A 131,778-nucleotide genomic window follows, 5' to 3' on the forward strand; every position below is an offset into this window, starting at 1 on the left:
ATAATAAAACTAGGCACACCCCTAATACTCAGAGTGGATAAGGCAACCCAGTAGGAGAAAAATGGTCCCAAATTCAGGCAAAAAAAATCAAAGACAACCCTATTCCCACTGTTAAGAGTCCCACAAGACCAACATAACTATAGCACATATGCAGTTGACATAGGTCAGACCCATATAGGCACCCTGATTGTCAGTTGAGGCTCTGTGAGCCCCCAAGACCCCACTTTAGTTGATTCTGTGGGCAATTTTGTTGTGGTGTCTTGACTCCTCCTCCTACAACCTTTCTTTGATCTCTTCTTCAGGATTCTCAGGGATATGACTAATAATTGACTGTGGTGTGTCTATTTCTGTTCTTATCAGTTACTGGATGAAGCTTCTCTGCTAACAACTATGCTAGGCTCTCATCTATGCATATAATAGAGTATCATTAGGAATCATTTTATTGACTTTTCCCAACAGTGTTTAGTTCTATCCTTGGTCTTTGGTCTACTCAGACTTTGGTTCCTGCACTCCTGGCAGTGTCTGACATGATCTCCCTCTCTTGGCTTGGGTCTCAACTCAGACTAGTCATTGTTTACCTGCTCCCACAAATTCTGTACCACCTTAATCTCAGTACATATTGCAGGTAGAACTAATGATAGATCAAAGGATTTGTAGCTGTGTTGACATCCCAATACTACCACTAGAATCCATGCCCCTTTACAGAAGTTGGCCAGTTCAGGTTCCATATACCCATTACTCAGAGTCTTTGCTAGGGTCATCCTCATGCATTCCTAGGGGTTTCCTTTGATCTAGGTTTCTATCTCACCTCTGAAATGTCTCCCAATTTCAGTCACATCTCCCAGTCAAATCTCTTTATCTAGTCAATCCTGTTCCCATCCCCATATGATCCCAGTCTAACCATGGATTCTATTTGATATCACCTACACAGGGTGATTCATGCATCTCCCCTTGTTACTCTGGGTCTGTTCATTGTCTCATGATTGTAGCTAGAGTTTTCCTTCCTGGTCCACGGTCAGGGCAAATCTCTCTCACCCGCCAGTCCCACAGCCACTCAGACCCAACTAAGTAAACACAGGCTTATATTGCTTACAAACTGTATGGCCATGGCAGGCTTCTTGCTAACTGTTCTTACAGCTTAAATTAACCCATTTTCATTCATCTATACCTTGCCACATGGCTCGTGGCTTACCGGCATCTTCTTATGCTGTTTGTCATCATGGCGGCTGGCAGTGTCTCTCTCTCAGCCTTCCACTTCCCAGAATTCTTCTCTTTGTCCCGCCTATACTTTCTGCCTAGCCAATGGCCAATCAGTGATTTATTTACTGACCAATCAGCAACACACTTGACATACAGACCATCCCACAGCACTTCCCCTTTTCTTTTCTTAAAAAGGAAGGTTTTAACCTTTACACATCTCCAAAGTCAGCTTGGTATATTTGGGAATTTGGGCGTAGCTTCTCTTACTATTTCCTGCTGGAGGGGGGTGCTGTATCTTATGGGGACACAAAGAATATTTTAGGATTATGGAATAGTCCATGAAGGTGTATCGTCTGAGCCAGTTGCCTTGAAACGGTTCTGGATATTGGATCATCTGGGCCATGGTGTCATCAGAGACCTTTCAGGTGGTCTTGGCTGGTCAAACCTGATGTATCTTAATCTGGAACAAATCCATAGCCTCTGGATTTCTGTGGAAACAAAAGCAGAGCCTCCTTTCCAAAGCAACATATTCTTACATCCAAATTTTGAAGTCAAAGTACCTTTAAAATATACGTTTTGGCATAACTCAACAGCTTTTGTAATCAAATGTTTTTCTTCAGTTACAAATATCAAAGAGAACATAATCCAGATTCTCTGTGTGGTAGCCATCTTTACATGGCTTATTTTTTTATATTAGCTTGAGCCTATTGCTTTAAACTGCAGCCTTCTAAGCCTGAAACAGCGCTGGCGCTGTGGCTGCTGGCTCCGCCCACTTCAGCTTCCCAACATGGCGGCAGTACGTTTTCTGCCAGCTCTGGGAGCCATCAACTCTCAGAAATAGTGGGTCTATGCTTCTATCAAAGCAACGTGTAGCCCAGAAACCTCTTTTTTTGTTTTGTTTTGTTTTGTTTTGTACTAGCAAAGGCTAAATCCACCACACAGCTTAATGTGCCACTTGCAGAGGCCTCATTCCCGCCATACTGCAGGTCAAGCATGCACGCTAGGAACCTGCCATAGTAGCTCAAACACGCAGGCTGCCGCTAGCTTAAAAGAGACAACTAGGAGCTGTTTTTAGCTCCGTTTTAGAATCTTTTTTTTTTTTCAGTTTTTAGGTGGAAACTCTTGCCCCACGTTGGGCGCCATTTGTAGCTAGAGTTTTGAAAAGGGGAAGTGCTGTGGGATGGTCTGTATGTCAAATGTGTTGCTGATTGGTCAGTAAATAAATCACTGATTAGCCATTGGCTAGGCAGGAAGTATAGGCGGGACAAGGAGAAGAATTCTGGGAAGTGGAAGGCGGAGAGGGAGACACTGCCAGCTGCCACCATGACAAGCCGCATGTGAAGATCCCCATAAGCCACGAGCCATGTGGCAAGGTATAGATTTATGGAAATGGATTAATTTAAGATATAAGAATAGTTAGCAAGAAGCCTGCCACGGCCATACAGTTTGTAAGCAATATAAGTCTCTGTGTTTACTTGGTCGGGTCTGAGTGGCTGTGGGACTGGCGGGTGAGAGAGATTTGCCCTGACCGTGGGCCAGGCAGGAAAACTCTAGCTACACATGATTACCTTTATTTTATAGTTAAAAGTCATTTAAAGGTGAGTATATAGCATTTTTGTCTTTTTGTGTCTTGATTACCTCACTCAGGGTGATTTTTTTTTTCTGGTTTATCCATTAGCATGTAAATTTCATGACTCTGAGATTCCATGTTACATCTGTCAAAATGGCTAAGCTTAAAAGCAAAAGTGAAAAAAAAAGCTCATGCTGCTGGTGATGATGTGGAGCAAGGGGAACACTCCTCTGTTATTTTTGGGAGTGCAAACCTGTATAGCCACTATGGAGATCAGTATGGAGACACCTCAGAAAACTGGGAATCAATATATCTCAAGAACCAGTTAAATAACTCTTGCAAATGTACCCCAAAACACTTCATCTTCCCACAAAGACACTTGTTCTACTATGTTAATAGCAGCTTTATTGGAAATAACCAGAAACTGAGAACAACCTAGATGTGTCTCAATTGAGAATTGATAAATAAAATGTGGTGCACTTACACAAAGGAGTATTACTCAGCTGTTAAAAATATAGTATCATGAAATTTTCTAGCAAATTAGTGTTTCATTCCTATACAGCAAGAAGAAATGACCATTCTTTGAGAGGGACACCTGGCAGTATTAGCCCATGGTGATATTACAGAGGGTTTTCTAGAACAAAAAAAAACCCAAGAATGTACATATATGACAATAAATTGACTGATTAGGTTTGCTAATCAAAGAAATGTGGCTGTGTAGTCTTTGGCAATGGTCATGGTCAAGAGTCTGAGGGCTTACATCCAATTAGAACACAAAACTAGTGGTGTGAGAAATCTTTATCTGGGGCTGGAGAGATGGCTCAGCTGTTAGAGGCTAGGCTCACAACCAAAAATATAAGAGAAATCTTTATCTGGCACTAAACCTGGAGAGTCCTCGAAGTTCATGATATTCAGTCTTAGAGAGTGACTAAAGAACTTAAAATTCTTATGCCAGTTAATGATTGAACGAGCAACAGCAATAGGTATTGAGACACATACTAACCAAAAATCAAGTGCAGAAATGTTGGAAGCTAGCATTGACTTTTTCCTCAAACATCTTCATATTTGCTTCACCTGTAGGAACATACTACAAACTCAGAGGAGTCATTTCTGGAAACACCCTCAAGACACATTCAGATTTTTTCCTACTAGATTCTAGATCCTATCAACTTAACAGTGTAGATTAACTACCACAATAAATATCATATGATTAATGATTGAAGGATATTGATCAGGATGAGTGAAGATGGGGTGGTTTAAGTAGGTGTAGGTCCTCAGACTCTTGACCATGAATATTGACAAAGACTACACAGCCACTTTTGCCTAGACAAACATAATCAGTCAATATTTTTTGAAATATACAAATATTCTCTGTTTTCTGTTGTTTCAGAAAACCCTGCCTAATATCACCATGGGCTAAAGCAGTCAGGTTTTCCTTCTCAGAGAAAAGACATTTCTTCTTGCTGTATAAGAATAAAATACTACTTTACCTGCAAATTTTATCATGATATCTTCCCAACCAGCTTAATGCCCATTGTCTACATGTTTGAATAGCTCAATCTTCTAGAAATTTATTACCTCAATTTGCAAAAACTACCTTCTAGAGAAAGGAACTGAAATACAACTACGTAACTGCAGCATGCATTTTTTCTCAAGCATTCTGCTACTATGAAATGATTCTCAAAGACATTCTCCTATATTACTGTGTAGTGAAAGTGTGAGGGACAGCCAAGTTGTGTTGACACATTTTAAACAAAGAATAAAGTATAGTATGTTTATTGACAAATTTTAACAATTATGTAGGCATTATTTTTAAAAGTGAAAATGCAAAGGTATAGGTAGGATCATGGGGGAAAGATGCCTATTATAAAGATTTAGAAAGAGGTGAATCACTGAAAGTAAAGTCCAACTTCTTATTCTAAGAAGGTGATTAATTTTGAAGACCATTTCTACCAAAACAAAGAGTGATCTTTTGCCGGGGGGAGAGGAGGTAAGCACACAGGAAATCTGAGTATAGAAAATACTTAAGCTGCAGATATGGGTAGCTCGATAAAAGCTGTACATTTTTTTCATTTGGACACACTGTTTATACAATTTTCTTTGGATTGGCTGAGGGTTTGCTGCTATGATTGGCTGAGTTTGATGTTTTTTCAAACAGCAAATGGTGGAAGATAAAATAGACACAAAAGAATAATCTCTAAAAAATCAATATAGCAAATTAAGTCAGTGATTAACAGGTGAAGGCTCAGAAAGAGTTAGAGTTTGAAACGGTTGAAAAATTTGAAGATGATCCAATAACTGCTGTTAAATCATAGGGTTATAGTTAGTATATGAAAGGAGTACATGTGTACATTTAATGAAAATTAGAAAGCACGCAAATACATGCAAAATTTAATACACTAGTGTATACAAAATACAATGTAACAATAGTTATTTTCCAAAACACAATATGAGATAATGGATTGCAGATATTCAAAGTTTGGTCTGGATAAAATAATATCAGGAAACTAAATATCTAGACTGGATAAACAAAATGCCTGTTGTACATTCCATTCCAAGGTGACAAGAAGAAGGTTCATATTTAAAGGAAGAATCATATATTTCTAAAAATAAAGTGGGGGGTGTAGTAAGAGGTAAAGGGCTGATGGCTATGGTTTGTAGCGCTTCAAATGTTATAATAATCCCAGAGCCATATGTCCATAATAGCAAAACCAAGAGTACAGTGTGATGATTGAAGTGTATTGTAACTGTCCCAAGATCCTCAATTTAGGAAACAAACAAGTTTAATTTTCAGAAGACATTTTAGTTTCAAAATGTTTCTTATTCCTGCAATGATAACTATAACTTCTTTCTGGCCTTAACAAAATACTATAGCACTTTGGGAGAAAAATGCATCCTAGTAGCCCAGCACTAGAAGCCAAGATAGAAAATACCTCTGTGGCCACCACAGCCTTGCCCTTGGTGCTTTGGTAGACAGGAAGGAAGGTGACCCAGACACTACAAAAAATCAGCATGCTAAAGGTCAGGAACTTGGCTTCATTAAAAGTATCAGGCAGGTTTCTCACCAGAAAAGCCAGGGTGAAGCTCCCCACTGCCAGGCAGCCCAGGTATCCAAGGACACAGTAAAAGGCAGTGACTGAGCCCTTGTTGCACGCAATGATGATGTGATCATATTCTGAGTGTGTATCTATGTCAACAAAAGGAGGTGATGTCCCCAGCCATATGCCAAGGGGAATAAGTTGGATCAGAGTGCAGAAGGGAACTATGAAGTTAGGTACTCTTGATATCAACAACCATCTCATCCTTCTTCCTGGAGAAGTAATGCTGAATGCCAGAACCACAGTAACAGTTTTGGCTAAGACAGTGGAAAGAGCCACAGTGAACACAGCTGCAAATACTGTCGGCTGTAGAATGCAAGTGGCTGTGTTGGGATGACCAATGAATAGCAAAGAAGAGAGAAAACAGAAGGTGAGGGAGATGAGCAGAATATAGCTAAGTGTTCTATTATTAGCTTTGACAATTGGAGTGGTTCTGTGTTTTACAAAGATCCCAAGAATGGAAACTGTCAGTCCAGAGAAGAACAAGGATAAGGAGGTTAAAATTATCCCCAAAGCATCTTCATAGGATAGGAAGGTCACACCTTTTTGAATGCAGTGAATTCTCTGCATATTGGCATATTGATTATCTCCACACCTCAAACACTGCTCCATGTCTGTTGTGAAATAAAAAGTTTTGAGGGAAATTTATTAATAAGAGACTAGAAAATGGAGAGATTCCACATTTAGTCATCTCTTGTCACCAAATGAAACCTTCAGTGTTAACTCCATCAAACAATATAGGCACCTAGGCTATTTTTTCCTCTCCAAAAACTAAGAGGAAGGTCCTCTTACTGAAAATGATGCCTAGATAATACATTAAACACAGAGAAAATGACAAGTTTCCTAATTAGAACCTCCAGCCCTAATGACTAATGTTGATGGTACTGATGATAACTCTGAAATCTACCAAAAGAAAATGGTGAACACTATCTTAGCTATAATCCCAGTACCAAACATAGAGGTCTTGAGGTCTGTACAGACAGACAAAAAGTGACAGACCTGTGTAGGAAGAGGAAGTGATGTAGCTGGAATAAGAGAGCCAATGAGAGAACAGAACAGAAAAGGCATATAAATGTGAATATACAGAAAGAAGCTCTCCTTGGAAGCTGCAGAGTTGGTGAGGTGAGGTTAGCTTGTGGTTCTTCCTATACCTCTGATCTTTCTGTCAGCTTTAACTAAAATTTCTGGCTCTGTGTTTTTTATTTATTAAGACCATTTAGAAATTCGACTACAAGTGGCAGCCAATGAACTTGGCAAGAATTCATTAAAAAAATACTTATGGGCTTACAGGGCCCCTGGCTCAGGCCTGGTTGCAAAGGTCAGGCCAGAGCACACGGCTAGAGTCTCTTTGGCTTTCTTTCTCCTGGTGGGTGGTGGGGTCTCTCTCTCTCTGGATTCCCATCTTGGACTGCCACCACACTAGGTAGCTGCTTTGAAAATCTCTTGGACTTCTACTGTTCTATGCAATTGACAGAATTGGTAAGTCAATTAAGATATCTTAAAGAGTGAAATTAGTTAAAAAAAATTTTTCCCCACATTAAAAAATGGAAAACATCTTTACTATGGAAGGAATTTTGTTTTTGTTTGATAACACATAAGGTAGTCTGAAAATGGAACAATTAAATAAGAGGATAATTAATATTGATGAGACGCAGGTAATAACAATTATGAATATTATTTGCTTGATTATTTTCATTTTAGCATTAAAAAGGTTGGTCAATTTAAGTAACAAGATAAAAGCTTTAGAAAAACCTGTTAAAATGAATCATAGAGAAATTCAGACCCAGACAGGAGAATTTAAAGGTGAACCTAACTCAGTGTTGACTTTAGAAAAACTTATTAAAATGAATTATAGAAAAATTCAGACCCAGACAGAAGAATTTAAAGGTGAAATTATTTCAGGATTGAATTATACAGTTACAGAGAGACAGCCTGTTTTCAAACAAACAAAATTAATCTATCTGGTAACCTTACAGGAAATACCTGCTCAAGGGCATGTACAAGCTAATTGAATTCCAGTGGAAATGTTAGTTTTAAGGAGATTTAAACAAGCTATAGTATCACATGGCATTCATTCATTTGTAAAGCAGGTGTTAAACTTGTGTAGAATTATCCGTCATGACTGGAAAGAATTAATTACAGCTGTCCTAGAGGCTGGAACACAATTTCAATGGAGAACTTGGTTTAAAGAGGAAGCTAAAACAATAGAACAACAACATAGGACTAGAGGTGTGGATATTTCCAAGGATCAGCTTCTTGGAGAAGGCAATTACCCTGATATACAAAGACAATATTTATAAATTTATGCCACATGGCAGCCATGAATGCATGGGACAGAATTGAGGAGGCAGGGAAGAAAATTGAATCATTTACAAAAGTTATACAAGGCCCAAAAGAATCCTTCACGGATTTCTTACAAATGCTGTCTTCAGCAGTAAATAGAATGACAAGAGATTCAGAAGCTAGTCAGATAATAATTGAATCTTTGGCTTTTGAGAATGCAAATTCAGCATGCGAAACAATAACCAGGCTTTAAAATGCAAGATCAATTCCCTTGGAGGATCCAATCAGAGATACAATTAATATTGAGTCTCATGACCACGATGATATGTGGATAGGAGATGTGATATGAAAAACTTTGAGAAAAAATAATAATGTCAAATGTTTCAGTTGCATTAACCAAGGTCATAAGAAAAGGGAGTATAAACAGAGCTTTCCTAGAAACAATGTTTATTGAAAGAACAGTGCCAACAGAATGCCTCTCCCTTCTGGATCATACAGAATATGTGGTAAGGGAAAACATTGGACCAATGAATGTAGATCAACAAGGGACAGACAAGGTAATCCTTTGCCTTTGCCATCATGCAATTCTCAGAGGAACCTCATGCAGGACCCCATTGAAAAATCAGCTCAGACTTTTCCTGCCATAGAAGAAGAAACCCCTTCTCAGAGCAAGTAAATAACTAAACACATATTGGAATAAACCAGGCTGTTCATGATGATATAACAGCTGTAGCAGAGAGAACAGGAAATTCAGGAGAAACCATAAAGCGAATTTGGCAAACTCCTATAAGTGAACAAAGAACAAAATTAAAAATAAAAATAAATGATGTTCTTTTGGAAGGTTTGGTAGATATAGGTGCAGATTTTACAATAATTGCACCAGAATTTTGGCTTCCAAATTGGCCTCTTCAGGAGGTAAATGTTCAGCTGTTAGGGATTAGAACATTACCTCAGTGAAACAGAGTGCAAGATGGCTTGAATGTATAGGTCCAGAAGGACAGAGAGGAAAATTAAAGCCATGCATGGCAAACATAGCTATGGACTTAAGGGATCGTGATATATTACAACAATGCAATACCAAGATTAACAATCCTCCAACCTCAGAAACAAACCATAAACTAACATATGTTTCTGAGAGAAATATTAGGAGGTATTGATATTAAGAGAAGTCACTGACCATTCAGATTGTAGAAGAACAGGGCACAATAACTGCTGATCTTTCAAAGACACCAACAACTCAACTTTTAAAATGGTTTACAGATAAGCCTGTATAGGTTCAGCAATACCCTTAACAACAGAGAAACTGCAGGCCTTGGAAGAGCTGGTATATGGGCAGTTAAATGCTCAGCTGATTGAAGAACCAGCCAGCCCTTGCAATTGTCCTGTTTTTGTTATTAAAAGAAATCTGGTAAATGAAGAATGGTAACAGACCTAACAGCAATTAACAAAGTAATTCAGCCAATGAGCTCTCTACAATCTGGAATTTCTTTGCCTACTCTGTTACCTAAAGGATGGCCTCTTATAGTTATCAATTTAAAAGACTGTTTCTTTTCAATACCCTTACAAAAAAAGACAGAGAAAGATTTGCCTTCATAGTGCCTACTTATAATGATTCTCAGCCAGTCAAGAGATATCAATGGAGGGTTCTCCCACAGGCAATGTTGAATAGCACAACCCTGTGCCAATATTTTGTAAAACAGCCATTGGAAAAATATGTAAATAATTTCCTAAATCTATAATTTATCATTACATGGATGATATTTTACTAGCTGATTCAAATGCAGATATTTTAATAAGAATATTTGAAGAAGTAAAGAAAATTTTGACTTGTTGGAGATTACAAATTTCTCCTGAAAAGATACAAACAGGAGATTCTATTAATATGTGGGATACAAAACAGGTCCACAAAAATTAAACTCAAAAATGTGCAAATTAGGAGAGATCAATTACAGATTTTAATGACTTTCAAAGATTATTTGGAGACATTTCCCATGTATGAACTGTTGTTGGGGTAAAAAAGGATGAACTGAGTAATTTGTTTAAAACCTTAGGAGGTGACAAGGACTTAAATAGTCCAAGAGAATTATCAGCTGAAGCTGAGAGAGTTGACCTTGGTGGAAAAGAAAGTACAGGAAGGACACGTGGATTGTATGGATCCAAAGGTTGACTGAATTTTGGTTATTTTACCCTCTAAGCATTCTCCTACAGGAATTTTAATGCAGATGAAAAACATTATATTTTAATGGATATTTCTATGATATAAACAGAGTAAAAAATTACAAACTTATGTGGAAAAGATATCTGATTTGATTTTAAAAGGAAAATTGAGCTTCGTCAATTCAGCAGGAATAGACCCAGCAGAAATTGTAGTACCTTTAAATAAGGATGACATAAACAAATTATGGGCAGAAAGTGAACTTTGGCAAAGATCTTGCAGTAATTTTTTGGGAGAGATATCCCAAAAGTGATAGAGTTCAACTTATAAAGAGAGCTGAGTGGATTCTGCCTCAAATTGCTTGGGAAACACCCATATCTGGAGCTCATACATTTTATATAGATGTGAACAAACAAGGAAAGGCATGTTACAAGTCAGAAAATTTAAGTAAAGTGGTTCAAAGTCCTTATAATTTGGTTAAAAAATTGGAAGTGTATGTTATTCTGTTTGTATTAATGGATTTTTCTGAACCTGTCAACATACTTACTGACTCAGTATTCTGAAAAGGTGGTCTTACATATTGAGACTGAAGAATTTATCCCTGATGAATCACAATTAACTTTGTTTTTTATTCAGTTACAAGACATAATCAGGAATAGGAATCAGCCCTTATATATAAGTCACATTTGATCCCATATAGGTCTATCAGGCCCTCTAGCAAAAGGTAATGATGAGACTGATAAGCTGTTGATAGGAAATGTGCTGGTGGCCTCAGAATTTCATAAAAATCATCATGTCAATAGTAAAGGTTTAACAATGGATTTTTCCATAACCTGGCAACAAGCCAAGGAAATTGTAAGGAAATGTCCTACTTGTTCTTTTTTACAATCAGACTCCACTACCAGCAGGATGTGACACAAAGGGTACTTAGAGGAATGAAATCTGGCAGATGGATGTGTTTCACTTTGCAAAATTTGTAAAATGCAGAAAGGTGTATACCACACCATAGATACTTATTCAGGATTTCAATGAGCAACTGCTCTAAGTTCTGAAAAAGGTGATTCAGTAATCACACATTTTCTAGAAGTTATGGCCATCATGGTTATACCTGCACAAATAAAAACTGACAATGCTTCAGCATATGTCTTGTAAAATGAAGCAGTTTTTTGCTTATTACAGTATAAAGCATATTACACGTATACCACATAATCCTATAGGCCAAGCAGTCATAGAAGGATCAAAGTGAACTCTAAAGGATATGCTAAGTAAACAGAAAAGGGTAACAAAGACCCCCCCACCGAAATAGATTACATAAGGCTCTATTAACTTTGAATTTTCTCAATGCTAATGAGAAAGGAAAAACAGCTGTGGAAAGACAAGGCATAATAGAAACAACTACACAATTAAATCAGCCTAGATACTTTAAAGATGTGCTAACCTCAGAATGGAAACCAGGATATGTACAATACTGGGGATGAGGTTTTGCTTTTGTTTCTATAGGAGAAGAAAAGCTATGAACACCATCAAAATTGATTTGAACTACAGAGACCTCTTAATTGGAAGAGGTGATAGTTCATTGCCCAGCATGACCATCCAATTTAAACCAAATTATACCACTAACAAATGCTTTTCATTTAATCAGATATAACTTGCCAAAAGGAAACCTTCTCAAAGTTAGGCTAGGGGAAGGGTTTTTGTTTTCTTTTCCTTTCAGGAGAATGAAGGGTAAATAATCGAAGAATACAGGTCAAATGAGACATTTGAAGAAAAAGGACAAATCATCTAGAAAAAATGTCCCAAGAAAAAGGATAAATTGGCCTATTGGTATATCACATGTAGAATTTCATAATTCTGCCTAAATGTTTGTTTCTGTTCTTCTCTACAGAGACAACACGGTTCAATGAAAAACTAAAGCTGGCTTTGAAGTTGGAAAATGGCTCTCTCCTTCTCTACACCCAAGCATGTTTGTTAAAAGGAAAATGCAAAAATCTCTGTATCATGTCAGAAGAAAGAGCCATCTGATATGGGACAGAAGAAAACCAAAATTAAGGAACCATTCTATTGCCACTAACCTCAATTCTTTGGTTCTATTTTGATTCTTTAAACTTTTTATTTATTTATTTATTTTTTAATTTTATTTTATAGTTTAATTTAATTTTACATGTCAGCCAGGGATTCCCTTGTTAATCCCCCCACCCCCGACCCCGCCTTCCCCCCAGCCCCCCCCATTCCCACCTCCTCCATGGCAAAAAGGGGCTTATACACGGACACTTGACTCAGCCTGGGAGGAGGGGACTAGACCTGCCTGGACTGAATCTACCTAGTTAAACTTATCTTAAGGAATGAATTTCATATCAAAATTTATAAGGTTAATATATATATATATATATACATATATCATACTTTTGTTATGATATTAATGGTCATATAGAGTACTAATACTAGAAAAAGGCTTCATTTAGCTGCCTATACATGTTTTTGTATTGGAGTCTCTATCACTTTTCTGCAGGGAATCAAGACCAGGCCTAAGAGCAAATTTGAAGTCTCCAGAAAGATAATGGGGGCCCCCAAGGATGATTCCACATGGACAATAATATCACTAAGCTGACAAATATTACCCAAAGATCAGCTTTGGACTACAAACTGCTCAGGACAATTTCAAGATGGCCAGCTAAGATAATCCAGTCTCACAGAGTACTTGAACAAGATCTTGAGATAAACCCTACATTTTCACATTATGCAGAGATTGGACAACAAATGATATAATTTCCTCTCTCAGAACTTGATAATTAACCCAAAATTTTTCTTTTCAGGATCCCCTAAAGATGCCTTTGCCCACAAACAGCAGGAAGCAATTTTAAGAACATGACGCACACATTTATGAGATGTGGGGCAGGTGGTTTATGGTCTTCCAATGGGTTTTGGGTTTGGGATACTTGTCATTGTTTAGGATGGTTGGTTACACATTGTTATTGCTAACTGTCAGGAAAAATACTAAACAAAGGAGATTAGATTTAAGGTTCTTGTTTGAAAAAAAATATAGAAATGATAGAATAAAGGTTAAATTATTGAATCTACTCCTAAAAGAAAAAAAGAGAGGATATAGACATGACATAGATAAAAAGTAAATTATTGAATCTACTTTTAAAATGCAACTACTAGTTTTAAAATATTTTACATTGGATTGGATTTTTATATATTGTATACAAATTATATATATTGATACTAATTTGAGATTTATTTTATTAGAAAATGTTATACATGTATTTCTAATCTTGTTCAAATATTGTACCTATACAGTTCATTTAACAATGTAATAGAATTTGTTAATTCTTAAATGTTATTATTACCAACTATTAGGATATAAAGTAATGAAAGTTAGTAGTTAGACATTACAATTGAACTTATAGTCATACTAGATATGTTCTCAAGGTCAAGCAGAGATATATTTTACATAGACAAGTCATCAACAAACACTTCAGAGATCTACAGAATATGGCATTTAAGATGTTTAATAACATAGTTTTTTTTTTTTTTTTACTATGAGACATGTCTGCTCCTGGTATCACCAATGGCTTCTTGCGTGCAGTGGAACAGTAGGTGAAACAGTTTTTCTTGGAGGAGTAACTAGGATGTCAGAGTTTGGCCTCTCAATGGATTTTTACAAAGGAGATGAAGCCACCCACAAGCCAAGAAGAATGGGATGCAGAGATGAGTAAGATGCAGAGAAGAATGGCATGTGGAGAAGAACAGGATGTGGAGATGAAACCACCCACTAGCCGAGAAGAATGGGAAGCTGAATTCCAAAAACACCAGCAATTTCCAGATTTAAAATCCTGAATCATGACAGGACACTGGTGAAATTCAAGTTTATCTGGTACAAGGAATACTCACACCAAATGTGAGGTCGAGCTGTAGGCCTGGCTTACATCCTGCTTTACAAGAGATTCTGTCAGATATGTTAAGCCTGTGAGCCAAAGATGTTGGCTCAATGTGCAGAGAAACCTCGGGTGACTGTCCAGGAAGTTGGCTGTTTCTGTCATAACTCATTTTTTTGGAAGTCACTTGCTTGCATTTCCTGTTTTATTAGGTAATATTATTTCCTCCTCTGGTCTTTGAGGGAGTTGAAGATTAGATAGTTGTAGTTATAGTTTTCCTTGTTAAGAAATTCAGAGGAGTGCCCTAGCTTGCCCCGGACCCATCCCTGGGCACCAGCCACTCTGGGGAAGACCAACCCAACTTGGCCCCAGGTTCTGGCCACTGGGCAGGTTCCCTTCTAGCCCCACCAGGAAGGATCCCTTTCTCCAAGACCCCTGGCAGACCCTGCAGTCTCCATGACCTGCCCCCATGCCCATCCGCCCAACCCCCAAGCCTCTTCCTGAGACTTAGAGGCCAGCCCCCAGCTCCCACCCTGCCCTGGACTTCCCTTCTGGAGGAGAGAGAGAGAGAGAGAGAGAGAGAGAGAGAGAGAGAGAGAAGAGCTCCCATCCTTCCCCGGACTTTCCTTCTGGACAAGAGCTCCCATCCTGCCCCGGACTTCCAATTTGGACAAGAGAGCTCCCATCTGGACAAGAGAGAGAGACTTCCTGAATCTGTCAGCTCTGTCTGAACCAAGTGTGTGGATAAGGCCAAGAATGAACCACAAGGAGATGGGCAGACGTCAAGGCAGAAACACATACAACAAAATGAATAGCAATACAGCATCACCAGGCCCTAGCCCTCCTCCAACACCTAGACCTGAACATCAAAAATTGGAAGAAGCAGAAGAAAACAGCCTTATGAATGACATCATGAAGAAGGTAGAGGCTTGTGTAGAGGAAAAGACAAAAAAATGTGAAGAACACTGAAAATAACTAGAGGAAAGGGCGAACCAATTAGAAGAAATCAATAAAGTCCTGGAAGAAAACACTAAAGTACTGAAAGAAAAATCAATGAAACAAATGAAGGAAACAGTCCAAGACCTGAAAAGGGAAATAGAAAAAATGAAGAAGACACAAACAGAGGGAATGCTGGAAATAGAAAATCTGAGTAAATGATTGGGAACTTCAGATGCAAGTATAATCAACAGAATGCAAGAGATGGAAGAGAGGATCTCTAGCGTTGAAGATACAGTAGAAGAAATAGATTCATCAGTCAAAGAAAACACTAAAGCCAACAAAGTCATGACCCAAAATGTCCAAGAAATTTGGGATACCATGAAAAGACCAAACCTATGAATAATAGGGGTAGAAGAAGGAGAAGAATACCAACTCAAGGGCACAGAAAATATATTCAACAAGATCATAGAAGAAAACTTTCCCAACTTAAAGAAGGAAATGCCTATGAAGATACAAGAAGCCTATAGAACACCAAACAGACTAGACCCCCCCAAAAAGTCCCCTCACCACATAATAATTAAACAACTAAACATACAGAATAAAGAAAGAATATTAAGAGCAGCAAAGGAAAAAGGCCAAGTGACACATAAAGGCAAACCTATCAGAATAACACCTGATTTCTCAATGGAGACTCTGAAAGCCAGAAGAAGGACCTGGACAGATGTAATGCAGACACTAAGAGACCACGGATGTCAGCCTAGATTAATATACCCAGCAAAACTTTCAATCATCATAGATGGAGTGAACAAGACATTCCATGACAAAGCCAGATTTAAACAATACTTATCCACAAACCAAGCCCTACAGAAAGCACTAGAAGGAAAATTCCAACCTAAGGAAGTCAGATACACCCTCGAAAACACAGGCAATAGATTAAGCCACAGCAGTAAACCCCAATGAAGAGAAGTACACACACATTACCACCAAAAAAATAACAGGAATGAACAATCACTGGACATTAATATCCCTTAATATCAATGGACTTAATTCACCTATGAAAAGACATAGGCTTACAGAATGGATACGAAAGCAGGACCCATCTTTCTGCTACATACAAGAAACACATCTCAAATTCAAAGATAGACACTACCTAAAAATAAAAGGCTGGGAAAAGACTTTCAATCAAACGGTCTGAAGAAACAAGTGGGAGTAGCCATCCTGATATCCAGCAAAATAGACTTCAAATTAAAATCAATCAAAAGAGATCGAGAAGAGCGTTACATACTCATCACAGGAAAGATCCACCAAGATGAAGTCTCAATTCTGAACATTTATGCCCCAAACACAAGGGCACCCACATATGTAAAAGAAACATTACTAAAGCTTAAATCACATATAAAACCCCACACATTAATAGTGGGAGACCTCAACACCCCACTTTCAACACTGGACAGATCTCCCAAATTGAAACTTAACAGAGAAATAAAGGACTTAATTGATGTCATGACTCAAATGGACTTAATCGATATCTACAGAACATTCCATCCTAACAAAAAAGAATATACCTTCTTCTCAGCACTCCATGGAACCTTCTCTAAAATCAACCACATACTTGGCCACAAAACAAATCTAAACAGATACAAAACACTTCGAATAACCTCCTGTGTTCTATCAGAGCACCATGGTCTAAAGTTGGATTTCAACAACAACAAAAACTACAGAAAACCTATAATCTCATGGAAACTGAATAATACCCAATTGAATCACCAATGGGTTAAGGAAGAAATAAAGAAAGAAATTAAAGACTTCCTAGAGATCAACGAAAATGAAGACACCACATATCCAAACCTATGGGACACTATGAAAGCAGTACTAAGAGGGAAATTCATAGCACTAAATGCCCACATAAATAAGTTGGAGAAATCTCACACTAGTGACTTAACAGCACACCTGAAAGCTCGAGAACAAGAAGAAGCAAAGTCTCCCAGGAAAAATAGATGCCAGGAAATTATCAAAGTGAGAGCTGAAATCAATAAAATAGAAACAAGAAGAACAATACAAAAAATTAATGAAACAAAGAGTTGGTTCTTTGAGAAAATCAACAAGAGAGACAAGCCCTTATCCAAACTAACCAAAATACAGAGAGAGAGCATCCAAATCAACAAAATCAGAAATGAAAAGGGGGACATAACAACAGACATTGAGGAAATCCAGAGAATCATCAGGTCACATTTCAAAAACCTCTATTCCACAAAACTGAAAAACCTAAAAGAAATGGATAATTTTCTGGATAGGTACCACATATCTAAATTAAATCAAGACCAGATAAACTATTTAAATAGTCCAATAACCCCTAACGAAATAGAAACAGTCATTAAAATTCTCCCAACCAAAAAAAAGCCCAGGACCAGATGGTTTCAGTGCAGAATTCTACCAGATCTTCAAAGAAGAGTTAATACCAATACTCTCTAAATTGTTCCACACAATAGAAACAGAAGGAGCATTACCAAACTCCTTCTATGAGGCTATAATTACCCTGATTCCTAAACCAAACAAGGATACAACAAAGAAAGAGAACTACAGACCGATCTCCCTCATGAACATTGATGCAAAAATACTGGCAAACAGACTCCAAGAACACATCAAAATAATTATCCACCATGATCAAGTAGGATTCATTCCAGGGATGCAAGGGTGGTTCAACATATGAAAGTCTGTCAATGTAATACACCATATAAACAAACTCAAAGAAAAAAACCACATGGTCATCTCACTAGATGCTGAAAAGGCATTTGACAAAATCTAACACCCCTTCATGATAAAGGTCTTGGAGTGATCAGGAATACAGGGAACATACCTAAACATAATAAAGGCAATTTACAGCAAGCCAACAGCCAACATCAAATTAAATGGAGAGAAACTCAAAGCAATTCCACTAAAATCAGGAACGAGGCAAGGCTGTCTGCTCTCCCCATACTTATTCAATATAGTACTTGAAGTTCTAGCCAGAGCAATAAGACAACATAAGGAGATAAAGGGGATACAAATTGGAAAGGAAGAAGTCAAGATTTCCCTATTTGCAGATGACATGATAGTATACTTGAGCAACCCCAAAGATTCCACCAAGGAACTGATATAGCTTATAAACACCTTCAGCAACATAGCAGGATACAAGATCAACTCAAAAAAAAATAGTAGCCCTCCTATATACAATGGATAAAGAAGCGGAGAAGGAAATCAGAGATACATCACCCTTTACTATAGCCACAAATGACATAAAATACCTTGGGGTAACACTAATTAAGCAAGTGAAGGACCTATATGACAAGAACTTTAAGTCCCTGAAAAAAGAAATTGAAGAAGATGTCAGAAAATGGAAAGATCTCCCATGCTCATGAATAGGCAGGACTAACATAGTAAAAATGGCAATCTTACCAAAAGCAATCTACAGATTCAATGCAATCCCCATCAAAATACCAACACAATTCTTCACAGACCTGGAAAGAATAATACTCAACTTCATATGGAAAAACAAAAAACCCAGGATAGCCAAAAGAATCCTGTACAATAACACAACCTCTGGAGGCATCACGATCCCTGATTTCAAGCTGTACTAAAGAGCTACAGTAATAAAAACAGCTTGGTACTGGCATAAAAACCGACATGTGGACCAATGGAATCGAATTGAAGACCCTGACATTAATCCACACACCTATGAACAAATAATTTTTGACAAAGAAGCCAAAAGTGCACAATGGAAAAAAGAGAGCATCTTCAACAAATGGTGCTGGCAAAACTGGATATCAACATGTAGAAGGCTGCAAATAGATCCATATCTATCACCGTGCACAAAACTTAAGTCCAAGTGGATCAAGGACCTGAACGTAAATCCAGCTACTCTGAACCTGCTAGAAGAGAAAGTAGGAAGTAGTCTGGAACGCATTGGCATAGGAGACCACTTCCTAAATAGAACACCAGTAGCACAGACACTGAGAGAAACAATCAATCAATGGGACTTCTTGAAACTGAGAAGCTTTTGTAGAGCAAAGGATATGGTCAACAAGGCAAAGCCACAGCCTACAGAATGGGAAAAGATCTTCACCAACCCCACATCTGACAAAGGACTGATATCCAGAATATATAAGGAACTCAAGAAATTAGACATCAAAATGCCCAACAGTCCAATTAAGAAATGGGCTATAGAACTAAACAGAGAATTCTCAACAGAGGAAACTCAAATGGCTGAAAGATATTTAAGGAATTGCTCAACATCCCTAATCATCAGGGAAATGCAAATCAAAACAACTCTGAGATACCACCTTACGCCTGTCAGAATGGCTAAGATCAAAAACACTGAAGACACCTTATGCTGGAGAGGATGTGGAGCTAGGGGAACTCTCCTCCACTGCTGGTGGGAATGCAAGCTTGTACAACCACTTTGGAAATCAATATGGCTCTTTCTTAGAAAATTGGGAATCCATCTCCCCCAAGATCCAGCTATACCACTCTTGGGCATATACCCAAGGAATGCTCAAGCACACCACAAGAGCACTTGTTCAGCTATGTTCATATCATTATTGTTTGTAATAGCCAGAACATGGAAACAACCTAGATGCCCTTCAACTGAAGAATGGATAAACAAAATGTGGTACAATGGAATACTACTCAGCAGAGAAAAACAATGACATCATGAGGTTTGCAGACAAATGGATGGATCTCGAAAAAATCATCCTGAGTGAGGTAACCCAGACTCAAAAAGACAAACATGGTATGTACTCACTCATAGCAGGATACTAGACGTGGAACAAGGATGACTGGACTGCTACTCACATCACCAGGGAGGCTACCTGGAAAACAGGACCCCAAGAAAAAAACGGGGATCGCCCAATGACAGAGAAATGGAATGAGATCTACATGAACAGCTTGGACATGAGTGGGGGTAGTGAAGGGCGAGGGTCGAGGGAAAGAGAGCTTGGGGGAGCAGGAGATCCCAGCTGGATCAATAACAGAGAGGGAGAACAAAGAATAGGAGACCATGGTAAATGAAGACCACATGAGAATAGGAAGAAGCAAAGTGCTAGAGAGGCCCACAGAAATCCACAAAGATACCCCCACAACAGACTGCTGGCAATGGTTGAGAGACAGCCTTAACTGACCTACTCTGGTGATGGGATGGCCAAACACCCTAATTGTCATGCTAGAAACCTCATCCAACTACTGAGGGATCTGGATGCAGAGATCCATGACTAGGCCCCAGGTGGATCTCTGGGAGTCCAATTAGAGAGAATGAGTAGGGTTTATATGAGTGAGAATTGTTGAGACCAAGGTTGGATAAAGCACAGAGACAAATAGCCAAACGAACGGAAACACATGAACTATGAACCAATGGCTGAGGGGTACCTAACTGGATCAGGCCCTCTGAGTGGGTGAGACAGTTGATTGGCCTGATCTGTTTGGGAGGCATCCAGGCAGTGGGACCGGGTCCTGTGCTCTTTGCATGAGTCGGCTGTTTGAAACCTAGGGCCTATGCAGGATCACTTGGCTTGGCCTGGGAGGAGGGGACTGGACCTACCTGGACTGAGTCTACCAGGTTGATCTCAGTCTGCGGGGAAGGCTTTGCCCTGGAGGAGGTGGGAATGGGGGGTGGGCTCGGGGGAAGTTGAGGGGGGTTGGAGGGAGGAGAACAAGGGAATCCGTGGCTGATATGTAGAACTGAATTGTATTGCAAAATAAAAATTTTTTTAAAAAAAAGTAATAAAATGGCAATAGGGGAACAAAAAAAAAGAAATTCAGAAAAGAAACTCACTAAGAGGTGTTAAGTGTATAAGTTTGAAAGACATCATACGATAGTTTTCTGTGGGTAATATAAGTTAGGATAGAAAGTGAAGTAGGTACATTTTGAATTCCCCAAAATAGGATAGATAATGGAATATTTTCTCTAAATTTGTCAAATGCAAATGGACTAGACCTTGTTGATGTATTTATTGCTTGTATATATTGCATATAGTAATTGTTTTTATTGTATATAGTTTTTCTCATATTAGTTTTAAGATTTTTATTTTAATTAGACAGAAAAGGGGAAATGTGGTGATATTTTATTTGTGCTAAAATGTGGTGATATTTTATTTGTGCTTTCTTTAATTAATAAAGCTTGCCTGGAGATCAGAGGGAATAGCAAGCCATTTTAAGTAACCAAGAAGTCAGTAATGGTAGCAAATTTCCTTAATCCTATCAGTTAGTAGGCAGGATCTCTGTGTGTTCAAGGTGACACTAGGGAACAGAGCCATGTGTGGTGACACATGCTTTTAATCCCACTACCAATCATAGAGATCTCAAGATCTGTACACACAGACAGAAATTGGCAGAGCTGTGTAGGAAGAGGAATTGATGTAGCTGGGATAAGATAGCCATTGAGAGAACAGAACAGAAAAGGCATATAAGTGAGTATACAAAAAGAAGCTCTCCATGGAAGCTGCAGAGTTGATGAGGTGGGGTTAGCTCATGGTTTGTCCTATTCCTCTGATCTTTCTCTTGGACTTTAACCCAGATTTCTGGCTCTGTGTTTTTTATTTATTAAGACCATTTAGAAATTCATATACAATACTGTTTTGCTAGTGGAATGCATCAATAAAATGATAGCTAGCAACATTCTGCTATCCTCCTCAGCAGTCATCAGAAAAGCTTCATCCTGCAGTAGATTGAACAAAGACCCAGAACTAGACAATATGTAGAGAGTGAGAAAACTTAGAATGTTCAGTACTAAATGAAATGTCTATCAAATCCTCCCCTCAGGGCTCAAGGATATTTTCTGAAGAAGAAGCTAAAAGTAAAGTAAAGTAAAAGCCAATGGGGATGGAAGGCACCAAGAAACAATGCCTTATAGGCACAATAAGACTGACATGTATAAGAATTCAACCTGTGGCAGTATGCACAGGGCTGGCACAGGTCTAAGCAAGATGGAGATTCCATGCTGAGAAGGGAAGCAGACACAAGTCTCTATATAACCCAGAATCTATCTACAATTAATAACTATCATAAAGGAAAAATTAATTTTCTCCAATAGAGTGCCATTAGGTATACAAACCTTATTTAAGTGCAGATTTTATGGCCAGAAATAAATAAATAGCAAGAAACAAACTACGATGTTTTTTAAATTTGTGTTTGTTTTATTTATTTACTTTTGTTGTTGTTGTTTTGGTTTGGTGTTTTGAGTTATTTTTTCATCTCATAAAGCTTTGTCTGGTCCTTTGTTTCTTTTTTGTCTTACAGGTATTTTGCTTGCATGTCATGGTTTCTGATTATGTGCTTTTATGGGATCTCTCAGTGTGTGAATGTATGTATCTCTACATGTTCTTGTGAATTTTTATGACTGTATTCTTTCTATTAATTGTAGATAGATTCTGGGTTATATAGAGACTTGTGTCTGCTTCCCTTCTCAGCATGGAATCTCCATCTTGCTTAGACCTGTGCCAGGCCTGTGCATACTGCCACAGGTTGAATTCTTATACATGTCAGTCTTATTGTGCCTATAAGGCATTGTTTCTTGGTGCCTTCCATCCCCATTGGCTTTTACTTTACTTTACTTTTAGCTGGTTTGTTTAGTTTACTTTTATGTCTTTCTTTTTTATTTTGTATTCCCCTTTGTTCTCTAATAAAAGATAAAAAGAAAAGTGTGAATTTGGGTGAATAGAGAGCTGGAGAGAATCTGGGAAAAGTTGGAAGAAGATAAAAACATTAACAGATTATTTAACGTAAAAATATATTTAAAAAATAAAAACCTTAATTTTGGTAAACTTTGTTACTAAAAGGTCTGAAAATAAATATAAGTATTACAAACAAAAATTAAGCATACAAAAAGCATATACATTATAATGTACTTAAATACAGTTATAATTTATATTGGAAACAGAAATTGGAAAGTTTCATATCAAATTTTACACTTTCAGAATTTAATATATTTTACTCACTCACTCATCACAAAAAACCCAAACAAAAATCATGACAGAGAATTAGAAAGAGAGAAACGTGTCAGTAGAATCTTTTAAAAACAAAAGATCCTGGAGCATTGTACTTCAACTTCTGAAACAGCACAGATGCCAGTGCAGGGTACTCTACCATGCAAATCTATCTGCATAGTTGAAGAAGAAAGAAAAACTTTTCAAGATATAAACAGTCTAAATACTTTATGTACACTAAGCATGATCTACAGAAAATACTAGAAGTAATACTTTAGGCTGAAGAGAGGAATTAGCATACCAAAGAGTGTGTAGAAAGAATGAAAGGTAAAACTATAATTATTGAAGTAAAAATATGACTAAGGACAAAGATAGTATAAAAGCATCAAGATGACAGCAATCAACTCACATCTTTTAGTAACTTTAAATGGTAAAGGATTCAACTCCCCAACCAAAAGACACTGAAAGTTTAATGAACAAGAAACAAAATACATCCTTTCATTATCTACGAGAAATCCAATGTGTCTTCAAAGTTAGTCACCACCATAGAACCAAAAGACTGGAAAAAAAATTTCAATCAAATGAGACCAGGAAACAAGCTGGTGTCAATTTCCTAAAATCTTATAAAATGGACTTCAAACAAAATTCATCAGAAGATATGAAATAGGATACTTGATTCTGGACAAGGAACCAATAAGCCAAGAAAACATTACAATCCGAAGCACATAAAGTCTACACACTGCTACACCCAATTTCTAAAATAATATATTACTAGAAATCAAGGGATTGATTGACTTCAATTCAGTATTATTGATTTCAGTATCCTGCATTGTCAAAAACACAGCTCATCTGGACAAAAATAAATGGAGAGAAACAAGATCTAAATGACACTGTATCAAATATACCTCACTGATACTCCAGACAAAAAACTCAAGAATATAAATTGCATCCAGCAGCCTATGGAAGTTTCTATAAAATAGATGACAAGTCATATATATTAATAACACAAAAGAAAAGCCAGTAATACAATAAAATTTCAATAACTCCACTGATTCTATCTGTTCAAAATATAATTATATAGTAAATAATAAATAACAATATAGCAATAAAAACCTCTAGAAAATATATAAACTTATAGAGATTATATGATACACTCTCAAAGGATAAATGTTTCATGAAATAAACAAGAAAGAAAGTTAAATGTTCTTGGATACACATAGAAAAGAAAACACAAAACAGCAAATATCTTGGACTTGCTAAAAGCAGTGCTTTCAGAGAAATATATGTGCCTGGAAAAATAAAAAAAATATTGTACAGATATATCTCTTAAAGCAAACAGTCCTAAGTCCAGTATATTGGACTATATATTAAAAACCTGTACAGAAACTAGTGTAAGAGGAACACAAACAGCAAATGAAACTAAAAGCTGGGTCTTCAAAAAGAAAACCATCTTGACAGTATCTTATCAGAATTAAACAAACAAACAAAAGAGATCTAATAAATAAAAATCACACATAATTAAGTAAATATTGCAATAAACATCAAAGAATTTTACAATGTTATAAGGGAATACTTAACAGCCTACAACTTATTAGACTGAAAAAAGCTTAAGGAAGGAAATGAATTTCTATACAGATCTGAATGACCAAAGAAAATCTGAGAAGCAATGAACAATGTAAACACACAAACACAAATAAGTTGACTATCCCAGGAATAAAAAAGCCTTCATAATAAAAGAGCTCTGTTTCAAATGCATTCAAAATTAAAATCTAACAAATTTTCAAATAAGACTTTCAATATTTGAAATACTTTTTATTTATGAAAATTTTCATTATGCAGAGTCATTTTTTTCAGTTTGCTGACTGATATAGACAGAGTAGGATGGAATAGAGCACAGAATCTGCAGTTTGGGTTGGACATAAAGGTGGGAGATGGGTTAAGTAGAATGAAATTAGATGAATGCAATATATTGGGCTGGCATTCAGATATATGTATAGGTTTCTGCCTAGAACTGAGGATGGTGCAAGCAAAGTTGTCCAGTCCAGACCATTATTAAATTTAATAATTTATTATTAAATATAAAATTTTACTTTTGAATAATTACTAGTAATTATTCAAAAGATAGAAATAGAAGGAATACTTGCAAACTGCTTCTAAGACGCCAAAATTATTCTAATAACAAAATGGGGAGAAAACTTTACTCCAGTAGTGAAAAAATAATTATAAACCAATATCACTAGTAAAATTAATTTCAAACTCTCAAGAAGAATTGCAAAACAAATATCAGCATAAAGCAAACAGATCATTGGGCCACATCAAGTTGCCTTTTCTAAGATATGAAAGTCAATAAAAAAGTACATTATACAAGTAGACTTAAATACAAAAATATCATGATCTCCACAAGAGTTGAGTAAATACCATTAATAAAAATCAGCCTGCTGGCAATGGTCGAGAGACAGTCCGAACTGACCTACTCTGGTGATGGGATGGCCAAACACCCTAATTGTCGTGCTAGAAACCTCATCCAACTACTGAGGGATCTGGATGCAGAGATCCATGACTAGGCCCCAGGTGGATCTCTGGGAGTCCAATTAGCGAGAATGAGGAGGGTTTATGTGAGCGAGAATTGTTGAGACCAAGGTTGGATAAAGCACAGAGACAAATAGCCAAACGAATGGAAACACATGAAATATGAACCAATGGCTGAGGGGTCACCAACTGGATCAGGCCCTCTGAGTGGGTGAGACAGTTGATTGGCCTGATCTGTTTGGGAGGCATCCAGGCAGTGGGACCGGGTCCTGTGCTCATTGCATGAGTCGGCTGTTTGAAACCTGGGGCCTATGTAGGGTCCCTTGGCTTGGCCCGGGAGGAGGAGACTGGACCTACCTGGACTGAGTCCACCAGGTTGATCTCAGTCTGCGGGGAAGGCTTTGCCCTGGAGGAGATTGGAATGGGGGGCGGGCTGGGGGGAAGGTGAGGGGCGCGGGAGAGGGGAGAACAAGGGAATCTGTGGCTGATATGTAGAACTGAATTGTATTGCAAAATAAAAATTAAAAAAAATACAAATAAAATAAAAAAGATCAAAGCAGTATCCCATCCTCTCTGAACTCATCAGTCTAACAGAAATGGTCTCCAACAAGAATTACCCAGATGAAATATGGGACAAAGAATTTGAGAGAACCATCGTAAACATCAAAGAATAAATGAAGTTTAAAGAAGACATGAAGAAAGAGCTGAATGATTTTGAAGAAGCATTAACATAAGGAGAATAAACACTTGAATAATCTCCATGGAAACAAAAACATAAAGTTGATTAAAATGATGACTACAACCCAGGATTTCAAAACCCATTTATTAATGAAATAAAACCTTTGAAAATAACTGAAGATGAAACACAGATGGGAGATTCCTCTAATTATTATACAAATAAGGCAACACAAGAATTCTAGTCACCAAAGGCATACACTGTGATACCTTCTTTCCCCCAAATAAAATAATTACCAAGACAGAGCTGTGATTGTGTTCTGTTTATTGTGTAATTTTGTACTCTCATTTTAATAGTAGATTTTTAAAATAAATAAGTACAGGGAAATTAATTTGGTTTTAAAGATATTTTCTAATGATATCCATTTATGGGATTTAAAGAGGAATACTGAAGAGAAAGGATGACTGTGTTCATAAAGTTTACACTTACTTGTTTCATTAGAAATCTCATTTTCTGGGCAAGGAGTACAATCAAAACAACAGATAGCCTTTCCTTCCATATGTGCTTTCCTGAATCCAGGACTACAACTCTCACTGCACAGTGATTGTGGGGTCTGAGGAAAATCAGAGATGCACTAGTAACTACGTTATCATTCATGCAACATAACAATAAATACAGTGACTCAGTGAACAGGAACTCTACAACATAATATTGTGTTCTTCAGTTAAACTGATTCTTTAGAAGTTTTTTGTTTGTATATATGTTCATGGCCTAAAGATAGTTCTCTAATCCTGATATTCTCTGAGAATTCATGAAAACTGTACAATTTGCACCCTGATAAATTCATGTTCACTAAATTGTACTTTGTAGATATTTTGAACCTGGTACCAGGTATTTTTCACTTGCTATTTGACTGTCATATAGAGAATTATTTCCTCTGCTGTGGACTTTTAGTGTAATACCACTGTATAAGACAAATACCAATAAAATACCTGACTATGGTATACAGCAATCTATATTATGTGTATTAGTATAGGATTAGAGTTCCTTAGACAATTTTATAGTGATGAATGTTAACAAAGACATTGTGTTTGGATCTTATGAAAAACATAAATCTAATGCAAAGATTGACAAATACACCATACCAATTCTATCAGTATAAACAAAAATTCCTTAAATCATATTTGAGATATGTACATTGAAGGCCAAGAACAGAGTAACCAGAAATCAAGAATAATAAAAACAAGAATATGATGCTAGTTATTTGTAGTTCAAAATATTATGTTAGCTTCCACCAACCTCTGTAAATCCTAAGGCCCACTCTATCATGTCCTCATGTAACGACAATTGCTGACCAGGAGGTGCAAATGGAGAAAACATTCCTACTTTCAACATGTGCACAAAATTTATTGGAAAATGGCAGTAGTTGATGATATCATATTCTGCCACAGATTTCCTTTTCTCATCCAAAATCACTTGGTTAGAATCCAAATGGTAAAGCTGAGTATTCCTTAGAAAGGAGTGCAGCTAGGAGCAATGAGTGGCTCAGGTTAATCAGAAAGCAATACATGGAAAAGCCCTTCATCTCTTTTATTCATTATATCACAAGTCAGATTTACCACAACAATGAATAAAGCATAACAAGTTCAATGGTATGAAAAACTAAAACTTCCTAATATTCCCCAGGTCAATAAGATGAAACAAAATGCACTATGAGTCAGAACATGATTAATGTTGTTCATCCAGATCTCAGTAGTGTAGTGAAAGCTTGACATATTAAAAGATGATCTTGAGATATATAGGTGATATGTATTCTCATGTAGTTATTAATACACAAAGTCCACTTTAAACATCATTTATGTATAATACCCATGTTTTCTCAGCAGCACTTAGGCATTCCTAAAGTTATTTTATATATTGGTGGATCTAAGGCAATTCCTAATCAAACCATCATTTTCATATAGAAAATATTTTTCTGCTGAAGAAATAACTCTAGCAAGATATCATCTGATTTCTATGTGAATCCTGTATCCCATATATGTATTGGTGTACACACACACACACACACACACACACACGTAAATTTTACAAAAAACAAAATGAGAATGTTGACATAAAATGAATTTCCCATTTCATGGTAATTTGTTCATCAATATGATATCATTACTTATTATATTCTGTCTTACTGCAAACTGCAAAAAAAAATTCTGTCTAAGATTTCTGTAAAAGCACACCCACAACTGGTCACGTTCTGTTCCCATAAATTCTTTTTTGAAAAAAATTGTCTTTCTTATAATCTGTGCCATCCAAAGAAGTGTCCATTACCTTCCAGGGGAAATGCACCAGTCTCTTTACACCTCCTAGTCCCTGAAATTCTACTTGATGAAGAAATAAATCATGAAGAACATGGGCCACAGCATACACAGCATTGTATAGGTTGTAACTCTCCTCACTTATGGCCATGTTAATAAATGGATAAGGTAACATTTCCATGGAGGCGTTGAGTGGACAGTTCTCCAGTTTTGTACAGTCAGACTCAGAAAATGAACAATCAAAAATTAAAGACCAGAATATAGCTAGGTAAATATCATTTGGGTATTTCGAGGGGTTAATAGCATGGATAAATTTTCTAAAACCTGCGATTTCCTTATGGTGGTGTGAAAACATGAGAGAACCATGAACTGGGTGTAAGAACATACTTTGTTTCATTCTGAAAGAATAATATGGTGAGGCCATGACCCAGACTTTTTGTGTCATTAGAGATTGTTCTACCATGTGAAAGAATGTGATCAGTGAATCAGAGTCAAAATAGACTATAATCACATTTACTGATGATTTCAAGATGTGAAGAATTTCATCCACTTTAATATCTGGAGATGCTGATGATCTACTGAGTGACATGATTTCCACAAAGGCCACACAGATACCATTCTTGTCCATTTCTATTCTAAAGTCAGACCAAAACTGAAGGCTTCTTTCATCTTCTGAGATACAAAGCCCCACCCAGTTCCAGTGGAAATGAAGGATTAAAGAGATCATAGCATGGGCCAGAAAGGTGTCTTTAGGTGCCATCTGATATATAGAAGTTAAATGGATATTGCCACTCAGGATGGGATCATAACGCCCAATGGTGAGCTAAGAGAATAAGAGAGTTAATAATAGTATGAAGATAAGTCTTGCACAATTATGAAACCTATTTGCACTTAACAATAGCTATGAGTTTGAGAAGGAAGATTGGCTCTTTTCATAGTTATAGCCACCACCCATATCCTCAGAATGTTTTAGAATATTCATAATTAGACTCAGATTCAGAAAAACACATTGTCTTCTACAACTTCTACCACTAGTCTATTCCTAATGAAGATTCCTCAGTAATTAAGTTTAAACAGAAATTTTGTATAATGCATAAATCCAGTCTCCACTTATCATTTTCCTCCATGAATACATCATTATCACTGAACAAATAATCAATACATTTCACTCTATTCATGCAATACTCACCTGTGGAAATTTGTACAGCTCCAGCAGTTCTCCAAAAAGAGCAGATGCTGTCCATGATGGTCCTGTAATTAATACTACAGACTTGCTCTCTTTCCTACAGTTGTAATTAGGAATCATTCTGTCAATCCCTGAAATCCACTTTAAAGAAATATACATTGTGTCTGCATCAATAAATGGGAAATTATTTGCATCAATTCCCAAAGTCATGTTTGGTAAAATATTAGAGTTTCTGTTGACCTCTTCAACGGCAAAGAGGAAGGACAGAAAAAACATGTAGGTCTTGAGCTTAAGCCTATAAAGATGGAAAGGAATCATGAAGAGGAGTGTGCAAGTCATAATTTTATTCAAGAATAATGTAATAAATTTAAAGATTGTAGTTCATATAGAGACCAATTAAACACACTGAATTTTTACTTTGCCAGCATTTATTAATTGTACAAAATATTGGATTTTATCACTAGAGTTCATAGATGTTTATAATATAATTTGGTCTTTTTCAATTGGCTATTAGCAAAATAGTCCTCCCTCTCTTGTGGTTCCCCTTCCTCTACTGTAAGTTCTCCTAATACTTTCTATTCCCTCTCTTATATTTAATTTAATAATTACTTTTTTGTGTATACATACTGAGAACTTTATGACTACACACTGCTGATTCTATTTAGTTTTGCTCATAATGTAATATATGTATGTATGTATATGAATACAAGTTATTATTCATATCTATTTAATTTATATATATTTTTTGGAATGAATAATTGGTATTGGATAACCAGTTTTGTGACTCATTCCTGTCAAAGACCATTTATCCTCCTCTTGACAGTCATTAATAGCCTGTAGGAAAAGGGCTAGGGGTTCATGGTATTTTCTCCACTCATGTGGCTAAGTCTACTAGTGCTGTCAGTACTCAAGCCTTGTTTAGGCTACCATACCATTGAGAATTCATTTGAACAGCTTTTTTTCCTATGTAGAGTATACAATCTCACAGAAGATGTCCTCATCCTCTGTCTTTTAGAATCCTTCTATCCCTCCTTTCATGATATTTCCCAGACACATGTGTAGGAATTGAAGATATATCTATTCATTGCATTTAGGTACCCCTTAGTAACTTGTTATCTGTATACCAACAAGCTGTGGATTTCTGTAATTTAATTTTCTCTATCTATTGCAAAAATAATTTGTTTTGACAAAGAGTGAGCGTAAGAGCTACATTTATCTGTAAGCACATGGATAAATATTTAGAAAGTAGTTAGAAATTGCACTGGTTTAAGAAAGTGTGAAACACCTCCCCTGTGCTCCATATTCTGTCCCACAACTCTAACGGCCTTACCAGAGACTGTTTGGATCTTGGGACCAAGCCCTAGACTGAACCCTCTCTCTAGGCTATATATTCCCACCCACAACTCCAGCTTCTTTACCAGAGGCCAGGCTGGTCCAATGCATCCCAGGTAAGACACCACCCACTGCCAACAAACACTCCTCAAAGCCTACTCAGCATCTCCAGACTGCATCCCCTTGCCTGGGCTCCATAATCTGTCCCACAGATTTGGCACACAACTTCTGTTTAACACATGGAAAGCCTGATTCTAGGGAAATTATGTCAAATTCTGCCCACTGCCAATTAATAATCTCTAAAGATGGCCGAACAGTCTCCAAATGTACCTTCTCTCCTGACCTCTATATGGCAGACCACAGCTTCAGGAGAAAACCTCTGCTTTATTAGAAGCCATACAGTATAAAAATTATAGAGACCAAGCAGGTACCTAGAACCCCAAAGACCACACTTGTACTTTAAAACTCAAAGGCAATATGGATATCCAAAAATTCAGAGTTCTTGAAAGTGACAAAAACAACAGCAGAAACACTCTACTGGATCTGAAGACTCAGTAGTCACCATAACCCCTTGCCACATAGTCCAGAAGAACAGAAATGAAACTGAAACCAAGGAACAAAACACCCATCTAACAAAGACAAACTCAGGAACTAATAACTATAGTCATCCAAAACAGATGCCTACATGCCAGTGTGAGAACACAATGAACAACAGAAAGGGCAATATGGCATCATCAGAGCCTAGCTATCCTACGACAGCAAGAACTGAACATTCCCACCCAGCCAAATCACAAGAAGATGACCTTAAGAACAACACTATGCAGATGATAGCATCTTTAAAGAGGAAATGAAAACATCTCCTAAAGAAATTCAGGGAAAGACAAGCAAAATATTGGAGGAAAGCAATAAATTCCTTAAAGAAAGTTAAGAAAATAAACAGGTGAAAGAAGCTGTTCGAGTCCTGAAAATGGAAATAGAAACAATAAAGAAATTACAGAGGGAATTCTGGAAAGGGAAAACCCAGGTAAGAGAACAAGAAATAAAAAGGAAGCATCACAAACATAATACAAAAGAGGGAAGACAGAATCACAGGCAATGAACACACAATAGAAGAAACAAATTTATAGGTCAAAGAAAATGTTAAATCTGACAATTTTCTAACACAAAAATTCAGGAAATCTGGGACGCTATGGAAGGACCAAACATAAGAACAGGAGAAGAATCCTTGCACAAAGGCCCAGAAAATATGTTCAACAAAATCACAGAAGAATATTTTCTTTACCTAAAGAAGAACATTTGTATAAATGTACAAGAATCGAACAGAATACCAAATAGATTATACCAGGAAAAATGTTCACGTGCCACATAATAAAGACATTAAATATACATAATAAAGAAATAATATTAAAAGCTGCAAAGAAAAAAGGCCAAATAACCCATAAAGGCATATGCATTAGAATTACACTGGGATTCTCAGTGGAGAGCATAAAAGTCAGAATGCCCTGGACAGATGTCTTGCATACTCTACAAGACCATGGATACAAGCCAAGACTACCAGCAAAATTTTCAATTACCGTAGATGGAAAAAAACAAGATATTTCAAAAGACATTAAAATTTAAGCAATATCTCTCCAGAAATACGGCTCTATAGAAGGTTATAGAAAGCAAACACAAACCCAAGAAAGTTAACTACTGCTATAAAATCACAGGCAAAAATAATTTCACACCAACAAAAGGCAGAGAAAGGAAACACAGACATACACACAGACACAGACACACACACATGCATGCACTATCACCATCACCAACAAGAATATAACAGAAATTACCAATCATTAGTTATTAATATCTCTCAATATCAATGGACTCAATTTCTCAATAAAAAGACACAGGCTAGCAAAATGGATACCATCCTTCTGCTGCACTCAAGAAACAAACCTTAACACCAAAGATAGACATTACTGCAGAGTAAAGGATTGGAAAATGATTTTCCAAGCAAATGAAGCAAAGGAGGGAGCTAGTGTAGCTATGCTAATCTAACAAAATAGACTTCCATCCAAAATTAATCAAAGGAGACGGAGAAAGATATTTAATACTCATCAAAGGAAAAATCCTCAAAGATGATGTCTCATCTTTGAACATCTATGCACCAAGTGCAAGGGCATCCAAATTTGTCAAAGAAACGTTACCAAAGTTCAAATAACACATTGAACTTAACACATCAATTGAAGGAGACTTCAATACCTCACTCTGACCAGTGGACAGGTCATCTAGACAGAAACTAAAAAGAGAAATAATGGAGCTAACAGACATTTTGACACAAATATACCTAACATGTATATACAGAACATTTTATCCAAACACAAAAGAAGATACCTTCTACTCAGCACCTCTTGGAACATTCTCCAAAACTGACCATATACTAATTCACAGAGCAAGTCTCAACAGATGCAAGAAAATTCACATATACCACTGTTTCTTATCAGACCATGATGGATTAAAGTTGTAAAAGATCAAGACTTTCTATAATTCAATGAAGATGAATTCACAGCACACCCAACTTATGGGACACAATGAAAGTGATGCTAAGAGGAAAGATCATAGCACTAAGGGCCTCATAAAGAAATTAGAGAGATCTCATGCTAGGGACTTCATGGCATATTGGAAAACTCTAGAACAAAAGAAGCAAACGCACCCAAGAGGAGTAGACTGCAAGAAATAATCAAACCGAGGGATTAAATCAATAAAACAGAATCAAAGAGGACAATATAAAGAAAAAAATGAAGAAATGGTTCTTCCAAAAAATCAACAAGATAGGCAAATCCCTATTCAAAATAACTAAAAGACAGAGAATAGATTTTCAAATTTAAAAAAATCAGAAATGTAGAGGAGGATGTAATAGCAGTCACCAAGGAAATGCTAAGATTCATTGGGTCATACTTCAAAACCTGTACTCCAAAAAATTGGAAAATCTAATAAAACAAAATGGAAAACTTTTCAAAAGATATCACTTACCAAAATTAAACCAATATCAGATAAGCAATTTAAATATAACTATAACCACTAAGGATATAGAAGCAGTCATTAAAATCTCCCAAGCCTAAAAAAGCCTGGGCCAGATGCTTTTACCACAGAACTTCACCAGACCTTCAAAGAAGAGCTAATAATAACAGTCTCCAAAATTATTCCATGAAATAGAAATAGAACATCACAAATTCATTTTATGAGCTCAGAGTAACCCTGACACCCAAACCACAGAAAGACTCAAAAAATAAAGAGAATTCCAGAACATTTTCATTATAAACTGATGCAAAAAACTCAATAAAATAATTGCAAACTGAATCCAAGAACACATAAAAAAGATAATCCACCATGATCAAGTAGGCTTCATCCAGAAGACGCAGGGATGGTTCAACATACAAAAATCTGTCAATGTAATCTACCCTATAAGCAAACTGAAAGAAAAAAAAATCACGGTCCTCTCATTAGATGCAGAAAAGGCTTTTGACAAAATCTAGAGACAAAATCAAAATCAAAATCTAGACACTTTATGACAAAAGTCTTGGAGTGGTCAACAATGCAAGGCTCATGCCCAAACATAATAAAAGCAATTTACTGTAAGCCTATAGTCAACACCTAATTAAATGGAAAAAAACTCAACACAACTCCAGTAAGATAAGGAATAAGACAAGGCTGTCTACTCTTTCCATATATATTCAATATAATACTTAAAGTTCTAGTTAGAGTAACAAGAGAACTAAAATAAATCAAGGGGGATACAAATTAGAAAGGAAGAAGTCAAAGTATTTCTATTGGCAGATGATATGATACTGTATACAAGTGATCCCAAAAATTCTATCAGAGAACTGCTACAGTTGATAAACACCTTCAGAGAAGTGGCTAGATGCAATGTTAACTAAAAAAATCAGGAGCTCCCCCTATATACAAATGATAAATGGGCTTCAAAGAAAACAAGGAAACAATACCTTTTATAATAAACAGTCATAAATAATATAAAATATCTTGAAGGAACTAAAACCAACCAAGTGAAAAACTTGTATCCCAAGAACTTCAAGCTGTTGAAGAAAGAAATTGAAGAATATATCATAAGATGGAAGATGTACCAGGCTCATGGATTAGGAGGTTTAACATAAAAATGGTCTATGCCACATGAGCAGGATACAAGTCTTTTATTGAAAGTGAGGCTCAGTTTGGTGGTGAGTCTCAAAGGTACTAGATGTTATAAGAGGAAAATACCAGGCAAATGGTAAAAGGACTAAAGGTACTACACAATTCAGGAGGTATGGAGGTGGACAGTAAATGTAGTCTACCTGGAAAATTGTCACTGGTAGAGTCTATATGGACCCTGTAAGAAAGAAAGCCATGTTTTGGTGGTGCCTTCCATAAGAAGGGTAATGGACTATGAAGAGAATGCTGTCTAAGTCAAGCAACAGCAGGATTATGGATATCGACATCTATACTGAGATAATAAATCATAACTCTGAGGACTAAGAATTTAAGAACATAATGTGTTATGAGGATTATGTGAGTTCAGCAAAGTGCATATGTTAGAGATGAGATTTTTGTCCTCTGAGGGCTCAGAGTTATTATCATGTCACCACATAAATACCTATAAATACTAAATCATAGAAAGAGCAAATAAACACATCTCAAACCCTATTGTCTTGTGTGATTTCTCAGTTGCCATAACTGTGAAATCTAAACGTTTCCTGTTTATGTCCCCTAATATTGGATATGTGGTTAAGTAGGTACTGTAACTATCTAATTTATAATTGTAGGCAACCATTGCAGCTATTTGAGCCTATCTATGTTCATATTTGACTATTTCATGACAATATTTTTGCCCTAATATGCTTTATACGATATGATAATATTTCACTTAAAAGGAAATAAATATTACAAAAATGAATATTGAGTAAAAACTCAGATCATATTTTCATTCTGTTTTTATGTTTACTTTTTCATTGATGTTAGTGTATTTTTGTTTCTGGCTTTGTGGACAAGACATGTGAGTCCCACAGCACAAATGGAGATATCCAACAACATATTTTGAGAATTTTTTTCTTCAATTTAACTCTAGATGGATCAGAGGAATGAACACAAATCCCTAGGTCTGAGTGAAGTTGCTTTACCTCTGGACTCAGCTTCATAGCCATGTACTTTATTTTATAAGCGGCTGTTTGACAAATGTAAACCGTGCTTGAATCAATAAATAATTTGGTACCTTCTTGGAGAGTAAGGCTATGGACATTTTAGCATAATCATGAAAAAGCAGTATATGTCATAATGTTTTTGAAAGTTAATTAAGACAATGACTGTGGGTTAAAAATAGTATGGCAATGCTTGAACATTAAACTGCATAAGATATTGAGTGTAGGTATCCACCAACATGAGAAATCATGACACTAAGATTCACAAGGTCAGGCCGGGCGGTGGTGGCGCACGCCTTTAATCCCAGCACTCGGGAGGCAGAGCCAGGCGGATCTCTGTGAGTTCGAGGCCAGCCTGGACTACCAAGTGAGTCCCAGTAAAGGCACAAAGCTACACAGAGAAACCCTGTCTCGAAAAACAAAAAAACAAAAAAAACAAAAAAACAACAACAAAAAAACAAACAAACAAAAAAAAGATTCACAAGGTCATGTGAACAATTGGGAAAATGAAAACAGCATGCATTGAATGTTACTTTGTAGGGCACATTTTGATTTTTTATTATTCCATTCTGACTCTATTCGAGTTCCACAACCCAGATATGCTAAATTCTGTTAGTTAGAACTATGTTTAATGCCATACAATTGCATTTAACATGCCTGTAACTGGATGATGCATCTCTGTAATTTCAACTAGATCTATGTTGATCACATTTTCTAGTAGTTAATTCTTTTATTTATATATCTGAAGACTTTCTTAGTGGCAATGCTTAAAGTGTGAAAAAAACTTATATTGAGCTAACATTGTAATATAATCAATAGAAAGAGAAACAGGTGAGGAGAGAGAAGAGAGATGGGGAAAAGAAAGGACCTTCAAATTGTAAAATTTTATACCTAGGGAATATGAGGTGGGAAACTGGATAAATATTAGATTTCTATCTCCAGGGGGAAGTTATAATTATTTCTACCAACACAATGTAAGGGATCAGAAAAGATGTCTCTTAATTCCAGTAGTTCAGTTATTTCAATAAGCCTTCCCACTGCTTGTGATTCATGATAAGTGCTCAGAATTATTAGTAAAGATGAAAGACATGATATTACAAAAAAAATATATATGTAAAAACGTGGAAACATTTGTCAAAATATATTATAATAATAATATGTCAAAATAGATTTTAAAATACAAATGTGGTATAACCAAATATAAATATATATGCCAAAACATGGAAAAATGTTCTCAAACATACTAAGATAATAATATATTGAAGTACATTGTAAAATACCAAGCAGTTATATTAATGACAACATCAAAATTTAAAGGTAGTATTGCATGAAAGCTGGAAATATAAAGAGACATTCTAAATTTTAATTTAAGGTAAAATTTAGAACTTTTTTTCACATAAATGTAGAATGAAAAGTATCATATATTTAAGCAATTACCAGGAATATGTCTGATTTCTCACTAAAAAATGTTTCAAATTAGTCATCAAATATTTATTTCCTACTAACTTCATAAAATTGAATTGCATGATTAATTTCACATAAAATAAAACTAGTATAAAGAAAGAAAAACTATTCACTTCTTGAACCATTTCAACATCCCTGTTCAGCACTTTCAAACTTCCTAGTCCCCTTCTATGAGGTTTTCTCACCTGACATCATATATGCATTGATGACAAAGAGAGCTCACTTCTTGGTGAATTTTTTCTGTGTTCACATTCATCTGTTCACTACTACAATATATACCTGACATATTGTCAAATTATCTAGAGAAATGACTTTTTTGGCTCGTGGATTCAAAGGTCTCACTGTTTAATTGACCTTCTTCATTTCTTTTATGCCTTCTATAATAAAGGACATTATAAAGTATCCTTTGGGAGAACAACACCATATACATGACCAGATAGCAGAAAGAATAAGATAACCTCTAGCCACTTTGATGACCTTGTCTGCAATGATCATAGATGTGCTATTATATCCCACCTGTTATTGATGTCAACAACAACATCAGCACTCTGTAAGATTGCTGGCTGTATGATAAAAAGATTTTTTTCTATTCCGTGGTGATGCCGAGAAGCTGGCCCTCCAGATAGCAATACCTAACCAAGCAAGAGAAAGATATGTATGATAAAAACTTCAAGTCTTGAAGAAAGTAAATGAATTATATATCAGAAGGTGAAAAAATCTCCCATGCTCTCAATCAGTAGAATTAACGTAGTAAACATAACCACCAACCAAAAATAATCAATAACTTCATAAAAATCTCCATTAAATGCAAATACAATTCTTCACAAATCTTGAAATAACAATTCAGAACTTCATATAAAAAACAGGTTCACTAAACCAATCTGGAACATTAATGTAACTACTAGATTGTCCACTCTTCCTAATTTTAAGATGTATTACAGAACGATAGCATTACATATGGCATGAGATTGTCATAAAAATTGACACAATGTTCAATGGAATTGAAATGAAGCCTGAAATATAAACCCACACATGTAGACATATGACTTTTGTTAGAGAATCCAAAAGTAAATACTTTAAAAAATACAGCATCTGGAACCAATGGTTCTGATCAACCTTTATGCCTCCATGTGGAAGAATGCAAATAGATTACCATTCACTACCCTGTACAAAACTCAATCCCGAGGTAATCAAGGACCTTAACATAAAACCATGTACACTGAATCTGACTGAAAGTAGGGAATATCCTTGAATGCATTGCAATGGATATGATCTTCTGAATAGAACATTAATAGTGCAGGAACTAAGATTAACATTTAGTAAATGAGACCTCATGAAACTGAAAAGTTTCTGTAAGTCAAAAGACATAGTCAATCAGACAAAGCAGCAGCTGACTGATTGGGAAAATATATTTACCAACTCCACATCTGATAGTGGAATAATATACTAAATATATAAATACACAAAAAAGTAAAGTTCAAAAAAACCCAAGTAATCCAATCATAAAATAAGATATGATCTAAATAGAGAATTTTCAAAAGAGAAATCTCAAATTGATGAGAAACACTTAAATAAATGTTCAACATCCTTAGTCATCAGAAAAATGCAAATCAAAACTACTTTGAAATTCCATCCTACTACACCTGTCAGAATGATTAGGTTCAAAAACACAAGTCACAGCTCATGCTGGCAAGAATGTGGAACAAAAAGAATACTCCTCCATTAATGTTGGAAGTGCAAACTAATACAGCCACTATGGAAATTAATATGGTGGTTTCTCAGACATTTGGGAACTGATCTACCTCAAGACCCAGCTATACCACTCTTGAGCATAAACACAAATAACACTTCATCCTACCACGAGGACACTTACTCACTTATATTTGTTGTGGCTTTATTTACGATAGCCAGAAACTAGAAACGACATAGATGTCCCTGAACCAAAGAATGGAAAAAAATGATTATTTACACAATGAGTGTTACTCGGGGGCTAGAGAGATGTATTGGTGGTTAAGAGCACTGGCTCCTCTTCCAGAATACATGGATTCAAAACTTCCAGCACCATATGGTGGGTCACAACCATTTGTAACATTAGTGGATTCCACCACCTTCTTCTTGTCTCCAAGGCCACTACACAGACATGTATCTATAAACATAAAATAGTAAAGTTTAAAAGGTGCAGCTGGAGAGATGACTCAGCAGTTAAAGGGTATGCTCACAACCAAAATTATAAGAATATCACTCAGGTGTTACAGAAAAAGACATCAAAGATGGGTGGTGGTGGCACATGCCTTTAGTCCCAGCACTTAGGAGGCAGAAGCAGGCAGATCTCTGAGTTTGAGCCCAGCCTGATCTGAAGAACAATTTCTAGGATAGCCATGGCTACACAGAGAAACCCTGTCTGAAAAATAAAAATGAAGACTAAAAAAAGAAAAGGAAAAAGAAAAATTGCATCAGGAAATTTACAGGCAAGTGGATGGAACTAGAAAACATCATCCTAAATGAGATAACTGAGACACAGAAAGACAAATACAACATGTATTCACTTTTAAGTGGATATTAGCTTTAAAGAAAATGAGAAACACTCCATCCCTCCCCCAACTTGACTATCCTCTTCCCTCATGATCATATCCCCCATCCCCTATCCTCTATTGCCTCCCCATCCCCAGTTTACTCATTGGGATCTCCTATGTTTCCTCTTCCCAAGGTGATCTGTACATCCCTCTTAGGGTCCTCCTAGCTTCCTAGCTTCTTTGGAGCTGTGGGTTGTAGTCTGATTATCCTTTGCTTTATATCTAGTATCCACTTACAAGTGAGTAATACCATATTTGTCTTTCTGAGTCTGGGTTACCTCACTCAGGATGGCATTTTCTAGTTGAAAGAGATATACTAATAGAGGGAGACATTATGGGGTAAGGGAGAAATGGTGCTAGGGAAATTCCCAGGAATCCACAAGGAAGACGCCAGATTAGACTACTAGTAACAGTGGTGAGGGTGCCTGAACTTGCCTACCCTGTAAATCAGACTAGTGAATACCCTGTCATTATAGAGCCTTAATGCAGTAACTGATGGAAGCAGATGTAGAGATCCACAACCGTGAACCAGGCCAAGCTCTGGGAGTCCAGTTGAAGAGAGAGAAGGGGGATTATATGAAAAGGAGGGTCAAGATCATGATGGGAAAATCTACAGAGACAACTGAACCAAGCTCCAAGGAACTCACAAACTTTTGACTGACAGCTATGGAACTTGTTTGGGACAAGACTACACCTTCTACATATGGGAGATGGTTGTGTAGCTGGGTCTGTTTGAGGGGCTGTGGCAGTGTGATCAGGATCTATCCCTGGTACATGAGCTAGGTTTCTAGATCCCATTACCTATGGCCAGACACCTTGCTCACTCCTGATAAAAAGTGGGGAGGCGCTTGGTCTTGCCTCAACTGAATGTACTAGACTTAGCTGCCCCCCCCCCCCATGGGAGAACTTATCCTGTTGAAAGAAAGGATGAAGTGGGGGGGGAGGTAGGAGGGAAGCTGAAAAAAGGATGAGGGGGATCTGTGGTTGGTATGAAAAGTGAATTTAAAAAATTTTAGAAAAATGATAACCAAACTGTAATCATTAGACCTGAGAAGTTTGTTGAAATGAAGAGATTTAGGGGGATGAATGGATATTCTTGGGAGATAGAAATAAATTTTATGGGTAGACTGGGTGTGAGTGGGGATGAGTATGGGGCAATTAGTTTGGGAGAAGATGGGGTGGAGGGAGAGAGCATGGGAAGAGAAGGCTGGAATTGAGGGGACTTTGATGGGTAGGTGTAAACCTAGTACAGTGGAAACTTCTTGTAATCTATGAAGGTGATCCTAATGAGGACTCCTATTATGGAGGATACTGAGTCTCACCTGGCCATTTCTTGTAGCCCGGTGAGGCTTCCAGATGTGGGACTGTGTTGGTGTTTGCCAATTGAGTTGTAGGCCAAACACATCCCATGGAAATCTCCCAAAGTAATCCAGACTGATGCTAAAATAAAAGGATGATAACCGCAAATTGACAGTGGGGCTCCTTTGCCAAGGACAACACCACACAACTCATTGAACAGGCAGAAGCCAAGCTGGCACTTACATGCAGTCCTTACCCCTATGTTCCAGTCTCTGATATAGAGAGGTACTCTAAAGGCTACCAACAGAGATACGTGGACCAACCCAGCTTCAAACCTTTTACCTACAATCTATCCTCTCTCCAAAATATGCTAAGGCAGTGGTAGCATTGATCTTGTGAGAGTAGTTTAGCAATGTGTGGATTGACTTAAGGCCCACTGAGAAGGAACACAGACAGGATATTGCTTGTGTAACGAAGAACCAAAAGCTAGATAGCCCAAATGCCTAAGGAAAACAAAAAAAAAATGCTCAAAAAATCAATATGATAATTCCAAATTATAGCCTGCTAAACTTGTAGATCAGTGCCTTATCCAATCATCATCAGAGAGGCTTCCTCCAGCAGTAGATGGGAACTGATGCAGAGACCCACAGTTAGACATTATGGGAAGAGGGAATCTAAACTGGAGGTCTCCATCAACCCCCTCCATCAGATCTCAGGGATCCTGTGGAAGAGGAAGCAGAAAGTTTCTAAGAGTCAGAGTGGATGGAAGACACCAGGAGAACAAAGGCCCTCTGAATCAACAAAGCAAGGATCATCTGAGTTCACAGAGACTGAAACAGCAAGCACAGAGCCTAGATTGCTTGCACAGGACCTCAGCATATATATTATTGCTTTGGCTAAGTATTTGTATGGGAATCCTAATTGTGAGAACCAGTGGGTCTCCAATGCTTGTACCTGCTCTTAAGACTCTTTTCCTCCTGTTGGGTTGTCCTGTCCACCATCCATATGCTAGTTTTGCTTCACCTTATTATATATAATTTTGTTATATTTGTTTGTTATGTCTTAGAATCTTGATCTTTTCTAGTGAGAAACAGAAAGGGAGTAGATCTGGAGGGGAGAAGATATGTGGACAAACTGGGAGGAGTAGAGGAAGGGGAAAGTATAATCAGGATATATTTTATGAGAAAAAAATCCATTTTCTCTTTTTTTAGAAGAATGATTTATTTATTTTCATTTTTATGTGCGTTGGTGTTTGGCCTGAATATATATCTGTGTGAATGTACTGGATCCTCTTGTACAGGAGGAGTTACACACAGCTGTGAGCCACCATGTGGGTGTTGGGAATTGAACCTGTGTCCTCTGGCAGAGCTGCCAGTACTCTTAACTGCTGAGCCATGTCTCCAACCCCAAGAATCTGTTTTCAAAAAAGAAAAAAAATCATAAAATTTAACTTTGAAAAGATGGAAACAGTAATAAAAATCCTTTTACCAAAAAGAAAAAAATACCAAAAACTGAAAAACAACATGACCAAACACCATATTTAGGCACAGATGGATTTATAGCGGAATTATTCCACACTGTTAAAAAAGATTTACAGCTAATACTCCTCAATTTATTTTTTATAAAATAGAAATAGAATGATAATACCCAAAGTCATTCTGTGAAACCCATATAACTGTAATATCCAAAGCAGGTAAAGACACAACAACAGCAACAGAAAAATAAACACAGGACAGGCGGTGGTGGCACACACCTTTAATCCCAGCACTCAGGAGGTAGAGGCAGGCGGATCTCTGTGAGTTCAAGCCCAGCCTGGGCTACAGAGTGCATTCCAGGAAAGATGCCAAAGCAACACAGAGAAGCCCTGTCTCAAAATAGCCACACACACACACCCCAAAAAAGAAAAATAAACACAGACCAACATCCCTGATGAATATAAATGTAAAAATTCTTAACAAAATACTAACAAACCATGTACAGGAACATGTCAAAGTTATTCTCCATGAGTAAGTTGTCTATGTTCCAGAAATGCAGCACCAGTTTAGCATACATAAGTCCATAATTAAAATAAACCATATAAATGGACATAAAGGTAAAAATTACGTGATCTTCCCAACAGATGAAGAAAAAGCCTTTGGCAAAATTCAACAATTTTATATAGAAGTCCTATCATAAAGAAGTAGGGCTGGAAGATATAAACATTTTATTTTCTAATAAAAACATTATCAGAATATGTTTTATGGAAAAAATCTATTTTCAATAAAAGATGAATTAATTGATTACAAAATTAATGCCAACAATTACACAAACTCATTATCTGTCAGGAATGTGCAAATAAAAACCACATATTATCATGAGCTGATTTTTAAAATCAGTACAAAAATGAGAAAAAAATTGCAATAATATTGAGAATCAGAAAATGCTACATACTATTTGTGAGAGTGTAAATTGCAACAATGCATCTCCCACAGTGAAGTAAATAGATACATAAATAAATAAATAAATAAATATAATTGAAAAGTATATATCTAAACTTTGATGTCCTTCTTTCCACTTCCTTGGGTTCTCCACAGGAAATTATATCAACAGCATAGGCAGAAGTCAAAATATATGATGGGATCACACAAATCTTAAGAAGCTACAAAGTCTAACAAATACAAATTGGATATTGTATTTAGGAGTAAACAATTTTCCTTTCTGAAGAATACACTTTTGGGCAAACCAGAGGATATATAAATTGTTTAAAAAGAAAATTTATTTTTAAAATAATGCAGTATAAATAAAAGAGGATAAGACAACTTCTTTTCAACGACTTTCCATATGCAGACAATGTAAATGTTGTTAGCAATTAACAAGATGTGATAATTTTACTGTCCATGGGTTTCCATGCACTCTCCTGACACATCTAACATTAAAGTTTGACATTATAATTTGAATATGTACTATTCTACTGAATATAACACTCAATAATAATTTTACTGAATAAATTATTAGGAAGTTGGAAGTGCATTCTTTTCTGTCTTAGATAGATTCAACTAAAAAATTATGAAGAAAGCAACCACTTGGGGGACATTTGTCTCTGAGGTAGTGAGATTGAAAGCAGAAAAGAAAACACCCACATATTTTCTCTGCCTACAAAGATAAATGAACTTTCCCTCTAACAATTGGACCTAGAGATCATGCAAAGGGTTTATTTTTGAGAATATTTAACTCTCTAAGGACTGTGCTAGAGCTACAGCTTTTTAATTTATCATTAATGTTTTAATGATAATTATTTTCAATCCTGTATAGACGTATGATAGTAAAACACTTTTTCTTTACTAAGAAATTATTTGTTCATTTTACATACCAACCACAGATCCCCTTCTCTCCCCTCATCCTGCTCCCCACAGCCTTCCCCCTTAATGCACCCCCCATTTCCTCCTTCAAAAAGGTAAGGCCTTCTGTGGAGAGTCAGCAAAGCCTGGTACATTTAGTTGAGGCAGGTCCAAGTCCCTCCCCCTGCATCAAGGCTGTGCAAGGTGTCCCATCATAGGTAATGGTCTCCAAAAAGACAGTAGAGCTACAATTTTGTATTTTAGTGGATGTACTGGAAATTTCCTGTTCTGTTCAATTGTCTTAGATAAAATATATTTCATGTAGCTTTTTATTTCTAATTGTTTCACTCAGCTATCTTTCACAAAGTACTAAGTGGTAACACAAACCGGATTTTAGAAGATTGTTCTAATTATAGTTAAGACAAAATAGCTTCTGTCTGTTCTTTAAAAAAAATGTACTATTAGCTGGGCAGTGGTGGCCCACGCTTTTAATCCCAGCACTCGGGAGGCAGAGCCAGGAGGATCGCTGTGAGTTCAAGGCCAGCCTGGTCTCCAAAGCCAGATCCAAAAAGGCGCAAAACTACACAGAGAAACCCTGTCTCAAAAAAAAAAAAACAAAACAACAACAAAACAAAAAAAATGTACTATTACTGATACCACAGTCATCATGGAATACAGATTCTTACACATCCATTCAACACAGAGTATATTTTCTCTTTTTCCTTGAAAAACAACTTTATAAGTGTTTAAATATCCACATAGGCCCTTGATGAAATAAATTATTCCTCACTATAGTGTCATGAATCACAGGTTTCTGAAACCTAACTAATCAGTATTACAAGAATTACCCCAGACATCTCTATTGATCTTACTAATTTGTCAGTAGTTACAATAATTTTCAGTAGTAGCTATCAGAAAAAAATGCTACAAGTAAACATTAATACCAATATAAAATTCAACCCCAGAAAATGGTGAAATAAACATATCATGGACCTTTAGGAAAGTGTTAAACTGAAGAAAGTTAAACATACAAATATCATACCATTTTAATAGAAAAGAAAGGAAAGCCTTCTAAAACTGTAAAGATGCTCCAGTTTATGACCCTGTGTTCCATGTTAACAAATACTGGGCTAGAACTGTGAGTCTAGCATCTGATCACGAACTTCAGTGGTTGCTACTTCCAATAATACTTTATTCACACATAGGGAAAATCAGAATGCTGTGATTCTAGTGAATTTACTCTTAAGCATTTACAAATTAGACTTTATGTTGCAAAAGTACATTGAATGTCTTTATTACTTGCAGAAATTAATGTCCAAGTAAAACAGAAATAAATTTTAGAAAGAAAAGTATCTCACAACTGCCTGTTCTCTTTCTCCTTTTGATATTTCAGATGCTGTGAACATTGCATAACATGAAGAAATAGTATAAATTTCATAAAAATGTATACATGGACCCTATTAAGTGAAACCTACTGTTTATATGAACAGAAGTAGCAATGGCTTCTCAAATAAAATTGAACGAATAACACATGTTTAAATGGACATCATCATCTACCTGACACTTGACAATAAGAACCTTGCTGTGACACCTCATAACATATCTTAGAAAATTATATTATTATTTAATGTATATCGCATGGTCCTATGAAATTACATTCTATACTAGTGAAGGATGGGCATGCTGGAGTAATTTGAGAGCATTTACCTTTGAAAAGCAATTGGTGAAAGGAAGAAATGTTTAAAAAAATCTGCTCTTTCTTAATTTATAAACCTAATGAATAGTGAGAGAAATGCATTGAGAACTGTTCCATAGATGTGGGAAAAAATCAGAAGAAAAGTCACAACAGGCATTGATAAATTCATGATCAGATCCTTGATATCTAGTACAAAAATGAGTAAATTAAAGAAGGTACTCACCATCTGACATTCTGATAATGACCTGTGGCTTTGATTTGTCTTTGCCAAGTATAAAAAGGGAGCAGTGCAGCAATCATGATATCCCCTTCTAGGAATATGCTTGCTTTCTTTTTCAAAGCACATGAAATAGGGTCATAAGAGTACATAAGCTGGGGAAATAGCAAGATAAGGCAGATAAAAACCAGCAGAAACATCAGTAGTAAGTCTACAAAGACCTAAGCTTTTGTGGACTTTGGGAGTTTTGAGTATTTGGTAAGTTTGTATGAATATGTGAGCATATTTTATACTGCCTGGAAAGTCCAAATGAACCTCCCTCCGCAATGTGTCCCTACCTAGATTGCTAAAATCCTCTAGAGGAGTGTGGAACACTCTGTCCTGGGGCTCTGCATCTGTGGTCCTTGTTCTAAACAGAATCACAAGTTGAAAAATATTATTGAGGATTGTCATTCTCATTCCCAGGTGTCATGCTATATTCAAGACCTCATAAAATAAGGCTAAAGAAAATATCTCTCCTCATTTGGGTAATTTTTCTAAAACCAGTCCAAAGACACTGGTATGAAAATATTTCAAGATGATTACAAATAAAGATGCCTTTTAGATTGTAGATGAAGGAATGAAAGCAGGAACAGCCAAAGTTATTACTGTATCACATCTACCTAGGTCATGCAGTAACACATAAAGTGGAGCAGCCACACTCAATCAATGCCCAGTGGAGGCAGGGAACTTTTTATAACACATTTAAATATGAGTACCAAACTCATATAAAAATATCAATATGCATGCACAGGGTTTTTCTTGTTTGGAGAGTTCATACTTATTAGGAAATTTTGAGTCAGTTACCCCAGGTCAATATATAAGTCAACCCTCATGTTTATTTCTTGAAATTTGGCTTTTTGATTGTGATTGCAATGTGCATCTCTTCTTCATAAATTCACAGATCGATATTTGTCATGATCATTTTCTACATCCATATCAATGTGGTTCAGTATGTAAGATTTTTTTCTTATAATGAAAATAGATTTTTATAAAGTACATCCAGATTACAGTTTACTACCAAAACTACTCTGAGATTTGCCAGACAGACCTCTCTATTCACCTAAATCCATACTTTTTCTTTCTCTTTCTCTCTCACATTAGAAAATACACACACACCAGGGGAATTGAGATAAAATAAATGAAAGTACAATAAGGTTCGACAAAAATGAACTAACTGGGGTTTGAAAAAAAACAAACATGAAAAAGTTAAAAACAACCCATATAGATGCAGAGTCACACTAGTTCTCATATTTAAGAAGCCCAGAAAAACACAAACCTGAATACCATAATATATACCTAATGTACCTGTAGGGTAAAAAGAAAGAAAGAAAAAGATAAAGAAAAAGGAAGGAAAGAAAAATTGTCTGCCACAACATTATGAGACAATGAACCTCCAAAGATGCCACTGAGTTCTTTATGTGTTGACCATCTACAAATGGCCATGGAGCCTGCTCTTAAGAGTAAGTTTGTTCCCATTGCAGATCAAAGGGTTTGTGTGGGGGCCATCTCATATCCCAGAGTACTCTTGAGTAGAAGCAGCAGGAAATATTAGTTAGTAAGATAGAGGGGATAGAAACAGATACAAAATATAGGATAGGCTGGGGGGGGCTGGATCCTAATCCGTAGGGCCCTGACTGTATCTACCAAAGGGTTTTTAAAGGAATGCCAAGAAGTGGAGCAAAAGACCTCTACCCAGGACAGCCAAGTGCAGACCATTTCAGACACCTGGTACTCAAGTCTGTGGTCCAATCATCGTCCTTTTGCAGACCTGCTGGGTAAAGCCAGTAGGAAAGCTAAATGGGCTCCCACAGGTCCCCCTTCTTAATATATAAACAAACAACTCCCCATTAAGAGCTCACAGCAATCTCCACAGCTGTTAAACCTCCCAATATAAGAGTAGAAGATGATAAAGATGGCATTTCTTTTTTGGAATGGGTCTAAGGTGACTACAGCAGACTTTTATAAACCAAAAAGTTCTTGATGCAACTGCACCAAACTTAAAAATCTACCATAGCTTCATCATTAATATTAACAGACTAACATAATTCTAAAATAAATATTGCTATACATAGTTATAATTCTTTTAATCATACATCTTAAAGCAAATTCTTAATAGAAATATTTGAATTTCTTGCTAACAAAACGTAGGATAAACTTCTGATGTATTCACATCAAACTTAAATTCTTCTTTAACTTTACTAAATCTTGGTGCATCATTATCAATATTTTAACATAATAACTCTAACATATCATTACTATTCACAATTATAATTCCTACTAATCTACACTCAAAAATAATTTCTTTTATTTGTTTTTTTTGTTTTTTGCAGTTTTTTTCATTTTTCTTTATTAAGAAATGTTTAACTCACTCTACATACCATCCACAAATCCCACCTCCTTCCTCCTCCCACCACCTAGCCTTCTCTCCCAAGCCACCCCAATTACCACATCCCCCAAATCAAGGTCTTCCATGGGGAATCAGCCTAGGCAGGTCCAAGCCCCTCCCCACTGCACCAAGGCTGCACAAGGTGTCACACCAACAGCACTGGTCTCCCAAAAGCCTGGCCATGCACCAGGGATGGATCCCAATCCCCCTGCCTGGGTGCTCCCCCAAAGAGTTTGAGCCAAACTACCATCTTCCATATCCAGAGGGCCTAGTCCAGTCCCATCAACCACCAGTTTACAGTTCAAGGGCTTCCACTAGTGTGGCCAGTCATCTCTGTCCATCCTCCCATCATGATCTTGACGTCCCCAACCTGCAGAATTCCTCCTCTCTCTCATTGATTGGATTCCCAGAGCTCAGCCTGGTGCCTGGCCATGGATCTCTGCATCTGCCTCAATCAGTCACTGGACAAAGGCTCTATGATGACAGTTAGGTTATTCGCTAGACCAGTCACCAGAGTAGACCAGTCCAGGCACCCTCTGGACCACTGCCTGCAGACCAAGGTGGGGTCATTCTTGGGACTTCCTGAGAGCCTGCCCAGAACCCTAACTCTTCCTATTTCCATTACGTCCTCTTCTATCATGGTATCTCCCTCCCAGTCCTGCCACTCTGTCCCTGTTCCAGCTTGACCCTTCCATTTCTCTATGTTCTCATCCCCCACTCCTTGCTGTCTGCCACCCACCACACCCAGTCCCATCATGTATATCTCATCCACTTCTCCTTCACAGGGTCATCCATGTGTCCCTCCTAGGGTCTTTCCCTGTTAGCAAGCTTCTCTGGAGCTGTGGGTTGCAGTCTGGCCATCCCTTCCCTCACATCTAGTATCCACTTATGAGAGGGTACATACTATATTTGTCCTTCTGAGTCTGGGTTACCTCTCTCAAGATGATGTTTTCTAGTTCCATCGATTTGCCTACAAATTTCATGATATCATTGTTTGTTTGTTTGTTTGTTTGTTTTAATGCTGAGTAGTACTCTATTGGGTATATGTGTGCCACATTTTCTTTATCCATTCTTCAGTTGAGGGGCATCTAGGTTGTTTCCAGGTTCTGGCTATTACAAATAAGGGTGCTAAGAACATAGTTGAGCATGTGTCCTTTTAGTAAGATTGAGCATTCCTTGGATATATGCCAAAGAGTGGTATAACTGGGTCTTGAGGAAGACTTATTCTTAATTTTCTGAGGAACCGCCATACTGATTTCCAGAGTGGCTGTACAAGTTTGCATTCCCACCAACAGTGGAGGAGTGTTCTTCTTGCTCCACATCCTCTCCAATATAAGCTGTCTTCAGTGTTTTTGATCTTAGCCATTCTGACAAATGTAAGATGGTATCTCAGAGTTGTTTTGATTTGCATTTCCCTGATGACTAAGGATGTTGAGCAATTCCTTAAATGTCTTTCAGTCATTTGAGATTCTTCTGTTGAGAATTCTCTGTTAAGCTCTGTAGAGTATTTTTAAATTGGATTGTTCAGTATTTTGAAGTCTAGCTTTTTGAGTTCTTTATATATTTTGGAGATCAGCCCTCTGTCAGATGTGGGGTTGGTGAAGATCTTTTCCCACTCTGAAGGCTGTCATTTTGTCTTATTTACTGTGTCCTTTGCTCTACAAAAGCTTCTCAGTTTCAGGAGGTGCCATTTATTAGTTGTTGCTCTCAGTGTATGTGCTACTGGTGTTATATTTAGGAAGTGGTCTCCTGTGACAATGCATTCCAGATTATTTCCTACTTTCTTTTCTATCAAGTTGAGCATAACTATTTGTATTTGGGGCATAATATTCAGAATTGAGACTTCATCTTGTTGGATTTTCCCTGTGATAAATATGTAATGTCCTTCCTGATCTCTTTTGATTGATTTTAGTTTGAAGTCTATTTTATTAGATATTAGGATAGCTACACAAGCTTGCTTCTTAAATCCATTTGATTGGAAAGTCTTTTCCCAGCCTTTTATTCTAAGGTAGTGTCTGTCTTTCAAGTTGAGGTGTGTTTCTTGTATGCAGCACATGGATGGATCTTGTTTTCATATTCATTCTTTTAGGCAGTGTCTTTCTTTTTAGTTTTTTAAGACAGGGTTTCTCTGTGTAGCTTTTTGCCTTTCCTGAAACTTACTCTGTAGTCCAGGCTGGCCTCGAACTCACAGAGATCTGCCTGCCTCTGCCTCCCAAGTGCTGGGAATAATGGTGTGCTCTACCACCACCCAGTTTAGCCAGTGTCTTTTTATAGGTGAATTGAGACCATTGATATTAATGGATACTAATGACCAATTATCATTATTTCCTGTTATTTTTTGGTGGTAGTTTTGTATGTTTCCCTTCTTTGGTATTTGTTGGTATGGGACTATCTATTGCCTGTGTTTTCATGGGTGTGTCTAACTTCTTTAGGTTTGATTTTTTTCCTTCAAGTGCTTTCTGTACGGTTTGAATTTGTGGAGAGATATTGCTTAAATCTGGTTTTATCATGGAATATTTTGTTTATTCCATCTATGTCGATTGAGAGTTTTTCTGCATATAATAGTTTGGGTTGGAATCCATGGTCTCTTAGTGTCTGCATAATGTCTGTCCAGGCCCTTCTGACTTTAAGAGTCTCCATTGAGAAGTCAGGTGTTATTCTTATGGGTCTGCCTTTATGTGTTACTTGTCCTTTTTCCTTTGCAGCTCTTAATATTTTTTCTTTATTTTGTATATTTAGTGGTTTGATTAGTATGTGGTGAGGGGACTTTTTTTTGGATCCAGTCTATTTGGTGTTCTGTGGCCTTCTTGTTTCATTATAGGCATTTCCTTCTTTAGGTTGGGAAAGTTTTCTTCTATGGATTTGTTGAACATATTTTCTGTGCCTTTGAGTTGGTATTCTTCTCCTTCTTCTATCCCTATTATTCTTAGGTTTGGTCTTTTCATAGTGTCCCACATTTCCTGGACATTTTGGGTTATGACTTTGTTGGCTTTAGTGTTTTCTTTGACTGATGAATCTATTTCCTCTACTATATCTTCAACTCCAGAGATCTGTTCTTCCATCTCTTGCATTCTGTTGGTTATGCTTACATCTGTAGTTCCTGTTCATTTACTCAGATTTACCACTTTCAGCATTCCCTCAATTTGTGTCTTCTTTATTGTCTGGATTTCAGTTTTCAAATCTTGAACTGTTTCCCTCACTTGTTTAATTGCTTTCTTTTGGCTTTCAAGGGATTTACTGATTTCTTCCCGTTGGGGGATGATGGTAGTCTGACCTGTCTGCAGGAGGTCTGTCTGCCAACTGGCCTGAAACTGGGACTGCAATGGGTGGTGATGTTGGGGCATAGGGTTGTGCACCTAGGCCCAAAGCCTAGGGGCTGGGGTGTTTGGGTATGAAGATAAAGACTCAACTCTTAGTCCAATCCGGTGCTGGCAGGCTCTGTCTCAGGGATAATTTGGTTCAAAAATTGGAATTGTATGCTATTCTGTTGGTATTTATGGATTTTTCTCTCCTTCCCGTTGTATACAGATCCTGGGGTTTGAGGAAGCTACACACTGGGAAAGAGTCATTGATGAAGGAGAAGTACATAAGGGCACAGCCTGGTCAGTGTCATTTGTCCTGCCACTGGGTTGCATACCCCAGGAAGACCTGGAGGAAAATGGTGAGCAAGGGGAAGCCACCATTGTGAATGTGGAGCTGTTCCTAGGAACTGTGGTCCAGGCTCTGGTTGGGGTAGAGAAGGCCAGTGTCCTCATGCATGTAGATCCAATCATTCTCATGCAGCCATGTAAGGAAGGTGCTAGAGAGACACTGGCCCAAGTGGAAGCTGGGGACTACTTCGGGGTACCCTGTAGAGCATGGACATAGAGTAGAGGTGTGCCAGATGGCTGGTCCACATACAGCCTCTCCCAGTAAGCATCCCCTGAGAAGTAGAGGCCCAGGGAGGCTTTGCCCAGGAGCAGCAGCAGCAAAAACAGCTTTAGCCCCAGCCCTGGGGTGCCAGGTGTAGCTTTCGCCACCACCATTGGCCATGAGTGTGAGGATCATGGTGGAAGAGTGGGTGGGTCTTGGCAGTGGGGTGCAGCCACAGCAAGGGCTATCTAGGTATAGTCACCATTGTTCCCAGGCTCTGAGGACATTGAGGAGCCAGCAGTGGGGCCCTGAGAAATGGTAGTGGATGCTGGAGGTAGGTAGTAGATCTCTCCTGGGGTTGGTGTCAGAGGCTGCTGCAGGGAAGAGGGGGAGGCCAAAGAACATTAGGAGCAGTGGTGGGTAGAGGGATGAGACCTCTGGGGAAAGAAGGACATTCATGAAGCCCACTGTGTCCCCACTATGGGTGCCAGGTTTAAGGGACTTGGGAGAACTGAAGTCCTTTATGAAAGGGGGGTCCAATCCCCAATGTCCCAGGATCCTCTGGCCAGGTCCATTGCCAGCACTGATCACTGCCCAGATCACCTGCTGAGGTTGATGTGGGTCCCTCTGGGATGCAGCCATAGACACAAAGAACAGGATGACCATCAGCAAGAGTACTGCCATCTGGTATCAGGATAGTACACACTTGCAGCTCATGTAGCAGGGATACTCTCATCGAGAGGGTTCAGCTTCTGCAGTTTGTGCTGCCAAATCTCACGTACTAGTGTGTAGAAGGCATCCTCCACACCCTGCTGGGTGTTGGCTGATGTTTCAGTATAGGGGATGCCATAGCTGCAGGAAAAGTCCTGGGCCTCCTGAGACTCAATAGTACAATGGGCCAGGTCACACTTGTTCACCACCAGCACCATTGGCACATCCATAGTCTGAGTCCTTTACCCACTTGATCTGCTCCCTGTACTGATGCATGTCTAAAGGACTTGGTGTTGTTGATGGCAAACCCATAGAGGAAACCCTCCCCTGTGCACATGTACTGGTCCTGCATGGCACTATACTCCTCTTGACCTGTTGTGTCTAAGATGTCCAGAAGACATGTCTTCCCATCAGTGACCATCTGTTTCCAATAGGAGTGCTCTATGGTGGGGTCATACTCATCCACAAAATAGTTCTGGATAAGCTGGATGGTCAGGGCACTCTTTCCCATGCCTCCAGCACCCACCACTGCAAGCTTGTATTCTGTCATCACTTCTATAGGAACTGTCAGTCCAGGAGCTCCTGCCCCACAAGGGTCATGAAGGGGTGGCTGGGGAGCAGAAGACCCTGATTGAGGCCCAATGTGGGTGTCCTTGTAGCCCCAAGGCTGGAGCATGATGGCCATGGGGGGGTGCAGAGTAACTGAATATGGGGGCTAATTCCCTATTTGTTCTATTGAAACAAAATATAACATCTTTTTGTCAGAGGATATTTGGCTTTAGGCCTCTGGGGTTAACTCCTTGCATTTGTAAAGGGTGATATCTTTAGGAAGCGCTAACATACCTTTCCTAAACTATCTTTTAAGGTCAATATCCTAGATCCTGATGCCAGCTCATTGGCTTGATGGTTTCCCTCAGATAGAAATCCTGGGAGCCCAGAATGCCCCCTCATATGTTGTATGGGGCATTCCCGTCCCTCCAGTAATCTCCTGAGGGCAACCATGAGTGGGGAAATTAACTACATACTCTATTGGACTCTATCTATGAACTCCAGTAGGGGTTTGTTGTTTTTTTTCCTTACCCCTGCTATGGGAGAGTTGGTAGGCCCTTCATCTAATTTGCTCTAGGCTACAAGCCCCGCTTATCTTACCTGATCTCAGCACGGCCCTTGCAGGACCACCTGTTGGACCCCTGTAAAATACCCTTCAGCTGTACCTGCTAGCATGCCATAGATGATAGGGATAGGAGTGTTGGGCACACAATTGGCTTCTGCCCTGGTCCAGCATTCCTCCTTATAGAAGATGCATTGGGTGCTGGAAAGGACGGCCTTGGCCAGATCTAACCAGTCCTTGGGGACACAGGGATTATAGGCAATATCCTGTATTAAGGTATGAGCCCGTGGAGAGCCTGGTCCATTTTCTGCTACTGCTTTGTGGAGTTCTTTGAGATATTTTGCCTTCCAGGGCTAAAACTCTAGAGGTCTATTAGGGCCTGGGGCCAAGTTTTCCCCTGACCCATGGCTCCTGGTGAGGGGCTGGTTGTAGGTGTCCATATCATAGGTATCTCTCCTTAATGCCATGTATGATATTTGAGCAGCCTCAGCCCTGGGGTTGCAAGGCAGAGGGCCAGAATCCTTTGGATCACAGGGCTTGGGTGCAGTGACTTTTACTTTATCTTCTACCATATAGTTCTCTGCACATCTCCTAACCAAATTTGGCCCAATTTTTTTTTAACTCTCAGAACCTTCCCCATCATTTTCAGCCCCCAGTGGTGGCCTATTTTCCTTTTTTAACCCTTAGGGAGAATCATTCCCCCTCTTTGACTCCTGAGAAGGGGGTGGCAGAGAATCCAGGTGAAAAGCTGCCTTAAGGGTTGTGACAGTGGTGTAGAAGCCCAGGGGTGTCAGTGTGCCAAAATGTTTCTCCCTTTCTCTTGCCAGCTTTTCCTTTGGGGCCCAAGTGCTGCAGGAGAAAAGGTTGGCACTAGGTATCCAAGAGGAAAAGAGAATTATAGTGTCCCAGGTGAGCTCTCTAGACTTAAGCATATAATACAGGGGCTTCAGAGCTGGCTTATCACTTGAGGAGGTTGCATTACCTATACTGAGGGTTTCACCTACCCTGGAAGACTGCTTGGCCTTGGCCAAACGTACTTTTGAGCCCCACGTTAATTAGCCAGCTGTGGGGTCTTGCCTCACTGGGAACTTAGGACACCTCTGAAGAGGTGGCCTGGAACTGAGAAAAGGTAAGTGAGCCGCTTGCCTGTTTCCCAGCCTTCCTCTTACTCAGAGACAATCAGATGCAGTGGGAAGGCAAGCCAGGCAAAAACTTGTTTATTATCAGGCAGTAACCCTCTTTTATAGCAAAAACCTCAGAACCCTAGGAAGGGATAGAAGGAGCCAACCAATTGTTTTAAAGGTCACCATGTGCTCATTTCTTTGTTTACGAGTTGTTTATGCACTGAAAGCATCTCCTGATCTTTGTATCTAATCTCAGCATAAACAACTTGGGCTAACTTCCTCTCAGCACCACCTTTGCAGCTAACCTCATCCTGTTTGTCCTACAAATTAGCATTGTTTAGAATGATTGGTTACAAGTTGTTATTGTTTATGGTCAGGGAAAAGGGTAAACAAAAGAGATTAGGTTTAATATTCTTGTTTATAAAGAGGAAAATGAAAAGAGTATATAGATAAGAGGTAGATTACTGAATCTACTCTTAAAATATAGAAATGACAGAATAAAGGGTATATTATTGAATCTACTCTGAAAAGAAAAAGGGAAAGAGATATGATATAGATAAAAAGGTAGATTATTGAATCTACTTTTAAAAGGCACTACTAGTTTTAAATATTTTACATTGGATTAGACTTTTGTATATCGTATATAAATTATGTATGTTGCTACAAATTTGAGATAGATTTATACAGATATGATAAAATGAAAATGTAGCTTACAAATTCTCTATATTGATACAATTTGAGATTGATTTTGTTAGAAAATACTGAACGTATATTTCTAATCTTGTTCAAGGTATTGTACTTATACAGTTCATTTAACAGTGTAATGCAATTTGCTAATACTTGAATGTTATTATTACCAACTATTAGGATGTAAAGAAATGAAAGTTAGTAGTTAGATATTATAATTGAACTTGTAGTCATATTAGGTATGTTTTCTAGGTCAAGCAGAGATATATTTTCGATAGACAGGTCATCTCCAAACCCTCCAGATATCTACAGAATATGGCATTTAAGATGTTTTAAGAACATAGATATTTTTTCTTTTTTTTTTATTACTATGAGACATGTCTGCTCCTGGCAGCATCAATCTACTTCAGAGAAGATGTGGGCACTGAAGAACCTCGACATATAGTTAACTTTCATTGTGGCAAAAGTTAGACACTGGGCAAGAAAGTGCCCTTGTATTGACTGCTGACAGTATGCTGTCCAAAATGGACAAGCAGGATACACACACACACACAGACACACACAGACACACACACACACACACACACAGAAATAAAAAGTGACTGCCGATCCTTGCCAAGACAAGTGTGGTTGCAGTCTCTGAGGCCAGGACAATATGGCACCATCACTTAAACAGCTTTGCAATCCAGAAAAGGTACAGTGCCCTTTCCTTTGAAGGCAGCTGAACAGGCAGTGGGCTGATGGCTCCTGGTGTGCAGTGGGACAGTAGCTGGAACAGTTATTCTTGGAAGAGTAACTAGGCTGATAGAGTCTGGCCTCTCAATGGTAGACTAGCATTTAATAAAGGAGATAAAGTCACCCACAAGCTGAGAAGAATGGAAAGCCAAATTCAAAAATACCACCAATTTCCAGAATTTAAAGTTCTAAATCATGACATGACACTGGCAAAATTCAAGTTTATCAGATACATGGAATACTCTCACTGAATATGGGATCGAGCTGCAGGCCTTGTGTACATCCTGCTTTACAAATGAGTCTGTCAGATGTGCTGAGACTGTAGACCAAAGATGATGCCCCAGCATTGCAGAGAAACCTTGGGTGACTGTCCAGGAAGCTGGCTATTTGTGTCATAACTTACATTTTTTGGAAGTTGCTTGTTTGCACTTCCTGTTTTACTAGATAATATTCTGTCTTTCTCAGGTGTCTGAGGGAGTTGAAGATTAGATAGTTGTAGTTACAGTTTTCCTTGTTAACAATTTCAGAAAAGAAACTCACTAAAAGGTATAAAGTATATAAATTTGAAAGACATCATAAGATAGTTTTCTGTTGTTAATACAAGATAGGATAGAAAGTGAATTAGGCACATTTTGGACTCACCAAAATGGATAGATAATGGAATATTTTCACTTAATTTGCCAAATGAAAATGGACTAGACATTGTGGATGTATTTATTGTTCATATATATTCTATATAGTTATTGTACTTATTTTATGCAGTTTTTTTACTAGTTATAACTTTTTTTATTTTAGACAAAAAAGTGGAAATGTGGTGATATTTTATCTGTGTTCCCCAATATACTGTGTCCCTCAACAAAACTTACCTGGAGATCAGAGGAAAAGCCAGCCACTATATAGAAGTCAGGCAATGGTAACACACACCTTTAATACTATCACTTGGCAGGCAGGGATCTGTCTGGATCTCTGTGAGTTCAAGGCCACACTGGGGAACAGAGTCAGGCATGATGACACATGCCTTTACTCCCAGCACCAATCATAGAAGTCTGGAGGTCTGTACAGACAGACAGCAAGTGATAGAACAGGAAAGGAAGAGGAAGTGATGTAGCTGGGCTCAGAGCAAACTAGTGAGCAGAACAGAAAGGCATATAGGCATGAGTGTATAGGAAGTAGCTCTTTTTGGAAGCCACAGAGTTGGTGAGGTGAGGTCAGCTGTGGCTTTTCCTATTTTCCTGATCTCTCAGGTTTTTACCCCTATATCTGGCTCCATGTTTTTTATTTAATACGTCCATTTGGAAATTCATCTACAATGCCTCTTTACAGAAGTTGGCCACTTCAGGTTCCATACATACATTACTCAGAGTCTTCATTAGGATCACCCTCATGCCTTCCTAGGGGATTCCAATGATCTAGGTTTCTATCTCACCTCTGAAATATCTCTCAATTCCAGTCATGTCTGCTAGTATTCTCCCTCAAATCCACCTACCTAATCAATCCTGTTCCCTTCCCTATATGCCCCTAATCTTCCCATGGATTCTCTTCTGTATCCTCTTCCCAGGGTGATCCATGCATCTCCCCTTGTTACTCTGGGTTTGTGGATTGTATCATGACTACCTTTACTTTATAGATAATAGCAACTTAAAAGTGAGTATACAATATTATTGTCTTTTGGGGTCTGGATTACCTCACCCAGGATGTTTTTTTTCCTAGTACTATCCATTAGCCTGCAAATTTCGTGACTCTGAGATTTCATGTTACATCTGTCAAAATGGCTAAGCTCAGAAGCAAAAGTGACAGCTCATGCTGCTGCTGATGTGGAGCAAGGGGAACACTCTTTCATTGCTTGGAAGTACAAATATGTACAGCCACTATGGAAATCACTATGGAGACTCCTCAGAAAATTGAGAACCAATCTACCTCAAGACCCAGCTATACCACTCTTGCAAATATACCCAAAGGACACTTCATTCTCCCACAAAGATCCTTGCTCTACTATATTCTTAGTCTTAGCAGCTTTATTAGAAATAAACAGAAACTGAAAACAACCTAGATGTCTCTCAACTGAGAATTGATAAATAAAATGTGGTGCACTTACACAAAGGAGTATTACTCAGCTGTTAAAAATATAGTATCATGAAATTTTCTTGCAAATTAGTGTTTAATTCCTATACAGCAAGAAGAAATGTCCATTCTCTGAGAAGGACACCTGGCAGTATTAGCCCATGGTGATATTACACAGGGTTTTCTAGAACAAAAGAAAACCAAGAATGTACATATATGACAAAAAATTGACTGATTAGGTTTGCTTAGAAAAATGTGGCTGTGTAGTCTTTGGCAATGGTCATGGTCAAGAATCTGAGGGCCTATATCCAATTAGAACACAAAACTAATGGCGTGAGAAATCTTTATTTGGCACGAAACCTGGAGAGTCCTCGAAGTTCATCATATTCAGTCTTAGAGAATGACTAAAGAATCTAAAATTCTTATGCCAGTTAATGATTGAAAAAACAACAGCAATAAAATAGTTATTGACATACATACTAACAAAAAGTCAAGTGCAGAAATGTTGGAAGCTAGCATTCATTTTTCCTCACACTTCTTGATATTTAGTTCACCTGTAGGAACACACTACAAACTCAGAAGAGTCATTTCTGGAAACACCCTCAAGACACATTGAGAAGTTTTTTTTTCCTACTAGATTCTAGATCCTATCAACTTAACAGTATAGATTAACTATCACAATAAATATCATATGATTAATGATTGAAGGACATTGATCAGGATGAGTGAACATAGGGTGTAGGTGTAGGTCCTCAGACTCTTGACTATGAATATTGACAAAGACTACACAGCCACTTTTGTCTAGACAAACATAATCAGTCAATATTTTTTGTCATATACAAACATTCGCTGTTCTCTGTCATTTCAGAAAACCCTGCCTAATATCACCATGGGCTAAAATAGTCATGTGTCCCTTCTCAGAGAAAGGGCACTTCTTCTTGCTGTATAAGAATGAAACATTCATTTGCCTGCAAATTTCATGATGTTATCTTCCAACCAGCTCAATGCCCATTGTCTACATCTTCCAATTGTACAATCTTCAAGGAATTTATTACTTCCATTTGCAAAAACTACCTTATAGAGAAAGAAACTGAAATACTACTATCTAATTGCAGAATGCATTTTTCTCAAGCATTCTACTACTATGAAATGATTCTCAAAGAAATTCTCCTATATTATTGTGGAGTAAAAGTGTGAGGAACCGACAAGCTGTGTTGATACATTCTAAACAATGAATACAGCATAGTATGTTTATTGATACATTTCAACAATTTTGTAGGCATTGTTTTTAAAAGTGAAAATTCAAAGAAATATGTAAGATCATGGTGCTATATAGACCTAAGACTCTGGACCATGAACATTGCCAAAGACTACATAACCATTTTCTCTAGACAAACCTAATCAGTCAATTTTTTGTCATATACATGCATTCTATGTATGTGCATAAATCACAGAAAATAAAGTCAAGCTTCTTATTCAAAGAAGTAGATTGATTTTTGAAGACCCAATTCTATTAAAACAGAGTGTGAGCTTTGTGTGGGAAGTGAGCACACAGGAAATCTTCTGAGTACAGAAACTACTTAAGCTGCAGATATGGATAGCTTGATAAAAGCTGTTCATTGTCTTCATTTAGACATATTGTTTATATTGTTTGCTTTGGATTAGATGAGGATTTGCTGCATGATTGGCTGAGATTGGATTTTTTTCAAATATCGAATGGTGAAAAATAAAATATGCACAAGTGAATAGTCTCTAAAAATATCAACATAGCAAACTAAGTCAGTGATTAATAGGTGAAGACTCATAGAGAGTTAGACTTTGAAACTGCTGAAAAATTTAAAGATGATCCAATAATTGCTGTTAAATCATAGGGTTACAGTTGCTACACGAAAGGAGTATGTGGATATATTTAATGCAAACTAGAAAACATGTGAATACATGTTAAATTTAATAAATTAGTGTATATAAAATATAATGTAACAAGAGTAATTTTGCAAAATACAATATGAGATAATGGACTGCAGACATTCAAAGTTTGGTTTGGATTAAATAGTGTCAGAAAGCAAAATATCTGGACTGGATAAACAAGATGCCTGTTGTACATTCCAAGAAGAAGGTTCATATTTAAGGCAAGAATCATATGTTTCTGAAAATAAAGTGGGGGGAAGAGTAAAAGATAAAGGACTGATGGCTATGGTTTGTAGTGCTTCAAATGGTAGAATAATCCCAGAGCCATATGTCCATAAAAGCAAAACCATGAGTACAATGTGATGATTGGAGTGTATTGTAACTGTCTCAAGATCTTCAATTTAGGAAACAAACAAGTTTAATTTTCAGAAGACATCTTAGTTATCTTAGTTTCAAAATGTTTCTTATTCCTACAATGATAACTATAACTTCTTTCTGTCCTTAACAAAATAATATAGCACTTTGGGAGAAAAATGCATCCTAGAAGACCAGCACCTGAAACCAAGATAGAAAATACCTCTGTGGCCACCACAGCCTTGCCCTTGGTGCTTTGGTAGACAGGAAGGAAGGTGACCCAGACACTACAAAAAACCAGCATGCTAAAGGTCAGGAACTTGGCTTCATTAAAAGTATCAGGCAGGTTTCTCACCAGAAAAGCCAAGGTGAAGCTCCCCACTGCCAGGCAGCCCAGGTATCCAAGGACAAAATAAAAGGCAGTGACTGAGCCCTTGTTGCACACAATGATGATGTGATCATATTCTGAGTGTGTATCTATGTCAACAAAAGGAGGTGATGTCCCCAGCCATATGCCAAGGGGAATAAGTTGGATCAGTGTGCAGAAAGGAACTATGAAGTTAGGTACTCTTGATATCAACAACCATCTCATCCTTCTTCCTGGAGAAGTAACACTGAAGGCTAGAACCACAGTAACAGTTTTGGCTAAAACAGTAGAAAGAGCAACAGTGAACACAACTCCAAATATGGTCTGCTGTAGAATGCAAGTGGCTATATTGGGATGACCAATGAAGAGCAAAGGACAGAGAAAACAGAGGGTGAGGGAGATGAGCAGAATATAGCTAAGTGTTCTATTATTAGCTTTGACAATTGGAGTGGCTCGGTGTTTTACAAAGACCCCAAGAACAGAAAGTGTGAGTCCAGAGAAGCACAAGGACAAGGAGGTTAAAATCATCCCCAATGTGTCTTCATAGGATAGGAAGGTCACACTTTTGTAAATGCAGTAAATTCTCTGCATATTGGCATATTGATTATCTCCACACCTCAAACACTGCTCCATATCTGTTGTGAAATAAAAGGTTTTGAGGGAATTTATTAGTAAGAGACCAGAAAATGGAGAGATTCCACAATTAGTCATCTCTTGTCACCAAATGAAACCTTCAGTGCTTGGAATGGGTTACATCAAATGGAATTTTTGTCAAAGGGGGCTCCATTGACTCCACCAAACAATATAGGCACCTAGGCTAATTTTTCCTCTTCAAAAACTAAGAGGAAGGTCCTCTTGCTGAAGACAATGCCTAGATAATACACTAAACATAGAGAAAATGACAGGTTGCCTAACTGGAGCCTTCAGCCCTAATTACTAATCTTGGTGGTACTAGAACTCACTCTGAAATCTGCCAAAAGAAAATGGTAAACACTACTTTAGTTATAAACACTTTAATCAACAATGGTGATGTGTCTGCAAGATAAACAGGTGTAACAGTGTCACAAACATTGCGGGAGTAACTATTTATTCAGATTTAAGGCCCATTCCATGAGAGGGAACCCATGCCTGACACTGCTTTGGTTCCCAATAACAGAAAACCTAACACTATTGTTTTGCTAATGGAATGCAGCAATAAAATGACAGCTAAAAACATCCTGTGATCTTTCTCAGTCATCCGGCAGTAGATTGAAACAAATGCAAAGACCCAGAACTAGACAATATGCAGAGTGAGAAAACATAGAATGTTCAGTCCTAAATGAGATGTCTATCAAATCCTCCCATCAGGGCTCAAGGATATTTGCTGAAGAAGAAGCTGAAAGTATGTCAAAGCCAATGGGGATGGAAGGCATCAAGGAAACAATGCCTTATAGGCACAATAGGAATGACATGTATGAGAATTCAGTCTGTGGCAGTATGCACAGGACTGTCACACAAATAAGCAAGATGGGGAATCCATGCTGAGAAGGGAAATGGACACAAGTTTCTGTATATATCTCCTTACTTAAGTGGGAGTTTTATGACAAGGAATAGATAAATAGCACAAAGCAAAGTATAATGTTTTTTTTTTTAGTTTTTGTTTATTTTAATGGTTTTTTGTTGTAGTTTTGGTTTGGTGTTTTGGGCTATTTTTTTTATCTCACAATGCTCTGTCTGGGCATTTTTTATTTTATTGTCTTGCAGGTATTTTGCCTATATATCATGGTTTCTGATTATGTGCTTTTATGGGATTTCTCAGTGTGTGAACGTGTGTATCTCCATATGTTCTTGTGTATTTTTATTACTCTATTTTTCTATTTCTCTGTTACTTTTGTCTTATTCTGGTTTGTTTTATTTCTTTCTATTTTATTTTGTATTTCCATTTGTTTTCTATTGAAAGATAAAAGGAAAGTGGGAGTTGGGTGGATAGAAAAGTGAATAAAATCTGAAAGGAGTTAGAAGAAGTTAAAAACATGATCAGAATATTTGGTATAAAATGAATTTAAAAAACAATAAACTTTATTTTTGTAATCTTTATTACTAAAGGGTCTGTAAATGAATATAAGAATTGCAAACCAAAATTAAGCATATAAAATGCATATACAACATAATGTACTTAAATACTGTTAGAATTTATATTGGAAAGAGAAACTGGAAAGTTTCACATCAAATCTTACACTTTTAGAATTTAATATATTTTATACACTCATTCATCACAGAAAACCAACAAAAATCATGACATAATTAGAATGAGAGAAAAGTTTCATTAGAATCTTTTAAAATCAGAAGATCCCAGTGCAAGGTACTTCAACTTCAAAAACACCACAGATGCCAATGCAGGCTATTCTAACATGAAAAACTATATGCATCATTGAAGAAGAAAGAAAAACTTTTCAAGATATAAACAATCTAAGGATTTCATGCACAAAAAGCCTGATCTACAGAGAATACTAGAAGTAATACTTCGAAGAGAGGAATTAGCATACCAAAGAGGGGATAGAAAACAAAGGGTAAACCTGTAATTATTGAAGTAAAAATTTGACTTAGAACAAAACACAAAAGCATCAAGGTGACTGCAATCAACTCACATCTTTCAGTAACTAAACATTAAAAGATTCAACTCCCCAACCAAAAGACACTGAAAGTTCAATGGATTAAGAAACAAAATATACCCTTTCATTGCATACAAGAAATTCAACTTGTCTACAAAGTTAGTTAACACCATAGAATTAAAGGATTGGAAAAACAATTCCAATCAAATGAAGCCAGGAAACAAGCTGGTGTCTATCTCCTAAAATCTTACAAAATGAACTTTAAGCAAAATTAATCAGAAGACATTCTATAGGGTACTTCATTCTAGTCAAGGGACCAAGAAGCCAAGAAAACATTACAATCCGAAGCACATGAAGTCTACACATTGACACACCCAATTTCTAAAGTAATATATTACTAGAAATCAAGGGACTGATTGACTTCAATTCAATATTATTGGTTTCAATATCCTGCATTGTGAAACACACAGCTCACCTAGACAAAAATAAATGTAGAGACACAAGATCTAAATGACACTATATATCAAATGTACCTCACATATACTCCAAACTAAAGACTAATGACTATAAATTGTATCCAGTAGCCCATGGAAGTTTCTGTGAAATAGATGACAAGTCACATATATTAATATCACAAAACAAAAGTCAATAATACAATAAAATTTCAATAACTTCATTGATTATGTCTCTTCAAAATACAATAAAATTGGAATAAATAATAAAAAAACTCTAGAAAATACATAAACTTATAGAGATTGTATGACACACTATCAAAGGATAAATGTTTCAAGAAGTAAATAAGAAGGAAAGTTAAATATTCTTAGAAACACATAGAAAAACACCAAATACTTTGGACATGCAAAAAGCAGTGCTCTGAGAGAAATATATGTGCCTGCAAAAAAATAAAAAATTGTGCAAATATATCTCTTTATTTTTAAACTCCAGAATTAGGTAAAGCAAAACCAAACAATCCTAAATCCAGTATATTGAACTATATAATAAAAACCTGTACAGAAATTAATGTAAGAGGAACACAAACAACAAATGAAACTAAGAGCTGGGTCTTCAAAAGAAAACAATCTTGACAGTATCTTATCAAAATTAAACAAACAAACAAACAAATGAGATTCAATAAATAAAAATCATACATAATTAGGAAAATATTACAACAAACACCAAAGTATTTCACAATGTTTTAAGGGAATACTTAATAGCCTACAAGTTATTAGACTGGAAAAAGCATAATAAGCAAATGAATTTTTACACAGATCTGAATGACCAAAGAAAATCTAAGAAGAAATGAACAATGTAAACACACAAACACAAATAAGCTGATTGTTCCAGGAATAAAAAAGCCTTCAATATAAAAGAGCCCTGTTTCAAATGCATTCAAAATTAAAATCTAACAGACTTTCAAAGAAAATTACAACCAGTACTTCAGTAATTTTTCAAAAGATAGATTTTGTCAAAGGCCTTTTCAGCATCTAGTGAGATGATCATGTGTGTTTTTTTCTTTCAGTTTGTTTATATGGTGTATTACATTGACAGACTTTTGTATGTTGAATCACCCTTGCATCTCTGGGACGAAGCCTACTTGATCATGGTGGATAATTGTTTTGATCTGTTCTTGGAGTCTGTTTGCCAATATTTTATTGAGTATTTTTGCATCGATGTTCATGAGGGAGATTGGTGTGTAGTTCTCTTTCTTTATTGCATCTTTGGAGTTCCAGGAGTCCATCCAGTGAGAGAGAGGAGGGATTATATGAGCAAGAGATATCGAGACCATGATTGGAAAAAGCACAGGGACAAATAGCCAAACTAGCAGAAACACATGAACTGTGAACCAATAGCTGAGGAGCCCCCATGGAACTGGACTAGGCCCTCTGGATAAATGAGACAGTTGATGAGCTTGAACTGTTTAGGAAGCCCCTCAGTCAGTAGGACTGGGACCTGTCCTTGGTGCATGAGGTGGCTTTTTGGAACCTAGGGCCTGTGCTGAGACACTTTGCTCAGCCTTGGTGCAGGGAGGAGGGGACTGGACCTGCCTCAACGGAATCTACCAGGTTGTGCTGAATCCGCAGGGGAGATCTTGCCTGAAGGAGGTGGGAATGGGCAGTGGATTGGGGGAGAAGGCTGGGGGTGGGAGGAGGGAGGATACGGGAATCCGTGGCTGATATGTAAAATTAAATTAATTATAAAATAAAAGTATTTATTTAAAAAAAGATAGAAATAGAAGGAATACTTGCAAACTGCTTCTAAGACACCAAAATTATTCCAATAAGAAAGCAGGGTAAAAATTTAACAATGAAAAAAATAATTATAAATCAGTATCACTGATGAAATTCATGTCAAATTCTCAGTAAAACAATTGCAAATCAAATATTGGCATGAAGCAAATAGATCATCCATCAAATCAAGTTTCCTGTTGCAAGATATGCAAGTCAATAAAAATAGTACATTATGCAAATAGGCTAAAAACAAAAATAACATGGTGACCACGATAGTTGAGTAAATACCATTAATAAAAATCAGCCTGTCATGCTTAAAGATCTAGGGAGGAAATGATGTAAGGGTATATACTTCAACATAATAAAGGATGTATTTGACTACCCCAAAATAAATATTGTCCTAAAGAGGAAAAAATAAAACCATGCTAATAAAATCAGGAAAAAGTTCACTATGTACACTCTTAATTACAGTGTTCAGTCATAGCTAGAAAAAGTAAATAGATAAAGAAGATAAAGGAATATAAATAGGAAAATAATTCAAATTTTCCCTATTTACAAATGTTATAGTACATATAAAAAGATCAATAAATAGCACCAGAAAACTTACCGGAAATTAAGAACATGCCATTTTTAAAAATTGTTAGGTCAAAATCAGTACATTTACAGAGACAGATACATTATATTCATAGAACGAAACGTTAGACATGTTTTTATTCACATTCAGTTTTCACAAGATAAAAGATCAAACTAAAGTTCCCTTATGCATTCATATAACCACTACTCCAACCCACATTTTGGACATATTGTATCAGGTTCTAATCAGATAAATCTACCTTATCTTCTCCTCCCCATGACTTTCCCAACCCCCAGATCTACACAAGGCCCCACATCCATTGTCCTGGTCTATTCTGAATAACCAATCCACTTTATTCCAGCACTCATGATCTGGACACAACCCATGTCTCCCTCCCACAACCTATATATCCCTGGAATACCACACCAAAATTCTCTGCCAGACAGAGCCTACACATCTTGTAGACATTTCTAGACAGATGAGTCTGTGTGATCCCCCCCTTCATACACCAATCTCAACCCTCAGTTCAAACCAGGGCCAAACCAATTGCCCTGGTCTGCAAAGGACAACCCTTCTTTCACTATCCCCAGTTCTAGACACAAATCTGTATATGTATCATGAATGCCAGCCCAACCTATGGTGTCCATCTGATTTCATTCCCTTAAGCCATCTCCAGCCTTTATGCCTTACCCAAACTGTACATTCTTTGATCTATTCCATCCTACTCTGTCTATATCAGTCAGAAAATTGGGGGGGGGGAAAGATTGTGCATACACTCAACTGGTCATAAAAATACAAATAAAATAAATAAGAACAAGACAGTGTCCCATCCTCTCTGAATTCACAAGTCTAACAGAAATTGTCTCCAACAAGAATTACCCAGATAAAATATGGGAAGAATTTGAGAGAACCATCATAAGCATCAAAGAATAAATGGAGTTTAAAGATGACATGAAGACAGAGCTGAATGATTTTTAAGAAGCATTAACATAAGGAGAATAAACACTTGAATGCTCTTCATAGAAACTAAAACATAAGGTTGACAAAAATGGAGACAACCCAGGATTTGAAAACCAATGTATTAATAAAATAAAACCTTTGAAAATAACTGAAGCCAGGCGGGGTGGCCCACATCTTTAATCCCAGCACTCAGGAGGCAGAGCCAGGCAAATCTCTGTGAGTTTGAGGCCAGCCTGGTCTACAGAGTGAGATCCAGTACAGGCACCAAAACTACAGAGAAACCTTGTCCTGAAAAACCAAAAAAAAAAAAAAAGAAAGAAAGAAAGAAAGAAAGAAAGACAAAAAGAAAAAAGAAAGAAAGAAAGAAAGAAAATAACTGAAGATAAAACACAGGTGGGAGGTGCCTCTAATTTTTATACAAACAAGACAGCACAAGGATTCTAGACCCCAAAGGCATATACAGTGATACCTTCTTTCCCCAAAATATAATAATTATCAAGACAGATTTGTGATTGTGTTCTGCTTATCATGTAACTTTGTAACTCATTTTAGTAATAGATTTTCAAAATAAATAACTAAATACAAGGACATTAATTTGATTTTAAAGACATTTTTTAAGTGATATCCATTTATTGGATTTAAAGAGGAATACTGAAAAAAAAGGATGACTGTTTTCATAAAGTTTACACTTACTTGTTTCATTAGAAATCTCATTTTCTGGGCAAGGAGTACAATCAAAACAACAGATAGCCTTCCCTTCCATATGTGCTTTCCTGAATCCAGGACTACAACTCTCACTGCACAGTGATTGTGGGGTCTGAGGAAAATCAGAGATGCACTAGTAACTACTTCATCATTCACGCAACATAACAATAAATACAGTGACTCAATGAACAGGAACTTTACAACATAACATTGTGTTCTTCAGTAAAACTATTCTTTAGAAGCTGTTCATGTTTGTTTGCATATATGTTCATGGCCTAAAGATAGTGCTCTAATCCTGAAACTCTCTGAGAATTGGTGGAAACTGCACAATTTGGATCCTGATAAACAGAAGCTCACTAAATTGATGCTTTGAGTGTGGATAGTTTGAACCTGGTACTAGATGTTTTTCACTTGCTCCTTGATTATCATGTCCCCACATATTTTCCTCTCCAATGGACTTCCACTGTAATACTACCCTACAAGACAAATACCAATAAAATAATTGACTATGGTACACAGTGATCTATACTATGTGTGTTTTTATAGATTTAGTTCCTTAGACAATTTTATAGTGATAAATGTTGACAAAGGCATTGTATTTGGATCTTGTGAAAGACATAAATCTTATGCAAAGATTGACAAATACACAAGATCAATTCTATCAGTGTAAACAAAAATTCCTTAAATTATAGTTGAGAAATGTACATTGAAGGCCAATAACAGAGAAACCAGAAATCAAGAATAATAAAAACATGATTATGGTGCTACTTATTTGTTTGTAGTTCAAAATATTATGTTAGCTTCCACCAACCTCTGTAAATCCTAACGCCCATTCTATCATGTCCTCATGTAAGGACAATTGCTGACCAGGTGGAGCAAATGGAGAAAACATCCCTACTTTCAACACGTGTACAAAATGTGTTGGAAAATGACAATAGTTGAGAATATCATATTCTGCCACAGATTTCCTTTTCTCATCCAAAATCACTTGGTTAGAGTCCAAATGGTAAAAGTGAATATTCCTTAGAAAAGAGTGCAGCTACAAGAGATGAATGGCTGAGGTTAACAAAGAAAGCAATGTATGGAAAAGCCCTTCTTGTTTTTTATTTATTACATCACAAGGCAGATTTAGCACAATAATAAATAAAGCATAAAAAGTTCAATGGTATGAAAACCAAAATATCAAAATATTACAAGATTCAGTAAGATGAAACAAAATGTATTATGAATCAGAACATGGTTAACTGTTGTTCATCCAGATCTCAGTAGTGTAGTGAAAGCTTGACATATTCAAAATGTATTCAGGACACAAGGATGCTTGTGTATTTATGGATACATAAAATTCACTTCATAAGAGATCATTTGTATACAATGCCCATGTTAGCTCATCAGCGTTTAGACATTCCTAAAGTTATTTTGTATATTGACAGCTCTTCAGCAAATTCTAATTGAATCATCATTTTTATAAAGAAAATATTTTCTGCTGAAGATGTTAACTTACTTAAATGGCAAAACCCTAGGATCAGGGGAATGGAATACCAGACATGGTTAATGACACCATGCTAGAAAACATGAGTTTAATCCTCAGAACCCATGTAATGAAAAAGAAATGACTCTAGCAATTTGTCATCTGATTTCTATGTGAGTGCTGTGAAACCCAGTCCCATATTTACATTGATGTAGTCACACACACACACACACACACACACACACACACACACACACACACATTTGTGCCATCCAAGAAATGCACTTTACCTTCCAGGGGAAATGCACCAGTCTCTTTATACCTCCTAGTCCCTGAAATTCTACTTGATGAAGAAATAAATCATGAAGAATATGGGCCACAGCATACACAGCATTGTATAGGTTGTAACTCTCCTCACTTATGGCCATATCAATAAGTGGATTAGGTAACATTTCCAAGGAGGCATTGAGTGGACAGTTCTCCAGTTTTGTACAGTCAGACTCAGAAAATGAACAATCAAAAAAGAAAGACCAGAATATAGCTAAGTAAATGTCATTTGGGTATTTCAAGGGGTTAACAGTATGGATAAATTTTCTATAACCTGCTATTTCCTTATGGTGGTGTGAAAACATGAGAGATCCGTGAACTGGGTGTAAAAATACACTATATTTCATTTTGGAAGAATAATATGGTGAGGCCATGACCCAGACTTTTTGTGTCATTAGAGATTGTTCTACCATGTAAAAGAATGTCACCAGAGAATCAGAGTCAAAATAGACTATAATCACATTTACTGATGATTTCAAGATATGATGAAGATGATCCATCTTAATATCTGGAGATAATGATGACCTACCAATTGATATGATTTCCACAAAGGCCACACAGATACTGTTCTTGTCCAATTCTATTCTAAAGTTAGACCAAAAATGAATGCTTCTTTCATCTTCTGAGATACAAAGCCCCACCCAGTTCCAGTGGAAATGGAGGATTAAAGAGGTCATAGCATGGGTCAGAAATGTGTCTTTAGGTGCCATCTGATATATAGAAGTTAAATGGATATTGCCACTCAGGATGGGATCAAAATGCCCAATGGTGAGCTGAAGGAATAAGAGAGTTAATAGGAATATTAAGTAATATTAATAGTAATATGAAGATAAGTCTTACACAATTATGAGACCTGATTTTCACTTAACAATAGCTGTAAGTTTTGGGAAGGAAGATTGGTTCATCTCATAGTTATAGTCACCATCTTTTAACTCAGAATTTTTGTAATATTAATGATTAGACAGATTCAGAAAAAATGCATTGTCTTCTACAGCCTCTACCAGTAGTCTACTTCTAATGAAGACCCCTGAGTAATTACATTTAAACATACATTTTGCCTAATGCATAAATCCAGTCTCCACTTTTCATTTTACTCATGAATATGTCATTATTGCTGAACAAATAATCAATTCATTTCACTCTACGGCTACAATACTTACCTGTGGAAATTTGTACATCTCCAGCAGTTCTCCAATAAGAGTAGATACTGTCCATGATGGTCCTGTAATCAATGCTACAGACTTGCTCTCTTTCCTACAGCTGTAATTAGGAATCATATTGTCAATCCCTGAGATCCACTTTAAAAAGACATACATTGTGTCTGCATCAATAAATGGGATATTATACACATCAAATCCCAAAGTTATATTGGGTAAAATATGAGCATTTCTGTTGATCTCTTCAATGGCAAAAAGAAGGGACAGAAAAAACATGTAGGTCTTGGGCTTAATTCTGTAAAGATAAGAAAGAATCATTAAGAGGAGAGTTCAAGTCATGATTTTATTTAAGGAAAACGTAGTGAGTTTATAGATTCATAGCTCATATATTGACCAATTTAACACATTGAAATTTTATTTTGCTAGCACTTACTAATTGTACAAATTAATGGATTTTATCATTATAGTTAATAGATGTTTATAATATAATTTTGTCTTTTTCAATCTGCTATTAGCAAAATAGTCCTCCCTGTCCTATGGTTCCCCTTACTCTACTATAAGTTCTCCTTATACTTTGTTCTATTACCACTGTTATATTTAGTAGAATAGTTACCATTTTTCTGTGGATATTGCTTTGTATGCTGTGAATGTGTTGCTCTGATTGGTTAATAAATAAAGTGCTGATTGGTCAGGCAAGAAGCATAGACAGGACAAAGAGAGAGGAGAATTCTGGGAACAGGAAGGCTGAGTCAGGAGTCATCAGTCAGACACAGAGAAAGCAAGATGTAAAAGTACCAGTAAGCCACAAGCCACAGGCAACCTATAGATTAATAGAAATGGGTATAGTTTATAAGTAATATAAGTCTCTGTATGTTTACTTGGGTCAGAGTGGCTGCAAGAGCCAGGTGGACACAGGAAAACTCCAACTACAAATGGCACCCAATGGCTTGAGTTTCCACCTTAAACCTAAAAATACTTACTTCATGTCTCATGTGGGTGGTGAGATGCTGCAACATGCAGGCTTGAGCTACTCTATGGTGGGTTTGAGACATGTGGACTGAAGCTACACCATGGCATATTCCTGCCAAGTTACAGAGTTTTCTGCAAGCTGGGCAACATGGTGTATGGTGGATATAGCTTTTGCTGCTAAAAAAAAGGAGGTTTCTGGGCTACACACTGCTTTGATAGAAGCATAAACCCACTGCTTCTGAGAGTTGATGGTAAACATGGATTCCAGATCCAGAGCTGGCGGTAAACATACAACTGCCATGTTGGGAAGCTGAAGTGGGTGGAGCCAGCAGCCACAGCTGCTGTTTCAGTCCTGGTAATGCTGCAGTTTAAAGCAAGAGGTTCACAACAAGACGGATTCAGATGGAATAGTTTACAATGTGTGTAAAAATGTATGTAGGTTTGGAAGGGAAAGAAAAAGTAATGTATGCAGTTATATAAAGTAATAGTTTTAAAAAATAAAGTCTCTAAAGAAAAAGTAAAAGTAATATAAAAATAAGCCATGTAAAGATGGATATCACACAGAGAATCTCAATTGTGTTGCCTTTGGGATTTTTAACTGCAGAAAGACATTTGATTGTAAAGGCTGCTCAGCTAAACCAATATGTATATTTTAAAGGTACCTTGATTTCAAAATTTGGATGTAAGGATATGTTGCTTTGGAAAGGAGGCTCTGCTTTTGTTTCTACAGAAATCAAGAGGCTAAGGATTTGTTCCAGATTAAATTACATCAGGTTTGACCAGCCAAGACCCCCTGAAAGGTCTCCTATGACAGCATGGTCCAGATGATCCAACATCCAGAACAATTTCAAGGCAACTGGCTCAGACAATACAGCCTACTGACTACCCCCTAATCCTAAAATTTTCTTTGTGTCCCCATAAGAATACAGCACCCTCATCCAGCAGGAAGTAGTAAGAGAAGCTATGCTCAAATTCCCAAATATACCAAGCTGTCTTTGGTGATGGAATTGGCTCACTCCTTCTCTAAATCCAAGCATATTGCTAAAAGGAAAGGTTGAGAGATTCTTCTGTCCCATATCGGAAGAGCCCTCTGGTGTGAGACAAAGAAAAATCAGTATTTTATTTAAAACAGTTTGATTATAAATGTAATCTCTTTCTAAAGAAAAAAGAGATAGTATAGATATGATAGGATGAAAGGATGAACCTACATTTAAAGAGCAACAACTTGTTTAGAAATGTTTTGCATTGCTATGGTTTTTAGTTTATTGATACAAGTTTAAACTTAATTTTGTTTTATATATATATATATATATATATATATATATATATACACACACCCTCATTTGAGGTATATGTTTATGTAACCCATTTAAATTGTAATGGATAATTAAATAATACAGATTAATAGTCTTCTATGATAGTCAAACTTATAGTCATGTTAAGTTTTCTAGGTATACATAGATATAATTCAATTAGGTAGGTAATCTTCAAATACTTCAAAGACCTACAGAATATGGCATTTAAAATATTTTTAAAATTTAGACTTTCTTGACAATGAGACATGTCTGCTCCTGACAGGACCAATTTACTTCAGAGAGGAGGATGGGCATCAAAGACACTCCATATGGAGTTTATCTTTGCCTTGGCAAAAATAGCCAATTGGGCAAGAAACTGTTCTTGCCTGTACTGCTTGATTGACTGGTCATGCAGGACCCATAGGAAGGTGACCACTGAACTTTGCTTGGTGAAATGGTCCTTCAGGTTCCTGCTTCACAGAGGAAACTGCCACACATTCTACAGGACACTGAGAAAAGTGACTGAGAGACTCCAGGCCTATGGGCTGAAGACAGATGCTCCAACTTTACAGAGGAACTTTGGATGACTGTCCAAGCTGCCAGATGTCTCTGTCTACTCTTGCAAGACTCCCAAAAGTTGCTTGTGTCCTTCTCCTGTTTCTCAGGTAATATTATATCCTTCTGAGGTCTTTGATATAGCTGAAGACCAGATAGTTATAATTTCCTTAGTTATGATAAAAGAAAAGTTAGATATGAAACCTTAGACTCACAAATATAGGATAGATAGTATATCTTTTTTAATTTTGCCAAATACAAGTAGACTAGATATTATAAATAGACTAGATATTGTAACTATAATTCCTGCTTGATAATTGTTTTGTTATATGTAATTTTACTATGTTAAAGTGAAAACCTTCCTTTTTGAAAAAAAATAAAAGGGGAAGTGCTATGGATATTGTTTTGTATGCTGTGAATGTGTTGCTCTGATTGGTTAATAAATAAAGTACTGATTGGCCAGGAGCCAGGCAGGAAGTATAGGTGGGACAAAGAGAGAAGAGAATTCTGGGAACAGGAAGGCTAAGTCAGGAGTTACCAGCCAGACACAAAGGAAGCAAGATGTAAAAGTACTAGTAGGCAACAAGCCACTTGGCAACTTATAGATTAATAAAAAATTGGTTAATTTAAGATATAAGAACTAGATAGCAAGAAGCCTGCCACAGCCACACAGTTTATAAGTAATATAAGTCTCTGTGTGTTTACTTGGATCAGAGTGGCTGCAAGAGCCAGGTGGACACAGGAAAACTTCAACTACACTGTTTTGTGTATACATACTGACAACTGAAAGACTAGATACTGCTGATTCCATTTAGTTTTGCTCATAATGTATGCATATGCATATATGTGAATATGAGTTATTATTCACATATATTTAATTTATATATGCTTTTAGGACTGAGTAGTGGGTATTGGATAACCAATTAGGTGACTCATTCCTGTCAAAGACTGATTTTCCTTCTCTTGGCAGTCTTTAGTTACTTATAGGACAAGGGCTAGGGATTAATGGTATTTTCTCTACTCATGTGGCTATGTCTTCTAGTGTTGTCATTACTCAAGCCTTGTTTAGCCTACCATACAATTGAGAGTTCATTTGAACAGCTTTCCTTCCTGTGTAGAGTGTACAGTCTCACAAAAGATGTTCTCATCCTCTGTCTCGTAGAATACTTCTAACCCCTCTTCCATGGTATTTCCCAGACATATGTATAGGAATTGAAGATGTATCTATTCATTGGGTTTACACACCCCTTAGTCACTTGTTCTCTGTATATCAACAAGCTGTGGATTTCTATAATTTACTTTTCTGTATATTGCAAAAAGAAATTTCTTCAATGAAGATTGAGAGTGAAAACTATATTTATCTGTAAGTACAAGAGTAAGTATTTAGAATGTGGTTAGAAATGATACTGGATTAAGAAAGAGTTAACTACCTCCTGTGTATTTTATACTCTGGCCCACAACTCTAATTGTCTTACCAGAGGCTATATAGATCTAGGAAACTTATTCCTAGACTGAACCCTCTCCATGGGGCTGCATACTCCCACCCACAGCTCCAGCTTCTTTACCAGAAACCAGGTAGATCCAATGGACCCCAGGTAAGACACCACTCACTGTCCACCAACACTCCATAAAGCCTACCCAATAGCTCCAGGCTGTACTCCTTTGACTGGGCTCCATAATCTGTCCCACAACTTTGGCACAAAACTTCTGCTTAACCCAAGAAAAGCCTGATTCTAGGGAACCTAGGTCAGATAATGTCCACTGCCAATTAACAATCTCTAAAGCTGGTCCAGCAGCCCCTAGCTATATCCTCTCTCCTGAGCTCCATATCCCAGCCCACAACTTCTGTAGAAAACTTCTGCTTTACTGGAAAATATACCATTATAGAAATCACAGAGACCAAGCAGGTACCCAGAACCCCAGAGGCCACAGAGGTTCTTGGAGCCTCAGAAGTAAAGTTTTCATCCAAAAACTCAGAGGTCTTGAAGGTGACAAAAACAAAAGTAGACACATCCTCCTCAACCTGAAGACTCACTAATTACCAGAACCCATTGCCTCATAGGCCAGAAGACCAGATATGAAACAGAAACCAAGGAACAAAACACTCATCTAACAAAGGCAAACTCAGGAAGCAACAACTAGAGCTACAGTCATCCCAGATGCCTACATGCCAGCATAAGAACACAATTAAGAACAGAAAGGGCAACATGGCATCACCAGAGCCCAGTTATCCTATGACAACAAAAAATGAACATTCCAACCCAGCTGAATCACAAGAAAATGACCTTAAGAATTACTTTATGACAATAATAGCATCTTTAAAGAGGAATGAAAGCATCTCCTAAAGAAATTGAGGAAAAGGCACCCAAAAACAATTGGATAAAATCAATAAACCTCTTGAAGAAAGCCAAGAAAAAAACAAACAGGTGAAAGAAGCTGTTCAAGACCTGAAAATGGAAATAGAAGCATAAAGAAGATACAAATAGAGGGAATTCTGGAAATGGAAAATCTGGGCAAGAGAACAGGAAATAAAAATGCAACCATCACCAACAGAATACAAGAGATGGAAGAAACAGTATCAGGCATTGAATATACAATAGAACAAACATATTCTTTGGCCAAAGAAAATGTTAAATCTACAAAATTTGTAACACAAAAAAATTCAGGAAATCTGGGACACTATGAAAGGACCAAACATAACAATAGAAGGAGAATTCCCACTCAAAGACCCAGAAAATGTATTCAACAAAATCATAGAAGAAAATTTTTCTTACCTAAAAACATACATTTCTATACAGATAACTGATATTAAGCTAACAGAAAACTAAATAGATTGAACCAGAAAAAAGTCCCTATGGCATATAATAAAGGCATTAAACATACAGAATAAAGAAAGAATATTGAAAGCTGCAAAGGAAAAATTCCAAGTTATTTATAAAGGCAGATGCATTGGGATTACACTCGTCTTATTGGAGAGCACAAAAGCCAGAATGGCCTGGAAAGATGTCTTGCAGACCCTAAGAGACCATGGATACCAGCCAAGACTACCAACAAAACATTCAATCACCATAGATGGAGAGAGAAACAAGATATTTCTTGACAAAGTTGAATTTAAGCAATATCTCTCCACAAATCCAACCCTACAGAATGTAACAGAAAGAAAACACAAACCCAAGGGAGTTTATATCCACAAAATCACAGGCAATAAAAAATTTCACACCAACAAAATACAAGGAAGGGAAATACTAACACACACACACACACACACACTACCACCAACACAATAACAGGAATTACCAATCATTGGTTATTAATATCTCTCAATATTATCAATGACTCAATTTGTCAATAAAAAGACACAGGCTAACAGAATAGATACCATCCTTCTGCTGCACTCAAGAAATAAACCTTAACACCAAAGATAAACTACCTCAGAGTAAAGGATTGGAAAAGATTTTTCAAGCAAATGAACCAAAGAAGCAAGCTGGTGTAGCTATTTTAATCAAAGAAAATATACTTCTAACAAATTTAATCAAAAGAGATAAAAAAGGACATTTCATACTCATCAAAGGAAATATCCGCAAAGATGATGTCTCAATTCTGAACATCTATGTCCCAAACACAAGGACATCCATATTTGTCAAAGATAAGCTATCGAAGTTTAAATCACACATTGAACTTCACACATTGGAGGAGACTTCAGCACCACACTCTCACCGGTGAACAGGTCATCCAGATAAAAACTAAAAAGAGAAATAATGGAACTAACAGACATTTTGACACAAATGGAGCTGACAGAATCTATAGAACATTTTATAGGAACACAAAAGACAATACCTTTACTCAGCACCTCATGGAACATTCTCCAAAATTGACCATATACTTGGTCACAGAGCAAGTCTCAACAGATACAAGAAAATTCAAACATACCACTGTTCCTTATCAGACCACTGTGGATTAAAGTTGTAGTTCAACAAGAGAAATGGCAAAAAGCCTGCAAACTTATGGAAACTGAACAACTTTCTGGTCTATCACCACTCGGTCAAGGAACAAATAAAAAAATTAAGACATCCTAGAGTTCCATGAAGATTAATCACAGCACAGCCAAATTTATGGGACACAATGAAAGCGGTGCTAAGAGGAAATTTCATAGCACTAAGGGCCTTCAAAAAGAAATTAGAGAGATCTCATGCAAGAGACCAAACAGTACACTTAAAAACTCTAGAACAAAAGAAGCAAATGCACCCAAGAGGAGTAGACTGCAGGAATCAAAGTGAGGGCTGAAATCAGTAAAATAGAAACAAAGAGAACAATACAAAAATTAATGAAACAAAGATATGGTTCTTCACAAAAAATTAACAAGATAACAAACTAACTAAAAGGCAGACAATGGATATCCAAATTTAAAAAATGAGAAATGTAAAGAGGGATATAACAGCAGTTATCAAGTGACTCCTAAGAATCATTAGGACAGATGTCAAAAGCATATACTTCACAAAACTGGAAATTCTAAAAGAAAAAAAAGGATAACTTCCTCAATAAATACCACTAACCAAAGTTAAATCAAGATCAGATAAACAGCTTAAATATAACTAAAATCCCTAAGGAAATAGATGGAGTTGTTAAAATCTCCCAAGCAAAAAAAGGCCTGGGCCAGATGGTTTTAGCACAAAATTCCACCAGACCTTCAAAGAAGAGCTACTACTGACACTACTTAAATTATGTCATAAAATAGAAAGAGAAAGAACATTGCAAATTCATTTTATGAAGCCAGAGTCACCCTGACACCCAAACCACATGAAGATTCAACAAATAAAGAGAATTCTGGACCAATTTGCCTCATGAATATTGATGCAAAATACTCAATAAAATATTTACAAAGTGAATCCAAAAACACATAAAAAAGATAATCCACCATGATCAAATAAGCTTCATTCCAGAGATACAGGGATGGTTCAACATACAAAAATCTGTCAATGTAATCCACCATATAAGCAAACTGAAAAAAAAAATCATGGTCATTAGATGCAGAAAAGGCTTTTGACAAAATCTAATGACCCTTCATAATAAAAGTCTCAGAAAGACCAACAATACCTGGGTCATACCCAAACATAATAAATGCAGGTTACAGCAAGTCTGTAGCCAACACTTAAATGGAGAGAAATTCAACACAATTCCAGTAAGATCAGGAACGAGACAAGGCTGTCCAGTCTTTCCACATGTATTCAATATAGTACTGAAAGTTCTAGCTAGAGCAACAAGAGAACTAAAATAAATCAAGGGGATACAAATTAGAAAGGAAGAAATCAAAATATTTCTATTGGCATATGATATGCTATTATATAAAAGTGATCCCAAAAATTCTATCAGAAAACTGCTACAGTTGATAAACGCCTTCAGGTAAGTGGCAGGATATAATGTTAACTCAAAAAAAATCAGGATCTCCCACAACATGTTACAAAGAAATCAGGAAACAACACCCTTTACAATAGTCACAAATAATATAAAATATCTTGGAGCAACTTTAATCAAACAAGTGAAGACCTGTATCCCAAGAACTTCAAGTCTTTGAAGAAAGAAATTGAAGAAGATATGATAAGATGGAAAGACGTTCCAGGCTAATGGATAAGTAGGAATAACATCATAAAAAATGGTCTATGCCACATGAGCAGGCTGCAGATGCCTTTATAGCAAGTGTGGCTCAGTTTGGTGGTGAGTCTCAAAGGATATACATGGTATAAGATGAATGCCCCAGGTAAGTGGTAAAAGGATGAAGGGTACTACAAGGCAGATAGTAAATGTAGCCTACCTGGAACATTGTCATGGGTAGTGTCTATATGGACCCTGTAAGAAATCAAGCCATGTTTTGGTGGTACCTTTCATAAGAGGGGAGATGGACTGTGAAGAGAATGCCATCTAAGTCAAGCAACAGCAGGATTATGGATATCGACATCTATACTTAGATAATAAATCATAGCTCTGTGGACTAAGAATTTGAGAACATAATGTGTTATTAGGTTTATGTGAGTTCAGGAAGGTGCATCTGTTAGAGATGAGATTTTTGTCCTCCTGAGGACTAAGGGTTATTATCATTTCACCACATAAATACGTATAAATACTAAATCACAGAATCAGAAAATGAACACACACCTCAAGGCCTATTTTCTTATTTGATTTCTCAGCTGCCATATTGAGAAAACTAAATGTTTCCTATATATCTCCCCCAAGACTGGATATGTGGTTAAATAGCTGCTGTAGCTATCTAATTTACAACTGAAATTTAGACAACCATGAAGCCATTTGAGCCTATCTATTTCAACATTTGACTATTTCATGATAAAGTTTTATGTCCTAATTTTTGCAAGGTAAAATATTATGATATTTCACTTAAAGGAAAAACAACTATTACAAAAATGAATATTGAATAACAACTCAAATCATATTTTGGCTGTGTTTTTACTTTCATTTACTTGTGGATGTTAGTGTATCTTTGTTTCTGTCTTTGGGGACAAGACATGTGAGTACCAAAACACAAATAGAGATAGCCAAGAACATCTTTCAGAAATTGTTTTCTTCCTTTTTTTAATTAAATTTTCTTTATTCATTTTACGTACCAACCCCAGAACTCCCTCTTCCCCCCTCCTGCTCCTCTATGCCTTCCCCCTGACAACATCTCACTCTCTCCTCCAAAAGGATAAGTTCTCTCATGGGGGAGAGCAAAACCTGGCAAATTCAGTTGGTGCAGGACCAAACCCCTCCCCCTTGCATCAAGAGTGAGGGTGTCTGACCATAGGTAATAGGATCCAGAAAGCCAGCTCATGCACCAGGGATAGATCCTGATCACACTGCCAGGAACCCCTCAAACAGACCATGCTACACAATGGTCTCCCCATGCAGAGGTATAGTACAGTCCCATGCAGGTTCCACAGCAGTTGTTCTAAAGTATCTGAGTTCCTATGAGCTCAGTTCAGTTGTCTCTGTAGATTTCCCCATCATGACCTTGACCCTCCCTTGCTCTTTTTTTTAAAAGATTTATTTATTTATTTATTTATTTATTTATTTATTTATTTATTTATTTATTTATTTAGAAGAGGTCAGCAGGTCTCATTGCAGATGTTTGTGAGCCACCATATTGGTGCTGGGAATTGAACTCAGGACCTCTGAAAGAGCAGCCAGTGTTCTTAACCTCTGAGCCAACTCTGCAGCCCCCTCCCTTGCTCTTAAAATCCCTCATACCTCTCTTCTACTGAGATTCTGGAGCTTGGCCTGGTGCTTGGTTGTGGATGTCTGCATCTGCTTCCATAAGTTACTGGATGAAAGCGCTATGATGACAAGGCATTTACCAATCTGATTATTCAGGCCAGAACAGGCACCCTTTCCATTATTGCTAGGAGTATAATCTGAGGTTTTTCTTCTGGATTGCTGGAAATCTCCCAAGTACCAGGTTTCTCCATACACCATAATGTCTCCATCTATCAAAATATCTCTTTCATTGCTCTCCCACTCCATTCCTCTCCCAGCTTGACCTTCCCATTCCCACATATTCTTATGACCCATCCCCTCCCCTCTATTACCCTCACTCATCCCCAGTTTACTCATGAAGATCTGCTGTTTCTCCTTCCCAAGACATTTCTAGCTTCTCTGGAGCTGTGGGTTGTAGTCTGGTTATCTTTTGCATTACATCTAGTATCCACTTATGAGTGAGTACTTACCATGTTTATCTTTCTGAGTCTCGGTTACATCACTGAAGATACTTTCTAGTTCCATCCATTTTCCAGCAAATTTCATGATGTCATTGGTTTTTACAGTTGAGTAATACTCTATTGTGTATATGTACCACATTTTCTGTATCCATTCTTTGGTTGAGAGGCATCTAAGTTGCTTCCAGGTTCTGGTTATTACAAATAATGCTGTTATAAACACAGTTGAGCAAGTGTCCTTGTGGTATGGTTGAGCATCCCTTGGGTATATGCCCAAGAGTGGTATCATTGGGTCTTGAGGTAGATTGATTCTCAATTTTCTTAGAAACTGCTGTACTGATTTCCAAAGTGGCTGTACAAGATTGTGCTCCCACCAACAGTGGAGGAGTGTTCCCTTTTCTCCACATCCTCTTCAATATAAACTGTCATCAGTGTTTTTGATCTTAGCCATTCTGACAGAGTCCTTTTGACCTGTATTTCTCTGATGGCTAAGGATGTTGAGTAATCCTTTAAATGTCTTTTGGACACCTGAGTTTCTTCTGTTGAGAATTCTCTGTTTAGATCTGTAACCCATTTTTTTTAATTGTATTGGTTGGTATTTTGCTGTCTAGTGTCTTGAGTTCTTTATATATTTTGGAGATCAGTCCTCTGTCAGATGTGGGTTAGTAAAGATTTTTTTCTCATTCTGTAAGCTGTTGTTTTGTCTTATTTACTGTGTCTTTTGCCTTACAGAAGCTTCTCAGTTTTAGGAGGTCACATTTATGAATTGTTGCTCTGAGTGTATGTGCTACTGGTGCTATATTTAGGAAGTGTTCTCCTGTGCCAATGCATTCAAAGCTACTTTTTACTTTCTCCTCTATCGGGTTCAATGTAGCTGGATTTATGTTGAGGTCTTTGATCCACATGGACTTGAGTTTTGTACATGGCAACAGATATGGATCTGTTTGCAATCCTCTACATGTTGACATCCAGTCATGCCAGCATCCTTTGTTGAAGATGCTTTTTTTCCCATGGTACAGTTTTGGCTTCTGTGTCAAAAATCAGGTCTTCATAGGTGTGTGGATTAATGTCAGGATCTTCAATTCAATTCCATTGGTCCATTTGTCAGTTTTTATGCCAATACCAAGCTGTTTTTATTACTATAGCTCTATAGTAGAGCTTGAAGTCAGGGATGGTGATGCCTCCAGAAGTTGCTTTATTGTAAAGGACTGTTTTAGCTATCCTGGTTTTTTTGTTGTTGTTGTTGTTTTACCATATGAAGGTTAAGTATTGTTCTTTAGAGGTCTGTGAAGAATTGTGTTGGGATTTTGATGGGGATTGCATTGAATCTGTAGATTGCTTTTGGTCAGATTGTCATTTTTATTATGTTTGTTCTACCTATCCATGAACATGGAAGATCTTTCCATTTTCTGATATCTTCTTCAGTTTCTTTCTTCAAAGACTTAATGTTATGTTCTTGTCATAAAGGTCTTTCATTTGTTTGTTAGAGTTACCGAAGATACTTTATATTATTTGTAGCTATTGTAAAAAATGATGTTTCTCTGATTTTTTTCTCAGCCTTTTTATCATTTGTATATAGGATGCTTACTGATTTTATTTTAGTTAATCTTGAATCCTGCCACATTACTGAAGGTGTTTATCAGCTGTAGGAGTTCCCTGGTAGAATTTTGGGGGCCACTTGTCTATACTGTCATGTCATCTGCAAATAATAAAAGTTTGACTTCTTCCTTTCAATTTTGTATCCCCTTGATCTCCTTTTGTTGTCTTATTGCTCTAGCTAGGACTTTGAGTACTATACTGAATAGAAATGGGGAGAGTGAACAGCCTTGTCTTGTTCCTAATTTTAGTAGAATCGCTTTGAATTTCTCTCCATTTAATTTAATGTTGGCTGTCTGCTTGCAGTGAATTGCCTTTATTATGTTTAGGTATGTTCCTTGTATTCCTGATCTCTCCAAGATCTTTATCATGAAAGGGTGTTGGATTTTGTCAAAGGCTTTTTCAGCATCTAATGAGATGATCTTGTGATATTTTTCTTTCAGTTTGTTTATATGGTGTGTTACATTGACAGATTTTTATATGTTGAACTATCCTTGCATCTCTGGGATGAATCCTTCTTGATCATGGTTGATAATTTCTTTCATGTGTTCTTGGATTCAGTTTGCCAGTATTTTATTGAATATTTTTGCATCAATATTCATGAGGGAGATTGGTCTGTGATTCTCTTTCTTTATTGCATCTTTATGTGGTTTGGGTACACTGTAGCCTCACAGAAGAGTTTGACAATGTTTCTTCTGTTTCTACTGTGTGGAGCAATTTGAGAAGTATTGGTATTAGTTCTTCACTTAACATTTTGCACTAAAATCAGATGGCCCTGGGCTTTTTTTTTGTTTGGGAGACTTTTAATGACTGCTTCTATTTCCATAGGAGTTATAGGTCTATTAAAATTGTTTATCTGGTCTTGATTTAATTGAATATGTAGTACCTATGCAGAAAGTTGACCATTTCTTTTAGATTTTTCCAATTTTGTCGAGTACCGGTTTTTGAAGTATGACCTGATGATTTTCTGAATTTCCTCATTGTCAGTTGTTGTCTCCCTTTTCATTTCTGATTTTGTTAATTTGGATATGCTCCCTCTGCCTTTTGGTTAGTTTGGGTAAGGATTTGTTTATTTTGTTGATTTTCTCAAAGAATCAACCCTTTGTTTCATTGATTCTTTGAGCTGTTTTCTTTGTTTCTATTTTATTGATTTCAGCCCTTAATTTGATTATTTCCTGGCATCTACTACTCCTGGGTGAGTGAGTCTGCTTCTTTTTGTTCTAGACTTTTCAGGTGTTCTATTAAGTTGCTAGTGTGAGATTTCTCCAATTTCTTTATGTAGGCATTTAGAGCTATAAACTTCCCTCTTTGTACTGTTTTCATAGTATCCCATAATTTGGGTATGTTGTACATTCTTTTTCATTGAATTCTAGGAAGTCTTTAATGTTTTTCCTTTATTTCTTCCTTGGCCCATTGGTGATTCACTTGAGCATTATTCAGTTTCCATGAGTATGTAGGCTTTCTGTAATTTGTGTTGTTTTTTAATTCATCAGAATGTAAGCTATGGTGGTCCAATAAAATACAGAAGATTATTATAATTTTTTGTATCTGTTGAGATTTGCTTTGTGAACAAGTATGTGGTCAACTTTAGAGAAAGGTGCATAGGGTGCTGAGAAGAAGGTATATTCTCTGGCTTTTTGGTAGAATGTTCTATACATGACTATTAAGTCCCTTTGATTTGTAATGTCTGTTAGTTCCCTTATTTCTCTGTTATGTTTCTGTCTGGCAGACCTGTCCATTAGTGAGAGTGGGGGGTGTTGCAGTCTCTCACTATTGGTGTGTGAGTTTTCATGTGTGATTTAAGCTTTAGTAATGTTTCTTTTACATAAGTGGGTGCCCTTGTATTTGGAGCATAAATGTTCAGAATTGAGACTTCATCTTGATGGATTTTTCCTGTGTTGAATATCTAATGTCTTTCTTCATTTCTTTTGATTAATTTTAGTTTGAAGATGTTAGGATAGCTATACCAGCTTGCTTCTTAAGTCCACTTGAAAGGAAAGACTTTTCCCAGACTTTTACTATGAGGTAGTATCTGTCTTTGAAGTTGAAGTGTGTTTTTTATATGCAGCAGCAGGATAGATCCTTTTGTTGTATCCATTCCATTAGCTTTTATAGGCAAATTGAGCCCATTGATATTAATGAATATTAATTACCAGTGATTGCTAATTCCTGTTAGTTTTTAGTGGTAGTGTTGTGTGTTTCCCTTCTTTGGGATTGGTTGGTGTCTATTGTCTGTGTTTTCATGGGTGCATCTAAATTCCTTTGGTTGGATTTTTCCTTCTAGTGCTTTCTATAGGGATGGATTTGTAAATGCGTGTTGTTTAAATCTGGTTTAATCATGAAATATCTTGTTTACTCTGCCTATGGTGGTTGAGAGTTTTGCTGGGTAAAATCTGGGCTGTCATCTGTGGTCTCTTAGTGCCTGCATAATGTTTTTCCAGGACCTTGTGTCTTTCAGAGTCTCCATTGAGAAGTTGTGGGTTATTCTGATGGGTATACCTTTATATGTTACTTGACCTTTTTCCTTTGTGGCTCTTAATATTTTTTCTTTATTCTGTATTTTACTGGTTTGATTATTATGTGGTGAGGAGATTTTTTTGGAAGTCTGATATGCTTGGTGTTCTGTAAGCTTCTTGTATCTTTATAGGCATTTCCTTCTTTAGGTTGGAAAAGTTTACTTCTATGATTTTGCTGAATATTTTCTCTGTGCCTTTGAGCTGGTATCCTCCTTCTTCTATCTCTATTATTATTATTTTTATTTTTTTATTACGGGATTTTCTGTTCATTTTACATACCAACCACAGACTCCCCTGTCCTCCCTCCTCCCACCCCATAGCCTTTGCCCCTGAGTCCACCCTCCATTCCCACCTCCTCCAAGGCAATGTCTCCCATGGGGAATCAGCAGAGCCTGGTACATTCAGTTGGGGAAGGTCCAAGCCCCTTCTCCCTGCACCAAGTCTGTGCAAAGTGTCTCACCATAGGCACTAAGCTACAAAAAGCTGGCTCATGCACTAGGGACAGGTCCCGATCCCACTGCCTGGGCCCCCCCCAAACAGTTCAAGCTAAAACACTGTCTTGCTTATCCAGAGGGCCTAGTCCAGTACCATGGGGGCTCCTCAGCTATTGGTCCACAGTTCATGTGTTTCCACTAGTTTGGATACTTGTCTCTGTACTTTTTCCAATCATGGTCATGATATTTCTTGTTCATAGAATGGCTCCTCACTCTGGCACCCAACGTTCATTGTAGGAATTCATGAAAAAGCTGCTTGCCTGTGGCCTTGCAGGCCCCACCTCTGCCCTTAGCTATACTTGGCTGGTTGTGGTGGTACATTGCCATGGGATTTGCTGAAGGAGGCAGAGGCAGGAGGATCCAGAGTTTGAGGCTGGCCTAGGAGGCTTGCTAAGGAGAAGCTTTGGCCGAGGCCAAGTCACAAACGATGGTGGGACCATGGAGGCAGAGGCTGCTGCTCTGAGTTGCTGGCTCCTTCTCATCGTGTTGGTGACTGCGGTGATGCTGCTACCTGGGACAAAGGGTTTACTGCTGCTTGTTCAGAGAAGAATTGCCAGGACCATCATGTTACAAGAAAGCATTGGCAAAGGTCAGTTTGGAAAAGTTTGGCTAGACAAATGGTGGGGGAAAATGCTGTGAAGATTTTCTCTTCTAGGGAATAACGTTCATGGTTCCAAGAGACAGACATTTATCAGACTGTGATTGCTCCAAACCACAGAGGTGCACACACACACACACACACACACACACACACACACACACACACAATCTGCAGGGAACCATGACCACACCTAACAGCAAGCATTGAATGCTACTTTGCAGGGCACGATTAGATTTTTTTTTTATTCTATCCTGACTCTATTTGAGTTTCAGGATCCAGATAGTTTAATTCTGTTATGTACAACCGTGTTTTTTGTCATACAATTGCATTTCAACTGCATGTACCTGGATGATGGATCTCTGTAATTTCAACCAGCTCCGTGTTGATCACATTTTCCAGTAGCTAATTCTTTTATTTCTATATCTGAAGACCTTCTTAGTGGCAATGCTTAAAGTGTGAAAAAAGACTTATATTGAGCTTACATTGTGATATAATCAATACAGAGAGAAACAGGTGGGGAGGGAGAAGAGAGATGGGGAAAAGAAAGAACCTTCAAATTGTAAAACTTTATACTATCCTAGGGAATATGAGGTGGAAAAGAGGATAAATATTAGATTTCTGTCTAAAAGGGGAAGTTCTAATTATGTCTACCAACAAAATGTAAGGAATCAGAAAAGATGTTGCTTAATTCTAGTAGTCCAGTTATTTCAATAAGTCCTCCCACGGATTGTGATTCATGATAAATTCTCAGAATTATTAGTAAAGATAAATGACATGATATTACAAAAATTAATGTATATGCAAAAGCACGGGAAATTTTGTCAAAGTATACTGTCATAATATGTCAGAATAGATTTTAAAATACAAAAATGCTATCACAAAAATTAATATATATGCCAAAACATAGAAAAATGTTTTCAAACATACTAAGATAAATGTATATTGAAGTGATTGTAAAATACAAAGCAGTTTTATTAATGGGGAAACCAAAATTTACAGATAGTATTGCCCAAACCTGGAAATATAGACATTCTAAATTTGAATTTAAGGTAAAATTCAGAACTTTTTTTACACAAATGTAAAATGTATCATGTAATTGATGAAATTATCAGGAATATGTTTGATTTTCACTGGAAATGTTCCCAATTAACCATCAAATAATTATTTATTTCCTACTGACTTCATAAAAACTGAATTACAAGATGGATTTCATATGAAATAATACTAGTATAAAGAAGGAAAATTATTCACTTCTTGAATCATTTTCAACTTCCCTGTTCAGTACCTTCAATCTTTCCTAGTCTCCTTCTATGAGGTATTCTTCACTTGATATCATGTATGTATTGATGAAAAAGAGAGCTCACCCTGTCTGTATAAGCCCCAGGTTTCAAACAGCCAACTCATGCAATGAGCACAGGACCCAGTCCCACTGCCTAGATACCTCCCAAACAGATCAAGCCAATCGACTATCTCACCCATTCACAGGGCCTGATCCAGTTGGGGACCCCTCAACCATTGGTTCATAGTTCATGTGTTTCCATTTGTTTGGCTGTTTGTCCCTGTGCTTTATCCAACCTTGATCTCAACAATTCTTGCTCATATAAACCCTCCTCTTTCTCACTAATTGGACTCGTGGAGCTCCACCCAGGGCCTAGCCGTGGATCTCTGCATCCAGTTCCCTCAGTCATTGATTGGATGGGGTTTCTAGCACGACAATTAGGGTGTTTGGCCATCCCATCACCAGAGTAGGTCAGTTCGGGCTGTCTCTTGACTCGGCCTGGGAGGAGGGGACTGGATCTGCCTGGACTGAGTCTACCAGGTTGATCTCAGTCCTCAGGGGAGGCTTTGCCCTGGAGGAGATGGGAATAGGGAGTAGGCTGGGGGGAAGGGGAGGGGGGCAGGATGAGGGAGAACAAGGGAATCCATGGCTGATATGTAGAACTGAATTGTATTGTAAAATAAAATAAAATAAAATAAAATTTTTAAAAAAAGAAAAGAAAAAGAGAGCTCACTTCTTTGTGAAATTTCTCTGTGTAATTCATCTTTCCACTACTATAATATATACCTAAATATTATCCAATTATCTAGAGAAAAGACTTTTTGAGGCTCATGTATTCAGAGGTCTCATTGTCTAATTGGCCTTTTTCATTTCTTCTATGTCTTCTATAATAGAGCACATTATGGAGGATCCTTTGGGAAAACAACACCATGCACATGACCAGATAGCAGAAAGAATAGGATACCCTATAGCCACTTTCAAAATCTTGCTGCAATGATCATAAATGTGATATTATATCCCACCTATTACTGATGTCAACAACATCAACATCAGCACTCTCTATGTTAAGATTGCTGTCACTGTGATAAAAGACCATGGCAAAAAGCAACTTGGTGAGTAAAGTGTTTATTTCAGCTTAGAACACTAAGGTTATACTGAGAAAGTCCAGACAGGAATGTAAAGCAGGAATTGGAGGCAAGAAATGAAACAGAGACCATAGCAGAATGCTGTCAACTCTGTTGCTCTACATAACTTGATCAGCCTGCTTTATTACCAAGGGGTGGTAATGCCTCTGTTGGTATAGGTCCTCCCATATCAGTCATTAATAAAAAATGCCCTATAGTCTCACCTACAGTTAATCTAATGGAGGAATTTTGTAAGTTGAGGTAGCAGTTTCCCATATGACCATAGCATATGTAAACTTGAAAAAAGTATCCAGGAAAAGTAGAAATCTATGAGTAACTACATTAATAGGTTAATGCAGAGGACACAATTTCCAAAGTTTTGCATTCATTATGTTGGATCACTTAAACAATCAAAGTAGAAATATCTGTTTTTTGTAGTTTCCAACATTCAGCTGTAGTTTATCACATTGACAGGCATAGTTGAAATAGGTAAGGACTAAAAAGTGACATTCTATATTGATGTACATTAAATAACTTATACAACACCTAAATCAATGCTTGAAATGATGAATAAATTTAATCTGAAAATAAACCACATATATGCTTAGAACATGATATCAACATGCATATGAAATTTAGAGACAAGGAAACTGAAAATAAATTAAAAATCTGGATTGCTAAATGAAAATTTGGCAATCAAGTATTATCCAGCATAAATTAAAAGTTAAAATGTAGCCATGTATTTGAGATTTCAACTAAAAAATAAGAAAAATCTACAATGGGTTAGAATCAAAGTACATGTAAAAATTTAATAACAATATGAAACACGTTTCTAATATGACAGAAAAAACAAACACAATTAATTCTTCAGAAAGAACAGTGAAACACTCATATTTTTACAAAACTAATTTTAAATAATAAAATAAAACATTTTATTTATTTGTGTGCCTTTTCTACTTACAACTACAAATTAAAACAGCCTGGATGTTCATCATCTGATGAATGGATTAAAAAAAAGTGGGGTACATTCACACACCTGAATGTTATTCATTGTTGAGAAAAATGAAGTTTGAAACTTATAGGTAAATGGAGAGAGTGGAACAACTGTTTGTTGTGGTAACACAGATCCAGAAAAACAAAAAAAATGCATGTATTCTTTCATTGGTACATGCTACATTTGAATTTACAGAAGGGTATGGTTCAACTGGAATATACATGGAGGTCAGGGAATGAAGAACTGGTCATATGGAAAGGTATGCTTTTAAGGAAGTTGAGATAGAATTCACTGAAATAAAACTTCAAAGTTAATAATATAGTAGGAAGTCCTAAATTAGATGGGCAAGGCAGAGGGCCATATACAGGAGGGAGATCTTTTGAAAAAGACAAAAGTAATTCTAACATTGTAAAATATTTCATATATATGTGTGTATTTATATGTATATGTTTGTGTGTGTGTGTGTACGTGTGTGTGTGAATGTGTGTCTCTGTGTGTATCCCTGATATATTTGGGTATTTCTGATAGTATATATACAGATATAAAATTACATATGGATGTAGATATATATAGATATAGTCAGAAATATGAGATAGCAAAGCCTTAAAATGTAATTATACTAATAGGGCAACAATGGATTTAGTAGACACCTTAAGCTAACAAATAAATAGAAATTGCAATAGTTTATTTTTGTTTTAGAGTTGATAGACATAAGATTCCATATACCTCTACATATTACAGGCTACTGTCAGTGTTCTTCATTGCTCTCTAATACATGACAATAAGATCAGTAAGATCCTAATGCTGAAAACACACACACACACACACACACACACACACACACACACACACACATGAGTCATAGAACATGAAGAAATAAAGCTGATATTGACACAGAAGCTTTACATTGAATAGCTGCCCACTGCTTGAATGTCCATACACCACCAAAGAAGAAAAGTAATCATCCATAATAACATTGCAAGATGCAACAGTGATTGATTGGCCTGTCAATACATGTCCAATAGTACAACAGTGACACAAATGTAGTGACAGAAAACAATGCATTTCAGAAAATATTTAAGTCCTGTCCCAAAACATAAAAGCCATGACATTCGCTGTCAATGGGACAAAAAACACCTGTAGCTAGAGAGGTCTTGGGGAAGAACATAAATGTTTTTTGTCTAAATGTACAAAGTATTAAATTCTTAATAACTTCTAGTGATGCTGACAGGTTAATGCATCTCTTAACCCTCATTATAAAAGATACAATTGGTGATAAATAGTGATTATCAGAAAGGGCTGCAACTTTCCACATGCAGAGAATAAGAAATTGTGGATGCTCTGGCCTAGGTATACTACATATTCTCTCAACTTCAAGGATCATTGCAAAACAAGAGAAAGAAGCAATCTAAAAGCTAGATGAGTTGAAAGACTATAAGAAAATAATGTCTTCTCAACAGAACAGGACAGCTCCAGATAGTAAATTATGGAAATTATGACAACATACATAAGAGATGTGTGGTGATATATTGTGTACCCCAATAAAGCTTACCTGGGGATCAGAGGACAGATTCAGCCACTAAATTAGACATAGAGGTCAGGCAGTGGTGGCACATGCCTTTAACCCTATCACTTGTGAGGCAGAGATCCATCTGGATCTCTGTGACTTCAAGGCCACACTCCGATACATGAGAGAAACAGAACTAGGCAGTGGTGACACATACCTTTAATCCCACAAAGTAATTTTGCAGGACATAGAAAGGTATAAAGCATGAGGAAACAGGAACTTGCTCCCTTGAGGCTGAGGATTACATAGAGATAAGCTAGTGGCTGGCTATTCTGCTTCTCTGATCTTTAAGCTTTCACCTCAATATGTGGCTCTGGGTTTTTATTACAAGTTCTTTTAAGATTTGTGTTAGATCTGGCACAAATTCATGAAAAAGCTGCTTGCCTGTGGCCTTGCAGGCCCCAGCTCAATCTTGAGCTGCACGTGGCCAGAGTCCCTAACCAGCTAAATCTTCTTCTCTCCTGGTGGTTTGTGGGATCTCCCTGGATCCTCATCAGGGGCTACTACCACACTAGGTAGCTGCTTTGAAACCCACTTGAACGTCTACTGTTCTACACAGTTGGCAGAGTTGGTGAGTCAATTAAGTTTTTTTTTTTTGTTTTTTTTTTGTTTTTTTGAGACAGGGTTTCTCTGTGTAGCTTTTCGCCTTTCCTGGAACTCACTTGGTAGCCCAGGCTGGCCTCGAACTCACAGAGATCCACCTGGCTCTGCCTCACGAGTGCTGGGATTAAAGGCATGCGCCACCACTGCCCGGCCAATTAAGATTTCTTAAAGGGAGAAATTAGTTAAAAGAGATTTGTTTCCCACATTATAAAATGGGAAACATGTTTACAATGGGGGATGTTTGGTCTCTATTTTAGACCAAATTGCCTAATGTGTTATTAGGCAGTCTGAAAATGGCACAACTAAATGAGAGGATAACTAATGCTGATGGGATAGATGTACTGTCAATTATAAATATTATTTGTTTGATCATCTCTGTTTTATCATTTAAAAAGTTGGTTAATGTAAGTGCCAAGATAAAAAGTTAGAAAAACTTGTTAAAACAGATCATAGAGAAATCAGACCCAGTCAGAGGAATTTAAAGGTGAACCAATCTCAATGTTGCATTATTCTGTCACAGAGAAACAGCCTAAGGCTTTCAAACAATCAACCTTGATCTATGCAAAAATTGCCAAATGCTCAAGGCTGTGTATGAGCTGATTGGACTCCTGTGGAAATGTTAGATTTGAGGAGCTTCAAAGAAGCTATAGTGTCATATGGTATGCATTTTCCATTCATGATGCAAATGTTAAACTTGTGGTCTATTTGTAATAGAATAATCCCTCAAGACTGGAAAGATTTGATTACAACAGTCTTAGAGGCTGGTCCCCAGTTACAGTGGAGAATCTGATGGAAAGATGAAGCTAGAACTATGGAATACCTATGTAGGGCTAGAAGGCAATTATGCTAATATACAAAGATGATCTTTATATGATTACCATACCCTAGTTTTATACCACATGGTAGCCTTGAGTGCTTGGGACAGAACTGAAGAAGTAGGAAAGAAAATTGAGTCATTTACAAAAATTATACAGGGCCCTAAAGAAACCTCAGCAGTAAATAGAATAATATGAAACTCAGAAGCTAGACAGATAATAATCGAATCTCTGGCATTTAAAAATGCTAATGCACAATGAAAAAGAATAATTAGCTTGTTAAAGGCAAGAAGAGCACCTTTAGAGGAATGGATTTGAGATGCAATTAATATTGAATCTCATGACCATGATGAGGATTGGATAGGAGAGGCGATCTCCAGAGGTTTGAAGAAAACTATTATTGTCAGATGTTTCAAATGTGGTAAACAAGGTCACTTAAAAAGGGACTGAAACAGGGCATTCCTAGAAACAATGTTTTTTCAAGAAACAATGGCAACAGAATGCCCCTCCCTTGTGGATTATGCAGAAGATATGGTAAAGGCAAACATTGGACTAAGAAATGTAGGTCAGCAAGTGACAGAAAAGGTAATCCTTTGCCTTCTGGAAACTCCCTGTGGGGCCTCTCAGAAGCCTCCATGACAAATTTGGTTCAGTCCTTTACTACCATGTAGAAGAAATGACTTCTGGGAGCAGTTAAAGAACCTAATGCCTATTTTAAAAACCATACTGCTCAGGGCGATAGAACATCTATAGAAGAGAGAACAAAAATTTTGGAAGAGCAAAGAGGTGAGAGTTCATTAACCAGCATGACCATTCAATTTAAACTAACTTATAACACTAAAAAATGCTTTTCATTTAATCAGATATAACTTGCCAAAAGGGAACCTCCCCAAAGTTAAGGTTGGGGAAGGTTTTTTGGTTTTTGTTTGTTTGGTTGGTTGTTTTTGGTTTTTGTTGTTGTTGTTGTTTGTTTTTGTTTTTGTTTTGTCTTTCACAAGAATGAAGGCTAAGGAGTCTGAAGAACACTGAACAAATGAGACATCTGAAGGAAAAGAACAAACCATCCAGAAAAAATGTCCCCAAAAAAAGAGTAAATTGGCCTCTTGGTATATCACATGTCTAACAGGATAAAATTTCCTAAGTCTTCCTAAACGTTTGTTTCTGCTGTTCTCTACAGACATATAATGTAAATGATCTTTATGTAGTCCCAGTTCAATTAAAAATTAAAGCTGGCTTTGGAGTTGGAGTGTGGATCTCTCCCTCTCTAAACCCAAGCATGCTTGTTAAAAAAAAATGCAAATCTCTGTATCATGTCAGAAGAGCCACCTGATATGGGACAGAAGAAAAGCCAAAATTAAGGGACTATATCTATTGCTATTCATCTCATAATTCTTTGGTTTTATTTTTACTCTTTAAAACTTTTCTTAGGGTATAAGTTTTATATCAAAATTTATAAGATATACATATTAAACATTCATCATGATGTTAATGGTCATATAGAATACTAACTAATTCTAGAAAAAAAATGTTTCATCTAGCTTCCTGTACACGATTTTGGGTTTGAGTCTTTATCAGTTTTCTGCAGGGAATTATGACCATGCCTACTGGTGACTTTGAAGTCTCCAAAAAGATGATGGGACTCCACAATGATGATTCCATCAGGATGAAGATAATATCACGAAGATGACAAACACTACCCAAAGATCAGTTTTGGACTACAAACTGCTCAGAACAATTTTGAGATGGCTAGCTGACATGATCCAGCCTCAAAGACTACTCTGATCCATCCTCACAGACTACTTGAGCAAGCACTTGAGACAAGCCTGCACTTTCTCATTAGGCAGAGACTGGACAAATGATACAGCTAACTCTCCTAGGACTTGACTTTTGAGCCCAAAATTTTTCTTTTTGGGATCCCCTAAAGATATCATTGCCCCCAGACAGCAGGAAGTATTTTTAAGAAACTGATGCCCATATTTGCAAGAGGTGGGGTGGGTGGTTTTTGTTCACTCAATGGGTTATGAATAATTGTCATTGTTCAGAATGGTTGATTACAAGTTGTTAATTGATAATAGTAAGGAAAAAAACCCTAAACAAGGAGATTTGATTCAGGGTTCTTGTTTGAAAAAAAAAGGAAAGAGATGATATAGATAAGAGGTAAATTATTAAATCTACTCTTTAAAAAGGAGATATAGGAATGAGGATAAAAGGATAGATTATTGAATCTATTCTGAAAAGAAAAAAGGGAGAATTTAGATACAAGATAAAAAGGTAGATTATTGAATCTACTTTTAAAAAGCAACTACTAGTTTTAAATATTTTACATTGGATTGGATTTTTGTATATTGTATACAAATTATGTATATTGATACAAATTTGAGATTTATTTGTTAGAAAATACTGTACATATATATTATAATTTAACAATGTAATACAAATTTCTAGTCCTTGAAACTTATTATTACCAACTAATTAGGATATAAAAATGCAAGTTAATAATTAATCATTTCAATCAAACTTGTAGTCATATTAGGTATATTTTCAAGTTAAACAGAAATATATTTTAGATAGATAGGTCATCTTCAAACACTTCAGAGATCTTCAGAATATGGCATTTAAGATGTTTCAATAACACAGATTTTTTTTCTCTTTTTATGGCTAGGAGACATGTCTGATTCTGGCCGCATCAATCTACTTCAGGGAAAATGATGGGTACTGAAGAAACTCCATGTGGAGTTTACTTTCATTGTGGTAAAAGTTAGTCAATGGGCAAGAAAATTCCCTTACAGCAACTGCCGACAGTATGCTGTCCAAAATGGACAAACAGAACACAAAAGAAAGGATAACTAGTCCTTGCCAAGACAATGTAGGAAGGCCCTTTAGAAAATCCTGCTTCACAGATGAATCTGTCTGGTATGTTAGGCCTGTAGGCCAAAGATGGATGTCCCAACATTGCAGAGGAACCTTGAGTGACTGTCCATGCAGCCAGTTGTTTCTCACATTTTTGGAAGTCCCTTGTTTGCATTTCCTACTTACTCAGTTAAAAATTGAGGTCTGAAGAATACAGAAGGCTGTGAGGAATGTATTACTTTGTAGAAAATGAGACTGCTTACCTGGGATGTCAACGGGAACTATGGAGTTGTGATATGGCCAATAACATAATAGAATTGCCAAGGAATTGTTCATTGTCAAGTCCTCCTAATAGTTTCTCAATAATCTAACAAACAACAATAAAAATTTTAACTGTTATCAAAAGTATTAAATGTTATTGCAGTGCATATTTTGAGAAAAACATATAGAGAAATATAGAAACCAAGAAATAATATTACATATAATATCCATTATTATTTGTAAACTAACTTTGTTGCTTAAGTTCCTCCTTCCCTTTCACATTCTCTCTCCATCCTCTCCCAATTCCACTTTGCTTGTAGCTATATCCACCATATAGAAGCCTCATTAAGTATATTTGACCTTTGAACTCACTTAGTTCAAGAGACACAAGTGACTGGTGAGAAGGTTTTTTTTTTTTTCTTCCGTATCCTTCCCTCTACCTCCTGCCATCTCTTAAAAAACAGGCCCAGCTCCAGACCCACATTTTGGGTGCCATTTTTGCCCAATCCAATTAAACAGATCACCTACACCAGCCTTAACTAGACCATTTCAGTTCACAGATCTGAACTGCTCCAATATAAGAAAACAATATTCTCACATCAGACACACAAGCAAAGAAGTGTGTATGCCAATGTCAAAAAAGAAAAGGAGGAAGAGGAGGGGGAGAAGGAGGAGGAGGAGGAGGAGGAGAGGAAGAAGAAGAAATAATTGCTAAGAACCATTAAACTATCAAGTATTATGGAAGTGTTCTCTTGTGAGAAGTACCTAAATGAACCACAAGGCAAAGATTTTAAAGTAGCAGTAATACACTGTTAAAAGAATTTAAAAAGGATACTAACATACATTTCATTGAACTCCAAGAGCATAATAATACTGGCTGAGTAACATTCAAGAAGATATAAATACATTAATAAATAAATGAATGAATAAAATGACAGAGATAATTTAGGATATAAGAACTGATATATACATACATTGAAGAATGTATATATATATATATATATATATATATATATATATATATATTCAATATACATATTGAAGAGAACATTAGCTGAAATGAAGATGGAATTGAAAAACTCAGTATCCTAGTGTAAAAGCTGACAGGATTGTAGCTAGAGTTTTTCTGGTCCTGCCTGGCCCACAGTCAGGACAAATCTCTCTCACCCAACAGTCCCGCAGCCACTCAGACCCAACCAAGTAAACACACAGAGACTTATATTGCTTACAAACTGTATGGCCATGGCAGGCTTCTTGCTAACTGTTCTTATATCTTAACCCATTTCTATTAATCTATAAGTTGCCACTTAGCTCGTGGCTTACCAGTATTTTAACATCTGCTTCTCATCTTGGCAGCTGACAGCGTCTCTCTCCCTCAGCCTTCCACTTCCCAGAATTCTCCTCTTTCCTTGTCCCTCCTATACTTCTTACCTGGCTACTGGCCAATCAGTTTTATTTATCAAACAATCATCCACAGCACAGGACAGCCATGCAATTAGAATGACTCAATCAGAAGACAGAACATTAGTGCTCATATACAGAATAATGGATCCAGACCTAACTGAGATGAGAACAGTAGCTCAGTAGACCAGGTAGGCTGCCCACAGACCTCTTCTCTCTGTGTTTTAGAATCCAGTCTTGTTCCTAGCACAGCAACAGAACACCAGTTTCAGCCTTCCTTCCAAATTTCCCAAATCTCTGGATTCCACAAACTCCCATTCTATCATCCCTCCCCACAACAGATACAGACCCCAACTCTGGTAGACATTGCCTACTAACCCAAGGGGTGCTCTGTCCAGGGCAATAAGTAGGATAAAGGTAGGACCCATACCTTTCCTACTTTTTCTGTGATCCAATGCCCCAGTCTCATATGCAGTTCTGTAGCAGAAACCCTAATGTCCTTTCACTTTTCTCTCTGATCACATCCCCATTGTGATCTTCTCCAAACATACTTTCTCCAACTCAGTATCCCAGCCTGCAATGCCAGCAGCCATCCTTGTGAACCCACCAGCAGAATAGGCCAGGAAAATGGACAAGAAACAATCAACACACTCTCAAACACCAGACAGTAAACAGAAACCAAGGGACAAATCACCCACTCAACAAAGACAAATCCAGGTTCAGCACCTAGACCTAAAAATTATTCCAAACCCAGACACTGAGATGCCAGTGTAAAAACACAATCAATAACAGTCTCCACTAGAACCCAGCTACCCTCCAAAAAGCAGGCCCTGAATACATCAACATAGCTGAATGCAAGGAAAAGACCTTAAAACAGCCTTTATGAATATTATAAAAATCCATATAGAGCAAATTTAATAAATCCTTTACAGAAATTCAGGGAAAAATCAGAGTAAGGAAATAAATAAAATGATTCAAGACCTGAAATCGTAAATAGGATTAGCAAAGAAAATCCAGACTGAGGGGATTCTGGAACTGAACAATTTAGGAATTCAAACAGGAACTACAAACACAAGCTTCAACGGTAGAATACAAAAGTTGGAGGTGAGAATATCAGACATTGAAGATACAATAGAAGAATGATACTGGAGATAATACATACTATAAACCAAATGGACCTAATTAATGATACTTACAGAAAATTTCATAAAACACAAAAGAATATATCTTGTTCTCATCACCTAACGGAGCTTGCACCAAATTTACCAACATGCTCAGTAACAAAGCATATCTCAACAGATGCAAGAAAATTGAAATAACTCCCTGAATCCTATCTGACCACCATGGATTAAAGGTGAATACCAACAACAGAAACAAAAAAAATGCTTATGAACTCATGAAAACTGAATATCTCTCTACTAAATGAAAAATGAGTCGAGACAGAAATAAAGAAAGAAATTAAGGGCATTCTAGAATTCAATGAAAGTGAATACAAAATGCAGCCACACTTATTGAACACACTGAAAGTGGGGTTAAGAGGAATGTTCTCAGCACTAAGTGCCTACATAAAACAAACAAAAAAAATACTAAGATCTCATACCAGCAACTTAAGAGAACATCTGACCGCCGGGCGGTGGTGGCGCATGCCTTTAATCCCAGCACTCGGGAGGCAGAGCCAGGCGGATCTCTGTGAGTTCGAGGCCAGCCTGGGCTACCAAGTGAGTTCCAGGAAAGGCGCAAAGCTACACAGAGAAACCCTGTCTTGAAAAAACCAAAAAAAAAAAAAAAAAGAGAGAGAGAGAACATCTGACAGCTCTAAAAGAATAAGAGATAATCACATCCAAGAGGAGTGGACTGCAAAAAGTGAGTAAACTAAGAGCTAAAATCAATGAACACAAATATCAATGAAAAAAAGATTTGGTTCTTTTGGAAAATAAAAAAGATAGGCAACCATTATCCACACTAAGTAAAAGGCCAAGAAAGTACATCTAAATTTTAAAAAAGCAGAAGGAAAGGAGGGACACAACAATAGACACTGAGAAAATTGTGAGAATCATAAGTACATATTTTAAAAACCTAAACTCCACAAAATTTGAAAACCTAACAGAAATGGATAATGTTCTCAGTAGATATTACATACCAAAGCTGAATCAAGATCAGATAAAAATTTCAATAGACCTATAACCCCTCAGGAAAAAGAACCAGTAAATATAAGTCTCAAAACAAAACAAACAAACAAACAAAAAACCCAGGGCCAGAAGGGTTTAGTACAGAATTCTACCAGAATTTCAAAGAAGAGTTAATGCCAATACTTCTCAAATGACTCCACACAATAGAAACAGAAGGAACATTGCCCAAATCATTCATTGCCAATTCTTCACAGTTACTCTAATACCCAAACGCCGTAAACATTTGACAAAAAATTAGAATTACAGACCAATTTCTCTTATGAACACGGATTCAAAAAATATGCAAGCTGAATATGAGAACACATAAAAAAGATCATCTATCATGATCAAGTATGCTTCATCCTAGAGATACAGGGATGGTTCAATATATGAAAATCAAATGTAATCCACTATATAATCAAAGTGAAACCAATAACATACAATAATTGCACTGCATTTAGAAAAGGCCTCTGACATTTGTCAACACAAATTCATTATAAAAGTCCTAGAAAGAGTAGGGATACAGGGGATATATCTAAACATAACAAAGGCCATTTAAATCAAGCCAGTAACCAACATCAAATTAAATGGAGAGAAACACAAAGCACTTCCAGTAAAATCATTAATGAGACAAAGTTGTCTACTCTCTCTGTATCTATTCAATATAGTACTTCAATTTTTAGGTAGAGCAATAAGACAACTGGAGGAGATTAAAGGGAAAAGGAAGATGTCAAAGCATCATTATTTGCAGATGATATGATCATATACACAAATGACTTAAAAATTCACCAAGAAATTCCCATAGCTGATAAACACTTTCAGAAAAGTGGCTGAGTACAAGATCAATGAAAATAAATAAATAGCCTCCTATACACAAATGGCAAAAATGGACATATAAAGAAATTAGTGAAATAACACATTTCATAATGGCCTCAAATAATATAAAATATCATGGTCAAAGCCTAACTGCCAAGGGCCATGGGAATATATAGCAGATGATAACTAGTGTTCAACATGTCGATCTACCAGATGAATAATTCTCTGATGGGGAGACCCACTTGGCAAAGCCATGGAGTTACTGACTGTAAATGACTGGTTGCTTATGTCTGTAATTTCACTCCTGTGCCACTACATTTCTTCCATAATAACTGTCATGGGTATTCTCCCCACTGGTTTGTGTATTTATCTCATGAAAATATTCCATGTTGGGTACACATATAGCTGTGGGTGGTCAGGAAGATGACTTCTGCTTAAACTGTATAATTCTGATGAAGAGAAATAATACTAGAATATTTTTATTGCTGATACAGGAAAGTAACAGTATTTTCAGTCTCAAGTACAGCTAATTTTAGACTTCAGATCAAATTCAAAACAGACTAGCTGCCCCTGAAGAGAATACACAAAGACAAATTCCTAGGTACTTTTTGCTGAATCAAGGTCAGACATGAAGCAACTTTGGTAGATATAATCCCACACATTAACTGACTTTCTGCATATACCCCTACCACTCAAGGTTCAGCCAACTAACTGTTGTTGTTTTTGTTTTTTGTTTTTTTCAAAGCTACACAGGGTTTCTCTGCGTAGCTTTGGAGCCTGTCCTGGAACTCACTCTATAGACCATCCTGGCCTCAAACTCAGAGATCCACCTGCCTCTGCCTCCCGAGTGCTGGGAATAAAGGCATGCACCACCACAACTGGCTCTGTTATTGTTAAGTCCTGAATTTCAATGGCACTTTTTGCCTGGGTAAGAGCTACATGCACAGACAAGTATCACCTATTGGTTATTCAATGTCACCTCCCTAGCCTGAGTAAAACTGGGTGACTTATCATGTATTATAAGAATGGGTCAGACCCTGAAAATGTAATATACAATTGTCCAGAGTTTGGCTCTAGTGAGTGTGTGTGTGTGTGTTGGTTGGGGGAGTTCTGGGTAGAGCTATGTAGAGAGTTTCTGTGTAAAAAGCTGAGCAGAGTAAGTGAGTGTGTGGGAGTCTGTGGAAGTGTGTGTGTGTGTGTGTGTGTGTGTGTGTGTGTGTGTGTGTGTGTATAGGGAGCTGAGGAGAGCAGATGAGTAGCTAGGCAGGAGAGAGAGCAAGAAAGATTTTCAGAGAGGATTTTTTAAGATGAAGTAAAAGAGAAAGTTACCATCAGAATGCATGAGTGCTTTTCTCATATTACTGCTCAGATAGAAAAAGTCTAACCCCCACTGCATTCATGGATGCTTTTGCATATGCTGCTTCTGCCTATATGGTGGCCCTCCAGATAGCAATATCTAACCAAGCAAGGGAAAGATGTATGATAAAAAAAAAACTTCAAGACATTGAAGAAAGTAGTTGAATAAGATATTAGAAGATAAAAAAGATAAAAAAATTCTACTCATGGATCAGTAGAATTAATGTAGTAAAAATGGCCACCATACCAAAAGGAATATACATATCTTCAATAAAATCTCCAATAAAATGCCAATGCAACTCTGCACAGATCTTGAAATGACAATTCACAACTTCATATAAAAAACAGGGTAAATAAAACAATCTTGAACATTAATGTATGGTCTACCATTTATAATTTCAAGTTGTATTACAGAACTATATAGCATTCCGTATGGCATGCAATTGGCACAAAAAAATGACACACTGTTTAATGGAATTGAATTAAAGCCTGAGATATAAATCCACACATATAGACACATGATTTTTGATACAGAAGTCAAAAATACACATTTTAAAAAAGACAGCATCTGGAACCAATGTTTCTGGTCAAACTACATGTCTCCATGTAGATAAATATAAATAGATTACCATCCATTACCCTGTACAAAAGTCAATCCCAAGTTGATCAAATACTTCAACATAAAACCATGTACACTGAACCTGATCAAAGGGAAAATAGAGAATATTTATGAATGCATTGGCACTGGACATGATCTTCTGAATAGAAGAACATTAATAGTTCTGGAACTAAGATTAACATTTAATAAATGAGAACTCATGAGACTGAAAAACTTCTATAAGTCAAAGGACACAGTCAATCAGACAAAACAGCAGCCTACAGATTGGAAAAATATTTTTACCAACTCCACATCCAATAGTGGAATAATATAGTAAATATATAAATAACACAACAAAGTAAAGTTCAAAAAAACAAATAATCCAGTCATAAAATGAGGTGTGATCTAAACAGAGAATCTCAATAGAAAAATCTCAAATTGATGAGAAATACTTAAAGGTTCAACATCCTTAGCCATCAGGGAAATGCAAATCAAAACTACTTTGAGATTCCATCCTACACCATTGAATGGTTAAGTTCAAAAACACAAGTCACAGTTCATGCTGGAAAGGATGGAACAAGAGAAATACTCCTCCACTACTGGTGGAAGTGTAAACTCATATAGCCACTATGGAAACTAATGGCGTGATTTCTCAGATAACTGGGAACTTTTCTACCTCAAGATCCAGCTATACTATTCTTGAACATAAACAAAAAGGACACTCCATCCTATTACCAGGACAATTGCTCATCTATGTTCATTGTGGCTTTATTCACAATAGCCAGAAACTAGAAACAACCTAGATGACCCTTACCCAAAGAATAGATAAAGAAAATGCTGTTTATTTACACAATGAGTATTACTCAGGAGCTAGAGAGATGTATTAATGGTTAAAAGCACTGGCTCCTCTTCCAGAGGACATGGATTCTACTTCCAGCACCACATGGCGGTTCACAGCCATCTATAACACTAGGGAATTCCAACATCTTCTGGTTTCCAAGGCCATTATACAGACATGCATCTAAACACATAAAAGAGTAAAGTTTAAAAGGTTCAGCTGGAGAGATGACTCAGCAGTTAAAGGGTATGTTCACAACAAAAATTGTAAGAGTATTACTCAGGTATTTTTTAAAAAGATATCAAAGATGGGTGGTGGTAATACAAGCTTTTAGTCCCAGCACTCAGGATGCAGAAGCAGGCAGATCTCTGAGTTAAAGCCCAGCCTAATCTAAAGAGTAAATTCTAGGAGAGCCATGGCTACACAGAGAAACCCTGTCTGGAAAATAAAAACAAAGAAAAAGAAAAGGAAAAAGAAAAATTACATCATGGATTTACAGGCAAGTGGGTGGAACTAGAAAATATCATTCTAAATGAGGTAACCCAAACCTAGAAAGACAAATATAATGTGTATTCACTTATAAATGGATATTATCTGTTAAGAAAATTATAATGAAACTGTAATAGATAGACCCTGAGAAGTTTGAAGAGATTAAGGGGGTGGAGGGATTTTCCTGGGAGGGAGAAATAAATTTTATGGGTAGACTGGATGTGGGTGGGGATAAGTGTGGGGTGATCAGTTTGGGAGGAGATGAGGTAAACGGAGATAGTGTGGGGAGAGAAAGCTTGAATTGGAAAGATATTTGTGGGTAATATGGAAACCAAGTGCAGTGGAAACTTCATGTAATCTATGAAGGTAATCCTAATGAGGACTCCTGGTAATGGAGGATACTGACTCTCAACTGGCCATCTCTTGTAGACAGCTAAGGTTTCCAGGGGTGGGACTGTGCTTGTGTTTGCCAATTGAGTTGTGGGACAAAAACATCCTATGGAAATCACGAAATATAATCCAGGCTGATGCTAAGATAAAAGGATGATATCCACAAATTGACAGTAAGGCTCCTTTGCCAAGGACAACACCATACAACTCATTGAACAGGCAGAAACCAAGCTCACACTTACATGCAGTCCTTACCACTATGTTCCAGTCTCTGATATATAAAGGTACTCTGGAGGCTACCAACAGAGATATGTGGATATCAACCCAGCTTCAAGACCTTTTACCTACAATCTATTCTCTCTGCAAAATATGTTAAGGCAATGGTGGCACTGATCTTGTGAGAGTTATCAAGCAATGTATGGTTTGACTTAAGGCCCACTGAGAAGGAACCCAGACAGGACACTGCTTGTATAACCAAGAACTAGATACTGGAAAGCCCAGAGGCCTGGGGGAAAAAAATTGGTCAAAAAAATCAATATGGTAATTCCTAATGATAGTCTGTTAAACTTGTAGATTAGTGCCTTATCCAATCATCATCAGAGAGGCTTCCTCCAGCAGTAGATGGGAACTGATGCAGAGACCCACAGTTAGATGTTATGTGGAGAGAGAGTCTAAATTGGAGGTCTCCATCAAATCCCTCCCATCAGATCTCAGGGATCCTGTGGAAGAGGAAGCAGAAAGTTTCTAAGAGTCAGAGGGTATGTGTGTGAGACACCAGGAGAGCAAAGACCCTCTGAATCAACAAAGCTAAGGATCATTTGGATTCACAGAGACTGAAGTAGTAAGCACAGGGCCTAGATTGCTTGCACCAGGCCCTCAGCATATATATTATTGCTATTGGCTTAGTATTTGTATGGGAATCCTAACTATGAAAACAAGTGGGTCTCTGATGCTTGTACCTGCTCTTAGGATTCTTTTCCTCCTGTTGGGTTGTCCTGTCCACTGTACATATGCTGATTTTGCTTCATCTTATTTTGTTATGTTTGGTTGCTACCTCTTAGAATCTTGATCTTTTCTAGTGAGAAACAGAAAGGGAGTAGATCTGGACTTGAGAAGAGATGTTGACAACCTGGGAGGAGTAGAGGAAGGGGAAAGTATAATCAGGATATATTTTATGAGAAAAGAATCCATTTTCTCCTTCTTTAGAAGAATTATTTATTTACTTTTATTTTTAAGTGCATTGGTGTTTGGCCTGAATATATGTCTGTGTGAATGTGTTGGATCCTCTGGAACTGGAGTTAAAACAGCTGTGAGCCACCATGTGGGTGTTGGGAATTGAACTTGGGTCCTCTGGAAGAGCTGCCAGTACTCTTAACTGATGAGCCATCTATTTTCAATAAAAGAAAAAAATTATATAACTTAATTTTAAAAAGACAGAAAGAGTAATAAAAATCCTTTAACTGAAAATAAACAAAAACAAAAATCTAAAAACAACATGTACAAAACCCACATTCAAGCATATATGGATTGACAGCAGAATTATAGCACACTTTCAAAGAAGAATTACAGCTAATACTTCTCAATGTGTTTTTACAAAATAGAAACAATAATACTCAAAGTCATTCTGTGGAGCCCAAATTACTTTAATATCAAAGCAAATAAAGACACAACAACAGCAATAGAAAAATAAACACAGACCAACATCCCTGATGAACATAAATGTAAAAATTCTCAATAAAATACTAGCAAACCATGTACAGGAACATATCAAGGTCATTCTCCATAATCAAGTTAGCTTTGTTCCAGAATGCAGCATCAGTTCAACATACATAAGTCAATTTAAAAAAAAAACGCATAAATGGATATAAATGTGAAAATTAGATGATCTTCTCAACAGATGAGGAAAAAGCCTTTGGCAAAAATCTAACCATTTCATGATAAAGTCTTAAATGAAGTAGGGCTTGAAGATATAAACAATTTATTTTCTAAAAAAGAAACCATTATCAGAATATGTTGTGTGAAAAAATCTATTTTCAATATAAGATAAATTCAATTGACTACTAAATTAATGCCAGCAATTACTCAAATTCATTACCTGTCAGGAATGTGCAAATAAAAACCACTTATCATCATCAGCCAGCTTTTAAAGCAAGTATAAAACTGAGAAAAAAATTGGAAGAATGTTGAGGATCAGAAAATGCTATATCCTGTTTTTGAGACCATAAATTGCAACAATGCCTCTCCCCCAATGAATAAATATAATTTAAAAGTAAACATGTAAACATTGATGTCCTTCTTTCCACTTCTCCAGATTCTCTACAGTAAATTATATATATCAACAGCATAGGCAGAAGTCAAACTACATGATAGGATCATACTGATTTTAAAAAGCTACAAAGTCTAACGAACACAAATTGGACATTGTATTAGGAGTAAACAGTTTTTGCTTTCTACAGAATACACTTTTGTGTAAACCAGAAAGTATAGTATATAAATTGTTGAAAAGGAAATATTTATTTTTAAAACAATGCAAGATAAATGGAAGAGTGTAAGAGAAATCCACAAGAGTTTAAGGGGTTTCAGGAAATTATTAGGATATGAAATGGGTTAATACACTCATGAATACAGGATATGGTAAATCCTGTTTCAGAGTCCTTGGAAAACTGGGAACCGATCACAAGCTGCTTCATGCTGCCTGACCCATTCTTTACCATCCAAGAGAGAGCATGATCCCCCTGTCTCTTCCCTTCTATGAGGTCACGTAGGCAGACAAAACGCACCACCTCTATCAGGCCAGGTAGCCCAAGGTCAGTGGTGGAGCAAATACCCACTACAGAAGAGTATAAGACAATTTTTTAAATGGATTTCCACATGCATACAATGTGAATGTTGTTAGCAATTAACAATACATGGAATAATTTCATTGTCCAGAGGTTTCCATGCACTTTCCTGCCACATCTAACATTGCAAATTATGCTTTGAAAATGTACTATTCTACTGAATAAAACATTCAATAACGATTTATACTTAATAAATTATTGGAAAATTGGAAGTGGATCCTTTTCTATCTTAGATTCAACTATGCATTTGGGGAGAAAGCAAACAGCTGGGTCACACTGGTGTATGGGGTAGTGAGACTGAAAAGCAAAATGAAAACACCCAAGTACATTCTCTGCTACCAAGATAAATGAACTTTCCCTCTAACAATTGTGCCTAGAGATCTTGAAAAGAGTTTATTTCTGAGAATATTTAATGTCTCCCAGGACTGTACTAGAGCTACAATTTTGTATCTCAGTGGATGTATTGGAAATTTCCTGTTCTGACCAATTGTCTTAGATTAAAATATACTCCATATAGAATTTTATTTCTAGTTATTTCACTCAGCTATCTTTCACAAAGTGCTAAGCTGTAACAAACTGGCTTTTAGAAGAATGTTCTAATTTTAGTTAAGACAGAATAACTCCTGTCTATTCTTTTAAAAAATTTACTACTACTGACAGCAGAATCATCATGGAATACAGATTCTAACCATCCATTCCATACCAGAGTATATTTTCTCTTTCTCCATGAAAAACACCTTTATAAGTGTTTAAATATCCACATACGCCCTCAATGAAATAAATTATTCGTCACTATAGCTATCATGAACCACAGGTCTCTGAAATCTATCTAATCTGTCTTACAAGAATTACCCCAGAAATCTCTGATAACCTTACTAATTTGTCAGTAGTTATAATAATTTTCGGTAATAGCTACCAGAAATAAAAGTGCTACAAGTAAACATTAATAATATGAAATTCAACCTCAGAAAATGTTGAAATCAACTTAGCATGGAACCTTAGGGAAGTGTTAAACTGAATAAAGTTAAGCATACAAATACCTTATCACTTAAATATGAGGAAGAAAAGTCTTCTAAAACTGGAAAGATGCTCCAGTTTATAACCGTGTTCCATGCTAACAAATATTGGGCTATAACTGTCAGTCTAGCATCTAATCAGGGATTTCAGTGATTGCTGCTTCCAATAATACTCTATTCATGCACAGACAAAAACAGAATGCTGTGATTCTAGTGAATTTACTCTTAAGCATCTACAAATCAGACTTTCTGTTGCAAAACTGCACTGAGTGTCTTTATTACCTACAGAAATGAATGTGTCCAAGTAAAACAAATAAATTTCAGAAATAAAAATATCTCACAACTGCCTGCTCTCTTTCTCCTTCTGAGATTGCTGTTCCAGATGCTTAAACTATTGCATAGCATGAAGTAAAAGTATAAATTTCATAGAAATGTATAAGTAGACCCTACAGAATTAAGCCTGCTGTTATATATGAACAGAAGTAGCAGTGGTTTCTCAGATGAAAATGGGGCATGTGATTAAAAGGACATAATCATCTACTGGACATCTGAGGACAGAAATTTTGCTGTAAACTCTCATAACAAATCTTAGAAAATTAGCTATTATGCTTTAGTATATGTCACATGATCCTATGCAATTACATCCCATACTAGGGAAGGATGGGCATGCTAGAGTAAGTTGAGAGCATTAATCCTTGAAAAGCAATTGGTGAAAGGAAGGAATGTCAAAAAAATCTGTCCTTCATTAATTTATAAAACTAATAAATAGTGAAAGAAATGCATTAAGAACTGTTCTATGGAATTGGGAAAGAATTCAGAAGAAAGGCTACAACAGGCGTTGATGAATTCATCATCATATCCTTGATACCTAGTACAAAAAATGAGTAAATATAAGAAGGTACTCACATTCTGACATTCTGATAATGACCTGTGGCTTTGATTTGTCTTTGCCAAGAATAAAAAGGGAGCAGTGCAGCAATCATGACATCCCCCTCTTGGAATAGATTTGATTTCTTCATCAAAGCACATGAAATAGGGTCATAAGAATACATAAGCTGAGGAAATAGCAAGATAAGGCAGATAAAAACCATAAGAAACATTATTAATAAGTATTAAAAGACCTAAGCCTTTGTGGAGGTTAAGTTGGTGGCTGCAATTTTGGAATGTTTGAATACCTGGTAAGTTTGTATGTATATGTGAGAATATTTTATCTTGACTGGGATGCCCAATTGAAAGCCACCCCCTGGAAATTGTGTCTCTACTTAGATTGCTAAAATCCTCTAGAGAAGTGTGGAACACTTTCCACCCTGGGGCTCTGCAACTGAGGAACTTGTTCAAAACAGAATCAGAAGTTGAAAAATATGATTGAGGATTGTTATTCTCATTCCCAGGTGTCATGTTATATTCAAGACCACATAGAATAAGGCTGAAGAAAATATCTCTCTTCATTAGGGCAGTTTTTCTAAAACCAGTCCAAAGAAACAATAGCATGAAAATATTTCAAGATGATTTTAAGTGATGATGCCTTTTAGATAGTAGATGAAAGAATGAAAGTAGGCCCTTGCACATTAGGGCTCAATCAAAGTTATTAGTGTATCACATCTATCCAGATCATTCAGTCATGCATAAAGTGGAGCAGCTACACTCAATCAGTGTCCAGTGGAGTCAAGGAACTTTTTTTATAACACATTCAAATCTGAGTACCAAACTCATCTAAAAATATCAATAGACATGTATGTGTTTTGTCTTGTTTGGGAAGTTCATATTGATTAGAAATTTCAAGTCAGTTACCCCAGGTCAATATGTAAGTCAACTCTCCTGTTTGTTTCCTGAAATTTGGCTTTTTGATTGTGGTTGCAATGTGTACTTCTCCTTCATGAATCCAAGGATCAATATTTGTCATGATCATTCTCTACAGCCACATCACAGTGGTTAAGTATGTATTATTTTCTTTTCTTCTTATATTAAAAATAGATTTTTATACAATATATCTAGATTACAATTTACTCTACCTGACCTACTCCAAGATTTGCCACACCTCTCTATCCATCTAAACCCATACTTTATCTTTCTCCTCTCTCACATTAGAAAATACACACATATCTGGGGAATAATGATAAAAATAAAAGAAAGTAGAGTAAGACTTAACAAAACTGAACTAATTAGAATTTGACAATACAAACAGAAGTTAAAAAACAACCCATATAGATGCAGAGATGCACTAGTTCCCATATTTAAGAAGCCCAGGAAAACACAAAACTGAATACCATAATACATACCTAACATACCTGTAGGGTAAAAAGAAAGAAAAAAGAAAAAGAGTTAAGTTGTCTGCCACAACATTATGAAACAATGACCCTCCAAAGATGCCACTGAGTTCTTTATGTGTTGAGCATCCACAAATGGGCATGGAGCCTGCCCTTAAGAGTGGTTTGTTCCCATTGCAGATCAAAGGGTTTGTAGCCAGGTTGATGATGTAGCTTTCTCCTATGGTAACAGGAAAATGCCTTCCAAGTACCATGAATACTAGTCATAAAATTTGAAGGCTCTGTGGAGGAACCAGCCCAGCTTCTCCATATTCAGTGGATTATCCAGGCATTGTTCTCAGCAACTGGGCGTTATATGAGTCTGTGGAAAGCAACCAATAGCCTGCACTATGTTGGTGTTTCCTTATTGCCCAATTGGCCAATAAATCAAGCATAATAAGGCATTACTGGCACTGGAAGTTTCATTTCCTGGTGGAAGACATCTAGCTGGGCTTTCTCTCCCCCATTATTTATGATTCCATTGAGATTTATTTCAGATTTGTACATATTTTAAGAAGCTTCTACTGTAGTAGGTTTCCACATGTCCCCTAAAGTGGCCCTTAGTTTTAGCTGTCCTTCCCTGTATTCCCTATTTTATCCTTCTCTATTCTCTCCCTCCCCTTTTGGTCCCCCTATTACATTTTCCCTCCCAGTCTTTCTATAACTATCTATTCTATTTTCTGTTCTGAAGAAGATTCTCCCCTCTCCCCAGTCATTTACTCTAAAATGAAAACCTATGTGGTTATATGGATTGCATCTGGTTTATCAAGTATTTCACAGCTAGCATCCATAAATAAGTGAAAATATACAATATTGTCTATTGGAGTCTATGTTACCTCACTCTGGATTTTTTTTTCTAGCTACATCAGTTTACCTGAAGATTTCATGATTTTTTAAACAGGCAAGTAATAGTCCATTATGTAAATGTACCACATTCTATTTATCCATTAACCCACTGCTGGACAAGTAAACTATTTCCACTTTTTGGCTATTGCTAATAAAGAGATCATGAATGTACATAGTTGATCAAGTGTTGCTACAGTAGCATGTAGGGGCCTTTGGATATATACCCAAAAGTGAGATAGCTGCATCTTGAGGTAAAATTAGTCTCACCGTTGTGCTGATATATTGTGTACCCCAGTAAAGCTTACCTGGGGATCAGAGGACAAAGCCAGCCACTCTATTAAACATAGAGGTCAGGCGGTGGCAGCACATGCCTTTAATCCTAGCATTCTGGAGGCAGAGATGCATCGGGATCTCTGTGAGTTCAAGGCCACACTGAGAACAGAGCCAGGCATGGTGGCACACACCTTTAATCCCAGCACTTGAGATTTTGTCTTTGTTTGGGAAGGACACATGCCTTTAATCCCAGGAGGTAATATGGCAGGAAACAGAAAGGTATATAAGGCATGAGGAAACAGGAACTTGCTCTCTTGGGACTGGGGATTTCATAGAGGTAAGAACTTGTTGCTCGCTTGCTCTATTTCTCTGATCTTTCAACTTTTACCCCAATGTCTGGCTCTGGGTTTTTTATTAATAAGACCATTTAGCAATTCGTGTTACACACCCTCCTGAGGAACCACCACACTCATTTCCATAGTGGTTATTTGCACACCATCTAGCAGTGGATGAGTGTTCCATATACCCCTTATCTGTATCTGAATGAGTTGTCATTTGTTTTCTTGAACTTTTCCATTTTGACTGGTTTAACATAAAACCACAAAATAGTTTTGATTTATATTTCCCCGATGAGTAAGGATGATGAACAATTTTTTAATGTTTCCCAACTATTTGTTTTTCATCATTTGAGAACTCTTGTTTATACATGTATACAATTTTCTAATTTAGTTATTTGTTCCTTGATGATCACTTTTTTTTTAAAGTTTTTACACAACTTAGTTATTATCCAACTATTAGATGTGGAGTTGATAAAACTTTTTACACTGTAGATTGCCACTTTGTCTGAAACATACTGCCCTTTGCCATGCAGGTTTTCAGTTTCATGGGGTGACATTTATTTATTGTTGATCTTAGTGCCTGTGTTCTGTTCAGAAAATTTTTTTCCTTCACTAGTAAGTTCAAGACTATTCTCCTCTTTCTTTACTACAGATTCAGTATCTCTACACTCATGTTAATGTCTTGATCCATTTGGAGGTGAGTTTTGTGCAAGATGATAAATACAGATTTATTTACATTCTTCCTCATGCAGCCAGCCAGTTTGACTGAATATGTTGTCTTTTTCCCAATGTGTATTCATGGCTCCTTTATAAAAAAAAAATCAGTCTTCCCTAGGTTTGTGGATTATGTCTGGTTCTTTAACTCATTTCCATTGATCAACAGGTCTATTTTTATGACAATGCCATGATGATTATTATTACTAGAGTTCTGCAGTATAATTTGAATTTGGGGATGGTGATCCCTCCAACAGTTCTTTTATTATTCATGAGAGTTTTTAGCTATCCTGGGTTTTTTGTGTTTCCATAAGAAGTGGAAAAGTATCCTCCCAATTTCTGTGAAGAATTGTGTTGGAAGTTGAATGCGAATTGCATTGAATATGTAGTTGCTTCTGATAGGATGGCCATTTTTACTTTACTAATCTTACTGATCCACAAGCTTGGGAGATCTTTATATCTTCTGATATATCTTCAATTTCTTTCTTCAATATCTTCAAGTTTTTTATTATGCACGTCTTTGACTTATTTTGGTTTGGGTTACCAGGAATTTTATGAGTATTTGTAAGAAACTAGTTCCCTGATTGCTTACTCTGTCTATTTTATACTTTTATACAGAAATGTTACTAACATTGTATGTTAATTTTGGATACTGCTACTTAGCTGAAAGCATTTATCGGGTGTAGAATTTTCTCAAGAGAATTTTTGGGGTCATTCATGTATACAATCATATCATCTGAAAATAAAGATACTTTGACTTATTCTTTACTATTTGTGTTCCCTTGATCAGCTTCAGTTCTCTTATTACCCTAGCACCCTAACTAAAACTACAAGTACTATATTTAATTTTTCTCTTCATTTTGGTTGAAGTTGGCTGTGGGCTTGTTATAAATAACCTTTATTATGTTGAGGTATGTCCTTTGTATCTCTAGTTTCTCCAGGATTTTGTCATGGAGTGTGGTAGTTTGAATATAATTGGCCACCATATGCTCATAGAAGGTGGCACTATTAGAAAGTGTGGCTTTGTTAGAAGAGTTTTGGCCTTGTTGAAGGAAGTATGTCACTTTGGGTGGAGTTTGAGGTTTCCTACGTGTTGGTTTTAAATAATAAGTGGTGCTGTTGCCATGAAAGATAGGAAATAAGGCATGACAAAATCCAATATCAGAGCTTTATTAGGAGGAGGGGCCAGAAGAAAGCATGGCCAGGCCTGTGGAAGAGACACATGAGGAGAAGGGAGAAAGAGGGGAGGAAGAGAGAGCAGAAGAGAGGGGAGGAGTCTGTGTCCAGCTTTTTAAGAATTTCCCTGCACATGTGCATGTGGGCTTATGGAGATATGCCACACATGAGCAGATTGCATGACCATGCCGTGTGCATGACGTAATCATGGAGCACATGGATGACATAAGACATAAGACCCCTTACTTAGCTACTGAACTGCGCATGTGCGGTCATATAGGAGTGGCTGGAATCCTACCATTCCTGACTTTTTGCTTATTATAAAAAAGTGGGTGAACAGGAATAGGGATGTCATTTCTCCTAGAAGACTGCTTCCAGCTGATTTGATAGGCATTGGTTGACTCTTGGCAAGGGTAGGGAAGGGGGCTTCTGAGGTAGACAGTCATCCTGGTGTTGTCTGCTGCTTTGGGAATTGTCTGACAAAGTGCTGTCCAGGTGGATTCAAGCTGGTTCCAGAAGTCACTAACCTGTCCAGGTGGAGTCTCTCAAAATTGGAAAATTTTTGAACATATTAAGAAGCAGCAATGAGAAAATTAAAGTCAATAAGCCCACCCTTCACTGATTGGGAACAGTAAGGCCTTATCTCAGGGATGGACAGACCAGGTTCCTAGCCCCTAGGCCCCCGGTGCACATTCTGTGGCCCTCCCTCAATCTATTGGAGTCCCAGGGATTAGCCAGCTGCCTCTTCCCTTGCCCCCTCACCAAGAAAACAGGCCCCTGTGACACCAGCAACCACCAGAGTCATAAGCTCATCCTGCACTGACTAGTAACAGGTAAGACCCCATCTCCAGACCGGGCAGATGAAATCCCTAGCTCCTAGGCCCCAGGGGCACATTCTCTTCCCCCAACCCCTCACAAAGAAAATATGTCCCACCCTGTACAGATTGAGAATAGCTGCTCCCTGAGACAGAGCCCACTGGTGCCCATTGGACTAAGGTCTGTTCCCTGAGACACAGAATCCATCAGCATTGATTGGACCAAGAGCCCAGATTAGACCAAGAACTCCCATTATACCAAGAATATCAATCAGACCAAAAGAAGCTCCCTCAGACAAAGACACCACTTGCATGGAGTGAAGGAAGAGATGTGTAGACACCAGTGCAAAAATACAGTCAACAACATAAAGACCAATATGGCACCATAAGAACCTAGTGGTGCTACATCAGCAGGACCTGAACATCCCAAAGCAGAAGAAGCAGAAGAAATAGACCTTGAAATGACTTTAAGAAGATCATAGAGGTCTTTAAAGAGGAAATGAAAATTTCCCTTAAAGAAATTGAAGAAAAGACAAACAAATATTGGAAGAGATCAATAAATCCCTTAAAGAAAGCCAAGAGAAAGCAATTAAACAGATGAATGAAACAGTCCAAGATTTGAAAACTGAAATAGAGGCAATAAGGAAGACACAAACTGAGGGAATGCTGGAAATGGAAGATCTAAGTAAACAAACAGGAACTACAGATGCAAGCATAACCAACAGAATGCAAGAGATGAAAGGGAGAATTTCTGGCATTGAAGATATAATAGAGGAAATAGATTCATCAGTCAAGGAAAACACTAAAGCCATAAAAGTCATAACACAAAATGCCCAGGGAACTTGGGACACCATGAAAAGACCAAACCTAAGAATAATAGGGATAGAAGAAAGAGAAGTGTAGCTGGAAGTTTTTCTGTGTCCTGCCAGATCCTGCAGCCACTCAAACCTAATTAAACGTACAGAGGCTTATATTACTTACAAACTGTACAGTCTATGGGCAGCCTCTTGCTAGCTAGTTCTTATATCTTAAATTAACCCATTTCTATAAATCTATACTTTGCCACATGGCTTGTGGCTTACCAATACCATTACATCTTGCTTTTCCTGGTGGTGGCTCACAGCATCTGCCTTGCCTCTCCTTTCTCTTCCTGTTTATCTGTGTGGATTTCCCAACTGCCTCTAAGCTTCCTTGCCATAGGCCAAATGACTTTATTTATCAAACAATCAGAGCAACACATATTCACAGCATACAAAAAGATATCCACAGCAGAGGAGAATATCAACTCAAAGGCACAGAAAATATATTCAGCAAAATCATAGAAGAAAACTTTCCCAACCTAAAGAAGGAAACTACTATGAAGGTACAAGAAGCTTCCAGAACACCAAATAGACTAGATCCCAAAAAAAGTCTCCTTGCCACATAATAATCAAACCACTAAACATACAGGATAAATGCTATGGGATGTTCTCTATGCTGTGAATGTGTTGCTCTGATTGGTTAATAACTAAAATGCTGATTAGCCAGTAGCCAGGCAGAAAGTACAGGTGGGACAAGCAGAAGAGAATTCTGGAAAAAGGAAGGCTGAGTCAGAAAGATGATGCCAGCCACTGCCATGAGAAGATGTTAAGATACCAGTAAGCCATGAACCACATGGCAACTTATAGATTAATAAAAAGGGGTTTATTTAAGATATAAGAACAGTTAGCAAGAAGCCTGCCGTGGCCATACAGTTTATAAGTAATATAAGTGTCTGTGTTTTCACTTGGTTGGGTTTGAGCCTGCGGAACTGGTGGGTAAGAGAGATTTGTCCTGACCCTGGGCCAGGCAGGACCAGGAAAATGTTAGCAACAGATAAAGAAAAAAATATTAAGAGATGCAAAGGAAAAAGGCCAAGTAACATATACAGGAAAACCCATCAGAATAACACCTGACTTCTCAATGGAGAGTCTGAAAGCCAGAAGGTTCTGGACAGATGTTATACAGACATTAAGAGACCATGGATGCCAACCCAAACTATTATACCCAGCAAAACTCTCAATCACCATGGACAGAGTAAACAAAATATTCCATGATAAAACCAGATTTAAATAATACCTATCCACAAATCCAGCCCTACAGAAAGCACTAGAAGGAAAAATCCAAACAAAGGAAGTTAGATACAACCAGGAAAATACAGGCAATTGATAATCCCACACCAACAAATAGCAAAGAAGAGAAATACACAACACTACCAACAAAAAATAACAGGAATTAACAATCACTGGTCATTAATATCCATTAATATCAATGGTCTCAATTCACCTATAAAAAGACACAGGCTGACAGAATACAAAAACAGGACCCATCCTTCTCCTGCATACAAGAAACACACCTCAACTCTAAAGACAGACACTACCTCAGAGTAAGAGTCTGGGAAATGACTTTCCAATCAAATGGACTTAAGGAGCAAGCTAGTGTAGCTATCTTAGTATCTAATAAAATAGACTTCAAATTAAAATCAATCGAAAGAGATTGAGAAGGACATTGTATACTTATAACAGGGAAAATCCACCAAGATAAACTCTCAATTTTGAACATTTAAGCCTCAAATACAAGGGCACCCACATTTGCAAAAGAAACATTACTAAAGTTTAAATCACACATCAAACCCCACACAATAGTAGTGGGAGATTTCAACACCCCACTCTCACCACTGGATATATCTGCCAGACTGAAGCTTAAGAGAGAAATAAAGGACCTAACAAAAGTTATAACTCAAATGGACTTAATATCTACAGAACATTCCATCCTAACAAAAAAGAATATACCTTCTTCTCAGAACCCCATGGAACTTTCTCCAAAAATTAAGCACATGCTTGGTCACAACGCAAATCTCAACAGACACAGAAAAAAAAATAGAATAACCTTTTGTATTTTATCAGACCACCATGGATTAAAGTTAGATTTCAACAACAACAACAAAAATTACAGAAAGCCTACAATCTCATGGAAACTGAATAATGCCCAAAAGAATCACCACTGGGTCAAGGGAGAAATAAAGAAAGAAATTAAAGACATCCTAAAGTTCAATGAAAATGAATGTACTACATACTCAAACTTATGGGACACTATGAAAGCAGTGCTAAGAGGGAAATTCATAGCATTAAGTGCTCACATAAAGAAGTTGGAGAAATCTCACACTAGTGACTTAACAGCATACCTGAAAGCTCTAGAACAAAAAGAAGCAAACTTAATCAGGAGGAATCGATGCTAGGAAATAATCAAATTGAGGGCAGAAATCAATGAAATAGAAAACAATACAAAGAATCAATGAAACAAAAAGTTGTTTCTGAGAAAATCAAGAAGATAGACAAGCCCTTATCCAGACTAACCAAAAGGCAGAGAGAGAGCATCCAAATCAACAAAATCAGAAATGAAAAGTGAGATATAACAACAAACAATGATGAAATTTAGAGAATCATCAGGTCACACTTCAAAAACCTGTACTCCACAAAATTAAAAAATCTAAAAAGAAATGGATGACTCTCTAGATAGGTACCACATACCAAAGTTAAATCAAGACCAGATAAACAATACAAAGAGACCAATAACCCCTAAGGAAATAGAAACAGTCATTAAAAGTCTCCCAACCAAAAAAAGCCCAGGACCAGATGATTTTAGCAAAGAATTCTACCAGATTTTTAAAAAAGAGTTAATGCCAATACTCTTCAAATTCTTCCACACAATAGAAACAGAAGGAACATTACCAAACTCCTTTTATGAGGCTACAGTTAGTCTGATTCCCAAGCCACACAAAGATGCAACAAAGAAAGAGAATTACCAACCTAGCTCCCTCATGAACATTGATGCAAAAATACTCAATAAAATATTGGCAAACAGAATCTAAGAACACATCAAAAACATTATCTACCATGATCAAGGAGGCTTTATCCCAGAGATGCAAGGATGGTTCAACATACAAAACTCTGTCAATGTAATAAATACATCATAAAAGCAAACTGAAAGAAAAAAAATCACATGATGATTTCATTAGATGCTGAAAGGGCCTTGACAAAATCCAACACCCCTTCATGATAAAGGTCTTGGAGAGATAAGGAATATAGGGAACTTACCTATATGTAATTAGGCAATTTACAGCAAGCCAACAGCCAACATCAAATTAAATGGAGAGAAACTCAAAGCAATTCCACTAAAACCAGGAACAAGACAAGGCTATCCACTCTCCCCATATTTATTCAATATAGTACTTGAAGTTCTAGATAGAGCAATAAGACAGCAAAAGGAGATCACAAATTGGAAAGGAAGAAATCAAACTTTCACTATTTGCGGATGATACAATAGTATACATAAGTGACCCCAAAAATTCTACCAGGGAACTCCTCCAGCTGATAAACATTTTCAGTAATGTGGCAGGATACAAGATTAACTCAAAAAATCAGTAGCTCTCCTATATACAAATGATAAATGGGCTGAGAAAGAAATCAGAGAAACATCACCCTTTACAATAGCCACAAATAATATAAAATACCTTGAGGTAACTCTAACTAAGCAAGTAAAAGATCTGTATGACAAGAACTTTCTGAAGAAAGAAATTGAAGATGTCAGAAAATGGAAAGATCTTCCATGCTCATGGATAGGGAGGATTAACATAGTAAAAATGGCAATCTTACTAAAAGCAATCTACAGATTTAATGCAATCCCCATAAAAATCCCAACACAATTCTTCACAGGCCTGGAAAGAATAATACTCAACTTTATATGGAAAAACAAAAAACCCAGGAGAGCTAAAAAGAATCATGTAAAACAAAACCACCTATGGAGGCATCACCATCCCTGACCTCAAGCTCTACTATAGAGCTACAGTAATAAAAACAGCTTGGTATTGATATTAAAAACTGACATGTGGACCAATGAAATCAAATTGAACACCTACGAACACCTAATTTTTGACAAAGAAGCCAAAACTGCACAATGGAAAAAAGAAAGCATCTTAAACAAATGGTTCTGGCATAACTGAACGTCCACATGTAGAAGATTGCAAATAAATCCATATCTATCACCATGCACAAAACTCAAGTCCAAGTGGATCAAAGACTTCAATATAAAACCAGTTACACTGAACCTAATAGAAGAGAAAGTAGGAAGTAGTCTTGAATGCATTGTCACAGGAGACCACTTCCTAAATATAACACCAGTAGCACAGACACTGTGAACAACAATTAATAAATGGGACCTCTTGAAACTGAGAAGCTTCTGTAAGGCAAAGAACACAGTAAATAAGACAAAACGACAGCCTACAGAATGGGAAAAGATTTTCACCAACCCCACATCTGACAGAAGGCTGATCTCCAAAATATATAAAGAACTCAAGAAACTGGACAAATAACAAAAAATCCAATTAAAAAAATGGGCTATAGAGCTAAACAAAGAATTCTCAAAGGAAGAATTTCAAATGACCAAAAAGCATTTAAAGAACTGCTCTGCATCCTTAATTATCAGGGAGATGCAAATCAAAATGACTCTGAGATACCATCTTACACCTGTCAGAAAGGCTAAGATCAAAAGCATCACAGACAGCTTATTTTGGAAAGGATGTGGAGCAAGGGGACTACTCCTCCACTGTTGGTGGGTGTGCAAACTGGTACAGCCACTTTGGAAATCAGTATGGTGGTTCCTCAAAAAATTGGGAATCCATCTACCTCAAGACCCAGCTATACCACTCTTGGGCATATACCCAAGGAATGCTCAGTCATACCACAAGGACACATGCCCAACTCTGTTCATAGCAGCAGCATTTGTAATAGGCAGAACCTAGAAACAACTAGATGCACCTCAACTGAAGAATGGATTAATAAAATGTGGTACATATACACAATGGTGTACTACTCAGCAATAAGAAACAATGACATCCTGAAATTTGCAGGCAAATGGATGGAACTAGAAAATATCATCTTGAGTGAGGTAACTCAGACTCAGAAGGACAAACATGGTAATGTACCCACTCATAAGTGGATACTAGATGTAAAGCAAAGGATAACCAGACTACAACCCACAGCTCCAGAGAAACTAGGAAACAAGGAGGACCCTAGGAAGGACACATGGATCACCCTGAGAAGCAGAAATAGATGAGATCTCCATGAGTAAACTGGGGATGAATGGTGGGCAATGGAGGGTAGGGGATAGGGGATGAGAGCATAAGGGAATGGGATGGTTGAACTGGAACAGGGAGGGAGGGGGAATGCAATGAAAGAGATACCATGATAGAGGGAGACATCATGGAGATAGAGAAAAACCTGGTGCTAGGGAAGTTGCCAAGAATCACCAAGGATGACCCCAGCCTGGGCTACTAGCAATAGTGGAGAGGGTGCCTGAACTGAACTGGCTTGCCAAGAGATCAGACCAGTGAATACCCTAACTGTCATCACATAACTTGTCTCCAATGACTGATGGGAGCAGATGCAGAGATCCACAGCCAATCACTAGACAGAGCTCCAGGAATCCAGTCAAAGGGAGCTGAGGGATTCTAGGAGCAAGTGCATCAGGATTATGATGGAGAAATATGCAGGGATGACCAAACCAAACTAGAGGGCACTCATGAAAGTTGCATTAATGGCTATGGAGCCTGCATGGGACTGGACTATGCCCTTTGCATGGTGAGACAGTTGTGTAGCTTGATCTGCTTGGGAGGCCCCCTGGCGGTGGGATCAGAATCCATCCCTGGTGCATGAGCAGGCTTTGTGAGACACCTATGATGGGACACCCCATGCAGTCTTAAGGCTGGGGGAAGGGCTTGGACTTACCTCTACAGAATGTGGGGAATGGGTTGGGAGGGGAGGCTGGAGAGGTGAGAGCAGGGAAGAGGGGGATCTTTGTTGTGTAAAATGAATGAAAAATTTTTCTTAATAAAAAAAGGGGAAAAGGAGAAAAAAGAAAAGTAAAAAAATGAATAAATAATAACAATTTTTTAAAAATACAAGCTAGCAAAATGGCTTAGCATTGATTAGCATTGCTTTAGTTGTTTCTTATGTGATATAGTGTTACCATCTATAATGGAAAAGTTGTTTGATTAATTGATTTCTGCACTTGAGACAGGTTCTTAATATGTACATCTAGATGTCCTGAGACATACAACATAGACCATCCGGGCGATGGTGGTGCACGCCTTTAATCCCAGCACTCGGGAGGCAGAGCCAGGCGGATCTCTGTGAGTTCAAGGCCAGCCTGGGCTGCCAAGTGAGTTCCATGAAAGGCGCAAAGCTACACAGAGAAACCCTGTCTCGAAAAAAAAAAAAACAAAAAACCATAGACCAGGATGGCATTTAACTCAATTAAATTCACCTGTCTCTGCCTCCCAAGTGCTGGATTAAAGTCATGCACCATGACATCCAGTATGCCCATCTTTTTTCTACTTGGTAATATTTCATACAATTTCTCTGATGTGTACTCAGTACATTGATTTGTTTGTTTGTCTCTCATTATGTCTGTTAATTCACATTTTTCTTTCAAGGCTATATCCTATTCATATGGTGCCGAAATGCAGAGATGAACCTCTTTTTCTGCTTTTTTCTAAAGTGAGTGATTAGATTAAAACTTCTGTGTCATGGAATAAGTGTGGGGAGGACCAAAAATCTATGGCTATATTGTCAAAGAAGTATACATTTGCAACACTGTCAGTATCACACTTTCTTTGTACACATTTTTGGGATATTTTAGAATCTATGATGATGTGCATGTTGACTTTACTCAGGAAGAGTGGGCTTTGCTGGAACATTTCCAGAAGATTCTCTACAAAGAGGTGATGCTGGAGACCTCATGCTATAGGTAAGACTGTGAATTTTCATTTGCATTTAAAAATAAGGGGCCAGGCAGTGGTGATGCATGCCTTTAATCCCAGCACTTGGGAGGCAGAGCCAGGTGGATCTCTGTGAGTTCAAGGCCAGCCTGGTCTACAGAGCAAGATCCAGGACAGCACCAAAGCTACACAGAGAAACCCTGTCTCAAAAAAAACAAAAGGGAGTGGGATGACTGTTTCTTGGTTAATGATGCTCTTCTATAATTATGATTGATAAAGAGGAAGAATGAGGTGAATAAATCAGGCATGATTCTAAGGTTCACTGAAGATAGTTACTTAAATATTGCACAATTTCCAATAATATATCATACATTTTCTGGTACTATATTTTAAGCCACAATTGGGATGACCATAATATTGAAGAATGTTTTTGAAGTTCTAGAAGACATGGAAGGTAATTTTCAAGTGCAAGTTGATACAAATGTGCCTCAGAAGAAATTTTAATGTGAACCTGGGAGTTTTAAAAAAAAGCAACAGTGTAAATAAGCATAGCTTAAAGTGTATTGATGATTATTAAATTCTCACAAAACCATGTACCTCAATGTCAGATTGCTAATCTGGGTTTGCAAGACACTCTAAGAAAGAAAACAAGGAAACAATGCATTAATTGATATTATAATTTGAATCATAGCTCCATGAGAGCTATGCTGTAAAAGTGCCAATCTGTTTAGTTTCATACCACTCAAGGTATACACTTTGAATAGTTGATAAGTATATGTCGAAAACCTTCTAATAATCAAATGGTCCATAGTAAAGCTAGTGTTACACATGTACTTGTGAGCTTGCTAAGTTTAGTGAGAGGGACAGTTTATGTTCGTCAAGAAGGTTGTTGTGGAGAAACCTTAATTCCTATGCCAAGTGTCTTTCAGGAACCAAAAGACAAGCTGTGTGGATGCAATGTGGAAATGTTTTATTTGTTATTTTTCCTTTAATAGGCCTACCACGTGTCACTCTGGATACAAACCATATGAGTATAGGGAGATGGAAAGAAGCAACATACCTTTCTCTCCCCCAGAACAATTAGAAGTTATGTAGTCATTCTCACTTTGAGTAAACTTGGTCAATGTGATACAAATTTACAATTATTTGGTTTTGCAACTTCATTGGCAATAAATATATTAACAAACTCACACTGTAGAAGAGAGAAATGAGAGAGGGGGGGATCTGGAACATGCTTTTTTAATTATTATCAATTAGGCTTTTTATCTTCACCACGTTAAAGAACCTGTTTCCTTTATTATTTTATCATTCAGGAGACACAGGTGATTGATTGCTGAGGGTATTTAACAGTAATAGATTGTATTAAAGTCTGTTTTTTGCAGAGTTCAAACACTTTTGAGTCTTGGGGTGTTAATACTTCTGGACTGTTATTGCTTCTTACTGTCTGGGTATATTAGATGGTCCTTGGGCCTCCAGCTCTATGGCTGATGGTGGTCCTGTAACAATTAGCTGAGTACTAATTAGAAATTTGAATATGCTATTAGAGACACAGAGGGAAACTGATGAAGCAGAACATGGTCGGTGGAAACAGGAGAACTCGGAGTGGGAATCAGGAAGAAAAAGCATATGGGGTTCCCAATCCAGTGGATTGAGTACGGTTGTGGGTTGAAACCTCATTCTTCTGGTGTCCTCTGGAATTTAACAGAGCAGGGCCCTGTTTGCACCACTGTGTATGAGGAGGAATTCCCCTGAGGTGAAGGTAGGACAAAAGGCTTCAGGTGAGACAGATGAATCCAGTGGGGAAAGCCCTTGAGCTTAGCAGCTGTGGGGGTTACAAGAATTACCTTGAAAGGTCCCTGCCATTTAGGGGAAAGGGGTGAGGGGCACTGGCCTGGAGGGGAAAGAAGAGCCTGATACCCAATGTGGATTGGGGGTGGGCATGGATTATTGATGGGAGCCACAAGCCTAAATGACCCTTGATACACATGCCGCCATATTTGGGCTTCTCTCTTCTTTTCCTAGATCTAGGCCTTGCTTAAGTGTTCATAGCGCCAGAACCTCTTCTCAGAAATCAGGTGACCGTGCTGCAGTTAGGCAAGAATAGATAATCCTCATAGCAACATTCCCTGCTGGCTCAACAACCCACAGTTAAAGTCCTCTCTCTGCTTGCACTCCCCTTTGCCCCCCGCCTATATATGCCTTGAGAGGAAAATAAAATTTTGGAGCTTGGTCAGACATCCTGTCTTGCTCTCATTCTTTGTGTCTCTTATCCCTCTTATTCGCCGGCCCTCTCCCTTCAGGTCCCCATTGAAAACCCCGCTGGCTGGGGCAGATTATAATGTGGCTGGGGTAAAGAATGGTCAGTGCAATTCCATAGGACACAACAGAGGTGATAGAGCATGAGAGTGAGCAGGTGATCAGGGAGAGGTGACACAAAGGAATACTACTCAGCAATAAGAAACAACGACATCATGAAATCTGCAGGCAAATGGATAGAACTAGAAAATATCATCCTGAGTGAGGCAACCCAGACTCAGAATGACAAAAAAATGGTATGTACTCACTCATAAGTGGATACTAGATGTAAAGTAAAGGATAACCAGACTACAACTCACAGCTCCAGAGAAACTAGCTAACAAGGGATGCTTAGATCACCCTGTGAAGGAGAAATAGATGAGATCTGCATTAGCAAAGTGGGGGTGAGGAAGGGCAATGGAAGGTAGGTGATGGGGAATGGGAACATAAGGGAATGGGATGGTAGAGCTGGAACAGAGACAGAGTGGGAGAGCAAGGAAAGAGATACCATGATAGAGGGAGACATCATGGGGACAGGGAGAAACAGGGTTCTAGGGAAGTTCCCAGGAATCCACAAGGATGACCCCAGCTTAGACTACCAGCAATAGTCGAGAGGGTACCTAAACTGGCCTACTCTGGTAATCAGATTGATAAATATTATGGTGGTATTGTGTTCCCCAAAATATTGTGTATCCTAATAAACTTATCTGGGGTCAGAGAACAGAAAAGCCACAATATTAAACATAGAGGTTAGGCAGTGGTAGCACACACCTTTAATCCTAGCATTCCAGAGACAGAAATCCCTCTGGATCTCTGTGAGTTCAAGGCCGCACTGGAAACAGCCAGGCATGGTGACACATGCCTTTAATCCCAGGGAGTGGTGGTAAAAAGCAGAAAGGTTTATAAGGCATTGAGGACCAGAAACTAGAAGCATTTGGCTGGTTAAGCTTTCAGGCTTACGAGAAGCACAGTTCAGCTGAGAGCCATTCGGATATGAGGACACAGAGGCTTCCAGTCTGAGGAAACAAGATCAGCTGAGAAGTTTGCCAGGTGAGGTTAGCTGTGGTTTGTTCTGTCTCTCTGATCTTCCAGTTCACCCCAATACTTGGCTCAGGTTTGATTTTATTAATAAGACTCTCTAAGACTCATGCTACAGAATATCCTGTCATCATAGAGCCTTCATCCAGTAACTGATGAAAGCAGATACAGAGATCCATAGCCAGGCACCAGGCCGAGCTCCAGGAGTCCGATTGATGAAAGAAAGGAGGGATTCTATGAGCAAGGGGCATCGAGATCATGGTGGGGAAAAGTACAGAGATGGCCAGGCCAAACTAGTGGAAATGCATGAACAATAGCTGTGGAGCCCCCATGGGACTGGACAAGGCCCCCTGGATAGGCAAGACAGTTTAGCTTGAACTGTTTAGATTCCCCTGGCAGTGGGATCAAGATCCACCCCTGGTGCATGAGTGGGCTTTTTAGAGCTCAGTGCCTATGGTGGAACACCTTATGCAGCCTTGGTGCAGGAGGGAGGGGCTTGGACCTGCCCCAACTGAATGTACCAGGTTCTGCTGACTTCCCATGGGAGGCCTTGCCTTGGAGTAAGTGGAAATGGAGGATGGTTTGGGGAGGAAGGCTGGGGGGTAGAAGGAGGGGAGAGAGGGGGATCTGTGGTTGGTATGTAAAATGAATAGAAATTTTCTTTTAAATAAATAAAGACAGAAAAATTTATTGTATGGCTTCATTAGATTACTTAGTTTTGCATATCTTCAGCCTTCTATTTAAACCTGTTAGGACCCCAAAGATGAATAAGTTACCTTATATTTATATCACTTTTCTGAATTTGTCAAACAAAATAAATACAATATTTTCAGTCTTTATTAATAATTTGCTTTTTTCTTTTCTATTTTTTCTCTTCTTTCTCTTTTAAAGAATATTCTTACTATGACTCCCTGGCTGGCCTGGTACTCAGTCTATAGACTAGGCTGTCCTAGGACAGAGAGATCTACCCACCTTGCCTCTAGAGTGCCTGCATTATAGGTGGGCAGGTCACAACTGGATAACTTAGTTCTTTTGATTGGCTTACTGAGGATGAGTGGCTGAGTCTGGCTGGTTAGGGCAGCCAGGACACAGGTTCTGGCCCTTACTCCGGTAACAGAAGGAGCTCCCATCAAATTCAGCCCTCCTGCCTTAAAGTTCACTATCTTCCAATTATGAATAGTATTGTTTTTCTTTCTCAATGAATTTGTTATAACTCATCAAAGGACCTTGACAGAGTTCTGTCCTCATTCTACAGACGACAAAACCCAGACCCACAAAGACGAATGGTTTTTTAATATAGTTAAGTGTAACTGCTCATCTCACTCAGCCTGTCATTCTAACACTTCACTAAGTGATGCTGAAGCCACCTATACCAGGCGTAGTGGCACAGGCCCTTAAACATAGTACTTAGAAAGTGGAGGCAGGAATTTCAGGATATCAGAGTGACAATGGTCAGCGGAGTGGGAGGCCCATGAAACCCATAGAGACTCTGATTGGTTCAGGACAATGTCCATAGTCTTCGCTGCAGCTCCAGAAGTTCAGGGCCATGACACCAGCAAGTGTTAGCTCAGGTATTTACCACTCTAAGTTTTCTATCCTTGATAATGTTTCCTGTCCAAGGCAGCCTAGATCATCTAGAAGTCAAACTCATCTTGCTCATTAAGGAGTGGAATTCTCTTGTAGGTAGGAGAATTTGCCTCTGGAAGTTTCCTGTTCAATGTAATATGCTCAGCAATGAAACCCTATACATACAACCAACAGATATAGAATTAGCAGGTTTTATTCCTATATTTGTACATACATATCCTCATATTTTATAAGAAAGAAGTTGGAAGGAAAAAATTGGGGAAGGGATGGAGAGAGGGTAGGAATGGGGAAAGTGAAGTAATATATTTTAATCATAATATATAAAAACAAATTTTAAATAAAAAAGCAGCTAGAGAAGTGGCTTAACACTTAAGAGCAATGGATGTTGTTACAGAGGACACACACTCTAATTCAAGCAACCACTGTAAGTAACCATCTCCTGTAACTGCTGTCCCAAAGGATGTGATGTCTCTACAGGAACTGAGCACAGACACTAACTGGCAAACGCCTGTAGATATAAAACAAAATTAAAGCTTAAAAATGGAGTTCTCTATAGTGATGTCACAGCCCTGAGACACACAGCAGGCAGGGTGAGTTAAAATGAGCTCCTCTGGTCCTTCATGGAAGCAAGTATGACCTTCCTCTGATCCAGCATGCTCAGAGGCAAAAAGCGGCCTTCTTCCAAGATTAAAATAGCTCAGCAGGAATCTTGATCTAAGAACATCATCTACAATGCTGATAGGTTACTTTCTCTTATGTTTTCTGTATTTGTGTTCTCAACTCTTTTTATGTATGAGAATTAAAGGTAATGATGCATCTTAAATGTATTGATACATCTTTTAAATGTACATCATTGTGTACAATCTAAAAGATAGATTTTCTCTGTAAATCTTCATCTGTGTAAGTGGCTACACTTGCAGCCTCCTGTCCCTATTTAAATTGCCAAAGCATAACCTGGGGACTGATCCTAAAGGAGACTTAAGGATGATATATATGGAATGTAAAATCTGTCCTAGGCTGGCTCCTCTTTTAACAATAGTAAGAGGTGGATGCACATTGTTATTAAAGATTTTTTTGTTTATTAATCTTTTAAGTGTGTGGAATAATTTCTCCCTGGGAAAGCATATTAATTCTAGAACAGCTGTACCTCCAGCATTTTAGAAAATGTTTCTAAGACAAGCTCTCTTATATTGACTCAAGTGGCCTTGATCCCAGTCTGTTGCTCCCCAAAGCAGTGGCTGTACTGTCCTCTTGATTAAACCAACTAAATTCTTCAATTAAGGAGCCGCACCACCACTGATTTTAAAAGTAGCCATTTGAGTCATGCAGTCAATTGTCCATTGTAGTAACAAGAAAAGGATTTGCTTATGGACCATGGCTTGACCTTTCAGACTAGACTAGGAGGAATAGTTTCTTGTGTACACTCTAGGGGGAAACAGGATAAGCAATCAACTGATGAAGGAAAAAAGGATCTAATTGTGGTAGTGTTAACGATTTTGTAATTTCTCAGCATATATTAATTCATATCATGTGAATGAAGGCGGGCTAGATTGGTAGGTTTATAGTTTGGAGAGATTAGCTTGAGCCAATGAATATTGAATTTCGAACTAGGGGCTCTCCTTAGCAAATATAATTCTGTTTGCCACAGTTAAGGCAGCTCGGAGTGTTAAAACACAAGCTATTGGCTGTAGCTGTGTGTGTCAGGTTACAGACCTTAACAGCTAACAATGCATATAAGGACAAGGTCAAGCAGTATTTTATTAATGCCGTTCCTTATACCAGGTAATGGTCTGCTCTTTTTAAAAGTCAGGATAGCTATGTGGTTTTTCTTTCAATTATATTTTTCTTTTTAAAAAGTCAAATATTGGTTACACTTTTTTAAATTTGAGTTTCTTTAAATGCATCATTGCTTTAATCTCATATTTGTCTTATTCTCTAATGTTTCCCAGTCATTAAATATTTATTTCCATTTTTCTCAGGTGCTGTTGATTAATTTCTGTTTAGAGCAATTTCTCTTGTAGTTCAGGCTTGCCTCACACTATGCAATTGAGAATTTCTTCAAACATTTAATCCTGCCTCTGTTTCCCAGGGCTGGGAATACAATCCTGACACTTCTTCTAGTCTGGGCTTTGAATGGTCAGTGAGAAGTCAAAATAGACCAGTGCATGAGTATCTTCCCATCTCTCTTGCTTTTACTTGGAACTTACAAATTCAGAGGGACCTGTGCAATAGTTGAGGTCATTGATCAACCTTAAAGCACGTGTAGTCACAGCACAGAAAGGGATTTATAAGATCGAGGGTGAAAGCTTTCCTGCTGTGACAGTAGTTGACATTAGCCATGAGTAGTAAATTAGTCAATCTTAGATAATCAATAAGTGTCCTGACTGGCCAGAGTCCAGGCAATCAAGAATCTGGTTAAAAAACTAAAGTTGTGTGAAACCAAATTATTCCAGTTACTCTAGTTCAACCAAAATAGAAGATCTGGGTAAAATGTGTGGCCCTGCCTAACAGGACTGTTATTTTCCAAGTGTAAGATGTTTAGCCTGAGAGAAAAGATGTGAGTAATCTTTGGTGTGCTCTCATGCAAATCCCTAGTCTCTGGAGCACATGGCCATAAAGACAGTTTTAACATTTTAAAATAATTTTTGAGATTATAATTACATCATTTAAACATATCTTTCCTGCATCCATTCCCAAATGTGTCAGTCATTCCAGGCTGGGCCTTGACTGGTCAGTGAGAAGGAAAAAGAGATGGGGGAATGAGTGTCCTAATGCAGCCCAGGCTTTTATTGGGTCATGGCAATACAGAAGCACTTTTGTAAGAATGGGAATTCACTGTCCACACATTACAAGTTATTACGATCACAGTACAGAAAGAGGCAGGAAGGAGCTTGGAAGTTTTCCAGTTATGTCTGCAGTTCAGATTACCAATGTATAATCAGTTAATCAATTATAGGTGATGTATGAATGTCTTGAGTGGCCATTTCTTGGCTACAAAAGATCAAGTTTCTTGGCCAAAAGATTGACCTTTCTCTATTGAAACGTTAGGTCTGCACTCAGGACAGAGATACTATTCTCTTGAACAAGAGCCTTTTACTCTTAACAGGCTTTCCTTATCACCTTTAACATTCCTCCTTCCTAAGGCCCCCAGAATCACTTAGCCGCATCAGAGATCAGAGCTCCCAAAACACTTTGGCATCTTTGGCCTCTGGTAAGGATGAAACTGCTAAGAGTCTCAATGACATTTCTGGCTTTTAGTCAAGAAA

The 131,778-nt window shown here is 37.3% G+C and overlaps 2 protein-coding genes and 1 pseudogene across 2 annotated transcripts; all 3 read right to left on the reverse strand.

Annotated features, from left to right (window-relative positions):
- Positions 1-5,553: 5,553 nt before the first annotated feature.
- LOC131894249 (vomeronasal type-2 receptor 116-like) lies at positions 5,554-47,050 on the reverse strand. The gene is made up of 6 exons (XM_059244475.1): positions 46,857-47,050; positions 29,785-30,076; positions 28,609-29,418; positions 27,583-27,810; positions 26,773-26,896; positions 5,554-6,482 (listed from the first exon to the last, which is right to left on the reverse strand). Exons 1-6 carry the CDS (start codon positions 47,048-47,050, stop codon positions 5,554-5,556), a joined length of 2,577 nt encoding a protein of 858 aa, XP_059100458.1.
- A 6,770-nt stretch (positions 47,051-53,820) lies between these two features.
- LOC131894543 (GTPase HRas-like) lies at positions 53,821-54,424 on the reverse strand (annotated as a pseudogene).
- A 7,461-nt stretch (positions 54,425-61,885) lies between these two features.
- On the reverse strand, positions 61,886-110,429 carry LOC131894250 (vomeronasal type-2 receptor 116-like). Its single transcript, XM_059244476.1, has 6 exons — positions 110,236-110,429; positions 72,202-72,493; positions 71,005-71,814; positions 70,058-70,285; positions 69,235-69,358; positions 61,886-62,823 (listed from the first exon to the last, which is right to left on the reverse strand). The coding sequence occupies exons 1-6, from the start codon at positions 110,427-110,429 to the stop codon at positions 61,886-61,888; spliced, it is 2,586 nt and encodes an 861-aa protein (XP_059100459.1).
- Positions 110,430-131,778: the final 21,349 nt, after the last annotated feature.

The sequence above is a fragment of the Peromyscus eremicus genome, chromosome 17 (genome assembly GCF_949786415.1).
Source record: "Peromyscus eremicus chromosome 17, PerEre_H2_v1, whole genome shotgun sequence".
NCBI lineage: Eukaryota > Metazoa > Chordata > Mammalia > Rodentia > Cricetidae > Peromyscus > Peromyscus eremicus.

Bases quoted from the DNA above. Each gene is read 5' to 3' on its own strand.
- LOC131894249 (XM_059244475.1), bottom strand. From the start codon at position 47,050: ATGTTTCTGCTGGTTTTTATCTGCCTTATCTTGCTATTTCCCCAGCTT. The intron at 30,077-46,856 runs GTGAGTACCTTC...CCATCTTTATAG, and splicing joins CATTATCAGAATGTCAGATG to GCTTAAGCTCAAGACCTACA. The intron at 6,483-26,772 runs GTAAGTGTAAAC...ATTTCACAACAG, and splicing joins TGAGATTTCTAATGAAACAA to ACATGGAGCAGTGTTTGAGG.
- LOC131894250 (XM_059244476.1), bottom strand. From the start codon at position 110,429: ATGTTTCTTATGGTTTTTATCTGCCTTATCTTGCTATTTCCTCAGCTT. The intron at 71,815-72,201 runs GTAAGTATTGTA...TTATTCCTTCAG, and splicing joins AGATGTACAAATTTCCACAG to CTCACCATTGGGCATTTTGA. The intron at 62,824-69,234 runs GTAAGTGTAAAC...ATTTCACAACAG, and splicing joins TGAGATTTCTAATGAAACAA to ATATGGAGCAGTGTTTGAGG.